At 45.3% G+C, this 144179-nt stretch overlaps 1 protein-coding gene across 2 annotated transcripts; it reads right to left on the bottom strand.

Moving 5' to 3' along the window:
- Nucleotides 1-81083: 81083 nt before the first annotated feature.
- TARS1 (threonyl-tRNA synthetase 1) lies at nucleotides 81084-143876 on the bottom strand. 2 transcript variants are annotated; one of them, XM_075841715.1, is made up of 19 exons: nucleotides 143804-143876; nucleotides 112024-112098; nucleotides 108611-108801; nucleotides 106860-106983; nucleotides 106365-106486; nucleotides 103907-104024; nucleotides 100698-100762; nucleotides 99766-99844; nucleotides 96690-96836; nucleotides 96034-96132; nucleotides 94615-94781; nucleotides 93483-93645; nucleotides 92189-92326; nucleotides 91840-91917; nucleotides 90228-90328; nucleotides 90043-90147; nucleotides 88360-88432; nucleotides 86841-86955; nucleotides 81084-81648 (listed from the first exon to the last, which is right to left on the bottom strand). In XM_075841715.1, exons 1-19 carry the CDS (start codon nucleotides 143804-143806, stop codon nucleotides 81500-81502), a joined length of 2112 nt encoding a protein of 703 aa, XP_075697830.1. In that variant the 5' UTR covers nucleotides 143807-143876; the 3' UTR covers nucleotides 81084-81499. The 2 variants fall into 2 exon arrangements, with proteins under 2 accessions (XP_075697830.1, XP_075697820.1); XM_075841705.1 differs by lacking the exon at nucleotides 143804-143876 and adding an exon at nucleotides 120446-120567.
- Between the last annotated feature and the right edge of the window lie 303 nt (nucleotides 143877-144179).

The following is a 144179-nucleotide window of genomic DNA, read 5'->3' as shown; positions in this document are numbered from 1 at the left end:
TTATAATCAGGGACACTCTATGGTCCTATTATAAACAGGTACACAGTGTATGGTGCTGTTATAATCAGGGACACAGTGTATGGTTCTATTATAATCAGGGACAGTGTATGGAGCTATTATAATTAGAGGTGCAGTTTATGGAACGATTATATTTAGGGGCACAGTGTGTGGCATCATGAGAATTTTATTTTTGCTTATAGGTGCAGAAATGTTTGAAAAGTGAGAAGCTGAAGACAAACTTCAGAAATGGGCCATGGCTCGGAGAAGTCGTCATAGAGATCTGGAGCGGATTGAGAAGAAAAAAGAAAAAGAACAACTAGAATCTGAAAATATGTCACTGGTGAGTCACTTAATGTAAATGTTTATTCTGCCTCTAATCAGCACTGTAGTCACTGTATGATCTGAGATGATGGGTGGTATGATCTTTTTTTTTTTGTAAAACTACAACTCCGAGCATATCCTTACTATTGTTTGGGCGATTCTGCGACACTTTATGCCGTACAAACCTATACAGCAGGGGTTGCACTAAATTGAGCTGTATTTGTGCTGGTGTTGTATTTATGTGCTGAGCTTGGTTCTGGCACTATATATATGTACTGAGCTTGGTTCTGGTGCTATATATATGTATTGCACTTGGTTCTGTTGTTGTAAATATGTATTGAGCTTGGATCTGGTGCTTTATATATGTACTGTATGAGCTTGGTTCTGGTGCTATATATATGTACTGAGCTTGGTTCTGGTGTTGTATATATGTAATGATCTTGGTTCTGGAGTTGTATATATGTGCTGATCTTGGTTCTGGTGTATTTATGTACTGAGCTGAGTTCTGGTGGTGTATATATCTACTGAGGTTGTTTCAGGTGATGCATATATGTGCTGAGCTGGGTTCTGGTGCTGTATATGTACTGAGGTTGGTTCTGGTGATGTATATATGGGCTGAGCTTTGTTCTGGTGCTGTATATATGTATTGAGCTGTGTTCTGGTGTTGTGTATATGTACTGAACTTGGTTCTGGTGTTGCATTTATGTACTGAGCTTGGGTCTGCTGTTGTATATATGTACTGAGGTTTGTTCTACTGTTGTATATATGTACTGAGCTTGGTTCTGGTGTTGAATATATGTACTGAGCTTGGTCTTGGTGTTGTATATATGTACTGAGCTTGTCCTGGTGTTGCATATATGTACTGAGCTCTGTTCTGGTGCTGTATATATGTATTGAGCTCTGTTCCGGTGCTGTATATATGTATTGATCTTTGTTCTGGTGCTGTATAAATGTATTGAGCTTTGTTCAATTGCTGTATATATATATATATATATATATATATACTGAGCTTGTTTCTCATGCTGTATATATGTATGAGCTTGGTTCTGGTGTTATATTTATGTACTGATCTTGGTTCTGGTTTTGTATTTATGTACTGAGCTGTGTTCTGGTGCTATATATATGTACTGAGGTTGGTTCAGGTGATGTATATATGTGCTGAGCTTGGTTCTGGTGCTGTATATATGTACTGAGCTTTGTTCTGGTGCTGTATATATGTACTGATCTTGGTTCTGGTGTTGTATTTATGTACTGATCTTGCTTCTGGTGTTGTATAGATGTACTGAGCTTGTTTCTGGTGTTGTATATAGGTACTGAGGTTGGTTCTGGTGTTGTATATATGTACTGAGCTTGGTTCTGGTGTTGTATAGATGTACTGAGCTTGGTCTTGGTGCTGTATATATGCACTGATCTTGCTTCTGGTGTTGTATTTATGTACTGATCTTGCTTCTGGTGTTGTATTTATGTACTGGGCTGGTTTCTGGTACTGTATATATGTACTGAGCTTGGTTCTGGTGTTGTATATATGTACTGAGCTTGGTCTTGGTGCTGTATATAGGTACTGAGTTTTGTTCTGGTGTTGTATATATGTACTGAGCTTTGTTCTGGTGTTGTATTTATGTACTGATCTTGGTTCTGGTGTTGTATTTATGTACTGGGCTGGTTTCTGGTGCTGTATATATGTATTGAGCTTGGTTCTGGTGTTGTATATATGTACTGAGCATGGTCTTGGTGCTGTATATATGTACTGAGCTTTGTTCTGGTGTTGCATATATGTACTGAGCTTGGTTCTGGTGTTGTATATATGTACTGCGCTTTTTTTCTGGTGTTGTATATATGTACTGAGGTTGGTTCTGGTGTTGTATATATGTACTGAGCTTGGTTCTGGTGTTGTGTATATATATACTGAGCTTGTTTCTGGTGTTGTATATATGTACTGAGGTTGGTTCTGGTGTTGTATATATGTACTGAGCTTGGTTCTGGTGTTGTGTATATATATACTGACCTTGTTTCTGGTGTTGTATATATGTACTGAGCTTGGTTCTATTGTTGTTTTTTTGTACTGATCTTGTTTCTTGTGTTGTATTTATGTACTGAGCTGGTTTCTGGTGCTGTATTTATGTACTGATCTTGCTTCTGGTGTTGTATTTATGTACTGGCCTGGTTTCTTGTGCTGTATATATGTACTGAGCTTGGTTCTGGTGTTGTATATATGTACTGAGCTTTGTCTTGGTGCTGTATATAGGTACTGAGCTTGGTTCTGGTGTTGTATATATGTACTGAGCATGGTCTTGGTGCTGTATATATGTACTGAGCTTTGTTCTGGTGTTGTATATATGTACTGAGCTTGGTTCTGGTGTTGTATATATGTACTGCACTTTTTTCTGGTGTTGTATATATGTACTGAGGTTTGTTCTGGTGTTGTATATATGTACTGTGCTTGGTTCTGGTGTTGTATATATATATATACTGAGGTTTGTTCTGGTGTTGTATATATGTACTGAGCTTGGTTCTGGTGTTGTATATATGTACTGAGCTTGGTTCTGGTGTTGTATATATGTACTGAGCTTGGTTCTGGTGTTGTATATATATGTACTGAGCTTGGTCTTGGTGGTGTATGTATGTATTGAGCTTTGTCTTGGTGCTGTATATATGTACTGAGCTTGGTTCTGGTGTTGTATATATGTACTGAGCATGGTCTTGGTGCTGTATATATGTACTGAGCTTTGTTCTGGTGATGTATATATGTACTGAGCTTGGTTCTGGTGTTGTATATATGTACTGCACTTTTTTCTGGTGTTGTATATATGTACTGAGGTTTGTTCTGGTGTTGTATATATGTACTGTGCTTGGTTCTGGTGTTGTATATATATACTGAGGTTTGTTCTGGTGTTGTATATATGTACTGTGCTTGGTTCTGGTGTTGTATATATATATACTGAGGTTGGTTCTGGTGTTGTATATATGTACTGAGCTTGGTTCTGGTGTTGTATATATGTACTGAGCTTGGTTCTGGTGTTGTATATATGTACTGAGCTTGGTTCTGGTGTTGTATATATATATGTACTGAGCTTGGTCTTGGTGGTGTATATATGTACTGAGCTTGGTTCTATTGTTGTATTTATGTACTGGTCTTGGTTCTGGTGTTGTATTTATGTACTGAGCTGGTTTCTGGTGCTGTATATATGTACTGAGCTTTGTTCTGGTGATGTATATATGTGCTGAGCTTTGTTCTGGTGCTGTATATATGTACTGAGCTTTCTTCTGGCATTGTTTATATGTACTGAGCTTGGTTCTGGTGCTGTATATATGTTATGAGCTTTGTTATGGAACTGTATATATGTATTGAGCTTGTGTCTGGGACTGTATATATGTACTGAGCTTGGTTCTGGTGTTGTATATATGTACTGAGCATGGTCTTGGTGCTGTATATATGTACTGAGCTTTGTTCTGGTGTTGTATATATGTACTGAGCTTGGTTCTGGTGTTGTATATATGTACTGCACTTTTTTCTGGTGTTGTATATATGTACTGAGGTTTGTTCTGGTGTTGTATATATGTACTGTGCTTGGTTCTGGTGTTGTATATATATATACTGAGGTTTGTTCTGGTGTTGTATATATGTACTGAGCTTGGTTCTGGTGTATATATGTACTGAGCTTGGTTCTGGTGTTGTATATATATATGTACTGAGCTTGGTTCTGGTGTTGTATATATATATGTACTGAGCTTGGTCTTGGTGGTGTATGTATGTATTGAGCTTGGTCTTGGTGCTGTATATATGTACTGAGCTTTGTTCTGGTGATGTATATATGTACTGAGCTTGGTTCTGGTGTTGTATATATGTACTGCACTTTTTTCTGGTGTTGTATATATGTACTGAGGTTTGTTCTGGTGTTGTATATATGTACTGAGCTTGGTTCTGGTGTTGTATATATGTACTGAGCTTGGTTCTGGTGTTGTATATATGCACTGATCTTGCTTCTGGTGTTGTATTTATGTACTGATCTTGCTTCTGGTTTTGTATTTATGTACTGGGCTGGTTTCTGGTACTGTATATATGTACTGAGCTTGGTTCTGGTGTTGTATATATGTACTGAGCTTGGTCTTGGTGCTGTATATAGGTACTGAGTTTTGTTCTGGTGTTGTATATATGTACTGAGCTTTGTTCCGGTGTTGTATTTATGTACTGGGCTGGTTTCTGGTGCTGTATATATGTATTGAGCTTGGTTCTGGTGTTGTATATATGTACTGAGCATGGTCTTGGTGCTGTATATATGTACTGAGCTTTGTTCTGGTGTTGCATATATGTACTGAGCTTGGTTCTGGTGTTGTATATATGTACTGCGCTTTTTTCTGGTGTTGTATATATGTACTGAGGTTGTTTCTGGTGTTGTATATATGTACTGAGCTTGGTTCTGGTGTTGTGTATATATATACTGAGCTTGTTTCTGGTGTTGTATATATGTACTGAGGTTGGTTCTGGTGTTGTATATATGTACTGAGCTTGGTTCTGGTGTTGTGTATATATATATACTGACCTTGTTTCTGGTGTTGTATATATGTACTGAGCTTGGTTCTATTGTTGTATTTATGTACTGATCTTGGTTCTGGTGTTGTATTTATGTACTGAGCTGGTTTCTGGTGCTGTATTTATGTACTGATCTTGCTTCTGGTGTTGTATTTATGTACTGGGCTGGTTTCTTGTGCTGTATATATGTACTGAGCTTGGTTCTGGTGTTGTATATATGCACTGAGCTTTGTCTTGGTGCTGTATATAGGTACTGAGCTTGGTTCTGGTGTTGTATATATGTACTGAGCTTTGTTCTGGTGTTGTATATATGTACTGAGCTTGGTTCTGGTGTTGTATATATGTACTGCACTTTTTTCTGGTGTTGTATATATGTACTGAGGTTTGTTCTGGTGTTGTATATATGTACTGTGCTTGGTTCTGGTGTTGTATATATATATATACTGAGGTTTGTTCTGGTGTTGTATATATGTACTGAGCTTGGTTCTGGTGTTGTATATATGTACTGAGCTTGGTTCTGGTGTTGTATATATGTACTGAGCTTGGTTCTGGTGTTGTATATATATATATATGTACTGAGCTTGGTCTTGGTGGTGTATGTATGTATTGAGCTTGGTCTTGGTGCTGTATATATGTACTGAGCTTGGTTCTGGTGTTGTATATATGTACTGAGCATGGTCTTGGTGCTGTATATATGTACTGAGCTTTGTTCTGGTGATGTATATATGTACTGAGCTTGGTTCTGGTGTTGTATATATGTACTGCACTTTTTTCTGGTGTTGTATATATGTACTGAGGTTTGTTCTGGTGTTGTATATATGTACTGTGCTTGGTTCTGGTGTTGTATATATATATACTGAGGTTGGTTCTGGTGTTGTATATATGTACTGAGCTTGGTTCTGGTGTTGTATATATGTACTGAGCTTGGTTCTGGTGTTGTATATATGTACTGAGCTTGGTTCTGGTGTTGTATATATATATGTACTGAGCTTGGTCTTGGTGGTGTATATATGTACTGAGCTTGGTTCTATTGTTGTATTTATGTACTGGTCTTGGTTCTGGTGTTGTATTTATGTACTGAGCTGGTTTCTGGTGCTGTATATATGTACTGAGCTTTGTTCTGGTGATGTATATATGTGCTGAGCTTTGTTCTGGTGCTGTATATATGTACTGAGCTTTCTTCTGGCATTGTTTATATGTACTGAGCTTGGTTCTGGTGCTGTATATATGTTATGAGCTTTGTTATGGAACTGTATATATGTACTGAGCTTGTGTCTGGGACTGTATATATGTACTGAGCTTGGTTCTGGTGTTGTATATATGTACTGAGCATGGTCTTGGTGCTGTATATATGTACTGAGCTTTGTTCTGGTGTTGTATATATGTACTGAGCTTGGTTCTGGTGTTGTATATATGTACTGCACTTTTTTCTGGTGTTGTATATATGTACTGAGGTTTGTTCTGGTGTTGTATATATGTACTGTGCTTGGTTCTGGTGTTGTATATATATATACTGAGGTTTGTTCTGGTGTTGTATATATGTACTGAGCTTGGTTCTGGTGTTGTATATATGTACTGAGCTTGGTTCTGGTGTTGTATATATATATGTACTGAGCTTGGTTCTGGTGTTGTATATATATATGTACTGAGCTTGGTCTTGGTGGTGTATGTATGTATTGAGCTTGGTCTTGGTGCTGTATATATGTACTGAGCTTGGTTCTGGTGTTGTATATATGTACTGAGCATGGTCTTGGTGCTGTATATATGTACTGAGCTTTGTTCTGGTGATGTATATATGTACTGAGCTTGGTTCTAGTGTTGTATATATGTACTGTGCTTGGTTCTGGTGTTGTATATATATACTGAGGTTTGTTCTGGTGTTGTATATATGTACTGTGCTTGGTTCTGGTGTTGTATATATATACTGAGGTTGGTTCTGGTGTTGTATATATGTACTGAGCTTTGTTCTGGTGTTGTATATATGTACTGAGCTTGGTTCTGGTGTTGTATATATGTACTGAGCTTGGTTCTGGTGTTGTATATATATATGTACTGAGCTTGGTCTTGGTGGTGTATATATGTACTGAGCTTGGTTCTATTGTTGCATTTATTGTACTGGTCTTGGTTCTGGTGTTGTATTTATGTACTGAGCTGGTTTCTGGTGCTGTATATATGTACTGAGCTTTGTTCTGGTGATGTATATATGTGCTGAGCTTTGTTCTGGTGCTGTATATATGTACTGAGCTTTCTTCTGGCATTGTTTATATGTACTGAGCTTGGTTCTGGTGCTGTATATATGTTATGAGCTTTGTTATGGAACTGTATATATGTACTGAGCTTGTGTCTGGGACTGTATATATGTACTGAGCTTGGTTCTGGAGCCGTATTTGCCAGAGCTTGATTCTTGTGCTGTAATTATATTGGATATATTTATAACAAAAGTGCAGGGCAGATGGAATTTTTTCAGTTCTTTGTACATTTAATAGGAACCTATCAGGTAGTTTTAACCCCTGGAGCCGCCACCATGCGGTAATACATGATCTGACAATATTTCCAAACACTCCCCTGTATGTTTTTTTCAAATGCAGCAAAATCTATAAAATCGATTTTTAAAACAGTGCACGCTGTATGCTAATTACTCATTAAAGGGTCATGGGGCGGTGCCGCTATCCTGAACAGTCACACTTTCCTGACTCCAAACCCACCTTTCCATGTTTGATTGACATCCCCCTGGCTGTTATACATCACTACCAGTCTCCTCCAACTTTTTCGGATGTGCCATTACCTTGTACTACTTGGGCACACACAATGCAGCCAAGGTGTACTCTGCTCGGCTTCATCGCTGCACCGTGCATGCCACTAAAAGGCAACGGCGCATCCACAAGAGTTGGAGGAGGCTGCTTGTGGTGTAGAACAGCCAGGGGGATGTCAATCAAAATCTGGGGGGTGCCATGTCAATTTTTGCCACAGGCAGCAGAAAAGCTAGAATCGACCCTGGATGTGATTACATAGACTGTTCAACCAGTGCTCTCCACAGGGGGCGACAAAAATCCTTTCACAGTTACTTCTGATGATTAGACAGGCTCCTGTTACACAGTTAAGCCAGATTCACACGTAGCAATAATACTACGTTTTTTTTCTGCAACGCATTTAGTTGCAGAAAATGCGCAGCATAATACAGTAGCAGCAGAGTGGTTGAGATTTGAACAAATTTCATCCACACGGTGCGTAAATGATAAGCTGAAAAAAATCACTCAGAATTTGACCTGCGGTGCGTTTTTTAATCAATTGTCAATTGTATTTGCGTAATTGCTGCTTTTTTGTTACGAGTTTTCCCCATTAAATTAAATGGGGAGGAGAAACCTGTAACAAATAGCAGATGTTGAGATTTTTTATGCGGAAAAGATGCGATTCTGCTGCAAGAATCGCAACAGAAAAAAATAAAATCTTATACTTACCCAGAATTCTGTGCTTCTTCGTCCAGGCCGGCCTCCCGGGATGACGTTTCATCCATATGACGGCTTCAACGAATAACAGACTGCAGTGGTCACATAGGATGAAACGTCATCCCAGGAGGGGAAAGCCTCTAGGTCTGCCTTCAATAGAGGCAGGAATAAATAGGAGAGCACAGAAATAGGCAATACACTGTAATACATAAGTATTGAGGTATTGCATAAGCGGTCCAAAAAAAAAAAAAGAAACAAAATGTTTAATAAAATAATTCACAAAGTTAGAATTGCTGTTTTTTGGTCACCTCGTTTCCTAAAAAAACGAAAAAAGTTATCAAACAGTTGTGTGAACCCCAAAATGACACCAATTAAAACTACAGCTCAACCCGCAAAAAACACAAAACCTTCACACTGCTTCCTCAATGGAAAAATAAAAATGTTATGATTCTTAGGGCAGATTCAGACGAACGTTGCGTTTTTGCGCGCGCAAACAACGCGGCGTTTTGCGCGCGCAAAAACCATTTGACAGCTGCGTGTGTCATCCGTGTATGATGCGCGGCTGCGTGATTTTCGCGCAGCCGCCATCATAGAGATGAGGCTAGTCGACGCCCGTCACTGTCCAAGGTGCTGATAGAGCTAACTCTTTCAGCACCCTCGACAGTGAATGCCGAACACAATATCGAAAAACCAGTTGATAAAAAAGAAAAAGTTCGTACTTACCGAGAACTTCCCGGCCGTTGCCTTGGTGACGCGTCCTTGGTGACGCGTCCTTGGTGACGCGCCTCTCGACATCGGGCCCCACCTCCCTGGATGACGCGCCAGTCCATGTGACCGCTGCAGCCTGTGCTTGGCCTGTGATTGGCTGGAGCTGTCACTTGGCCTGAATTGTCATCCCGGGAGGTCAGACTGGAGGAAGAAGCCGGGAGTTATCGGTAAGTCAGAACTTCGTTTTTTTTTCTACAGGTTCATGTATATTGGGATCGGAAGTCACTGTCCATGGTGCTGAAACAGTTTAACTCTTTCAGCACCATGGACAGTGACTATCTCCTGACGTCGCGTACCGATAATTTTTTTGCCGGGTTCGGCCAAAACGAGTTTGGCCGAACCCGGTGAATTTCGGTTCGCTTGTCCGGCTTCGCTCATCGCAAAGACACTCCGTTTGGATGTTCGGAAACAGAAAAGCACGTGGTGCTTTTCTGTTTACATTCATCCTTTTGACAGCTGGTGCGCTGTTTCAGTCGGTTCGCACGGAAGTGCTTCAGTGCAACCTGCGTGGTTTTCACGCACCCATTGACTTCAATGGGTGCGTGATGCGCGAAATACGCAGAGTTATTGAACCTGTCGCGCTTTTTGCGCAGCAGACAAACGCTGCGCAAAAAGCACGGACTGTCTGTACTGCCCCATAGACTTGTATTGGTCCATGCGTGCCGCGTGAAAACCACGCGGCCCGCACGGACCGAATACACGCTCGTGTAAATCCCCCCCTTAGAAAATGGAAAACAAATGTAACACTGTTTTTATCTTGTAAATGTAGTAAAACAAAAACAAAAAAACTATATAAATTTTCAGTCACCATAATCGTACAGACCAGTATAATGACGTTAACGTGTCATTTTTACCGCACAGTGAATGCAGTAAAAATAAAACCTAAAAAATTATGCCGGAATTGCATTCTTTTTCAATTCTACACCACAAAATCATTTTTAAAAGTTTCTCAGTACGTTATATGGTACATGAAATGGTGCCATTTAAAATACCACTTGTCCCACAAAAAAATTTCCCTCAAACAGCTATGTCAACAGAAAACCAAAAAGTTCTGACGGTCGGAATGCGAAAATCAAAGCATTAGTGTACCAGAAAAATGCAACAATCGGAATACGTAGAGTCCTTCATCAGGCAAGGTGAGCACTGGACATGTAAAGTGTTACTTTTTACAACGAGAGGGCAGCATAAAGGTAGTGACAGATTTCCTTAAATAATACTGGTGACTATCTATGTGGCAAAGGAGCCTAGTCTTCATAGTAATTCACACCGTGTCTTCACTTGGAGAGAAACTAGAAGTGGATACATCCTCCAGTGGGACCATTATGGAGGTGGTGCTATCACGGTATAGGATGTAATGGGACCAGATGCCTATTAACGGTTGACAACACACAACCGGCGGAGGACCAGCTGGAAACATAGGATATCATGGCCAAGCTAAACTCTATTGTACATGAATGGGACACGTCTTGAGGGATTGTCAACCACCTGCTAAGAGCTCAGGATTGAATTAGTGAAAGAGTAGGACTCTTTACAACCCCTAGCTTCTCTAGACCACCTTCTCAGTATACCAGCCCGCTGTACCACGTGTCCTTGTGCGGGGTGATCACTCAAAAGTGGCCAGTGGTGATCACTGCAGTCATTTCCAGCTGCTGAAAAATTGAATTGTGTCTCCACTTTCGCTGCTGTAAATACTCTATGATAGGCAGTCGGGATACATGACTGCAGCGGAGGCTTCTCTCCTGTCTCACCTGCTATTTAATCCATCATTATCTATTGTTATTCTAATGCTGGGACCAAAACAATAATTCGTACAAGATGTTCTGCCGGACATGTGTATCCACAATGGACCCCGGCTACTTCCCAATGCAAATGTATTCAGAAATTCAACGGCTTCCTGCAACATAATGCAAAGTATTATAATGAAAAACATCTGTTCCAGATAGCAGCTAATACCGGCATTGTTAGTCGTTCTGCTGCCTGAGCAGATAACAGATAAATGGATTCTTTGTGATGCCTGTGCTTACTCTCCTTAAAAAAAAAGTTTGGTCTCACGAAAAATAGTATCATCCAAAATAGCAATAGTTTTTCCAAGCATTATTAGTTTATTGTAAGCAAATACGAGCTGAGGCTATGTTGTTCTACAGATGTAGCAGAGCTGATACTGTTTTACCAAGTGTTATATTTGTTTTTATGTAGGACTTCAAAGTAACCCTTCTATATTATCTTAGTTTATTAAATTATCACATTTTTTTCCCCCAAGGGTTTTTTCCCCAGAAATAAACATTGATAAATATCTGATTACGGGGGAACTGACATTCGGGATGTGTAGTACATGTGGCTGTGCCTTGTAGTGCAGCTAGCCCTAAATGAATATTGCAGAGCTGCAATACACAGAGCAGGTATTTGTACAGACGGATGCTATGCTATGTCTGGAAAAAAGCAAGCGATGCAACCCCTTTATTTGAAAAATGGAAACCCACCGATCACTCATATATGGCCCATTATGAGGAGAGCCCATCAATGTGTTTCCCTAGAATAACCCCTTTAAATGGTAACTTGAGCTCTACTACATCTGTAGTTCTAGCAAAATGTAAGTTCATATGTTGAAGTGTAATCAGGGCTGGCCTTAGTGGTGTGTGACCTATGCAGTTGCCTTTGCTGAAGAGGGTGCCACAGATGATCTGGCACCTGAGGCATGTGACCACTATGTATCCTACCTTTAGTTGTATGGCAGTATTATTTAGACATTGTATTGCACTAGCATTAGATCACATTATGTGTGCAGCTGTTATCTGTTCACTGTATGGCGGTAATATTTCAGCACTGTATGGTGGTATTATTTGAGCACTGAATGGTAGTATTATTTGAGCACAGTATGGTAGTATTATTTGGGCACTGTATTGTGGGATTATTTAAGCACTGTATGGTGGTATTATTTGAGCATTGTATGGCAGCATTATTTGGTCACTGTATGGTGGTATGTTTTGAGCACTGTATGATGGAATTATTTGAGCACTGTATGGCAGTATTATGTCAGCACAGTATGGTGGTATTATTTGTGCACTGTATGGTGGTATTATTTGAGCACTGTATGGTGGTATTTCAGCACTGTATAGTGGTATTATTTGAGCACTGTATGGTGGTATTATTTCAGCACTGTATGGCAATATTATTTCAACACTGTACGGTGAGATTCTTTGAGCACTGTATGGTGGTATTATTTGAGCACTGTATGGTGGTATTATTTCAGCACTGTATGGTGGTATTATTTGAGTGCTGTATGGCGATATTATTTCAGCACTGTATTGTGGTATTATTTGAGTACTGTATGGCGATATTATTTTAGTACTGTATGATGGTATTATTTCAGCAATGTATGGTGGTATTATTTCAGCACTGAATGGTGGTATTATTTGAGCACTGTATGGTGATGTTATTTGAGCACTGTATGGTGGTTTTATTTGAGCACTGTATGGCGGTATTATTTGAGCACTATATAGTGGTATTATTTGAGCACTATATAGTGGTATTATTTGAGCACTTTATGGCGGGATAATTTGAGCACTGTATGTTGGTATTTTTGAGCATGGTATGGTGATATTATTTGAGCAATGTATGGTTGTTTTATTTGAGCACTGTATAGTGGTGTTTACAAGGGAGGTGAAATATTCTTGGTTCTCCAACTTTCCTTTGGGTACAAAGGGGTTAAACATTTTATGCTATCTCATATGGAATGACAAAATTAACGAGTTACTTACAGTTTTGTAGGGGCTGTATGATCCAAAGCCTTTCACCTTTTATGCAAGAAGCAAAGTCTTTATTAGAAAATTTTTGGTAATACAACCAGGCATCCACATATTAAAAAACAGCAAGCATACCTAAACATGGAGAACTTGGGGCAAACAGAAAAAGGCCCATTTGATGTAGTCTACGAGGGAAGAGATAGTAAATATACAATTGCATCAGTTTGTTATTGGCAGCAGGGGATACCTGCAAATGTGTCTCCATTGCACAATCCTCATCGATAAAAGAGAGAAAAAGGCTAAAATAGGCTAACGTGTATGTCTATAGACTTTAGGCAAGCCATTAATAAGGACAGAAGAACCGTAGGTTAACGTGTATGCCTATAGACGTTAGGCAAGCCATTAATAAGGACAGAAGAACCGTCAGAAACGCGTAGGCTTTCTACACTGACCCCCTGATGTCGCTGTACAATTTTTTAATCGATAAGAAATAAAGATTGGACGTTTTACTCTGAGGCGCTGGATTCAACTTCTATTTTTACTGTCCATAAAAGAGACCAACATCTTTTACTAATGCAATGCTATACAATACAACAGAGTTATCAGGGGCAAGCAAGAGGTGGCAGGCAGTGTAGTCAGCAATCTGAGCTGTTATTGTCAGAGCTAGAATCACCGGGCTGTCGAGGCTCCAAGAATAAGCCGGACAGTGTCAGTATGAGAGCAGCGGTGGATCAGTGAGGTCTGACTTTTTTTTTTGTGCACACCATTGCCATCTTTGTTAAAAATATTTTTTATTTTCCTGGACAATCCCTTTAAGCGTTAAAATTCTTTATATCTGCAGCCGCCACTAGAGGGAGCGCCTTACATGTTATAAAAGTAGTATTCAGCTGAAAGGAATCTGCATAAATACTAAATAATAGTATAATAATACTGCATAAATAATAATTTTCACTAGACTCCCTCTAGTGGTAGCTGCAAATAGCTAGAATTGTACCTATTAAAGGGGTTGTCTAACAAGGACAACCCCTGCCTATATGCCTTTATTAGCCCGCATGGGGGACCACTATTATGAGCCAGTCCACTCTTGCGCGACCATGGATTATATGGTTGGCGATTCACGGCTTCCCTTGGTGATTACCACTCATCACTGCGGGATCTTTTTAAATTGGGTTTTCGGCATTAGACAACTCCTTTAACTCTATGGCTGTGCAGGGGATTTGGAATTCTACATCAGAAAAATAGCTCTGACAGCTTTAAAAATATATTAACAAATTAATTGACACAGAATTTTTTATCTATTTAGATCAAAATTACCACTAAGAATATTAGGTGTTAAATCCTAAAGCACCCCGGACCTCCAGGGATATCAGGCATTAACCCATAAGCACCTTAAAGAACCCCAGTCAAATAGGATGGTTGTGTCATGCGTCACATGATGCGGGGAAAGACTCCTGATTGGCTACTGGGTATCCTGATTCGCCACAGGTACATCATTTAAAACTTATATCAACAAACACAGAGAAACTTTTTGTTCATCTTTAATGTTACTTACAATGTTGGATCACTGAAGGTGGTCGGGCTGTAAAATTTTACTTCTAAAAAGTGCATTCCTCTTTAACATAAATATTAGATATTAACAGAAATATGCTATTAAATAGAAAGCAAAGCACAAAAACACTTAAGAAAGCCTATAACCGAGTACCCCATGCTTGAGATGTTCATGAGCGGAGGTGATGCATGCAATTGATCATGTCAAGTATGCTACTCAATAATCCAATCCTCCAGAATAATATCAGGTCACTGTACCTTAATGCTTTAGTCATTGCTGGTTATTGGGCTCCATTGATGTTCTGTTTACCCATTGGAGAAATACTTCACAAAAAGCCACTTTCTTGTATCATGTTCATAGGGAAAATAATGTGATTCTTGGAAACATGCGGTGGACTAGCAGAGAAATGCATTATTACTATGCGGATCAGGTTAACCCCTAATGACCGGGCCTGAAAAGGCCTTAATGACCAGCTAAATTTTTCAGTTTTTACCTCTCTGCATTATAGCAGCCATACCTTTTTTATTTTTTCATTGACGTGGCCGTATGAGGTCTTGTTTTATGCCGAGAAATTTTACTATTTTTTCATAGTTTGGAGGTAGAAAAAATTAATTTTTACAGCGTAAATATAAGAAAAAGCGATTCTCTGCATAGTTTTTCTTGTTTATTTTTTATCCCATTCACATAATTTTATTCCCATTCCCATTTCACGCTAAATAACCCATTCGATTAATTTTTCAGGTTATTATGGTCGTTTAGATACCTAATATGTATAGGTTTTTTGTTTTTATTTATTGTAGGGTGTGAAGGATGGTTTATTTGCTTATATTCTCTGTATTAAATTACATTATGAATCATCAAGCAGGATGCCGAATTACTAAGATATGTATTCTCCATTTTGTAATGACCTTTCCTCTATATACACTACCGTTCAAAAGTTTAGGGTCACTTAGAAATTTCCTTATTTGTGCAAGAAAAGCACAGTTTTTTTCAATGAAGATAACATTACATTAATCAGAAATACACTCTATACATTGTTAATGTGCTAAATGACTATTCTAGCTGCAAACGTCTGGTTTTTAATGCAATATCTACATAGGTGTATAGAGGCCCATTTCCAGCAACCATCACTCCAGTGTTCTAATGGTACATTGTGTTTGCTAACTGTGTTAGAAGGCTAATGGATGATTAGAAAACACTTGTGCAATTATGTTAGCACCGCTGTAAACGGTTTTGCTGTTTAGAGGAGCGATAAAACTGACCTTCCTTTGAGCTAGTTGAGAATCTGGAGCATTACATTTGTGGGTTCAATTAAACTCTCAAAATGGCTAGAAAAAGAGAGCTTTCATGTGAAACTCGACAGTCTATTCTTGTTCTTAGAAATGAAGGCTATTCCATGCGAACAATTGCCAAGAAACTGAAGATTTCCTACAATGGTGTGTACTACTCCCTTCAGAGGACAGCACACACAGGCTCTAACCAGAGTAGAAAGAGAAGTGGGAGGCCACGCTGCACAACTGAGCAACAAGACAAGTACATTAGAGTCTCTAGTTTGAGAAATAGACGCCTCACAGGTCCTCAACTGGCAGCTTCATTAAATAGTACCCGCAAAACGCCAGTGTCAACATCTACAGTGAAGAGGCGACTCCGGGATGCTGGCCTTCAGGGCAGAGTGGCAAAGAAAAAGCCATATCTGAGACTGGCTAATAAAAGGAAAAGATTAATATGGGCAAAAGCACACAGACATTGGACAGAGGAAGATTGGAAAAAAGTGTTATGGACAGACGAATCGAAGTTTGAGGTGTTTGGATCACACAGAAGAACATTTGTGAGACGCAGAACAACTGAAAACATGCTGGAAGAGTGCCTGACGCCATCTGTCAAGCATGGTGGAGGTAATGTGATGGTCTGGGGTTGCTTTGGTGCTGGTAAAGTGGGAGATTTGTACAAGGTAAAAGGGATTTTGAATAAGGAAGGCTATCACTCCATTTTGCAACGCCATGCCATACCCTGTGGACAGCGCTTGATTGGAGCCAATTTCATCCTACAAGAGGACAATGACCCAAAGCACACCTCCAAATTATGCAAGAACTATTTAGGGAAGAAGCAGGCAGCTGGTATTCTATCTGTAATGGAGTGGCCAGCACAGTCACCAGATCTCAACCCCATAGAGCTGTTGTGGGAGCAGCTTGACCGTATGGTACGCAAGAAGTGCCCATCAAGCCAATCCAACTTGTGGGAGGGGCTTCTGGAAGCATGGGGTGAAATTTCTCCCGATTACCTCAGCAAATTAACAGTTAGAATGTCAAAGGTCTGCAATGCTGTAATTGCTGCAATTGGAGCATTCTTTGACGAAAGCAAAGTTTGAAGGAGAAAATTATTATTTCAAATAAAAATCATTATTTCTAACCTTGTCAATGTCTTGACTATATTTTCTAGTCATTTTGCATCTCATTTGATAAATATTAGTGTGAGTTTTCATGGAAAACACAAAATTGTCTGGGTGACCCCAAACTTTTGAACGGTAGTGTAATTCTAGAGGCATTTCAAAGAAATGTCTTATCTTTTAGTGTTATTTGGTGTGAAAGTGATTAAAATAATGTTTAAATGATTTAATTTTGTGCAGCGGCCATCTTGTCTGGAGTTCCCATCTTGGTTCTTTTGTAATGAATAAGAAAGCCATTGTTCCTTTAAGACAAGTATATTAATGTTGATTGAGTATGTTATTAAAGTTAGTTATCTTTGACCTTGGTTCCCATACGAGGCTTGGAGAGAAGGGACAGGGAGTGAGATGGGAGTATGGCAAATATGCATGTGAGAATGCCTCCCCTATCTTACAGGAATATTCTTGCCAAGAGAGATAAGGCACCTGCAAACCTGATGTGTGAAGAACTATAATGATGTATCTGGAATGTATTGTACGTCTGTAATTGGTTGAATTTGAAATATTGTCACATTGCCTCTGATTGGTTAACATCAAGTCTACACCCCTTCTGAATGATATTATTGTAATTGAGTTTGGCAATAAACCCCCAGAGCAATATTTTGAGCATATCAGCAGCGTCTGTCTGTTATTTCTCCTCTCTCTATATATATCGGTATGAAATCTCCTGATTAGGATGCTGGATAAAGTTCCTGGCGTGAGTATCTGTTGGAACACTCATCTAAATTTCAGTCTAATATATTTTGAGACATTGACTTCCATGACAGTAATGGTGCCAAAACCCGGGAGATTGCACGTCTGATAGCTGTCGCTAGAGCTGTCTGCCTTTACATCGGTGAATTACAAAAAAATGCGGTAGGTAAGGAGCTTATTCTTACACCATTCACTCATGTATTGCGTAAGCCTCGGAATTTAGCTGTCATTATGTCACATCTTCTGGACGTGGTCCATTATCCAGCAGTGGTATGAAAGATGGATCCAAAAAGGTATGTTGAAACTTTTTGTGTGATGAATGATTGCAGTTGCGTACGTGATCTTGAACTGTTGATATGAAAGACATGAGAGAATTTTTTCTTCCGGTAATTACATTGTTAACCAGAAAAAGTTGTGAGAAGTGATACCCCCCCCCCCCTCCTTTTTGGAATGCGGTGACGTAGTGAATGATGGAGAGAAGTTGTAACTCACATGTAAAGTTTTTTGAAATGCAAGGATTGTAATTTGGACAGTGAGGAAAAAAACTTGTGCTGCTCTGTTGTAGTGTGTCATTTGTTATTTAGTTGTTGTGTAAAATCGTTGAGGATTAATAGTTATTCTGTTACCCGTTTGCTCTGAGATTATAGTTGGGAGGTACTGACTGTTTGTAGGTGACAGAAAAGTTGGATATTTGTGAGTAATATCCTATAGTACCACAAGAGCTTCAATGGTTAAGTCCTGATAATGGAGAATCCAGTGCAACAGGGAAAACTTTGAATGTTGTTTTTAATAATCATTGATACACTTTTAGCACACACTGCCAGCTTGTAATGCTGTGTGTAAGGGTCCAGTTGTATGCATGGTCAGACTGGCATAAGGTGGGAATCAGTACAGACTGATTTCTAGCACGCATTTGATAATCCGGCATGGACTTTTGATGTAGTATAACATCCAAAGTCAGTCAGTCTGTAGTAATATAACATCAGACCGCTGGATTGAATGCCGTTGTAAAATAACATCCTATATTCAATGAATGACCCTGACACTTACCCCAATTGCCAGCTGTGTCGTAGTAATATAACTACCTGCACAAATTACAGTGAAAGACATTGGTATTAGCTCACACACAGGGCCCCTAAAGAAACTATCACCAAAATACATCACAGGCTGTATGAACCAAAAGCTATACCCCGGCAGTGAGGGGTTTGTAGATGTGACCAACTTTTGTTTGATTCAATGGAGGTTCATGAATTTTCGATTGTGTTGTAGAATTTGCTCTTGCAATTGTTGATTGGCAGTATTTTGTCTGTTTTTGATGTTCAATACAGTGAGGGATCAGAGGAAAGGATACTGCTAGAATGTCTGGAGGAACGACTTTTGATATTGTATTAGTAAGACAGTCTAGGAGATAGACTGGTCTGAGATATCTGTCGGAAGATGTGGCTAGTTTGCCTGGAGGTGGGGAATTTACCGGAGATCACCCTACTGCTCTCCGACCATGGAGTCAGGAGAAAGTGATACAAAAATGTGGGACAGCCTTGGGGCATGGGTCCCGGCCATCATTATGGTAGAATGAGCAAAAGGAGCTGGGGCTTTAATTCTAACGAATGTGAAGAGTGATGGGAATTGGATCTTGTGATGCTGGAAGAATGTGAAGACAAAATAACACACTGTAAAAAATTGCTCAAGAGGCTGGCAGCGGTAAGATGGTTGTTTGCATGTGATAAATAAATGGTTTGTAGAAAGTTGAGTAAGGGTGGATGGCCAGGAGTTAAACTCTGTTAACTGGGCATAAATTAAAATTACAAAGTAAGTGATTACAGGTGGTAACAAGTAAGTTGATGTGGGAAAGAACAATTTGAACACAGGTGTAAATTTTGATAGGAAGAGGGAAGAAAAGAGAGCAGCCGGGTACTTTGCAGTGACTAACGTGGGTCAGAACGGGGGGAGTGTAATGTGAATGGGTGTGATGTGACATCTGTGTGATGTGTGATACATGTGTGTAATGTAACATGTGTGAAGTTTGAAACCAGTGGCCACAATATAGCAGATCTATATTGTATGCTTTTATTTTTAACAGCAGTACTGTTTACCAAATATATAATTATTTTTTTTAGTGTCTTGTGTATGGGGTTAAAATAAGTTCCTCTCCTCTGTGTAAAGGAATGTTTCTTATCTTTGTGCATGCACTGTTGTCCGTAACTACACCAAGTGAGAAAAATATTATAGCCGGCTGAATTTGTGTGCAAAAAGATAAAAGTTATGTTGCATATGTATGTGTTATATGATGTGATAAGATTGTATTGATGTAATGTAATGTTTTGATATTAATTCAAATGAATTAAAATACGGATATTGTGGGACACGGGGTCTTGAAAATGTATGTACCCCCACTGTTCCCTATTCTCACATATAGTTTATTGGTTTGCAGTAATTAATATTAGCAGATCTAATTTTCTGTTTTATTGGTTAAATAATTACAATTGTTATTTTTTGTTTTCACACATGCAGGGAAATGCTATAGTGCTGCCTAAATGTTATTTTTGAAAATGTCTGTTTTAAAGGTAAATGGTTGTAAGTAATTTTAAAGATAAAATGTATTTTTGTCAGGAGAAAGTCAGTTTTGTTCCAGGCTATTGTGTATTAAAGGGGGCAAAACTAGTGCCCCCCAGAAAGAGTGCCCACCATTATTATGTTGAGATATGTAATTTTGAACCCTGCTACCTTACTTTCGCAGAGTCCAAATAGGAGGGAGTAGTGAGGGGACTGATCAGGTACAATTTTGTTTTGCTTTGTATTTTGTTTTGTTTTGAATTAATGAATTTGGTTCTAGGAGGTCTACAAAATGTGTATAAGACACCAATCCAGATTAAATTTGTAAGAGAGTAAACCATATTTTGAGTTTTTCTGTATAGATGGTTACAGATCCTTCCAGAATGGTAAATATGGCACTGGGTATGCTGTGCTGTAGTCTCCACCTAATATGAAGTATTTTGTAAGAGACCAGCCCCCTCCAGAAAATCTGCACAGGGGGCCGAGTTGACGTCACTCACAAAGGAGTCTTTACAGATTTAGATGGGGAAGAGGCAAAAAAAAATAATTGGCTGAACATTGTTAATTTTATGCCAGATTTTAGTAAAATAATTTGTTTGTTTTTGTATTAATCAGGTATTTACAGGACCTGGTGGGTGGAATTTATAAGTGTTCTGGATCATCAGATGAATGTGGAAAAATAAAACTCCATCCTTTTGAAATGTTCTATCTATATGTGACATGGGTTTCCCATGTAAATTTGTAATATAGAGTCACTTCATAATATACAGTATGTACAAGACAGGATATGAGGCACCAGCTAAATCATCCAGAAACCACTCTCACCTTCTTGTTAAATTAAAGGAGCGGAGCTGGAGGTGCTCGCTGAGGCTTGTAACCTGGCAAAAGGTAAGACGCCCGACATTTACACTGACTCTAGGTACGCTTTTGGCATCGCCCACAATTATGGGCCCATTGGTAGCAGGAACTTTATTGGATCATCGGGTAAGCCAATAGAGAGAGCAAGAGAAGACAGACCTGGCAAAGAGAGTATGTGCAGCCAGGTATCAGTAAATTGGCTCGTCCCTTGATTCAATAATGCCACCACTAGGTTTGTAGCAGCCTGCATGATATGCGCATGGCATGACATAGGTAAAACAGCAAAGGCACCTATGGGAAGTCCCACAGGCCAGATTAACCGTCCCAGCGACTGCAGAACATACAACTACCCGAGGTTGGTGTGTATGAAAAGGTGCTTGTATGTGTAGACCTGAAGTTGTGTGTAGTGACAGGGGAATAGTTTTTATCCCAAGTATTGAACAGGTGTTTGTACAATAAGATATCAGCAGTTCTCCAGATGATGTCCCAAAGTTTGTTTAATAATTGTATTTAAGAAGTGTTGTGGGAGTATTAAATACTGAGGTTAAGTTTTATGTTAAGTTCTAGACCAGCGTGCCTTAGCATTGGACTATTGGAGGCATGCGACAGATAAATGGTACAGAAGCGGAATATTCCCATTTGAAAACATTATTTTGCTGTGAAAGGAAAATTTTAGAGCAAAAAATTCTGTGCAGTCTGTATAAAAAGAAGAAAAATCAGCTTGCATCAATGTGAACGTTTAATGTAAAGATGTTATTTGTTAATGTTTTTCTTCAATTGAATTATCTGATTAAGATCAATTAATGATTATGCGATGAAAAAGATTGTTCTCCACAGGAAGTCTCCAACTGGGAGCAAAAGGCGTGAAAACCAGATTCTAACAGAATGTGGAGGGATAAAGGAATGTAATCCAGTAGCACCCAAGGCACTCTTGATGGCACGTGCATTGTTGGTGTGTGACCTCACATATGCCCCCAAGACTGCAAGTATCGATTTGGTAAGATCTAATTGGTATTTCCCAGGTTTTACAGCTGTTGCTGCTAAATTCTGTTAGAGCTGTTTAATTTGCCTACAGAACAGTCCGGGCAGACCGGTGCCCACCTTATCATACCCGCCTCCCACGAAGAGAAGGGATCTTGAGAGAGGCTTCCCCATGCAATACAAATTAGAGTAAGAAAATTTGTTTGAGACACTAGTCAGATAAACATATGGAATCTGTGTATATTTCTGTGAGTAGGCGCTGTTACAGGTAATCAGCTCAGAATAAGGTACACATCCTGCTGAAAAGTGTAACACCAAGTGCAAATCCACTGTACCCAGTAACTACACATTTTCTAGGTGCCCTGTCCATTGGGATAGAGAAGTTTTTCTTATATAAAGGTATTTGTTTGATTTACTTTAAGGGCCTGACATTGTTATTGTATGTACATAGAACAACTTTTATATTATGTAGATGATGTTATCACCAGACTAGCATTTATTTTAACAATTGACAAGGGTTGGTGGTCCCCAGTAAGTGCCAGTAAACATGAACTAAAAGACTTTAACATGATGAACTCCATCACTGAGATTCGACAGACGCAGCCTGAGCGAATACAACGCAGTTCTCCTGAACTGACGGCAATGTCACAATTCTAAGCAGCCGTGCAGACAAGCAACTTAACGGAGGAAGAGGACATATGCGGAGGGTTTGTGGTAGTCACAATAAAACTCCACTAATCCGTCTATGTGGGAACTCACCCCAGGCTCACAGTACAGCCCGGTGATGTATACTAAAAGAGATGGTGTCTGACAGATGAGAAGGACCAAGCCAAGTCCTGATGACATCAGCAAAGGTGAAAGTAAAGCAAAGAACAAAAACCTTAGTGAACCCGTTAGCAGCATCCAAGTGTAAGTAAGTGACCAGGAGGGGGTAATAATAAATCCCGGACTGGACACCACCGTACAGTTTGACACCATAATTGTGTGCAAAATGTGGCAAAATGACTCCTTTCTTTGGGCGCTTCCGTGTAGCAGAATATTTGTTCACTCCAGACCCGTTTTTTTGTAAAAAATATATTTTTTATTTTTTATTTTTCACATCACATCAGTGACAGCTTATAAAAATAAAAAGGATAGGAAGGTAGATAGGGGAGAGCAGGCTTGGAGATATCCACCGTGGGTCAGCTTCTGAGGCTGGCACAGTGTACCGGAAAGTCTTCCAGACGAGCAATTAAGTCAAGTTGTGCTGATGATCCTGCACAACGGAACCAGGTGAGTTGAAAACCAATTCACTATACATATAAGCTATTCCAAAATCCAATACAGTATCACCCGAGAGGAGCGCCTTCTTCTTCTTTTTTATACCCTTTTCCAAGCATAATTGTGTGCGTTACCCTAAGGGTGACAGTCAGTGAAGAGTAGAAGATAGAAGAAAATGATGATGATGTACAGGACTTGTCAAAGTACTGGTGGGAACCTATACCCAAACCGGACATTGGTGATGGCATTATATTATTAGTTGGGGAGAAGAGACAGGGAGTGAGATGGGAGTAGGGCAAATATGCATGTGAGAATGTCTCCCCCATCTTACAGGAATATTCTTGCCAAGAGAGATAAGGCACCTGCAAACCTGATGTGTGAAGAATTATAATGATGTATCTGGAGTGTATCGTATGTCTGTAATTGGCTGAATTTGAAATATTGTCACATTGCCTCTGATTGGTTAACCCCAAGTGTACACCCCTTTTAAATGATATTATTGTAATTGAGTTTGGCAGTAAACCCCCAGAGGAATATTTTGAGCATATCAGCAGCGTCTGTGTGTTATTTCTCCTCTCTCGATATATACAGTATAAAATATCCTGATTAGTATGCTGGATAAAGTTCCTGGAGTGAGTGTCTGTTGGAACACTCATCTAAATTTCAGTTTAATATATTTTGAGCCATTGACTTCCACGACAAGGGGCAATAAAATATATTTTATGCAAAATAATGATTTTTTTTTTTAATTGATTTTTTTTGTTACTTTTTTTTGAATGCCATTAAGGGATAACTTTATTTATAACTTTCTTTTCTACTTGTAATGTATAAGCATACTCCTGTATGCTAATACATCATACTGTGTCACTATGACACAGGCTGCTTTTAGGGCAGCACGTAGTGTGCCGTAACAGCATGCAAACTGAACAGACAGCGGTGATCAAGGGTTAAACAGCTGGGGTCCGAATGTTTTCCGACGCCAGCTGTATTCAGGAGGTTTCTCTAAGTTCAGGAGCTGTAAGGTATAGCTCCTGCTTAGAGGATGAGCGCTCACGCGAGCGCTCATCAGCCTCTTCTACAGCGACGCCAAAAGACGTCGTTGTAGACTTAGGACATGCACCGCCTGCCGTCAAAAGACGGTGGGCGGTCATTAAGGAGTTAAAAACAAGAATCAAGTGGCCAAACATACAGAGTAGTTAGAAAGCTAAAATTTTGGTGATCCCTTCCTTTTATTAATTAAGCAACATTCAAGCACCCAATAGTCCAAAGCCGGTCAATGCCAACAGGTAACTGCAACTCTAGTTTTAAACTGGACCATTAATGGAAAATAGGGTGCCTGGGTCTAATGTTTCCTTCAACACCATGTGGTGGAGAAGTTATCATTGGATGCCAGTAACATTGGCACATTAACCCTTCCTTTGCCAACTTTTGGGATTTGTATTGAGGTTAAGCGTTCATTAGGTCTAGTAATAAAAAGTGAGATACCTCTGAAGGTCACCTAACGGGTTGCCGACCCTGCTCTGGCTACCATTTCTCAAGGCTCATATGTTACATTCAGTAGGACAGTGTATTATATCAAGTGTCATGTCCATATCTTAGAACAGTATTGCAAATATGATGAAATGTTTATGTTGCTTATGTTGTGGTAAGACAAGTTCTGCATGATATTGTTGTAGGTAATGCTATTATATGAGCGCTGTATAGCATCCCGGCTGCAGATGTTAAACATCTAAAGTTTAATACATTTAGAGTTCAGAGTAAAATCCAACTTTTTACCAGGATCTTTCCCCAACCGAGCGATAGTCTGCTGATGGGGGCAACAAACCACAGTCTGCAGACAGTGATCACCCAAACAACTGCAAAAAGTCCATCGTAGATGAGATGGTCACAAATTCTAGTGTTTTCATGGGGTATTCAATAAGATGACCAATACTGGGAGCATTATAGTCCTCAATAAGGTTGGTATACAGTCCATTGGCAGCTAAAAGATGAGGGGGACTCTTGACCACACATGTATCCGATGTCCCTGCCAAATCCACATCCATGGGCTGATTTTTGTAAACCATTATAATTGATTTATAATTCTCACTAATAGCAAGACGAATTGCTACAGGAGATCATTCAGATCCCTAGAATGCACCCTCCAACCATTAGGGCAGTGGTCACGAGCACATGAGCAATCCCCGTAGCCGCCTGACCCTTTTACCAAGCACTGTTCCAGGTATACAGGTCATTCCAGGCTCAAGAACTTCTAGGCCCAATGTGTAAGGTATATACTTGATACTCTATAGTAGGAGTCCTGGGGTAGTCGTCCCTTGATGGTGTGTGCAAGGCCATGGTGATAAAGGCTTACGGAAAATGGACCAAGACAATGGTGGCTAGTGGAGGAGGAAGCATACACCTAGAGGATTTCTGTAGGTCAGCCTGAACCAACTGCCCCCTCAGCAGAGGCCTGGGAACCAATGAAAAATTTGTAATAGGGTCCCGCACTTACCATATGCAATTTATAACACTTTTATGCGTTTATATGGTAGAGGGACTGTTGGGCCCCTCAGGATTCAGGACGTGGAAACTCAGCCCCTGACCCACAGTTGGTTTGATATGTAAAAGGTCATTGTGCTTTAGGGTATGGGCACACGCTAGCTTCCTTTTACATCTGAAAAGACAGACTGTTTTCAGGAGAAAAGAGCTCCGTCGTTTCAGACGTAAAAGCTCCTCCTCGCATTATGCGAGGCGTCTTTGATGTCCGTAATATTGAGCTGTTCATCATTGACTTCAATGAAAAACGGCTCAAATTACGTTGCAAAGAAGTGTTCTGCAATTCTTTGATGAGGCAGTCATTTTACGCGTCGTCGTTTGACAGCTGTCAAATGATGACGCGTAAATGACAGGTCGTCGGCACAGCACGTTGGCAAACCCATTCAAATGAATGGGCAGATGTTTGCCGACGTATTAGAGCCGTATTTTCAGACGTAAAATGAGGCATAATACGCCTCGTTTACGTCTGAAAATAGGTCGTGTGAGCCTAGCCTCACTGTCTCACTGTCTTCCCCACCTTTCGTTGTGTTTAGGTTTTTCTTCCCACGTTTTCTTGTTGACCTTCACGACTGCTATCAGGATGCCGTATTTATTTAAAGGAGTTTTCTTACGACAAGATTCCCTGAGAGAAAAGCCATTCTGACTAAAAGTGTCCATAGAAACCAATCAGATCAGTGTTCTCAGAAAAAAACTGAAAATAATTAGAAAAACAGAGAAATATTTTTTTATTTCAGTAAAAGGTCAATGCTCAGAATGAAATGCAGTGAGCGGAGAACAGTGGGGTTTATGATATTAGAGAATAAAGCAGCGATGTTAGTGTGTACTGGGAATACACGACTTTCCAGGAATATAAATGAATTTGTAAAATGATTGAAGGCAAATATTACACTAAGTAAAATAATATGAATAGTCCACATTGTACCGTATCTAAAATATCTATAAAAATCACCAGCAAATATGTCCTTAACTCTTCGCCCAGCTAACGGTCTATGATAGAGATTGAGTTGAGCTGTAATGTTGCAGTGAACAAAGTCCACTCACTTTATTACTGAATTTACTGGAGTGCTGCCATTTTTTTTGCTTTTTTGTATCACAATTTGATATTGGATCAGAGATAGATAGATTAGATAGATAGATAGATAGATAGATAGATAGATAGATAGATAGATAGATAGATAGATAGATAGATAGATTAGATACATTTTAGATAGATGATAGATAGATAGATGTTACGTCCATGGCCGGGGATCGCCGTTCTAACTCACCCCCTGACGATCCCGGCCATGGACACCTCTCTGCTCGGCATCCTCCTCCCTCTGGCAGACGCCGGCACTGTCTTCCGGGTCCTCGCGCCGTTCCCCGCAGGGCGCGCGCGCGCGCCCGCGCGTGTCCTTAAAGGGCCAGTACGCATCCAGCTGCCAGTAATCAGTTATCAGCCCAAATGGCTGCTGGACTATAAAAGGGGCTCTGCCCACTGGTTCCTTGCCTGAACGTTGTTGTATACCCTAGTCTGTCTTGCTAAAGGTCTCCCAGTGTTTTCCAGTTCCCAGTGTTGCCCGTTCCTGCTGCCTGTACCCTGTGTCCCGTACTATCGTCACCTGCTGTGAAAGCCAAGTCGTGTCTTCCGCCGCATCCGCGGCTTCACCTGCTGTGAAACCCAAGTCGTGATCCTGCCACTGTCTACATTGCCTCAGGTACCCGTTTCGAACTATAGACATTGTTTTGTACCTAGTTGGCCAGCTGCTACCCCGCTACGCGGTACGGCCCAGTGGGTCCACACCCCGCGTCGTGACAGTACGCTCAGGCCATGGACCCCGCTGGCCAGGTCAAGAGCCTGTCATCCTCCCAAGCCATGCAGGCAGACCTGCCGGATCTGCAAGCGCGACAGGATCAACTCATTGTGGCAGTAGACTCCATGGCGCAGCATCTTGGTGCACTAGTTTCTTCCGTCATCGCCCCTAGTGAAACTCCTCCGATCGACCCTCCAGCTACACCTCCTGGCAGCTCCAGTTCGGACTCTCGGTTCTCGCTGCCATTGCCACCACGGTTTCATGGAGACGCAAGTTCGTGCAGGGGGTTTCTGAACCAATGCCAAATCCACTTCACTCTTCACGCCCAAGCATTTCCTTCGGACGGAGCCAGGATCGCCTTTATTGTTTCCCTACTCGCCAGCAAGGCCCTGGCGTGGGCGAATCCAATCTGGGAACGACAGGGACCCGTGACCAGAGACTTCCTGGGGTTTGTGCGGTTGTTCCATTCCGTATTTGAGGAGCCTGGACGAGCCTCATCGGCTGCCACTGCTATTTTTAACCTGCGTCAGGAGGACGCCTCCGTGGGCGAATACACCATCCAGTTCCGGACTCTGGCAGGAGAATTGTCTTGGAACAATGAGGCCTTGGTAGCATCCTTCTGGCATGGCCTATCGCCTGAGATCAAAGACGAACTGGCTGCTCGAGATCTCCCAGCTGCCCTGGATGATCTGATTCTACTGGCTACCCGCGTGGACATAAGGCTCAGAGAGAGATCCCAAGAGATTATATAGGGGAGACGGCTTCCTAGACTGGCGCCTAACTTCCAGCAACCCCTCTTGCCCTGTTCTTCTGCTGCGCCCGAGGTCCCGATGCAGGTGGATCGGCTTAAACTGTCTGATCAGGAGAAACAGTGCAGGCGCACCTCTGGACTCTGTCTGTATTGCGGCCTCGCTGGCCATGTCGTGCGTCTGTGTCCCCAGAGGCCTAAGAAACCCCAATGTCTGGGATTGGTTGGAGAGACAACCCTGGGTGCTACTGCACTTGATAGAGTATTCTCGTCCAAGCTGTTCATTCCTGTGACCATTGTCGCTGACGGGAGACCTCATCCAGCCTCTGCCTACCTGGACTCTGGCTCCGCAGCCAATTTCTTTCATCTGTCAAGACCTTGTGGATCTCCTTCAGTTGCCCACTGTTTTGCTGGAGAGACCATTGATCGTTGCCTCGGTAGATGGACTGCCTTGCCCAGTATTGTCTGTGACCAAGCCGTTGAGACTCCAGGTGGGAGCTCTTCATTCCGAGCTGATCTCTTTGTATGTCCTGTCCAAGGCCGTCAACCCCGTGCTGCTGGGCTTGCCTTGGCTCCGTCTTCACGCCCCAGTCCTGAATTGGAACTCTGGAGAGGTTCTTCAGTGGGGCCCCAAGTGTCTGGACCGCTGTCTGGGCCATGTCCGTCCATCCCAGCCTTCTTCGCCTCAGTCATTGTCTGGGCTACCTCCTTGTTACTCTCAGTTCGCTGATGTCTTCGACAAAAAGGAGGCAGAGATATTGCCACCACATCGAGAATACGACTCTCCTATCGACTTGGTTCCTGACTCTTCTCGCGGTAGACTATACCCTCTTTCCTTGCCAGAGACCCAGTCTATGTCGGCCTACATTAAAGAGAATCTAGAGAGGGGCTTCATACGAAAGTCTTCATCCCCGGCCGGAGCCGGGTTTTTCTTTGTCAAATAGAAGGATGGATCCCTTCGACCCTGCATTGACTACCGGGGTCTCAATCAGATCACAGTGAAGAACAGGTACCCCTTGCCGTTGATTTCTGAGCTCTTTGATCGTATACGGGGGCGAAAATTTTTACCAAGCTTGACCTGCGGGGGGCCTACAATCTAATCCGGATCCGTCAGGGAGATGAGTGGAAGACTGCCTTTAACACACGTGATGGACACTACGAATATTTGGTCATGCCCTTCGGCCTGTGTAACGCTCCCGCAGTATTTCAAGAATTTGTGAATGACATTTTTCGTGACCTCCTCTATGTCTGTGTTGTGGTGTGCCTCGATGATATCTTGATTTTTTCCCCAGATCTTGTGACTCATCAGTGCCATGTCCGCCAGGTGTTCGTTAGATTAAGAGAGAATCATCTCTACGCCAAGTTGGAGAAGTGTGTGTTCCAAGAAAAGTCTCTACACTTCCTGGGCTACATTATCTTTGATCAGGGTCTCAAGATGGATCCTGAGAAGGTCAAGGCTGTCCTGGAGTGGCCACGTCCCCAAGGCTTAAGGGCCATACAATGCTTCCTGGGATTCGCCAACTTCTACAGACTATTCATCCCCAACTTCTCTTCTCTGACAGCTCCCATCTCCACCCTCACTAAAAAGGGTATGAATGCCAAAGTATGGACTCCAGAGGCGGAGATCGCATTAGAAACCTTAAAGAAAGCCTTCACATCTGCCTCCATTCTGCACCATCCTGATGTGTCTCTGCAGTTTTTGTTAGAGGTGAATGCCTCCTCTATTGGTGCCGATGCTCTATTGTTCCAGAGGGGTTCGAAAGGCAAGAGGGTGGTATGTGGTTACTACTCCAAGCTGTTTTCTTCTGCAGAGCACAACTATTCGATTGGGGACCGGGAGTTACTGGCCATCAAGCTGGCTCTGCAGGAATGGAGACACCTACTGGAGGGCGCAGCTCATCCTATCCTGGTCTTCACGGACCACAAGAACTTGACCTACCTACAGACGGCTCAACAACTGAACCTTCGTCAAGCCAGATGGTCATTGTTTTTTGCACGGTTCCGGTTCCAACTCCACTACCGACCTGCCGACAAGAAAGTGAGGGCCGATGCCTTGTCCAGGTCTTTTGAAACAGAGGACACTGTGGAGTCCCCACAGAATATTATCGATCCCTCCTGCATTTACTCTGTCAACCCTCTGCAGGTTAGAGGCATTCCCACAGGAAATACTTTCGTACGGCTGGCAGACAGAGGAAGAATCCTTCGCTGGGGTCACTGTTCCAAGATGGCAGGACATGCGGGTGCCTGTAAGACCCGAGACCTGATTGCCCGTCAGTTCTGGTGGCCCACGCTGCCCAAAGACGTCATAGACTTTGTCTCCTCCTGTACGGTGTGTGCAGCCAATAAGGGTGCCCACTCCAGACCAGCCGGTCTGCTCCAACCACTGCCGGTGCCTGAGGCCCCCTGGCGGCATATTGCTATGGATTTTGTTACGGATCTGCCTCCCTCTGCAGGATGCAGTGTGATCTGGGTGGTGGTGGATCGTTTTTCAAAGATGGCTCATTTTGTTCCCCTGACTGGCCTGCCTTCTGCCGCTCAACTGGCTGACCTCTTCATGCAACACATCTTCCGTCTGCATGGATTACCTCTGCATATTGTCTCGGACCGAGAAGTCCAGTTCAGCTCTAAGTTCTGGAGAGCACTCTGCGGCCTACTCGGGGTAAAGTTGGACTTCTCCTCAGCTTATCACCCTCAGTCCAATGGGCAAGTTGAGAGGATTAATCAAATTATGGAGAACTACCTACGGCACTTTGTTTCCAGAAGACATGATGACTGGGTGCAGCTGCTTCCGTGGGCGGAGTTCTCTTATAATAACCATACCAGTGAGTCCACCACTTCCAGTCCGTTCTTTATAGTCTATGGCCAACATCCTCGCATACCCCTGCCCGGCTCTACTATGTCTCAGGTGCCTGCAGCCGATTCTACCTTCAGGAACTTTCTGCAAATATGGCAGCAGACACGGTCTTCTATTCTGCTGGCGGTGGACCGCATGAAGAGAAAGGCAGACACTAGAAGACGAGAACCTCCCCAGTTTCTTCCAGGTACAAAGGTCTGGCTGTCTTCCAGGAATATCCGGCTGAGGGTGCCATCTTGCAAGTTTGCCCCTAGGTTCCTTGGACCCTTAGAGATTCTGCTGCAGATCAATCCTGTGTCGTACAAGCTTCGACTGCCTCCTACCCTCAAGATCCCTAACTCCTTCCACGTCTCCTTGCTAAAACCCGTGATTCTAAACCGCTACTCCAAGACTCCTAGTTCTGCAGTGGCTCCTGGTAGTTCATCTGGAACTTTCGAAGTGAGGGAGATCATGGCCACCAAGAAAGTAGGAGGCAGGACATTTTCCTTGGTGGATTGGAGGGGATTTGGTCCAGAGGAGAGGTCTTGGGAGCCAGAGGAGAATATCGATGCCCCTATCCTCGTGAAGAGATTTCTTTCCCGCTCTGGTCCCAAGAGGAGGGGGCGTAAGAGGGGGGATACTGTTACGTCCATGGCCGGGGATCACCATTCTAACTCACCCCCTGACGATCCCGGTCATGTACACCTCTCTGCTCTGCGTCCTCCTCCCTCTGGCAGACACCGGCACTGTCTTCCGGGTCCTCGCGCCGTTTCCCGCAGGGCGCGCGCGCGCGCCCGCGCGTGTCCTTAAAGGGCCAGTACGCATCCAGCTGCCAGTAATCAGTTATCAGCCCAAATGGCTGCTGGACTATAAAAAGGGGCTCTGCCCACTGGTTCCTTGCCTGAGCGTTGTTGTATACCCTAGTCTGTCTTGCTAAAGGTCTCCCAGTGTTTTCCAGTTCCTAGTGTTGCCCGTTCCTGCTGCCTGTACCCTGTGTCCCGTACTATCGTTACCTGCTGTAAAAGTCAAGTCGTGTCTTCCGCCGCATCCGCGGCGTCATTGCTGTGAAAGCCAAGTCGTATCTTCCGCCGTATCTGCGGCGTCACCTGCTGTGAAAGCCAAGTCGTGATCCTGCCACTGTCTACATTGCCTCAGGTACCCGTTTAGAACTATAGACATTGTTTTGTACCTAGTTGGCCAGCTGCTACCCCGCTACGCGGTACGGCCCAGTGGGTCCACACCCCGCGTCGTGACAATAGATAGATAGATAGATAGATAATGAGATTGCTAGAAAGATAGATAGATAGATAGATAGATAGATAGATAGATAGATAGATAGATAGATAGATAGATAGATAGATAGATAGATAGATAGATAGATAGATAGATAGATAGATAGATACAGTAAGGGTATAGTGACACATTAGTAATGTTGCAGAAGAAAGCCACCTCATTAGGTCTCAAGCACACGGCCGTCCCCATAATCACTGCCCGTGATTGCGGGGGACGGCCGGCCGCTGACAGTTACCCACATTTTCAGCCTGTGCTCCCATATAAAATATGGGAGTACGGTCCGTAAAAAGCAAAAGATTTGAGGCACTAAAACGTATAGGGAAGGTGCCTGGCACTGTATGTGATAGGGGGGAATAAGGAGGGGAGTGCGGGAAGAGATAGAAGCAGGTATTGGTGGGTTAAGAGAAGAGAGGAGGAGGGTTTAAAGAAAGATTAAATAGGCACCTTACTTGCTGCAGCGTCAAGCGTTCCTCCCGCCCTCCGCTTTTTAGTTGGATTCTGGTTGAGTTGGGATTTTAATTGTTGCTTGTGTCTGCTTTTTCTGTCTCTTAATTTCCTTGCTTCTTCTTTTGCCCGTTTTCTTTGATGGTTTGTGCCTTTTCTTTGGCTTTTCTTTCACTGCTGAGGCTCGTTTCTGTGGTTTTCTTTGTTTTTCAGATGTCACAGCGGGGCGCAGATAGGCTCTGAAGTGTTAAATTCAGAGAGAATAACCTACCTGCGCTCAGCTTCAATGTGGGCGGCATCACAGGAAATGTTGAGAAGGTTCTGAAGTTACTTCAGGGCCACGTAAGAAATGTTGTTGTTAAATAAATCTGTGGCCATTCCCACAATTTTTCTAATAAACGGGGAAGTGATGGTTCAAGCGACTTTTAATGTAGGTGTAATATTATTACATGCGGTCAGGACATGTCCTATCTTTTGCGGAGCCTTTCTATGGCCCGGACACCTTTCCATAAACATACGGGAAGGAGTCCGTGGTCAGTAGAAATTAATGGGTCCATAATTGTGGACCGCAATTACGGACCGCAAGTACGGACGAATTCTACGGTCATGTGCATGGGGCCTTACCACAGTGCAAATTTACGTTATTGTTGCAGTCTCAGTTTTGAATCGCTGGGAACTGTGTGTTGATATTTTCCCAGTGGCAATCTCTGCTGCTTGTACCAAATTCGCTCTATACATTCAAGCTCTACAAACCAACCATTTTTCTATATATCTTCAAAAATACTTTAAAAAGGCTATTTGGTTCGGCTTCTTATAGGGCAGTTCAGAATTCCTGACATTGTTGCAAGCCTAAGAAGTATATGGCAAATTGATGATAACAGCTCTTCAGACTGTGTCTATAGATTTTCATCCTTATGACACCATATATGTCGGGAACTCTTGGACAAATACACTATATGGCAAAACGTATGTAGACACAATTACATGTTTCATCCACTCCCATTGCACACAGGTGCATAAAATCTAGCACACAGCTTTAAAATCTCCGTAGAAAAATATTACTAGTAGTATGGGTCTTACTGAAGAGCTCAGTTATATTACAAGCAGCACTGTTATTGGATGCCACCCCTGCCACAAGTCAGTTTGTGAAATTTCTGATCTAATCTGCTGGATCTGTAGCGGTCACCTGTAAGTTTTAATATTATCCACTAGATCTGCCCTGGTCACCTATGTGTTGTTGTTATTATTATCTGCTAGATCTGGCCTGGTCACCTGTAAGTGTTATTATTATTATCTGTTAGATCTGCCCCAGTCACTTGTATGTGCTATTATTATCTGCCAGATCTGACCCTGGTCACCTGTAAGTGTTATTATTATCTGATAGATCTGCCTCGGTCACCTGTAAGTGTAATTATTATATTCTAGATCTGCCCACGGTCACCTGTAAGTGTTATTATCTGCTCGATCTGCCTGGGTCCTCTTTAAGTGTTATTATTATTATCTGCTAGATCTGCCCCAGTCACTTGTATGTGCTATTATTATCTGCTAGATTTGACCCCGGTCACCTGTAAGTGTTATTATTATCTGCTAGATCTGACCCCGGTCACCTGTAAGTGTAATTATTATCTGATAGATCTGCCTCGGTTACCTGTAAGTGTAATTATTATATTCTAGATCTGCCCCGGTCACCTGTAAGTGCTATTATTATTTGCTAGATCTGTAGCAGTCACGGTTAATTGCTATTATTATCTGCTAAATCTACCCAGCTCATCTGTCTAAGCCTAAGATCACCATGCACAATGCGAAATGGCGATTGGAGTGGGGTAAAGCATGCCACTATTTGACTCTGGAGTAATGGATCTAGGCTCATTATTTGGCAGTCTGGTGTAGCAGAACGCTATCTACCGGAATGTATAGTGCTTACTGTAATATTTGGTGAAGGAGGAGTGTTTTTCAGTGATTGGCCCCTTATTTCCAGTGAAGGGTAATGTTATTGCTACAGCATACAAACACATGTTCCATAATTGTAGCTTCCAACTTTGTGGTAACAGTTTTGGTTTGACCCATTCCTTTTCCAGCATGATTGAGCCGTTGTGCACCCAGTAAGCTCCATAAAGACATGGGGTGAGGAGTTTGGTGTAAAGGAACTCAAGTGGAACTCAAGTGGCTGCACAGAGTTCAGACCTCAACCTTAGATCAGGGCCTCACCGTCCATTAGGCGGGAAGAGCTTCTTGCCCCAGCCGGCGGCCTGCTGCCACTCTGAGGTTGCGGCGGCATCACTGAAACCAGCAGCCGCCACCTCCTTCTGCACTATAATTGTATCTGTGTCTATAGGATGCAGATACAATTACATGCATTACAAGCGCTGGCCGGGCACGTTCCGTTCCCTGCAATTCAGCGCCTTTCAATTATGTAAGAGGCGCGATTACATCATCACGTCACTTGCGTTGTTAAATGGCAGAGCAAGGCACCCTGCCATTCAGCACCTTTCAACAACGCAAGCGGTGTGATGACATCATTGCATTGCTGAAATGCACTGAATGGCATGGCAAGAATGTGCCTTGCCCTGCCATTCATTTTAATGACGCAAGCAGCGCAATGTCATCACACCGCTTGCGTCATTCAGCCCCAGCCGACCTGCTCAGAAGCGAGCAGGCCTGCACTGATAGAGAACGGTGCAGAAACAGGATCAGGTGAGTATGTAAATCTTTTTTTTAGTAAAAAATGTGAGTGGCTCTACCTAAAGGGGGGGCTCTATCTACAAGGGACTATATGTGGGGCATTATCTAAAGGGGTATATAAGTGGAGCACTGTCTACATGGGGCTATATATGGGGCACTATCTACAAGGGACTATATGTGGGGCACTATCTACATGGGCTGTATGTGGGGCACTAACCACAGGGGCCACTATCTACAGGGGGATCTATGGGGGCCACAATCTATGGGGGGATCTATGTAGGGCACTATCTCCAGGGGAACACTATCTGCAGGAGGATCTATGTAGTGCTCTATCGACAGGGGGCTCTATCTACAGGGGGCTCTATCTACAGGGGGGCTATCTACAGGGGGCTCAATGGGGGGCAGTATCTACAGGAGGCTCTATAGATGCATCATGTATGTGGGACACCATCTACAGGGGGCACTGTGTGTGTGTGTGTGTGTGTGTGTGTGTGTGTGTGTGTGTGTGTGTGTGTGTGTGTGTGTGTGGTCACAGTGTATGGTGCTATTATAATCAGGGACACATTGTATGGGGCTATTATAATCAGGGACAAAGTGTATGGTGCTATTATAATCAGGGACAGTGTATGGCACTATTATAATTAGAGGTACAGTGTATAGCACTATTATATTTAGGGGAGTAGTGTGTGGCACCATGAGAATTTTATCTTTGATTACAGGTGCGGAAATGTTTGAAAAGTGAGAAGCTGAAGACATCTGAGCGGCAAACTGCAGAAATGGGCCTTGGCCGGGAGAAGTTATCATAGAGGTCTGGACCGGATGGAGAAAAAAAAGAGAAAAACAAACAACTAGAATCTGAGAAGACGTGCCCTGTGAGTCACTCAATGTAAATATTTATTCTGCCTCTAATCAGTACTCTAGTCACTGTATGATCTGCAATGAGATGATGGATGGTACGCCATACAAAGCTAAACGGCAGGGGTTGCGCTAAATTTGCAAATGATCTCTGTACTGAGGTGTATTTGTGCTGGTGCTGTATTTATGTACTGAACTTGGTTCTGGTGTTGTATTTATGTACGGAACTTGGTTCTAGTACCGTATTTTTGTATTGAGCTTGGTTCTAGTACTGTATTTAGGTACTGAGCTTGGTTCTGGTGTTGTATTTATGTACTGAGCTTGGTTCTGGTGTTGTATTTATGTACTAAGCTTGGTTCTAGTACTGAATTTAAATACTGAGTTATGTTCTGGTGCTGTATTTGTGTACTGAGCTTGGTTCTGGTGTTGTATTTATGTACTGAGATTGTTTCCGGTGCTGTATTTATGTACTGAGCTTAGTTCTGGTACTGTTTATATGTACTGTGCTTGGTTCTGGTGTTGTATATTGGAACTTCTATGGCCGCAGACCGTCGTCCTGACTTACGCTCTGACAGCCGCGGCCATGGACGAGTGAGTTCCTGGCGGCATCTCCCTCCTGACAGACGCACTCACTTCCTGGTCCAGACACTGTCTCCCTCAGGGCACGCGCGCCCACATGGCCATAAAGGGCCAGTACACGCACAGTTGCAGAATACTGCAATAAGCCTAGAATGCTTCAGGACTATAAAAGGGGCTCTGCCCTCTCGATCCTTGCCTGAGCGTTGTTGTGTTACCTAAAGTTTGTCATTGCAAATGGTCTCCTAGTGTTTTCCAGTTCCCAGTGTTACCAGTTCCTGCTGCCTGTACCCTGTATACCATGCTACTGTGACTCTGAGCCATCAAGACTCGGTGTCGTGTTGTGCTCTCAGCTGCATCTATAGTGTCGCACCCCGCCGGGTGTCTGTCTACTGTCGGAGCCTCATTTTAGCATGAATCTACCACTACTGTCTACATTGCCTCAGGTACCCTTTCTGAACTATAGACATTGCATTGTACCTGTTTGGCCAGCTGCTACACCACTACGCGGTAGGACCCAGTGGGTCCACACCCCGCGCCGTGACATATATATGTACTGAACTTGGTTCTGGTGTTGTATTTATGCATTGAGCTTGGATCTGGTGTTGTAGATATGTACTGTGCTTTGTTCTAGCACTGAATTTACATACTGAGTTTGGTTCTGGTGCTGTATTTATGTACTGGGCTTGGTTCCGTTGCTGTATTTATGTACTGAGCTTTGTTCCGTAGCTGTATTTATGTACTGAGCTTTGTTCTGGTGCTGTATTTATGTACTGAGCTTAGTTCTGGTGCTGTATATATGTATTGAGCTTGGATCTGGTGTTGTATTTATGTATTGAGCTTGGATCTGGTGTTGTATTTATGTACTGAGCTTTGTTCTAGCACTGAATTTACATACTGAGTTTGTTTCTAGTACTGGAGTACTGTATTTATGTACTGAGCTTGGTTCCGTTGCTGTATATATGCTGAGCTTGGTTCTGATGCTGTTTATATGTACTATGCTTGGTTCTGCTGCTGTATTTATGTACTGAGCTTTGTTCTGGTGCTGTGTTCATGTACTGAGCTTCGTTCTGGTGCTGTATTTCTGTACTGAGCTTGGTTCTAGCACTGAATATACATACTGAGTTTGGTTCTGGTGCTGTATTTATGTACTGAGCTTTGTTCTGGTGCTGTATTTATGTACTGAGCTTGGTTCTGGTGTTGTATATATGTACTGACCTTTGTTCTGGTGTTGTATTTATGTATTGAGCTTGGATCTGGTGTTGTATTTATGTACTAAGCTGGGTTCCCTTGCTGTATTTATGTACTGTGATTGGTTCTGGTGTTGTATTTATGTACTGAGCTTGGTTCTGATGCTGTATGTATGTACTAAGCGTGTTTCTGCTTCTGTATTTATGTACTGAGCTTTGTTCTGGTGCTGTATTTATGTACTGAGCTAGGTTCTGGTGTTGTATATATGCACTGAGCTTGGTTCTGGTGTTTTATTTATGTATTGAGCTTGGATCTGGTGTTTTATTTATGTACTGAGCTTGGCTCTAGCACTGAATTTACATACTGAGTTTGGTTCTGGTGATGTATTTATGTACTGAGCTTGATTCCATTGCTGTATTTATGCACTGAGTTTGGTTCTGGTGTTGTATTTATGTACTTAGCTTGGTTCTGCTGCTGTATTTATGTACTGAGCTTTGTTCTGGTGCTGTATTTATATGCTGAGTTAGGTTCTGGTGTTGTATTCAGGTACTGATCTTGGTTCTAGCACTGAATTTACATATTGCGTTTGGTTCTGTATTTATGTACTGAGCTTTGTTGTGCTGTTGTATTTATGTATTGAGCATGGTTCTGGTGCTGTATATATGTACTGAAATTTGTTCTGGTGTTGCATTTGTGCATTGAGCTTGGTTCTGGTGTTGTATTTGTGTATTGAGCTTTGTTCTGGTGTTGTATTTATGTACTGAGCTTTTTGTTGTGAAGCAGCAACTCCCAGCATATCATTACCAATGTTCGGGCCATGCTGGGAGCTATAGTTTTACACCATACAAACCTAAACCGCAGGGGTTGCACTGAATTTGCAAATGATCTCTGTACTGAGCTGTATTTGTGCTGGTGCTGTATTTATGTACTAAACTTGGTTCTGGTATTGTATTTATGTATTGGGCTTTGTTCTGGTGCTGTATTTATGTACTGAGCTCGGATCTAGTACTGTATTTATGTATTGAGCTTGGTTCTAGTACTGTATTTAGGTACTGAACTTGGTTCTAGTAATGTATTTATGTATTGGGCTTTGTTCTGGTGTTGTATTTTTATGTACTGAGCTTTGTTCTAGTACTGTATTTAGGTACTGAGCTTGGTTCTAGTACTGTATTTAGGTACTCAGCTTGGTTCTAGTACTGTATTTATGTACTGAGCTTGGATCATGTATTGCATTTATGTATTGGGCTTTGTTCTGGTGTTGTATTTTTTATGTACTGAGCTTTGTTCTAGTACTGTATTTATGTATTGGGCTTTGTTTTGGTGCAGTATTTATGTATTGAGCTTTGTTCTGGTGCTATATATATGTACTCAGCTTGGTTCTAGTACTGTATGTATGTTCTGAGCTTTGTTTTGGTGCTGTATTTATGTACTGAGCTTTGTTCTGGTGCTATATATATGTACTCAGCTTGGTTCTACTACTGTATTTATGTACTGAGCTTGGTTCTTGTGTTGTATTTATGTACTGAGCTTTGTTCTGGTGCTGTATTTATGTACTGAGCTTGGTTCTGGTGCTGTATATATGTACTGAGCTTTGTTCTGGTGTTGTATTTATGTACTGAGCTTCGTTCTGGTGCTGTATATATGTACTGAGCTTGGTTCTGGTGTTGTATATATGTACTGATATTGAAGATAATTATAATAACAAAATTGCAGGGCAGATGGATTTGTTTAAAATTCATTTTATATGTAATGGGAACCTGTCAGTTTTAACCCCTTGAACCGCCACCATGCGGTAATACATGACCTGACAATATTTCCAAACATTCCCTTGTATGTTTTTTTTCAGATGTAGCAAAATCTATAAAAAAAAAATTGGGAAAACGTCCTATACTATATGTTAATTACTCATTAAAGGGTCATAGGGTGGTGCCGGTATCCTGAGGAGTCACATAGTCCTGTCTCCAAGCCTATATTTTCATGTTTGATTGATATCCCCCTGGCTGTTCTACATTACTACAAGTATCCTCCAACTCTCAGATGCGCCATTGCGTTGTACTCATTGGGCACGCACAGAGCTCATCTGAGCACTTCTGTCACTTCATTTCAGTGGGGGTTTCAGTGCTCGGACCCCACCGATCAAATCTATGTCACTATGACATGCCAAAAGTTTAGATACACTTTAAGAAGTTAAAGGGGCACTGTCACCACATTATAAGTGCCCTATCTCTTACATAATGTAATCGGCACTGTAATGTAGATCACAGCAGTCTTTTTTATTTAGAAAAATGATACATTTTGACCAAGTTATGACCTATTTTAGATTTATGCTAATTATTTTCTTAATAGACAACTGGGCGTGTTTTTACTTTTTGACCAGGTGGGGGTTGTAAAGAGATGTGAATGACGCTCACCAATCAGTGACCAATCAGCGTCATACACTTCTCTCCATTCATGTACTCAGCACATCGTGATCTTGCGAGATCATGATGTGCTGTCACTTACTCACACATTAACGTTACCGAAGTGTCTTGAGAGTGAATAGACATCGCTTCCAGCCAGGACGCGATGTCTATTCACAATCCCGACACTTCGGTAACATTTGTGTGGGACTTAATGACAGCAAGCGTGATCTTGAGAGATCACGCTGTAAATGACAGCACAACGTGATCTCAATGTGCTGTGCTGTAAGTCCCACACAAACGTTACCGAAGTGTCGGGATTGTGAAAAGACATCACGTCCTGGCTGGAAGCGATGTCTATTCACTCTCAAGACACTTCAATAAAGTTAATGTGGGTGTACGTGAAGGCACAGCATGATCTCGCAAGATCACGATGTCGGAGTACATGAATGGAGAGAAGTGTATGATTGGTCAGCGTCATACACTTCTCTCCACAACGCCCACTTGGTCAAAAAGTAAAAACACACCCAGTTGTCTATTAAAAAAGTCATTAGCATAAATCTATAATAGGTCATAACTCATTTTTCTAAATAAAAACCACTGTTGTTATCTACATTACAGCGCAGATCACATAATGTAGAAGATAGGGCACTTATAATGTGGTGACAGAGCCTCTTTAACTATACAGAAGTTCCAAAAAGTTTAGTGAAATCTTAGCCGCATTGTTTGCTGGTCAACTTTCCCAAAAACAGCCATATCTAAGAACAGTTGAATAGATTTTCGAACAATGTGTTTTTTTTGTTTCTTACTTTGGTGGGTGTTCTGCAAGACTAGGGCCCACTTGCCCACGCCCATGAGGTAAAACGGCAGGATTATTTGGACCGTCTCTTGACTTTAATGTTTGTCTATAAAAAAAAGTTGAAGGTGACCTTTTGACCATTGCAAAAAAAATCTGATTGTTTTTCCATTCTTTTTGCTATTGCTTTTAGGTAGTGTGAACCTGTGCAAGACTTCCCTCTCCAAAGAAACGTCATTGTTATCCAAGGGCTGTGGAATTGTCCCAAGAGTCACAGAAAGGGCACGGAGGAGAAAACACAATGCTCTCCTGTCCTGGAAAAACTAGGCACTGTTTCTGCTATGGGGCCCCGTTCTTCCAGGTACGCCACTGCCCTGTTTAATACTATATGAACACTATGACCCACATTTATAAACGTAGTTTATGTCAGGTTTGTGCTTAAACTGTGCCGCCAAATTGTTGGAAGTGATGACGTGTGACATTTTAGCAGTAAAATGTGCAATATTTAAGGAAAAAAGTGATCGTGATCTCTATTTACACCAAATTTATTACTTATAAATATGAGGAGAGGGCATTGTCAGAGAGGCGTTGGGCTTTTAATGAATTCGGTGCAAATTACTTCAACTATCTCTTTTACTTAGACTGGCAGAAAAAGTACCAGTGTTAATAAATATGGACCAACATGTCTCTGTGTGCACACTGTGGCACTTTGTACACACTATTTGGCTTGTGTCAATGTGGCACAGTATTACACTGTGTGGCCGCTATTTGGCTCTGGGTGGGCAAAGTATGGAACTCTCTAGGCACTGATATGTTTACTGTATATACAAAAATAAGACACACATCTAACCCCGTCAATTCATGCTCATACACACCCAGTTCCCTTTGTGCCCCCACACAGTATCATGCCAGCAACATACTGCCATACAGTATCATGCCCCAGTAGTGTGCCCCTCACAGTATCATGCCCCCATTGTGCCCCCACCCAGTATCATATCTCTAACACAGTATCATGCCGCCATAGTGCACCCACACAATATAATGCCCCTTAATGCCTCCAACGCACTGTATAATGCCCCCTGTAGTGCCTCCCCACAAAGTATAATGCCCTCATAGCACCACCCACACATAGTATAATGCCCCCATAGGGCCCCTAACTCACTGTATAATGCATCATGAGTGCCACTGCCTCCCCACACAGTATAAGGCCCCCATAGCCCCCACCACACAATATAATGCCCCTTAATGCCTCCAACGCACTGTATAATGCCCCCTGTAGTGCCTCCCCACAAAGTATAATGCCCTCATAGCACCACCCACACATAGTATAATGCCCCCATAGGGCCCCTAACTCACTGTATAATGCATCATGAGTGCCACTGCCTCCCCACACAGTATAAGGCCCCCATAGCCCCCACCACACAATATAATGCCCCCACACACAGTATAATGCCCCCACACACACACACACAGAGTAATGCCCACATAGTGCCTCCTAAAAATAATCACATAAATACTCACCTTTCTGTTACCATAACGAATGGAGGAGATCCCTCTCAAGGTCTCCTCTGGTTTATAAAGTGTGTGGCTTCACAGGCAGGCGAAATGGCATCACTGCATCGTGCCCGTCTGCACCATGCCGCTCACGGCAGGTGTATTCAACTGTAACTGAGTCCAAAAGACGCAGATGCAGTTGAAACTCCGGCCTCCCTGGACATCGCCCAGAATCCGGGACTGTCCTGCTGGATCTGGGACCGCATGGAGGTATCAGTTATGTGCTGTGCACTGTGGGAACAGATTTAAGAGCTAGTTCTATATTATCAGATTTTTTTAATGTTTATGGAAGTTTATGGAAGCTGTGGTGCGATGTATCACCATTACCTATTCAGTCAGGAACACGGTGAATCTCAGCAACCCCTTAGATATCTGTAAACTGAGCAACCTGAGATTCTACTCATGAGGTTATTAAGGACTGCGGATGTTAAGTGACTGTTATATAAAATAGCTGAGAGGAAACACGTGAATTACACGTGAAGAGCCTGCGGAGGAGGAGACGCATTAAGTACCTGAATTATCATTTTGTATAAGTGAATGCTTTTAAGGCAACGGTTCCAGTAATGCTCAATTCATTAAAAGAAACATTAACATCAAAACTATCTTTACTATTCTGAAAAATCTGGAGAACATAAGAATAATATCTCACAGTAGTATATTAAGATGTGCCCAGATCACGCGTCTCACTTTAAAGGGAGTTATCGGGTTTATAAAACCCATTGTCATACACAGCCCCTTCATTCTAAGGGTATGTTCACACGGCCTATTTACGGATGTAATTCGGGCGTTTTTGCCCCGAATTACGTCTGAAAATAGCGCCTCAATAGCGCTGACAAACATCTGCCCATTGAAAGCAATGGGCAGACGTTTGTCTGTTCACACGAGGCGTATATTTACGCGCCGCTGTCAAATGACGGCGCGCAAATAGACGCCCGCGTAGAAGAAGTGACCTGTCACTTCTTTGGCCGTAATTGGAGCCGCTATTCATTGACTCCAATGAATAGCAGCGCTAATTACGGCCGTAATTGACGCGGCGTTCAAGCTCCTGCACATGCCGGTACGGCTGAAATTACGGGGATGTTTTCAGGCTGAAACATCCCCGTAATTTCAGCCGTTACGGACCCCCGCCGTGTGAACATACCCTAACAATTGTGGTGGTCCAAGTTGTCGAAATCCCCACCGATCCTAGATATATGCTGCCACCAGTGCTGAACTTGGGTTCCTTGGGCCCACCAGAGTAGAAGATTGTGAGGCCCACCCAGGACATATCATCAATACTATCTAACAGGTTGTTTGTTAATCATCCCATAAGAAATAGACCCTAGTGGTAAGTGATCGCACCGAAGTCATCTCCTCATAGGGTTGTCTTCTGCTTGTCATTTGGGGCCCATTATTGTGTCAGATGCATTGGTCCACCAGAACCACTGGTACTCTGGTGGGCCAATACGACCCTGACTATCACTTGCTTAGGTGGGAATGCCCCTTTAACCGCTTGAAGACACATGGATACAGTATATTCCAGTACAATATAGTTACAAAATTTAAATTCCCCTATAACAAAAAAGTAAAATGAACTAAAAAAAAGCCATGTTTAAAAAGTCTGTAAAATTAAAAAAGCACACAAACATGAACATTATAAATAAACTTTATTAAATACAGGTTCCAAAATATAACATTATATACACATATTTGGTATCGTTACGACCGTAAAAACCTGCACAATAAAATTATAGCATCATTTATGATGATCGGTGTATACTGTAAAAAAAACTGCAGCATAATGGCTTTTTTTCTGCATTTTTGCCATAATAAAAGTTAATAGAAATTAAATACTTATATATATGTAGTAAAAAAATAATAATTCACAAAGCACAATTTGTCCCGCACAAAACAAAACCTCCGACAGCTATGTCATACAAAATATTGAAAACATTATATCTGCCAGAATGCAAAGAGGAAAAATAAAAAAAAATTGCTCTGGCCCTCAAGTGGTTTAATCCACAGGCTGAAAACCTGACCCAATAATTTTCACAGCTGAGCGTTTGTTACAATTGCCTGGACAATCCTCATTGAGCTGAATACTGGACTGATAGGGTATGTTCACACGAGGGCGTCCGTTACGGCTGAAATTACGGGGATGTTTCAGCCTGAAAACATCCCCGTAATTTCAGCCGTACCGGCATGTGCAGGCGCTTGTACGCCGCGTCCATTACGGCCGTAATTAGCGCTGCTATTCATTGGAGTCAATGAATAACGGCTCCAATTACGGCCAAAGAAGTGACAGGTCACTTCTTTGACGCGGGCGTCTATTTACGCGCCGTCATTTGACAGCGGCGCGTAAATATACGCCTCGTGTGAACAGACAAACGTCTGCCCATTGCTTTCAATGGGCAGATGTTTGTCAGCGCTATTGAGGCGCTATTTTCGGACGTAATTCGGGGCAAAAACGCCCAAATTACGTCCGTAAATAGGCCGTGTGAACATACCCATACATTGTAGCAAACTATCTTGACAGGACAGAGATTTAGTGATGTATTTACCTCACAGATGATTGACCAGACTGAATACAATTACTAGGCTTTCCTAGACTGCTGAAAAGCAAATTTGCAACAGAAAGACTGAAGGATCCCTGTCTAGATAGTAAATTTGAGGGTTCAGTGCTCTTTAATGTTGAGTATTTCTTACTCTGTAATACAACCCACCACAGATCTCCTGACCGATAATATCATTCATTCTGTGCATCAGTTTCCCTATCGCTTACCATGTAAGACCCCTCTCATGTCTGTCTGACACCAGATACTGTAGCAGGGGCCTCCAATCTTCAGCTTCCTCCCCTGTTACTTCTAGATATGATTATCATGGATCTGACCCAGAACACAAGTCCCGGGAGGTGACAAGAATTAGTCTCCTTTAGTTGTTACTTATCAGCCTGAGGTGTGCAGACAATCACAGCCGTCACCATCAGGGGCGTAACTAGGAAAGACTGGGCCCCATAGCAAACTCTTGACCGCCCCCCCCCCCCCCCCCGGGTGCCACAAGCAGCCCCCCTTATAAATAGTGCCCCCTGTAGAATGTGCCATACAGCCCCCCTGTAGACAGTGCTATATAACCCCGCCTATAGACAGTGTCACACCCCATTTGTAGATAGCGCCTCCCACCTCCCCCTTGTAGATAGTGCCATACAGCCCCCCTGTAGATATCGCCATAAAGCCCCCACTGTATATAGCGCTATACAGCTCCCACTGTATATAGTGCCACACAGCCCCCCTCCCTTGTATATAGTGCCACACAGCCCCCCTCCCTTGTATATAGTGCCACACAGCCCCCCCCCCCCTTAGTAGAAAGTGCAGCACACAGACCCCTGTAAATTGCGCCACACTCAGCCTCCTGTAGATTGAGCTAGAGCCCTCCCCCTTGTAAATAGTGCCATACAGTTCCCCCATGTGTATAGTGCCACACAGCTCCCCCTTGTGCATAGTGCCACACAGCTCCCCCTTGTGTATAGTGCCACACAGCCCTCCTTTGTGTATAGTGCCACACAGTCTCCCCCCCCCCTTGTGTATAGTGCCACAAGGCAATGGCGCATCCGAGAAAGTTGTATCAGCCAGGGAGATGTCACTCAAACATGGCAAGGTGGCTTTGGAGGCAGGACTATGTGACTTTTCAGGATGGCGGCACCGCCCCATGACCCTCTAATTAGTAATTAGCATATAGTGTGCGCCGTTTTAAAAGTGGATTTTAAGGATTTTGCTGCATCTCAAAAAAACATACAAGGGAATGTTTGGAAATATTGTCACGTCATGTATTATCGCATGGTGGTGGTTCAAGGGGTTAAAACTACCTGACAGATTCCCATTAAATATACAATGAATTGAGAACAATTCCATCTGCCCTGCAATTTTGTTATTATACATATATCCTATATAACTACAGATCCAGAACCAAGCTCTGACATATATACAGTAACACAACCAAGCTCAGTACATAAATACATCACTAGAACAAAGCTAAGTACATATATACAGCACCAGAACAAAGCTCAGTACATAAATACAGCACTAGAACCAAGCTCTGACATATACGGCTCCAGAACCAAGCTCAGTATATATATACAGCACCAGAACAAAGCTCAGTACATATATACAGTACCACAACCAAGCTCAGTACATATATACAGCACTAGAACCAACCTCAGTACATAAATACAGCACTAGAACCAAGCTCGGTACATAAATACAGCACCAGAGCAAAGCTCAGTACATATATACAGCACTAAAACCAACCAGGAATGGGTTGTGGGATATGAAACTGGTTCCCGTTCTATCATACATTACCCAGAGGCGTAGCTAGGTTCTCCAGCACCAGGGGCAAAGATTCAGTTTGGCGCCCACCCCCAAACCTCTTTACAGACATCTCCTTCCCCCTCTCCATATTTGTTTTCTCTACCAATCAATGACGTGTCATTTCCCACATTTTTTTATGTAACTCGAGCATAAAAACATGTGTACATTTTACAAGCAATAGAGTTCTATACACAACACCAGATCGAAGCTCAGTACATAAATACAACACCAGCACAAATTCAGCTCAATTTAGTGCAATCCCTGCCATAAAGGTTTGCACTAAATTGTTTCCAAATCCCAGCATGGCCCGAATAATGGTAAGGATATGCTGGGAGATGCTGTTTCACAAAAAAAACAAAACATATCATAATCATACCACCCATCATCTCGCTGCAGATCATACAGTGACTACAGTGCTGATTAGAGGCAGAATAAACATTTACATTAAGTGACTCACCGATGACGTCTCGGAGTCCAGTTCTTTTTCTCCATCCGGTCCAGACCTCTATGATGACTTCTCCCGGTCACAGCCCATTTCTGCAGTTTGCCACTCAGATGTCTTCAGCTTCTCACTTTTCCAACATTTCTACACCTATAAGCAAAGATAAAGTTCTCATTATACCAAACACTACGCCCCTAAATATAATAGCACCATACACTGCACCTCTAATTATAATAGCACCATACACGGTGTCCCCCACACACACCATGCCCCTGTGGATAGTGCCTGCCATAGAGCCCCCTGTAGATAGTGCCCCATATAGCCCACCCCTGTATATAGTGTCCCACAAATAGCTCCCCCTATTGTGCTCAAGGTAGCACACCCCTGTATATAGCCCACCCCTGTATATAGTGCTCCACAGATAGCCCACCCCTGTATATAGCCCCCCTGTAGATATAGCCCAGCCCTGTATATAGTGCTCCATAGATAGCCCACCCCTGTATATAGCCCCCTTGTAGGTACAGTGAAGGAAATAAGTATTTGATCACTTGCTGATTTTGTAAGTTTGCCCACTGTCAAAGACATGAACAGTCTAGAATTTTTAGGCTAGGTTAATTTTACCCGTGAGAGATAGATTATATAAAAAAAAACAACTGAAAATCACATTGTCAAAATTATATATATTTATTTGCATTGTGCACAGAGAAATAAGTATTTGATCCCTTTGGCAAACAAGACTTAATACTTGGTGGCAAAACCCTTGTTGGCAAGCACAGCAGTCAGACGTTTTTTGTAGTTGATGATGAGGTTTGCACACATGTTAGATGGAATTTTGGCCCACTCCTCTTTGCAGATCATCTGTAAATCATTAAGATTTCGAGGCTGTCGCTTGGCAACTCGGATCTTCAGCTCCCTCCATAAGTTTTCGATGGGATTAAGGTCGGAGACTGGCTAGGCCACTCCATGACCTTAATGTGCTTCTTTTTGAGCCACTCCTTTGTTGCCTTGGCTGTATGTTTCGGGTCATTGTCGTGCTGGAAGACCCAGCCACGAACCATTTTTAATGTCCTGGTGGAGGGAAGGAGGTTGTCACTCAGGATTTGACGGTACATGGCTCCATCCATTCTCCTATTGATGCGGTGAAGTAGTCCTGGGCCCTTAGCAGAGAAACACCCCCAAAACATAATGTTTCCACCTCCATGCTTGACAGTGGGGACGGTGTTCTTTGGGTCATAGGCAGCATTTCTCTTCCTCCAAAGACGGCGAGTTGAGTTAATGCCAAAGAGCTCAATTTTAGTCTCATCTGACCACAGCACCTTCTCCCAATCACTCTCAGAATCATCCAGATGTTCATTTGCAAACTTCAGACGGGCCTGTACATGTGCCTTCTTGAGCAGGGGGACCTTGCGGGCACTGCAGGATTTTAATCCATTACGGCGTAATGTGTTACCAATGGTTTTCTTGGTGACTGTGGTCCCAGCTGCCTTGAGATCATTAACAAGTTCCCCCCGTGTAGTTTTCGGCTGAGCTCTCACCTTCCTCAGGATCAAGGATACCCCACGAGGTGAGATTTTGCATGGAGCCCCAGATCGATGTCGATTGACAGTCATTTTGTATGTCTTCCATTTTCTTACTATTGCACCAACAGTTGTCTTCTTCTCACCCAGCGTCTTACTTATGGTTTTGTAGCCCATTCCAGCCTTGTTCAGGTCTATGATCTTGTCCCTGACATCCTTAGAAAGCTCTTTGGTCTTGCCCATGTTGTAGAGGTTAGAGTCAGACTGATTAATTGAGTCTGTGGACAGGAGTCTTTTATACAGGTCACCATTTAAGACAGCTGTCTTTAATGAAGGCACCAAGTTGATTTGGAGCGTGTAACTGGTCTGGAGGAGGCTGAACTCTTAATGTTTGGTAGGGGATCAAATACTTATTTCTCTGTGCACAATGCAAATAAATATATATAATTTTGACAATGTGATTTTCTTTTCTTTTTTTTTTAATATAATCTATCTTTCACTGGTAAAATTAACCTAGCCTAAAAATTCTAGACTGTTCATGACTTTGACAGTGGGCAAACTTACAAAATCAGCAAGGGATCAAATACTTATTTCCTTCACTGTATATATTATATAAGAAAAAATTTGAACAGTTCCCAAGACCCTTTGTAAGGCCCCCTCTTTTTTCATTGTGACCTATTTGCATATATTGCAGAAAGTAGCCATATTCGAGGTTGTATTGCTCCTTAATTTGGGCAAAAGTGTATACATTTTTGGCCTGCTCATCAATTAAATCCGAGATTTTACAAATACATTTTTGTGCCCACCTTTTTGCCCAGTCTGTATTATCTTGATACCCTCCAAGCTGTAAATATTCACGTATAGTCAGGAGCCCTGATATACTATAAGACAAATTGAAACTTTTTCTCAGCAACCTCCATAACACCTTAGAGTCTCTCAACAAAACAAAAGACCCAGCCCTAGAGAGATCTGCTCCAGAGGACTGATGCAAAGATACTGGTGCCATGAATTGCCTTTCAGACCCTAAATTTACTAATTTATTGTTATCGTTCAGCCTTTCTATGACATATCGTGCACGCAATATTATATGCCCTTGTAGCGTCCATGGCCGCGGACCGTCGGGATTACTCTCCCCCCGACACCCACAGCCATGGATTTGTGAGCGCTGGCCCACATCCCCTCGCCAGCGCTCACGTCCGCTCCGGTCCGCTGTGTCCTGTACGGTGCATGCACACGCTCGTGCCAGGCCTTAAAGGGCCAGCTCGTGCACATGGGAATTATCATCAATTAGCCCACGATCACCCTGAACTATAAGAAGGGCCCTGCCCCTTTGCTCATTGCCTGAGCGTTGTTAGTATTCCCATTTTAGTCTTTGCAAATGGTCCCTTAGTGCTTGCCCTGTTCCCATGCCCTGCTCCCTGTTTCCTGTATCCCGGGCTGTGTTATTGTTCCTGAGCCTGTTAGTGATTGGAGTCGTGTACTGCTGCTCTTGCGGTCATCCACCACGCCTGGCGCATCCTACTGCACCTGCTGTCATCCGCCACACCTGGTGCAACCTGCTGCACCTGTTGTCATCCGTGCTAAAGCCTCGGCTACTGTCTGGACTATTCAGGTACCCTTCTGCTGGACTTTGTATTGCTTGGGTGCACTGTTGTTTTGCCAGCTGCCTCCCCGCTACAGTGGTGCGGCCTAGTGGGACCACATACCCACAGACCGTGACAGCCCTGATGTTGGGAAAAGACATCCCTCCCACTCTAGTGTCTCCTTGTAAATTCTTTATAGACATTTGAGCTTCTTTTGCCTCTGCAGGCAATTCTGAAAAGGCTTTATTAATGTTGATTACATCATTATGCCTCAACAGGAGTGGGATCATTTGCAGGTGGTGTAATAACTTAGGAAAAGTCACGTTTTTATTAGATTTTTTTCTCCCACATAACGATAAGGGCAAATCTTTCCATAGAATTAGTTCCTTCCTAACATCCTCGAATATTGGCGTAAAGTTCAGCTTGTAACTTTCATGTACATCCCTTCCAATATACAGGGTGGGCCATTTATATAGATACACCTAAATAAAATGGGAATGGTTGGTGATATTAACTTCCTGTTTGTGGCACATTAGTATATGAGAGGGGGGAAACTTTTCAAGCTGGGTGTTGACCATGGCGGCCATTTTGAAGTCGGACATTTTGTATCCAACTTTAGTTTTTTCAATGGGAAGAGGGTCATGTGACACATCAAACTTATTGAGAATTTCACAAGAAAAACAATGGTGTGCTTGGTTTTAACGTTACTTTATTCTTTCATGAGTTATTTACAAGTTTTTGACCACTTATAAAATGTGTTCAAAGTGCTGCCCATTGTGTTGGATTGTCAATGCAACCCTCTTCTCCCACTCTTCACACACTGATAGCAACACCGCAGAAGAAATGCTAGCACAGGCTTCCAGTATCCGTAGTTTCAGTTGCTGCACATCTCGTATCTTCACAGCATAGACAATTGCCTTCAGATGACCCCAAAGATAAAAGTCTAAGGGGGTCAGATCGGGAGACCTAGGGGGCCATTCAACTGGCCCACGACGACCAATCCACTTTCCAGGAAACTGTTCATCTAGGAATGCTCGGACCTGACACCCATAATGTGGTGGTGCACCATCTTGCTGGAAAAACTCAGGGAACGTGCCAGCTTCAGTGCATAAAGAGGGAAACACATCATCATGTAGCAATTTCAGATATCCCGTGGCCTTGAGGTTTCCATTGATGAAGAATGGCCCCACTATCTTTGTACCCCATATACCACACCATACCATCAATTTTTGTGTTCCAACAGTCTTGGAGGGATCTATCCAATGTGGGTTAGTGTCAGACCAATAGCGGTGGTTTTGTTTGTTAACTTCACCATTCACATAAAAGTTTGCCTCATCACTGAACAAAATGTTCTGTGTAAACTGAGGGTCCTGTTCCAATTTTTGTTTTGCCCATTCTGCAAATTCAGTGCGCTGATCTGGGTCATCCTCGTTGAGATGCTGCAGCAGCTGGAGTTTGTAAGGGTGCCATTTGTGAGTAGCGAATATCCGCCGAAGGGATGTTTGACTGATGCCACTCTCCAGTGACATGCGGCGAGTGCTACGCTGTGGGCTCTTGCTGAATGAAGCTAGGACAGCCACTGATGTTTCTTCATTAGTGACAGTTTTCATGCGTCCACATTTGGGCAAATCCAACACTAAACCATTTTCACGAAACCTGGCAAGCAGTTTGCAAACTGTAGCATTTGAAATGGGTGGTCTCGTAGGGTGTCTTGCATTGAAATCTGCTGCAATGACCCGGGTAATGCGTTCACGAGACATCAACACAATTTCTATCCGCTCCTCACGTGTTAACCTCTGCGACATGTCAATGGCTGTAAACAAAGAGAAGCTTGTAAATAACTCATGAAAGAATAAAGTAACGTTAAAACCAAGCACACCATTGTTCTTCTTGTGAAATTCTCGATAAGTTTGATGTGTCACATGACCCTCTTCCCATTGAAAAAACTAAAGTTGGATACAAAATGGCCGACTTCAAAATGTCCGGCATGGTCAACACCCACCTTGAAAAGTTTCCCCCCTCCCATATACTAATGTGCCACAAACAGGAAGTTAATATCACCAACCATTCCCATTTTATTTAGGTGTATCTATATAAATGGCCCACCCTGTAGATGCCTATATATTTAAGTTTGTCCTTTTCTATGTTCAGTCTATGTTCCCGATTCCAGCTAAGGTCCATTTGTTTATTTAACAACAGGACCCTCAGTTTTTGGGCTATTCATTTTATATCCCGCTAGGTTTTCAAACTTGTGCATTATTTCTAGTATTCTACAAATTTGCCCCTTAATGTCGTGTTCGAACAAAACCAAGTCGTCCGCAAATAGTGCTGTTTCTATATCTTCTTCCCCAACTTTTATGCCTTTTATATGTGAAGTCTGAGATATATAATAACGGTGACAGGGAACATCCCTCTCTGGTGCCCCGATACAACCTAAATTTTTCTAAAAGCTTTCACTGTGTAACAACTTGTTCATATGAGTGATGATCAATTTCTCCTAAAAAATATCCCGTTAGACCGATCTTTTTCATCACTTTGTTGAGCCAGGGCTAGGCCACACTATCAAATTCTTTCTCCGCATCAAAGGAGACTATTGCCGCATGTTGTACTAAAGAAGTTCTTGCCCTGGCCCAATCTAAAACTCCCAACACCGTTCTAATGTTTCTCACCCCATGTCTTCCATTTGTAAACCCATTTTGTGAATTTTTGGATGATTCTAGGAAGGACTTTTGCCAATCTATCCGCCAATATCCTTGTGTATATCGTGGCATCAACATTAATCAAGGAGATTGGCCTATATGAGGCCTAACTGGTCTCCTTTTTTCTTAGTAATCACTTAGATATGCGCAATATTTTCAGACTCCATTATTCTGGCCTCTTTAAAGAGTTTATTATTCACTTCAGCCAAAATGTCCCCTACCTGTTGTGACGTTAACCTAAACAATTCTGCGGTATACCCATCAGATCCGGGTGCTGTTTCGGAGTATTTTGGATTGTTTCGTTAAAGGGTTATTCCCAACATAAAGATGAATGTTCCGAGCCCTAGAAATGTAAAAAGAAACATATTTCTAAATACCTTCTGTTTTCTGTAGTGCAGCGTTTATAACATATGCCCTCCTCTGTACCACGTCTGATGTATTTAGTTGTGCTGGTCGTTTCAATGGAAACAACCACCGCCGGCGTTTCCTTCCTTATGTCGCGCCTGCTCACTTCTCCTTTTTCTCCTTCCTAATGTGTAGCGTGAGCGCTCATAACACGGACACCCTTTATGTTGAGGGCACCGTATCAGCCGCTATGTCTGATACACTGGTAGTTACGCCGCTGGGTAAAGGGGTGAAGCGCTCGGTGGGGGCGTTCTGAAAGACAGCTATGGTGCGCTATGAATGTTATCATAGCAGTCTCGGGAGCGGGCAGATACAGCAAGCAGCCTTGTCATTTTATTACAGCGCCGCTTGCTGGTCAACAGTGATATAAAGGGAGATATTTAGTAAAAAACAGAAAAACACTTGTGATTGAAAGTGATGAAATAAAAAATATTAATTTACTTTAAAAAAAAAATGTAAGGGAAAATTATTATTTTTAAATAATTTAAAAATTTTAATAAAAATTAAAAATTTGAGTGAACTTGGCAATAACCATTTAACCACTTGCCTTGTTATCAGGGCTCTTAACTGATTAAACTGATCCTGTGTTATCAATGGTATATCCACCTCCGCTAATATTGATTTGACTTTTCCATACTCACTTAGTTTCTTGTAATAAGCGGTGATAATTTGATTTATGCCCTTATTATGTGTAATTTTCTCTCCTTTTTCATTCTTTAGGGCCCCTATATAAGTTGAACCGGCTCTTGTTTTTATCAAGTTGGAAAGTAATTTCCCCAATTTATTTCCCCAGAGAAAGCATTTTCTCTTCTTTTGCTATACGGTTGCTTTCTACCTCTTCTAGGTGGTATTCGAACATGGCCTTATACTCTAGCATCTTATTGTTATTCTCTATAATTGGGCTTTTTTATATTCTATAATAGTTTTTTTGAATACATTTTGCTCTTTGGGTCTACTTGTTTTTATTGTACATGCAATAATTTTACCTCTGAGTACTGCCTTTGCCATTTAAGAGGATTGGTTGATCTTCATGCCCTTTGTTATCCATGATTAAATTTTCCCACTCCCTAATTATCAAATCCTGAATCCTTTATCTTGGTCCAACTGTCTAGGGAATCTCCATATCCCGTGTTGTTTCCCAAAACTTTCTATGCAAATAGATATGGGGGGATGGTCTGATATAACAAGCTCGTCGATCTTACTGCTGGATACCCTTGTCATTAGGGAGGGCGATGCGAGAAGGAGGTCAAATCCAGACCTGGAATCATGTACTTTAGATAGAGAAGTATATTCTCTTTCCACCAGGTTATGTAACCTCCACAGATCTGTCAAATGGGTCGATTCCATGAATCTTCTCATGATCCCGTCCTCGGATCTCCCCCTCTCTCATTTTGAGCCTGATTTGTCCAGCAAAAAACTTATAACTCTGTTAAAATCTCCTCATATCATCTTATGCTGCACAATATCCGTGTTGATCATATTAGCCAGGTTCATCAGGAATGTTTCATTTGCCCAATTCAGACGACCGTAGTATACGTCCGTGTCACAGCGGTTAAAACAACGCCCGTCACACGGACACATGTATTTCAATGGGGCCGTTCACACAACCATTGTTTCAATGGACCGTGTGAAGGGTCCATTGAAAAATAGAACATGTCCTGTTTTCTTCCATTTTCACGTATCCCACCATAGAATCAAGTCTATGGGAATCTGTGAAAATGAGAACCGCACGGGTGCAACTCGGATGTGAAAAACCAGTCGTTTTTCACGTCCAAGTTTGCACTCGTTCGTGTGAATCTGGATTTAGGATTATATATATTGTAAATCCTCATTTCTTTATTCTGGTACCTAATCAGGGTACGTATTGCTCTTCCCTCTTCTCCATATTCGGTGGATACAATCTAGGCATTTAACCCCTTAATGACCAACCTATTTTAAACCTTAACCCCTTCCCTCCGCAGCCATTTTTCGGATTTTCACTTTTGTTTTTTCCACCCCACCTTCCAAAAGCCATAACTCTTTTATTTTTCCATCAATATTGGCGTATGAGGGCTTGTTTTTTGTTTGACGAGTTGTAGATTTTCACAGCACCATTTTTCGTACCATATAATGTAGTGGAAAACGAGGAAAAAAATATATGTGGAGTGGAATAGGAAAAAAAAGAGCGATTCTTCAAAGTTTTCGGTGGTTTTGTTTTTACGGCGTTCAGCGTACGGTAAAAATGGCATGTTAACTTTATTCTGCGGGTCAATACGATTACAGCTGTACCAAACCATTACAAGGAAAAAACGTTGAAAAAAAATTGAGTTTTGTCGCCACATTCTGAGAGCCATAACGATTTTATTTTTCTGTCGATTTAGCCGTGTGAGGGCTTATGTTTTACGGGGTTGAGCTGTAGTTTATATTGGTACCATTTTGGGGTAAGTGATACTTTTTGATCACTTTTTATTAAATTTTTTGTGGGCGATGAAGGGACCAAAAAACAGCAATTCTGATGTTTTTAATTTTTTATTTTTTACGGCGTTCACCGTGCAGACTAAATAATGATATATATTATAATAGTTCAGACTTTTACAGACGCGTCGATACCAGTTATGTTAGCTTTTTATTTTTTTTACACTGCTTGAGGGAAAATAAGAAAAGGGGGGTTTTTGAGCTTTTAATTTGTTAATTTTTTTTACTTGTAACAGCTTGTAATTTTTTACTTGTAACATTACAGGGGGTCGCCCCCTGTTTTTAGTCATTTAAATGTCGCGATCACTATTGAAGGCGGCATTTAACCGGCTAAGCAAGCGGGATCGAGCTCGAACTGGATCCCGATCGTTAACCGGAAGTGTCGGCTGTAACACACAGCCGACACACTTGCTCTATGGAGCGGGCTCAGCCCGTGAGCCCGCTCCATATTCCCCCACCCGGCGTGCAACGTGTATATATACGGCGGATGTTGGGACGGGGTTAAGGACCAAGCTATCTTTTACGTTTTTCCATCGTCGCATTCCAAGAGCTATAACTTTTTTATTTTTGCGTCAACATGGCTGTATGAGGTCTTGTTTTTTGCGGGACAAGTTGTAATTTTTAATAGCATCATTTTGGGGTACATAGAATTTATTGATTAACTTTTATTAACTTTTTGGGGAGTAATAGAAAAAAACCAGCAATTTCACCACTCTTTTTTTGCATCCTTAATTTACACTGTTTACCGTGTGGTATAAATAACACAATAACTTTATTCAGCGGGACGTTCCGATTGCGTTGATACCAAATTTATATAGATTTTGTATGTTTTACTACTTTTACACAGTAAAAACTCTGTTTTTTTTTCAAAATTATTTGTTTTTGTGTCTCCATATTTGAAGAGCCATAACTTTTTTATCTTTCCGCCGATGCAGTTGTATGAGGGCTTTTTTTTTTGTGGGACGACTTGTAGTTTTGATCACTTTTTATCTAATTTTTTTGGAGGCAGGATGCACAGAAAACAGCAATTCTGGCATTGTTTTTTATTTTATTTTTTAAAGTGTTCGCCAAGCGGGTTAAGATAATAGCCTTATAGTTGGGGTCGTTATGGACGCAGCAATACCAAATATTTTTTTTTTCTTTGGGGTTTTTATTTATTTATTTAACTTTTTTATTAGTCCCACTAGGGGACTTTACTATGCGATCGTTTGATCACTTTTATAATACACTGCAATACTTCTGTATTGCAGTGCAGTACTGCCTGTCAGTATAAAACTGACAGACACCTGCTAGGTCATGCCTCAGGTATGGCCTAGCAGGCATTAACTAGAGGCAGACCTGGGGGCCTTTCTAAGGCCCCCGGCTGCCATAGAAAGCACCGACACCCTGCGATTGCATGCAGGGTACCGGTGGGGTGAGAGGGGGAGCCCCCTCCCCTCTCCAAAACCACTTTGATGCGGTGCTCGCTATTGAGCGCCGCATCAAAGGGGTTAAACGGGCAGATTTTGATCCGCCCGCTCGAGCGTCGCTGCTCCAAGCCCTCAGCTACCAGAGGTAGCTGAGAGCATGGAGTTTTTCCATTTCACGGCGCCGCTTATTTATTCTGATGCAGCGCCATGAAAAGGCGAATGTATCAGAATAAAGCCCATTAGCGGTTGCCGTGAAAAGGCATATTGGCGGTCACTAACGGGTTAAGTTCCTGTTAAATATTATAACCAGCCCAGTTTTACGTTGTGTTGTCCCTTTTTCCCCTCACCTGATCGACCCAACCCTTCATTCATTTTTGTATCTCTTTCTACTAAAGGTATGACACCTGAAGAAGAGCTATATCGGTGCTGAGCCTTTTCTATAAGTGTCTCAGTTGTTTTTCTCTTTTTATCGGGGTAACCATCCCTCTTATATTTCACGAGACCACGTTTACCTTAGCTATTACCTCCTTCAGAGAGAGAAATTTACCAAAGTGAATTCTGAAAGGGCCACGCACCCTATACCACCCCTGCCACCACTCCACCTTACTACTATAGCCTCCACTCCCCACCCTTCCTCACATGCCAACTGCCTTCCTTCTCTGACAGCAATTACTAATGTCAGCATTTCCATGACAGTTGCTCTCCAGATGAATAATAATTTTACCATTGGAAGTTACATCCTGATGCTTTTATTTATGGTTATAGGGAACACCGAATGAAATGTTTGCCTATGATTTACTAGTATTTACCAATATAAATTGTCCCTGCAGCGTACGTGTGTAGTACTGTAAAGTGTCATTTTCCGACGGTGCATTCTGTTAACAGTGTTCACTTATTCCTTGTCAAATCCATTTGTGGAATATATCTGCACGACTGCCAAGCGTAATACCACCTGTTCCCACTGAGCAGCGAGAGAAAAAGTCTGGAAAAAAAAAAAAACCTGAACAGATATTATTCTATGTACTCATAAAGGAGTAGGGGAAAAACAAACCAGCACAGCAGCCACATATATAGAGAAATCGACAGCAGCGCGTTCCAGGATTGCAACCAAATACGTGAAAAACCGTAAAGGGGACCAACTACTTGCCTACTGCCCCAGCTAGGGGAGATCTTGATCAGGGGACTGTAGAGTGCGTTCACTCTCATAAGGGTAATGTTACTATGACTACTACCCCTCCCCTTCTTAATAGTCATACCACCTACCATCACCCTTCACCTATAAGGAAAACACGGACAACTTAGGTTGGATACATTTTGGCCACAGCAGCCATTTTATTTACAAACAAACATAATGGAAACAACAATTTACATAAAATAACAATGGAAGGAGAGTCCTTGGAGATACAAAAGTCTGTCAACAAAACAGCCCACCTGCACCGTATTTTACTCCCAGCCGTCACCCTACTGGCTCAGGGACACCGTCATATCTGCAGTTGGCTGACCTACACTGCAACCACTCCCCGGGACACCATCCAACAGGAGCCCAATTGACCAGACCACAAAACCATAATAAATTAGGGAGGGACCATACCCTCGATGAATCCCCCCCCCCAGAAATTTACCACCAACTCCAAGGACCCCTCATCCGCCCCGATACTCCTGCGACATTGCAAAAACAGCTCCTCAGCAGCCTGTAGGAGGAACTACCACGGTTGGTACACAATGAACAAGACACATCTTCTGCTTGGGTAACTTCTTTACTGCGGAGATTAATTAACAGTAACTTCTTCTCTATGGAGCAGACAGGAAGCCTGAGGTTGAGGACTTCGATCCCGCCGGAAGTCCCCCCGAGAGAGATTGTGCCTGACCCCACGTTGCCGGCTTGGCTAAGGATACGCCGCTGTCAGTCACGGCGGGTGCTACCCACTACTGACAGCCTACCCTAGGGTAAGAGTCACACTCTCGGCCCACGGATCGCGACGTGGGAATCAGTGACTAACGTACCTACTAGCACCGTCACGGGTCCTTGCGGAGCTACCCGCTACCTTTCATGACAAACCCTCTCTCTCCTCAGTCGGTGGTCCGAACGGTGGACCCCCTAGGACGCAACTGAACTGGCGGGCTGACGCTACGAGGTACACGGCGTACGGCTAATAGTCCAACAAAGTCCCGTCAACCCGACCGTTCCTTCTGTCTGCTCCTGCCCAACAAGCTTCATATATAACAGTTCTATGCAAGGTTACATGCGGTGCTTCATCAATAACAGTTCCATGCAGGGTTACATGCGGTGTTTTAGCAATAACAGTTCCATGCAGGGTTACATGCGGTGTTTTAGCAATAACAGTTCCATGCAGAGTTACATGCGGTGTTTTAGCAATAACAGTTCCATGCAGGGACCCTGACGCGATTACGGAGGTTGCAAGCAGGGTACTAGGCCTGATTCAGGCTACAACAGCCGCGGTAGTGTAAGGCTAGTCTTTTACGTACTTGGTAACCAGGGTAGGCGCGGACCACACTACGCTTTGAGAGCCAGGTAGTACTGTGGCTAATGGGACTTTGCCTGGGGAGGCCTGAGGGTCCTAGTTAGGCTACGTGTGTGTGTGGCTGGTACCTGTAGTGGATGCTGATGCTCCACTCTTCTCTTGCTCAGGCAGTCCTCCGTTTGGTGCACTCCTGTCGTTCGGTCCCACTGCAGGGAGGCACGTTCCTCCTCTCAATCTCCTCCTGCTGCCACACTGTCAACCCTCTTGTCTTCAGCTGCGAATCCAGCAGCCTCTACCGCCTCTCCTCTTTCTCTCTAAGGCTGGGTTCACACGACCTATTTTCAGGCGTAAATGAGGCATATTATGCCTCGTTTTACGTCTGAAAATAGGGCTACAATACGTCGGCAAACATCTGCCCATTCATTTGAATGGGTTTGCCGACGTATTGTGCAGACGACCTGTCATTTACGCGTCGTCGTTTGACAGCTGTCAAACGACGACGCTTAAATGGACTGCCTCGGCAAAGAAGTGCAGGGCACTTCTTTGCCACGTAATTTGAGCTGTTCTTCATTGAACTCAATGAAGCACAGCTCAAGATTTACGAGCGTCTCAGACGGCTCGCAAAATGCGAGGAGGAGCATTTACGTGTGAAACGAGGCAGCTGTTAACAGTCTGTCTTTTCACACGTAAATGCCTCTCATCGTGTGAACATACCCTAACACTCGGCTCCTCTCTGCTCCTGTCTCCTGTTTCCTTGTTCCTTCCCGTCCTGCTCCTTCTTCACCCACACCGCTCTGCTCCTCCCTCCTCCTCTTTCGCGCCACTCTCCACTCCGCCCCTCTTGTTTGCCGCGCTTCCCCTCCTCCTTCCAGTCTCGCCGCGCGAGAGTTCGGCGCAGGCGTCATGGCTGTCGGCAGTGCGGCCGTTGCCATGACGCCCAAGACGCTCCTTCGTCCGGAGCTGCAGCCGCTTCAGCCGCCCGACAGCCCATGTCCCTGCACTGTCCTCCGGAGAGAGGTAAGTAGGGACGCACCCTTACACTTCCCCACTTGTTAACAAGTGCAGTCCTCTGCACTAAACTTCATAGTCTTGTAAATAGGCCGGTTGTCGATTGCGAGTGCACCTCTGTGGATAACGCAGTACACGATTCGATTCCATTGCAGGTGTCTCCACACACTCCGTTTGGTTCTCCGTCCTGGTTGGTCGTGACGCCCAGGACACACTAGGGTCGTCTGATGGAACCACCGACCACCAATCTCCGTCAATATTTGTCGGTGAAGCACTCTGCGGTTCTTCTTGCCTTGATGACGTGACGGGTTCTGGTGTCAGAAAGGTACATGTCCGCAACAGGTTGCGATGCAGCTTTCTACTCGGTCCCTGGTCATCCTCTGGTCTCACTTCATACACAGGAAGCCCGGGGTCGACGCGGTTTACCACCACATATGGTTTCATCTCCCATCGGGGCTCCAGCTTACGGCCACGTGCTGCCCTGCGATTTCGCACCAGCACCCGATCTCCCGTATGAAATGCTTGCTGTTGTTCTTCTTTGAAGGGTAGGCTCTCTGTGGGCCGAACTCTCTCCATTCAGTCCTTCGCTGCGTTCAACCGCCGTTGATGTTCCTGGATCCATTGTGACGGGGATCGATTTCCCCCCACCTCTGGCGTTTCTAACAGAAGATCCAACGGAACTCGGCTTGGTCGGCCGAACATCAATTGATATGGGGTATACCCGGTAGCTCGATGCACAGTGTTGTTATAGGCCCATACCAGGTCGTCCACATACTCGGGCCATCGTTCTTGTCGTTCGTCCCCGATGGTTTTTAATAGGCCGAGTAAGGTGCGATTGAATCGTTCACAAGCCCCATTCCCTTGGGGGTGATAGGGGGTCGTCCTGGATTTCCGCATTCCGTGTAAGATACACAGCTCTTGGAAGAGGTCCGACTCAAAATTCGGTCCTTGATCCGACAAGATGCGTCTGGGACACCCGTACGGACGGATGACATGCTTCCACAATGCAGCCGCGGTAGTTGTCGCCGTCTGGCCCCCCGTAGGAATTACCACTGCAAATTTCGAAAAATGGTCCAAGCATACTAACGCATATCGGTGCCCCGATGTGACTTCTTGGACTGTTAAGAAGTCTACCGTCAGTAGTTCGAGTGGTTCACCCGTCACGATGGTCTTGGGCCTCTCTGCCTGTTCCGTCGCCTTGTGTAAGACACACTCTGGGCATTCCTGGTAGACACCCCTCATTATTTCTTCCAGGTTGGAAGCATAGAAGTGATTCCTGATGTTCTGTACAGTCTTTTCCACTGCAAAATGACCTCGGTTCTCGTGCATCCACTTGCACACGGGCTTGACGTCGGCGATGGGCAAGACCAACTGCCATATATCGCGAGATTCCCGTGGAGCCCACACTCTTCTGTATAATACTCCATCACGGTGTTCTAGTCGCTCCAGCTGCCGAACCAATGCTTTAGCTGGTGTTGACAACCTGTTTCGCTCCGCTGCCGTGGGTCTTTCCTGTCGCCGCACCAACTTATCGATGGTTTGGATGTCCTGGTCTTGCTGCTGCCGCTTCTTCCACTCAGCCCTATCATACATCTCAGTAAGATCCTCAACCCCTTGTATTGCGGTCACTACCCGCTGTTGTTGCATCGGGGGATGAACCACACACAGTGGGGGTATCTCTATTTCTTCTTCCTCCTCGTCCACATCTCCGACCGGGGTCTCACACGGCTGTCGGGAGAGTGCATCGGCGTTGGTATGGTTCTTACCGGGCTTGTAACGAATGGTATAGTTGAATCGAGCCAGTCGGGCTATCCAGCGTTGTTCCATCGCCCCCAATTTTGCCGTTCCCAGGTACGCCAGGGGATTGTTATCCGTGTAAATTTCCACTCGACTCCCGACCAGGCATTCGGCAAACCGTTCGGTAACAGCCCACACGATGGCCAATAACTCGAGCCTGAACGAGCTATAATTGGTTGGATTGCGTTCTGACAGTCGCAGACTACGACTACCATAGGCGATGACGCGTTCCACGTCCCCTTGCTGCTGGGCCAGTACCGCTCCCAGTCCCTTCAGGCTGGCGTCAGTGTACAGCCGGAATGGCTGGGTGAAGTCTGCGAAAGCGAGTATGGGTGCGGTCACTAGTCGTGCCTTCAATGCTTCAAATGCCGCTTGTTGTGGCTCCTGCCATTGCTCCACTACACTGGGGCTTCGGCTCCCCTTCTTTTGGGTGGGTTGTCCACAGAGGAGCTGATTCAGAAGACTTGCAATTTTGGAGAAGTCTCGGATGTACCTCCGATAGTAACCGACCAACCCGAGGTAGGCTCGCACTTCCGTGGTGTTCTGCGGAGTGGCCCACTCCTGTACGGCTTTAATCTTATCTGGGTAGGGTGCAATTCCTGTTGTGTTCACGACATGGCCCAAGTATTTGATCTGCTGGCGGCCCAGTCGGCATTTGCTTGGTTTTAGTTTGAGTCCATACCTTACCAATCGTTCCAACACGATCTGTAGATGCTGCAGATGTTCTGGGAAGGTCTTTGAAAAAATGACAATATCGTCCAAATAGATCAAGACTGACTCATAATTTAGATCAATGCTCAGACAATGCTCCATTAGCCGTTGGAAAGTACTGGGCGCATTTGTTAGCCCGAACGGCATCCGGTTGAATTCGAACAAGCCTGAGGGAGTGATAAACGCCGTCTTCTCCTTATCCGCTTCTTTCATGGGTACCTGCCAGTACCCACTTGCTAAATCGAGCGTTGTGTAATACCGAGCCTCCTGCATGGCGGTTAATGATTCTTCCACTCGGGGCAGTGGATAGGCATCCCTATGCGTACAGGCGTTCAACTTGCGGTAATCCACACAGAACCGGAGCGACCCATCCTTCTTCCTTACCAGCACAATCGGGGCGGCCCATGGGCTCTGACTCTCACGAATCACCTGTCCGTCTAACATCTTCTGGAGGAGCTCTTTTACCTCTCGGTACAGCGCGGGAGGTATATTGCAATATCGCTCTCTGATGGGCGGTGCCGCCCCCGTGTGAATCCCATGTTCAATGGTAGTGGTGCATCCAAAGTCCTCTTCGTGCTGAGCAAAAACCCAGCCGAAGCGTTGCAGAAGTGTCCTCAGTTGCTCCTCTGACTTGATATCCGGGGCTATTCCGTCCAGCTCGAGTTGGCGCCACAGTCGATCAGTCTGTTCGTTCACGTCGGTCTCACTCCCTTCATCTCTTGATGATGTCTCTTTTAACGTTTCGGCCATGGCCGGGTCCGTCACGTCCTCGGGCCTCACCATCTCAACGCTAGCTAGTATCACGCCGGCCGGTATCTCGATCACCCCTTGGGTCGTATTCAACACCCTGACGGTCGCCATTCCTTTGGTTATCCGACACACCGTTTTTCCTATCACCCAGGGTGGCGTACTCTTGAGGCTTCGCATGGGTTCCACCATGACCATGGCATCCTTTAAGCGGTGATGAGTCCCTACGGAGAGAGGAATGGTGACTTCCTGTAGAAGTGGGACTTGCAACACCGCTTTACCTGGGGCCCTCACCGACCCCACTCGGCCCTGTAGCGTCTTCAAGTCAGCCTGTCGTTGACAGATTTGATGCACCTGAAACAAAGCTTGCCGGGCGGTCCGGTTGGTTGCCAGCTCCTCCCACCGGGCACCGCTCGTCTCGTTAAACATCATACCATGTATTTCCTGCAACACATTCATGCCAATTATAACAGGTATACCTGGCCTTGCACAATTATGGACTACCACAATAACAGCACGGGGAAAATTACGATTAAATACTTCTACTTCTAACCACGTAACACCGGCAATGGGAATTGGCAGGCTATTAGCCGCCGTAAGTTAAATCCAAGGGGCTTCTAGAGTCTGGTCACCTTGGAACTGTTCATGGAACAACTGATAAGTCATGGTGGTTACTTCCGACCCCATGTCAATAAGGCAAGGAACGTTAACCCCCCGATCTTGGCTGTCACTACGGGGCATTTTCCTGTCAAAAGTTCCACCCTTCCTTTTGGGCCCATCGATGGAATGCCCGCAGCTTGGCCCTCAGCGGCGGGGTACCTTAGTTTAAACTTGGCTGCTCTCGCCTTGGATAGCGTCTCATCCTGCAATCTCTGGCGAAATAACCCGGCTGGTCACACTGCCAACAGCGTCGAGGCCCTCCTTGGGTCGATCGGGGTGGACGAGGAAGATGTTCCGGTCGATCGGCCATTACTCTTAGTTGAGCAACATCGGTCTTCAATTCCCGAATAGCCTCCTTGACATCCCGGGCGAATTCTGTGAACACCGCTTCTTGCCGTCCGGTCTCCCTTGAAGATGGCTCGGGTGTACCCACATTTTGCAGAGCCATACTCGCCTCTCCCAGCTCTTCTCGGTGAACTTCGAGTGCTTCTCGTAACACCTCACTCATCGTGGCAGCGGGGTTGACCCGGACGAGGTCCCTCGCGGCGCGCCTCAGGGTCCGGCTGTCTAGCCCGGATACAAACTGGTCTCGCACTATTCGGTCCGGCTCTGTTAAGGCCGCGCACCCCGCGGGATCCTTCCGTACTAGTCGACTCCACATTCCTTGTAATCCTACTGCGAATTGCTGGAGCGATTCCCCGTTCCCCTGTACCCTGGTATAAAATTTCTTCCGGAGGTCGGCGGCTGAAGCGACATCTCCATATAGAGACTCTAATCGGCTGATGATGGCCTCTAGCGTGTCGCGATGTTCTAGCGGTAAAACCAAGACAGCTTGTCTCGCGTCCCCTTCGAGTGAGTTGAAGGCCAGGTCGGCTTGGTGGGTCACTGGTACCTGGAATAATCGGGCCGCGGTGCGAACTCGTTCCGTCCAATCTGCGATCGATACACTCTTCCCGTCAAACTTGGGGATGTTCATTAGGGCGGCCCCCATGGGTATCATGATGGTTGGGGTCGGCGGTACGGTCCCGCTGCTGGACGGTTCCATCGCGGCGAGGTTCCGGATCCTGCCGACTACGCCAATTTATGTAGGAGGAACTACCGCGGTTGGTACACAATGAACAAGACACACCTTCTGCTTGGGTAACTTCTTTTCTGCGGAGAGTAATTAACAGTGACTTCTTCTCTATGGAGCAGACAGGAAGCCTGAGGTTGAGGACTTCGATCCCGCTGGAAGTCCCCCGGAGAGAGATTGTGCCTGACCCCACGTTGCCGGCTTGGCTAAGGATACGCCGCTGTCAGTCACGGCGGGAGCTACCCGCTACTGACAGCCTACCCTAGTGTAAGAGTCACACTCTCAGCCCACAGATCACGTCGTGGGAATCAGCGACTAATGTACCTACTAGCACCATCACGGATCCTTGCGGAGCTACCCGCTACCTTTCATGACAAACCCTCTCTCTCCTCAGTCGGTGGTCCGAACGGTGGACCCCCTAGGACGCAACTGAACTGGCGGGCTGACGCTACGAGGTACACGGCGTACGGCTAATAGTCCAACAAAGTCCTGTCAACCCGACCGTTCCTTCTGTCTGCTCCTGCCCAACAAGATCCATATATAACAGTTCTATGCAAGGTTACATGCGGTGCTTCATCAATAACAGTTCCATGCAGGGTTACATGCAGTGTTTTAGCAATAACAGTTCCATGCAGGGTTACATGCAGTGTTTTAGCAATAACAGTTCCATGCAGGGTTACATGCGGTGTTTTAGCAATAACAGTTCCATGCAGGGACCCTGGCGCGATTACGGAGGTTGCAAGCAGGGTACTAGGCCTGATTCAGGCTACAACAGCCGCGGTAGTGTAAGGCTAGTCTTTTACGTACTTGGTAACCAGGGTAGGCGCGGACCATACTACGCTTGGAGAGCCAGGTAGTACTGCGGCTAATGGGACTTTGCCTGGGGAGGCCTGAGGGTCCTAGTTAGGCTACGTGTGTGTGTGGCTGGTACCTGTAGTGGATGCTGATGCTCCACTCTTCTCTTGCTCAGGCAGTCCTCCGTTTGGTGCACTCCTGACGTTCGGTCCCACTGCAGGGAGGCACGTTCCTCCTCTCAATCTCCTCCTGCTGCCACATTGTCAACCCTCTTGTCTTCAGCTGCGAATCCAGCAGCCTCTACCGCCTCTCCTCTTTCTCTCTAACACTCAGCTCCTCTCTGCTCCTGTCTCCTGTTTCCTTGTTCCTTCCCGTCCTGCTCCTTCTTCACCCACACCGCTCTGCTCCTCCCTCCTCCTCTTTCGCGCCACTCTCCACTCCGCCCCTCTTGTTTGCCGCGCTTCCCCATCTCCTTCCAGTCTCGCCGCGCGAGAGTTCGGCGCAGGTGTCATGGCTGTCGGCAGTGCGGCCGTTGCCATGACGCCCAATACGCTCCTTCGTCCGGAGCTGCAGCCGCTTCAGCCGCCCGACAGCCCGTGTCCCTGCACTGTCCTCCGGAGAGAGGTAAGTAGGGACGCACCCTTACAAGCCTACTGGACCTGCAAAAAAAGCAAAAACAACAAGCAACAAAGCGAAAACACAGACTTGACAAACATACAAAACTAACAACAATTTCTTCAGGGAGGGAGGGCTGGACAAGCTGCACTGTTCTGATCATGCAATGGCGTCTTTCCTCTCTCCCCACCCTTAAATAGGCCATGCCTCGCCCCACTAACCTCCTAACCACCCCTCCTGACACCCTTAACCCATTCACTGCCTACATCCCTGCTCATGGTGGCCTCCCCCTATGGCTTTCAGCCGGGTCTGGCCTGTACTGGACTTTTGGAAGAGCAGGAAAATTTACTGCAAAGGTTGCTGGCAGTCACCAGTAGGGGGAGCTTTCCGCATCTATATTTACACTGCCATCAACATCAATGCAGCATAAAGTTGTATGCAGTGAGCTCCCCCTTGTGGCTGCTGCAGCAGCAGCAATACTAAATGTTATCATTTAAAGAGGTTGTATCACGACAAGGACCCCTGTCCACCACTTAGGCCCACGTGCTGTGCTAGAATGGGGAGCCTCTCTCTCAGTAAGTGGGTCTTCCATTTTGGCAGACCCGGCATGTCCATGCATTACGTGGATGCAGGGGCGTAACTAGGAAACACTGAGCCCCATAGCAAACTTTTGACTGGGCCCCTCTCCCCTGGGTGCCAAACACAGCCCGCCCTTGTAGATAGTGCCCCCCTGTAAATAGTGCCATACAGCCCCTCCTGTAGACAGTGCTATACAGCCCCCCCATAGACAGTGCTATACAGCCCCCCCGTAGACAGTGCTATACAGCCCCCCCCCCCCCCCCCGTAGACAGTGCTATACATCCCCCCATAGACAATGCTATACAGCCCGCCCTGTAGACAGTGCTATACAGCCCGCCCTGTAGACAGTGCTATACAGCCCGCCCTGTAGACAGTGCTATACAGCCCGCCCTGTAGACAGTGCTATACAGCCCGCCCTGTAGACAGTGCTATACAGCCCCCCTTGTAGACAGTGCTATACAGCCCCCCCTGTAGACAGTGCTACACAGCCCCCCCCGTAGACAGTGCTATACAGCCCCCCTGTAGACAGTGCTATACAGCCCCCCTGTAGATAGTGCTATACTTTCAAGTATCACAAAGAGGGACAATTGATGTGGCGCGCAGCGGCAAATTTTATTTATTTTAAGGCACGCCTCTAATCTTACCCAATCCCTCCCATACACACCCGGTTCAGCCCACACAGTATCATGCTCCCATAGTGCCCGCCACACAGTATAATGCCCTCATAGCTGCCACCATACAATATACTGACCCATAGATGCCCCATACAGTATAATGCACACACAGATGGCCCATACAGTATAATGCCCACACAGATGCCCCATACAGTACAATGCCCACACAGATGCCCCATACAGTACAATGCCCACACAGATGCCCCCATGCAGAACAATTCCCTCACAGATTCCCCCATGCAGCATAATACCCCCATATCTGCCTCCACAGTATAATGCCACCAATAGCTGACCACCACAGTATAATGCCTCCCAAAGCTGCCTCCACACAGTATAATGCCCCCATAGCTGCCCCTACACAGTATAATGCCCACATAACTGCCCCCACACAGTACAATGCCTCCCATAGCTGCCCCCACAGTATAATGCCCCCCATATCTGCTCCCACCATATAATGCCGCACACAGCATAATTCCCCCTCATAGCTGCCCCATATAGTATAATGCCCACACAGATACCCCATACAGTACAATGCCCACACAGATGCCCCATGCAGGACAATGCCCCATAGCTGCCCCCATGCAGCAGAGTGCCCCATAGCTGCCCCATGCAGCATAATACCCCAATAGCTGCCCCCACAGTATAATGCCACCATAGCTGACCACCACAGTATAATGCCTCCCAAAGCTGCCCCCACACAGTACAATGCCCCCCATAGCTGCCCCACCGTATAATGCCCCACACAGCATAATGCCCCCTCATAGCTGCCCCATACAGTATAATGCCCCCCATATAGTAAAATGCTCCTATAGCTGCCACCATATCAGCTCCCCTTCCCTACCAGTATAATGCAGCCATAGTGCCTAATAGAAAAATAATAACATAATTACTTACCTATCCCTGTTCCCACGACAGGTGGAGGATCCTTCTCTGGTCTGTGCTGTAAGTGACTCAGAGCAAACAGGCGCGATTACATCACAACATGGCACCTGCCTGCGCCGAGCCACTCACGGCAGAGTGGTTCTGGAGCAAGGGCCTATCAGCTCCTTGCTCCTGCATTCAGGAAGCGGGACCACGCTGGGGGGCTACGGGGGCCCTGTGGGCCCCCCTAGGCTTAGCGGCCCGGTCGCAATTGCGATCCCTAGAACTACACCACTGAAGTAGCCTATGGCAGAGCAGGGAGATACCGCCCTACTCTGTCATAGCGTTCAATAGCACCTGCTTCCGAAGGATGCAGACACTATTGAATGTGGCGTCGCTACCGCTGTAGCAGCCATAGCGGCTGCTAGCAGAGCCTCCAGGCATGGGGGGAGCTGTGCCGGCCGGCCGGCGGCACGGGCCCCTTCATGCCGCAGGCCCCGTAGCAGCCGCTATGGCTGCTACAGCAGTAGTTACGCCACTTTGTGGATGGCCAGTCATTTGAGTGCGGTTTAGGGACTATTGATATTATTTGAGCACTTTATGGCGGTATCTACTTTATAGTATATTATTTTAGTACATTGGATGGTGGTGGCACAGTTTAGCATTCTTATTTAGGAAACTCAATGTTAGTGTTATTTGGCCAATGTATGGCATTTATACTGAGGCACTGTATGGCTATTTTGTACACTATATATATGGGGTGGGGGGGGGTAACCGAAGGTACAGTACTGGGCATCATCCAACGTAAGACCAACCCTGGTTACTGCAGTGGCACTAGACTAGTATAGAGTCTATCCAGACTCCTCTGAGTGTGGTTTGGTGACAGTATGTTATTATTTGAGCGCTCTATGGTTGTATTTTCTTTATATTATATTATTTTAGTACATTGGATGGTGGTGGCACTGTATAGCATTCAAACTTTAGAAAAATTTACGTTAGTGTCATTTAGCCAATGTATGGCACTTCGTATACTGAGGCACCGTATGGTTATTTGTACACTTTATGGGAAGGGGGGCGACCGAAGGTACCGTACTGGGCATCATCCAATATAAAACCAGCCCTGGTTGCTATAGTGGCGTCAGACTGTAATCCGTAGTATATACGGAGTATCTGTAATTATCTATGACAGCGTGATTCCCTGTTCACAGAGAGTTTTTTTGCAGGCAGAAAATTTTGCCTGTAAAAATTAGCTCTGAGTTTTTTAAGTGGTTTTGCACCACAGGCGTTTTTTGCTGCGTTTTTTACCTCTTTCTTCAACAGGCAAAGGGAAAAACGCCAATCGGTTTTTGCCATAAAACGCGTCAAAAAAAGCTGCGGACGTTCACAGCGGTTTTTTTCAGTCTCCCATTGATTTCAATGGGGTTTTTGAGGCTGAAAACGCCTCACGATAGTGCCTGACGCTTCTTTTTCCCGATAGTGGGAAAAAAACACCTCCACCTCCCATTGAAATCAAAGGGAGGCAATTTCAGCATTTTTTTTGCCGCGGCCTCCGCGTAAAAAAAAACTCAGTGTGAACAGGGCCTTACAGATTGTTCCAAGGAAACGGATTGCTTAAAAAAAAAAAAAAAAAAAGGAAAAAGACAATTCACCTAAAATAATCTTTTTTTGCTCTTTCATTGTGATTTTCTGCTTGATAAGATAGATTAATAGCAAAATTGCCAGCGACCGGAGGGCACTTCCAAAAGAAATGAATCATTGTGATGTATTCCATTATCGCAACAGTCAATGAAACAACAATGGTCATTATCCAGAACCTTCCGTTAATAAATAATCACCACAGAACGCATCCTATTAAATATTTTATATCAATCAACCCAGTTAATTGTATTATTGCTTTTATTAAATTCATATTAAAACTCTTGAATACCTAATAAACACCGAAACGGCAGCAAAATCAAATAACTTTCATTGTATTGAGCTATAGTTATAATTGGGATTTTATTAGCGGCACTCTGAAAGTTCCGGCATCTAGATGTCCATAGTCAGAGCCGGCCTTATAATTATTATAAAGATTCATGGTGGCCACAAGCCTCAGGTGGGGACTACCTGTGGTTCCCCGCTTCAGTATGGACATCTGATGCACCCTGTACAACCCCAAAGGTCTCATACCCCTAAGGCTGGCCCTGACCATAGTACATCAAATAATCTTCAACATGAAAAATAGAATTCCAATTGAAATCGTTTAGTGTAAAATATCACACATTTGATCTTAAAGAGTACCTGTTATTTCGGTAACTGTGCTGAATGGGTGGGCTGTTCCTAGTATGATATCACAGCTGTGTTGTGTGCTCTGAGCCAATCAGATGTCTCTTCCTGTTGCTCTCCCTCCCCTCTCACAGCACAGTCACCCACAGCCTGAGGCAGAGAGGCAGCAGTATCATCTCTCCTCCTTCCCCCTCCCTCTCTTCTCCTCTGTGTCTTCAGTTATATCATGGCTTAGTTTACTGACTTTAGGGGTTTCTAAAAAAATTTTTGGAGGGAAAGGAGAACGACAGGCTGCTGGAAGTGAGGACAATGACACTTTACCCTAATACGGTATATTACAAAGTTTTAGGTACTCACAGTTACTCCGGATTTATGACTGCTGGTTCCTGGACATGTGAGCAGTGGTTTTACCATAGTATCCAGATGTGCAATATTAATAGACTGTATTTTTTAAATTAAATTGCATTAAATGTCAGCTCAGGTCATGATGAGATATTTCATTTGCAGCTTGCTCTATGTGGTTTAAAGGTGTTAACGTCCATTGGCTGAGGTGCAATACCAGACATAGCCCAAGTACAAGAGTGGCGCTGTCTATGGGGGAATAAAATGCACACACATTTTTTTCTTAACTCCGAAACCCCATTTAACACAATTGTAATAGAGCATGTGGTTTGCCACATAGGACATGTTTTCTACACATAGTATCATATAGAATGTTTTACTATATATCATTTTAGTAAAAACTTGCCTCTTTAACACCGTACTGACAATGCAGCCTTGACATTGCGTGGCCAGCCCAGCCGGGAAACCCAGTGAAAAAGACAGAAACATTTTCGATAGTTATACAGTAAGTGGTAGTTATTTTACCCTGTTTCTGGGTCTGCCCACTTTAGCATGCTGTATGCGACTACTGCTGACTGGTCTTTTAGCAGACTTAGTGTGTCTGACCGCTGCCTCCCATTCCCTGGTCCCTGCTTACTCTTAGCCACCACTGCAGTCAGGTTGGAGGTCATTAACCTGTTCGTGTATGTTCTAGGTACCGAACCATATTCGACTATAAGCCCAAGAGCGTACCTTGATGCCGTTTCCTTGGCTAGCGTAGTTGGAGCTTGGATGACGTCACGGAGATGGTGAAGCAGAGTAGCACAGTATAGCGAGACGTCTCGAAGACGCTGAAGCACAGTAACAGCGTAGCGGGAACAGACTTCAGTGACACCATGCAGGCTTCTTTGAGAAGAGGTTGCACACAGCGCAGGAGTCGTTTTTCAGCCGGCAGGAACAATGAATGACTAGGACTGATACTGAGTTGGTGCTGGCTTACCCGGGATGCGGAGTCTAAGAAATCTCCCATTCTTCACCCTTAACCTTCACAAGGAAGTATGGGCTTTGCCGGTAAGATTCCCAGGTCGCGATCCCTTGGAGAGTCCCTAATAGACCGTAGGACTGTAGATAGCGGGTGACTAATCCGACTAACCGTTTGTTAGTCGGATCAGATCCTAATCGGTAAGGGTATGTGCACACAACCAATTTTCAGGCGTAATGGAGGCGTTTTACGCCTGAAAAGACTGTTCCAATACGTCGGCAAACATCTGCCCATTGCTTGCAATGGGTCTTACGATGTTCTGTGCAGACGAGCTGTCATTCTACGCGTCTCTGTCAAAAGACGGTAAAATTACGGCCGCGTCAAAGAAGTGCAGGACACTTCTTGGGACGTAATTGGAGCCGTTTTTCATTGACTCCAATGAAAACCAGCTCCAATTACGTCCGAAAAAGACGCCGCGAAAAACGCGTGCACTTGTAAAAACGTCAAATTCTGGAGCTGTTTTCTCCTGAAAACAGCTCCATAATTTCAGACGTATTTGGCGTTGTCATGTGCACATACCCATACAGGCAGGAAACATCAAATCTAGTAGTTAGTATTAAGAGACAAGGTCAGGCCAAGATCAAGAGGAGTCAAGCTACAACCCGGTCAAACCGAGGAACTCAACGGAAATAAAAGGATCATACTCCAAGAAATGCACCACCAGGGCTGCTACCCAAACATTGCAACACTGAAGTGGTTCCCCTTTAAGGTCCAGGAGAAGTGACATCACAGGTCCCGATCCAGCAGCCAGAGCCGTGCAGCACAAGCACGAAGAGCCGTGGCGTCCAGTCGTCATGGTGACGCCACAGTTCCAGACTGGCCAACATGCTGCCCGCCATGCAGGAAAAACACCACGGTGGCCCGAAGCTAATAGGTGGACTAAAGGTGGACTCAGGACGCGTAGAGCACTTGGATCATGATAAGAATTTTTTTCACAGGCAATCAGATATTGCAAGTCTCCACAGTATCTTCTGCAGTCAAGAATTTTTTCCACCTCATATTCCTCAGAGTTATCAAGGGTACCAGGTCTGGGAGCGGACGACTGGCAGAATCAGAACTTGGAATGAATGGTTTTACAGTCACATATGGACCCAGTTGGATAAAACACCTTTATTTTCACTATTACCTGTTTGGACTGAGTGCTGTCAAATAACGTTGCATAATTTGTTTACCTTGCATGGGTGAGTCAGACCAAGCCCATTAAGTGACGTGCAAATTAAGGTTAAAAATATATGCTTTATCTGATGTGGTTTTCGGCCATGCGGTAAAACCGCACCATGTAAATACACCCATAGGGTATGTGCACACACACCAATTACGTCCGTAATTGACGGACGTATTTCGGCCGCAAGTCCCGGACCGAACACAGTGCAGGGAGCCGGGCTCCTAGCATCATACTTATGTACGATGCTAGGAGTCCCTGCCTCGCTGCATGACAACTGTCCCGTACTGTAATCATGATTACAGTACGTGACAGTGGTCCTGCAGCGAGGCAGGGACTCCTAGCATCGTACATAAGTATGATGCTAGGAGCCCGGCTCCCTGCACTGTGTTCGGTCCGGGACTTGCGGCCGAAATACGTCCGTCAATTACGGACGTAATTGGTGTGTGTGCACATACACTTATAGTGTATCTCGGCGCTCGTTATGTCCCATGCAAAAAACAAACCTTAGGGTTTAGCACATGGGGGGAGGGGGCGAAACACATCTGAGTGGGCCCTCCATGCAGTATAATGACCCCTTACTGGCCCCTACGTAGTATAATGCCCCTATGGTTGCCCCCACACAGAATAATGCTCCCATAGCTGCCCCACATAGTATAATGCCCCTATAGTGCCTCTATACACAGAATAATGCCCCCACAGCTGTCCCCACACAGTATAATGCCCCTATAGTGACTCTCCACACAATATAATGCCCTTATAGCTGTCCCCACACAGTATAATGTACCATAGCTGCCCACATACAGCATAATGCCCCCATAGCTGCCCCATACATTATAATGCCCCCTATAGCTGCCCACATTCAGTATAATGCCCCCATAACTGCCCCATACAGTGTAATGTCTCCAAAGCTGTCCAAATAGAGTAAAATTCCATATTGAGGGCCCCCTATACCCAATATAATGCCCCCTTAGTTGCCACCACACAGTATAGTGCCTAATAAAAAAATATTTACCTATCCCTGTTCCCATGACGAGTGGAGTAGATTCCTCTGCTCCTCCGCTCTGTGGAGTATATGGCTCTGCGCAGACAGCGGCAGCGGCATTACAAAGTGAATGCTGGAGCAAGGAGCCGTCGGCTCCGTGGTCCAGCATTGAATTCAACTGTATCTGCATCCTGAGGATGCAGATACAGTTGAAACCGGGACACACCACCGCTGGGGGACCGTTTCTAAGCCCCACCATCTCAGTGAGTCCGGGGCCACTGCGCTACCCTAGGAGTCTTAAAAATGTTGCCTTAATAATGTATGACATCCCGCAAAATACAAGACCTCAAATAGCCACATAGCCTTAAAAATATAAAACTAATCGGTCTGAAAGTGGAGAAAATAATGAAAAAAATCCTTTGTCCTTACAGGGTTAATTCCTATTTAATTCTGTTTTCTTAATTTTTGTTCTAGGGGACAAATGCTCCAAAATATACTTCTTGCTGCCATATACTGCGGAGAGGACGTGCCCCTGGAAACGAATAAGAAGCATTTTATTCCGGCAGCGTGCGGTCTGGTGTGTAAAGAAACGTGATGTATTCATGACAATGTCGCATGCCGGTGTCAAGTGTCATGTGAATCCATACGTTTACCTTTCTCTAATGATCGCTACGGCTAATTAATCCCACGGCCGCTGACACGTGGGTGGTTTACTTATAGCACTTACCACAGGCTATTATAAAACATAGAAAAGCCAAGACGAAAGAGGCTTTCAGTAAAAGGTGCCGCTGACACCGGCGCTTGTTTACATGACCGTGATAACCTGACCGTTCACGAACGCATGACATGTATTATCTGCTTTATGTTCCTCCAGCTTTGCATTCAGTATTTTTTCTCCTTCTGATCTCATTTCTCTGTACTAAGGGGCTGTGGTGACCCCCGAAGTATGAGCACAAGGCGTCCGACAGAGGCCACTAATGATATTGTATGTTCTCAGGTTAAAGGGGTTTCATAGTCACCCCTATTATCTAGGCAAGTACTTCCAGACCTGTGAAACTACAACTCCTAGCAGCCGGTATGCTGGACGTTGTAGTATCGACAACCGGAGAGCCGCAAGTTGTGGAGCAGTGTTTTAGCCATTATCACTGGGGGAACCTAAATTTGGTTTACAAATACTGATCAATTTACAGCTGTGTCACAGTGGCCTAATAGGGGGGGGGGGGGGGGGGGGTCAGTCGACTACCCATAAAGCCTGGACTCTAGTTTCTCAACCTGTGGTGTGTGAACCTGAGGGGGGCAGGCCATGCTTCGGTCACAGACTTAAGGCCTCATGCACACGACCGTAAAAACTCCCGTTATTACGGGTCGTAATCACGACCCGTAATAACGGGCTCATAGACTTCTATTGGCGACGGGTGCCTTCCCGTTTTCTCACGGGAAGGTGCCCGTTCCGTTAAAAAAGATAGAACATGTCCTATTTCTGGCCGTAATAACGGCACGGACAGTCCATAGAAGTCTATGGAGCTCTCGTAATAACGGGTGGCTACATGTGTGCACCCGTCATTACGGCAGCGTTGCTAAGCGACGTCAGTAAATAGTCACTGTCCAGGGAGCTGAAAGAGTTAACTGATCGGCAGTAACTCTTTCAGCACCCTGGACAGTGACTACCGATCAGTATAAACCTGTAAAAAATAAAAATAAAAGACGTTCATACTTACCGACAACTTCCTGCTTCCTCCAGTCCGGTCTCCCGCCCGTTGCCTTGGTGACGCGTCTCTCTCGACATCCGGCCCGACGTCCTGGATGACGTTTCAGGCCATGTGACCGCTGCAGCCAATCACAGGTCAATCACAGGCTGCAGCGGTCACATGGACTGCCGCGTCATCCAGGGATGTCGGGCTGGATGTGAAGACAGGAACGCGTCACCAAGACAACGGCCGGGTAAGTATGAATTTCTTTAACTTTTATTACAGAAAAGGCTGTCCCTTCTCTCTATCCTGCACTGATAGAGAGAAGGGGCTGCCGATTAGTGCAGTGCTATTTTGCCGCCAAAAACGTGCTCGTAAATACGGGTGGAATACGTGTGACACCGGACCCATATTTACGAGCACGGGTTCGTAAATACTGGTGCAAAACGGGTGGAATACGTGTGACACCGGACCCGTATTTACGCCAGTATTTACGGGTGGGAAAAAATACGGTCGTGTGCATGAGGCCTTAGGCCTCATACACTCGACCGTAGTGGTGTGCACGGCCATGATGTGTCACCCACGAGCCACCAGCAAATCGCGGGCTGTGCACACGGCCGCACGCATTAATTTCTATGAGCCTGGACCGCAAAACACGGCCACGATGAGACATTTCCGTTCTTTTTTCGGTCCAGGCTCCTGGGCAACGCACGGACAGTAGCCACCACGGTCGCGCGCATGGGCCCATTAAAATGAATTGCGGCCGCAAAAATACCTTCGTGTGAATGGGGCCTTATTCTGCCTTCTTTGACTGTTGCAGGATGCCTCGGTTATAGGATACGGTTGTAAGATCGTCCTGTTATGGGGACACTCTGGTAGGACGTCTGGAGTATTGCTTGCGGTCATGCTGGCACTATTTTCAGGATGGCTTTGTTATAGAAGCACTGGTGCATGGTCTATTACGGGAGCATTATTGCCAGCTGGCTCCGCTATAGGGGCAATGCTGCAGGCTGGCTCTGTCATAGGGGCATTGCTGCAAGGTCTATTATGAGGACACTGCTGAAGGCTGGATTTGCTAATGGGGCACTGTTAAAGGATAGCTCTTTTAGGCCTAATTCACATGAGCGTGTTCGGTCTGTGATATATGGTCCACATGTCAGCCGCATTTCCCGGACCGAACACACTGCAGGGAGCCGGGCTCCTAGCATCATTGTTATATATGACGCTAGGAGTCCCTGCCTCTCCGTGGAATTACTTTCCCGTACTGAAAACATGATTACAGTTGTCCTGCAGCGAGGCAGGGACTCCTAGCATCGTACATAACTATGATGCTAGGAGCCATGCTCCCTGCACTGTGTTCAGTCCGGGAAATGCAGCCGACATGCGGACCGTATATCACGGACCGAACACACATGTGAATCAGGTCTTCTAGAGGCTTTGTGCAGGGTCTATTATGGAGGAATTGCTGAAAGCTGACAATGCTACAGAATAGGTGTTATAGGGGCACTGGTGCAGGCTGGTTGTTATAAAACACCTGTCCTGTAGCAGTGTCAGCTTGTAACAATGTCCCATGATAAATCCTGCGTCATTGTCCCCATAAGAGAGCCAGCCTGCATCAGTGCCCCCATAACCGAGCCAGCCTGCATCAGTGCCCCCATAACCGAGCCAGCCTGCATCAGTGCCCCCATAACCGAGCCAGCCTGCATCAGTGCCCCCATAACCGAGCCAGCCTGCATCAGTGCCCCCATAACCGAGCCAGCCTGCATCAGTGCCCCCATAACCGAGCCAGCCTGCATCAGTGCCCCCTTAACCGAGCCAGCCTGCATCAGTGCCCCCATAACCGAGCCAGCCTGCATCAGTGCCCCCATAACCGAGCCAGCCTGCATCAGTGCCCCCTTAACCGAGCCAGCCTGCATCAGTGCCCCCATAACCGAGCCAGCCTGCATCAGTGCCCCTATAACCGAGCCAGCCTGCATCAGTGCCAATTTGCAACAATGCACCATACCTGACCCTGCAGAAGCATCTCTTATAACAGCCAGCCTGCACCAGTGCCCCTTATAAAAGGGACACTGCTGCAGGGTCAGGTATGGTGAATTGTTGCAAACTGGCACGGATGCAGGCTGGCTCGGTTATGGGGGCACGGATGCAGGCTGGCTCGGTTATGGGGGCACTGATGCAGTCCAGATGTTATAGGGGCACTGATGCAGGCTGGCTTCGTTATAGGGGTACTGATGCAGGCTGGCTCTGCTGTAGGACGCTCTGGCCAAAATAACAACCATAAGTAATATTGGGGTACTTCGTTATAGTTCCTTTGACTTGGGGGTATTTGGCTTCGATACAATGAAAAAACACTCTAGACAAGATAAGCCCTTTGCTGTAGTAGTGGATGCCTGCTTCACGATTATTTAAACGGAAAAAAACACCACATAACCATGAGTTAAAGGGTTGTACGAGACGGTCCATTAAAAAAAAATATATATATATATAAATATATATATATATATACTACACACACACACACACACGAATATTTTGTACTTACCATTAAAAGTAATCTTGGGTCTCGGTCAGTTCTGTATGCCGCCTAGACCGCAGTGACCTTGTGTCCATAGCGACAAAGTTCTGCACGACTTGCAACACAACTGTAGCTTTTTGCTATGGGACTGCGGCTTGTTTCACAGAAGTGTCGGCCGCAGCGTCTGGTACTGCAGCTCGGCCCCATTCACTTGAATACATTACCAGGAGAGCAGCCATGTTTGCTTTTATTCCCACACAACCCCTTTGGGGACAAAGACATGTTTTCTTTTTTGTCGACTTTAGCAACCATTTTTGTTTATTGCATTTCTCGCTTGCTGTTCTATTTTTTTTACTTTCTATAGGACATGATTGCCCGTGTAGGTTAGGCCGATTTCAACCATAGGTCTTGAGACCCGAACTAACCGCATCATAGTTCCCTGTGGTTAGTTTGGGTCATCAGCAGTCGGGCCTGGATTTGCAGCCATACTACAGGAGCCTATATTACACTCGTGTAGAACTGACCTAAAATACACAGGTCTATGTTCGGGTATAATCACACAGGGCCGTCAAATAGCTCTTCTTGCCGTGATTTTTGCTTTAAAAAAAAAAAGAATCATATCGTTTTTGTTTTTTTTTGTTCAAAGTCAGGAGTAGATTCCATTAAGAACATATAAATGAGACTTCTGTATACACTATTGGCTGTCACTTAATCAACTGCATAAAAAAAAAAGTGTGTGTGAATCCAGCCTTATTCATCGTCATCGATCAAAACGTTAGGACCGTCAGGGGCTTGACATGAGCCCCTTCATCTCTTCCAGCACTGTGATCTATATGGATAGCAATGCTTAAAGGGAAGGTCTCAAGTATGTAATTTAAGGTCATTAATTAAATGTCCGTCTGTAGAATAGAAATTGTTTTTTTTAATGTTAGATATATATTTTCTAAAAACACTTACCTGGGGCGGCCATATTGGAGGTACACCCTATATATGTATTCTCAGTATAGACCGTGCAGCAGCGTGTGCGCGCTTTATGGCAGCTGCATTGAATGGGAGTTAATGGACAGAAAAATGTCAATCGATCATTAGTCTCCAGGAAAGGATAAAGTACAGCCCCTCCCCCAGAGAGCAGGGAGTGACCGGGCAGCCGCATACCGAGCCGTTTCCGTAGGTTTAGTGTTACTATCCTGTCTTGTCTAGGCTTCCCATTTGAAACCTTTATGGCATAGGGATATGCCATAAATGTCTGACAGATGCAGGTCCCATCGTTTTTTACAAAAGTATAAAAAAAAAAACTCTGTACAACCGGAAATCTCGGACTGTTTTTCAACTTTTTTATTTCGCGGACCTTTAATAGAATATTCCAATACGGTCGGTCATTAAAACAGACGCAGGACACAAGTGTATAATGTTTCTCCTGTTTATTGAAGGTTTGAAGCCTCACATCTCCCCGTGAAGATTTGTTCTAACCTATGTAACATTACAAAGAACATTGTTCATTCACCTTATAGTCGTTTCTATTAAAGCGGAATCTACAAGGAGGCGACGGGCGAGACAATTATATGCAAAAAGTATCCAGATAGAGAAGACAAAAGGACAATCTAACAACCTTAAATGTAAAAAACCCCCCCCAGAAACCACGAGATTAAAAATCCCCATTCCCTAAGGGAACATTGCCTAAAAAGAATGAGACAGAACTTCAGGAGATTTTTCTTTTTGTTTTTTGGCTCTTGGAGGATCATTTCATTACAATGCAAACTAAAAGAATTCATAGTAACCTATGCACGGCACTAGTGGAGATGCCCTTTAAGAAAGGCAGACCTTAAAACTCTTCTTCTGAATTCTTAGATCTTGATTCTTTCAGCTGGAGGAGTCTTGCGATTGTCTCTTCCACCGTTCGCTCACCGTGCACCTTGTTATCTCTTGTGCGGATGTTTACGGTCCCGCTGGCTTTTTCCTTTTCTCCGATCACTAAAAAGAGGTTAAACAAGACTTTTATATAGTGTGGTTGTGCCCCCTAGGGGACAGATTGTGCTAGTGCAGCCGTAATTTTTATAGCTATAAACTTCTGCAGTATTTTACATTCTGTGGTTCGCTCCTACTGTTGGAAAACTACAACTCCCAGCATTCCTTGACAGCTGCAGGTTTGTAGTTTGGACAGGTTAGAAACCAGCACTCTATTGTATGTAATGAAGAAAGGAGGGGTGAAATGGTAATGATGCCAGTTAAGACTATGGCATTAGAAAAAAAAAACGGCACAAGCAACGTGTGCTACATTTATGCAAGACAATTTATATTTGTCTGCGACATGCACAAAAGCTTTGTGCGAGGTGTAAAAAAGCGGAGCTGTCAGTTCTCCCTTGTGGTGTAGTATAGAGGATCTCTCAGCTCTGTGTGGTGTAGTATAGAGGAGCTGTCAGCTCTCCTGTGTGGTGAGGTGTAGTATAGAGGATCTGTCAGCTCTCCTGTGTGGTGTAGTATAGAGGAGCTGTCAGTTCTCCCTTGTGGTGTAGTATAGAGGATCTCTCAGCTCTGTGTGGTGTAGTATAGAGGAGCTGTCAGCTCTCCTGTGTGGTGAGGTGTAGTATAGAGGATCTGTCAGCTCTCCTGTGTGGTGTAGTATAGAGGATCTGTCAGTTCTCCTGTGTGGTGTAATATAGAGGATCTGTCAGCTCCCCTGTGTGGTGTAGTATAGAGGATCTCTCAGTTCTCCTGTGTGGTGTAATATAGAGGATCTGTCAGCTCCCCTGTGTTGTGTAGTATAGAGGAGCTGTCAGCTCTCCTGTGTGGTGAGGTGTAGTATAGAGGATCTGTCAGCTCTCCTGTGTGGTGTAATATAGAGGATCTGTCAGCTCTCCTGCGTGGTGTAGTATAGAGGAGCTGTCAGTTCTCCTGTGTGGTGTAGTATAGAGGATCTGTCAGTTCTCCTGTGTGGTGTAGTATAGAGGAGCTGTCAGTTCTCCTGTGTGGTATAGTATAGATTATCTGTCAGCTCTCCTGTGTAATGTAGTATAGAGGAGCTGTCAGCTCTCCTGTGTGGTGTAGTATAGAGGACCTGTCAGCTCTCCTGTGTAATGTAGTATAGAGGAGCTGTCAGCTCTCCTGTGTGGTGTAGTATAGAGGAGCTGTCACGTCTCCTGTGTGGTGTAGTATAGAGGATCTGTCAGCTCTCCCGTGTGGTGTAGTATAGAGGATCTGTCAGCTCTCCCGTGTGGTGTAGTATAGAGGATCTGTCAGCTCTCCTGTGTGGTGTAGTATAGAGGATCTGTCAGCTCTCCTGTGTGGTGCAGTTTAGAGGAGCTGTCAGCTCTCCTGCGTGGTGTAGTATAGAGGAGCTGTCAGCTCTCCTGCGTGGTGTAGTATAGAGGACCTGTCAGCTCTCCTGGGTGGTGTAGTATAGAGCAGCTGTCAGTTCTCCTGTGTGGTGTAGTATAGAGGATCTGTCAGCTCTCCTGTGTGGTGCAGTATAGAGGATCTGTCTGCTGTCCTGTGTGGTGTAGTATAGAGGAGCTGTCAGCTCTCCTGTGTGGTGAGGTGTAGTATAGAGGATCTGTCAGCTCTCCTGTGTGGTGTAGAGGATCTGTCAGCTCTCCTGTGTGGTGTAGAGGATCTGTCAGCTCTCCTGTGGTGTAATATAGAGGATCTCTCAGCTCTCCTGCGTGGTGTAGTATAGAGGATCTGTCAGATCTCCTGCGTGGTGTAGTATAGAGGATCTGTCAGTTCTCCTGTGTGGTGTAGTATAGAGGATCTGTCAGCTCTCCTGCGTGGTGTAGTATAGAGGAGCTGTCAGTTCTCCTGTGTGGTGTAGTATAGAGGATCTGTCAGCTCTCCTGCGTGGTGTAGTATAGAGGATCTGTCAGTTCTCCTGTGTGGTGTAGTATATGGGATCTGTCAGCTCTCCTGCATGGTGTAGTATAGAGGATCTGTCAGCTCTCCTGTGTGGTGTAGTATAGAGGATCTGTCAGCTCTCCTGTGTGGTGTAGTATAGAGGATCCGTCAGTTCTCCTGCGTGGTATAGTATAGAGGATCTGTCAGCTCTCCTGTGTGGTGTAGTATAGAGGAGCTGTCAGCTCTCCTGCGTGGTGTAGTGTAGAGGAGCTGTCAGCTCTCCTGCGTGGTGTAGTGTAGAGGAGCTGTCAGCTCTCCTGCGTGGTGTAGTATAGAGGAGCTGTCAGCTCTCCTGCGTGGTGTAGTATAGAGGAGCTGTCAGCTCTCCTGCGTGGTGTAGTATAGAGGAGCTGTCAGTTCTCCTGTGTGGTGTAGTATAGAGGATCTGTCAGCTCTCCTGCATGGTGTAGTATAGAGGATCTGTCAGCTCTCCTGTGTGGTGTAGTATAGAGGAGATAAATAGACAACTACTTAGCATTCCTCTTTTTAAATTTCCAGAAGGAATAACCGAGGAACAAAAATTAAGTTCTAAAAACAGATGCTCCAAAATTAATACTTCATGGGCAATACGAGTATTTACTAAGACAGACATGTCAGGAGAGGTGAGAGGTCCTTTTGAATGTCTCATTTTCTTTGAAGTCCATATCCACCTTCACACCTATTATTTTCTATTGTTTCAATGAATCCAATGAAAAATGAAGCATCTTTGCAAATAGTAAATTGAGAATCCCATATTGTTTTAGGTCTACAGCTCCTATGTATACCTCGGTGTCCTATTTAACAAACCCTGTGTATTTTAGTAAGAGGACCGGGTAGATGGAATGGAGTGTAACTACGGGATCAGACAGAACACAGGGCTTGTTTGTAGTCTATTATTATAGGTCCACATAGGAGCTGTATACACAAAACGATAGAACATTTTTAATTAAGACATTTTACAAAACAGTTTCATTTCTCATTTTAGATGCATTGGAATGAAAACGATCTACTATTAATAAATGTGCCCCGGTCCGCTTCAATCAGCCGTTTCCTCTTTCATCTGTAGAAATCGCAGCACTGGTAGGTGCTCATGAAATATTAATTAAAAAGGTCAGTGTTTCTCAAATCTAGTCCTCCGATAAACACAAGTACTGAGAATTTTCTTAACATTGCACAAGTGATTAAATTCGTGTTACTATATCAGTAATTAGCACGTGTGTTTCCTTTATGAGAAATCTTCAAGATTGGGTTTCCTTTGAGAAACACCGACCTCACTCACTTACAGGGGAGTTACAATTATTTTTATAAGAAACCAGCAGCAAGAATAATTTACAGGGTTTTCCTAAAAACAAAAAATAAAATCTCCATTATCTGTTGCAGCCACTAGGGGGCAACGTGACTGTTACTATATATTAAAGAGCATTTAGTATGTTCTGTATAACAAATAATTTATGTTGCCTTTGTCATGCCCCACCCCTCGAACCCTGCACTAGACAGAACACAGTATCCACTTTCTCTGGTGTTTTTTTTTTTAAGAGAACAAGTCCAATTATACAGAAATTGTTATATAGGACAAGGACATCTCAGATGTATTAGTCATTGGGGAAGGGGGTCCGGGCAGTGGGATTCCAACTAAAGGGTTCTAAAGACCCCTATAGTTCACATTGGCTTCAGAGGCAAAGAAGAATCTTAGTCCGTGCCAGCGTCGGTACCCGGCAAACCCGGGCAAGTGCTGGGGCCCACTACCCTTGGCAGGGGCCTACTTGGCTGCCGAGTGCAGACGCTGCCGTCATCACTGTCCATATATGAACAGTGTTGTCAGGAGTAGAGCTAGTAGCGCTCTGCCCGGGACTTTGGCTCTGGGGTTGCCCCGGACATCACTAGCCGTATATGGACAGTGATGTCAGGGGCTTTCCCAGAGTCTGTGTACCGGAGCAGAGCCTTTACTAGCGCTCTGCCCGGGAATCACTATCCATATATGGACAGTGATGTCAGGAGCAGAGCAGGAGTCCCAGGCAGAGTGCTAGTAGTGCTCTGCCAGGTTGATGGCTCTGGAGTTGCCCCTGACAACACTGTCCATATATGGACAGTGACGTCAGGGGCTTCTCCTCAAGTGGAATCCCCAGCCAGAGCGGTGGCAATGCTCTGGCTGGGGATTTCACTCTTAGAGGGAATCCCAAAGGAGCTACGCTACAGGGAGGGGGGGGGCTGTGTGTCACTACTAGGGTGGAGGGGGCTGTGTGGCACCATCTACAGAGGGCACTACATTTATGGGGGTACAAACTGGGGGCCCAACTTCTATATGGGGGCACAAAGTGACGTTTTCTGCCACAGTGCATTCCCCTGCAAAGGGGTCTACTAAATCTGTGTCTCCCAAGGGCCCACATAAAACTGGAGCCGGCCCTGATCTTAGTCTTGCATTACAGTCTATGACCCATCTTCACCTCTACATAAAATGCTCTCAAAACCCCAGGCTAACAGCGGAGGAGAGATTGGATCAGCTTCTCATCTCCCCAGCGGCCACAAATCCAGGCAGATAAATGGCCACCCCGTAAAACAAGTCGGCCAACGGGAGCGTTAATAAAAGGGACCCACTCTGAGGTACATATGCCCTAATAGGACATATGGATAGGGGTAGTACAGAAGGGGCAACCCTAAAAGCCAAACTACACTGAAAACCTGGAAATTCAGGTAGGACTGCAGTGAACCCAAATATACTCCTCTCCATGTCAAACTTACATGGGTCCCAGAAGCAGAGATACACGGGATGGGTTCCTTACATTTTAGAGCCGCTTTAGTGTTTTTCTCTAATACAAAGGAGACTGCCGTCTATAAGATGCTACTTTATTTTTTGGTATTGGTGTATTTGACAGGCTATGAGTGAAGCCGGGCTCTAACTAAGTACCCAAAAATGTGAGCTGCCCCTTTAAGAAGTCCCTACTAGAAGGATTACTCATGTGATGTGTGACCCACCAGAGGATCAGCACACATTCAAAATGCTTCCCTCCTTGGTATCGTCTTTATTGACATATTCTACCACAGTCCCACCTTACAGGTCTCCGGTCCAGATTCACCATGTTGCTGATCTCTGGTCAGGATTAGTGCATTCATGCAAACACTTTAATGGGAAGGTGGAACAGATGGAGGGCAATTTGAGATCATGTAATAAAATCCTTCACCGCTGCCACGTTACTAATAGTGTACGTGTATGTCAGGGATATGTGGCAAGTAATGGTGCAGCCTTCAGTGTAAATACGATGGACACCTATGAAGAGAACGAGGTCCGATACGCTTACCGAGAATAAAATTGTACTGGGCGAGCTGTGCGTTCCGGATCTTCTTATTGAGTGTAGACCCCTGATCGAGATCTACATCCGCCATAAAGCCGGCGCGGTGGAACTGCTCCTTCACCTGCAATGTACAGACTTATTTAAATCACCAGCGGGCAACGCATAAATTTCGCCACATACCCTGAAAAGCACAATCAAAAAACACAACACACAATCGGGTATGTATATATGGTGAAAAAAAATATCAGGAGATAACTATGTATATTACAAATATACGGTTTTATTTGAAGTAATAACACCACATTTAAAATAGCAACAACACGCTACAAGAAATCTAAGGGGGTAGCCACCCTGATAAGTGGCAAACAATCCAGAACCCCCACAATACCACCTAATCCTAGATATGAAGTTCTAATATATGCAAAATGTTGCATCAAGCCAACATAATTACGTGATATGTGAAGAGGGGAGAAGGGGACTGAATGCCAATCACACTATTCCCCTCATGATTGGAACGTCAGGCACCAGATCATTACATGAGGGGAATAGTGTGATTGGTAGGTCAGAACTGGATCATTTGTATAGATGGAATAGATTTGATTGGCAGGTCAAGTGCCGATTCATTACATGTTGGAACGAGATTGGATTTGGAGGTTGGGCACCAGATCATTACATATCCATTCCTTCTACATAAGGACCAGATGCCCAACCTGCCAATCACACCCATTCCCGTCATGATCCGGTGCCGATCTTCTAATTCCATCGATTCCCTCCATGTAATATTTTAATTCGGTCTGCTCCCTCCATGTAATGAACCGGGCTGTCAAAAAATGGGACATGCACTGTTCTGGGCCGTCCTCCAGGCCGCACTGCTCCCATAGAAGTCTATGGGGCCCGGTAAAGCACAGCTGCCACTTGGATGTGATCCGAGTGACGGCCGAGCTTTCTGCCGCTCGCTCTCTTCTCCTCGTCACAGTGCGAAGTGCACGTGAGGAGGAGGTTATTTTGTTGTTCCTGTAGGAGCGGAATCCCTAATCCCCGGCCACATCTTCTACCACTGTGGCCGGGGATTCCGCTCCAGGAGGAGACGTCCCTGACTTCACTGTCCATATATGAACAGTGACGTCAGGGACTTCTCCTGGAGCGGTCCCCTACAGGAAGGTAGGAGGGGGTTTCATCTATCTACAGAGGGCAGAGTGTGGCAGAAAATTTACAAATTAAATTAATACGTTTTTAAAAGGGTCAGGGAAAAAACGGGTCAAAATTTGCCGTTCTAAACGAAAACACGGCCCGGAACGGATGCAAAACGGACGAGAAATTGACCAAAGCAGTTTTTATTGGCCGACGCTTGGACCCAGTCATGTGAATAGAGCCTTAGTTAGCCTGGGGACGAATAGCACTTCCCGTGCATCACAGAACGTCACATATAGAAGAAAAAGGCATTCAAACTATCTAGACACCATCAGCCCTGGGAAATGGGAAAAAAAAATGACATTCTGAAATTCCAGTCATTGCTTGCACTGACCTTTTGGGCGTAGTCGTCACATGTTGGTCCCACGGGAACCACCATCACCTGCTGCGGAGAAATCCAGAGAGGCCTGAGGGAAGAAGATACAAGAAATCAGCAGGGCAGGATGGATGTCAGGGGCAGAGTTACCTGAAGTGCTGGTGAGTATGACCTTCCAGTCATATGCTGATAGAATGAATACTCAACAAAATATAGAACTGGATGTGACGCCGCAATATCCAGAAATCAACATCACATCCCCCACTAGATGCACAAACATTCAGGAGGTTCCCCTGAACAACACCACAGGCTGAGAAGGGGAATGCTCTGCCATGTCAACCCAACTTTAGGACAGTCTGGTTAAAATGGATACACTGCCTGACAAGCTGGACTAAACGGTGTGGTCAGGCAGCACGTCCCTAGCAACCAGTCTGCCTCAGATTATATTAGAGCCATATCTCTGTGCTTGGATCAGACCTATCAATATCAGTCATGGGACACCGTTCTGTACATCTTGGACTCCCAAGATATTTGTGTGTTAGGCTCATTTCTTCTGGCCCCTTCGGCCTCCTCTTCAGTGGGTTATATAGAACGGGAGGAAAACTTCAGATGGGGTCTCTGGTTTGGCAGACATCTCTAGTCAGGTTTCAAGAGTTAGACATTGACTTACAGGGTAGCTACCAGTAGGTGGCACTAGAGACACAGCTTTCTTCCTCCTGGAGACGACCTAATATGCATCAGACATCCAGGATTTTCTATTGATGGCCTATCCTTAGCATAGCCAATCAGTGTGTGATCAGCCGCCGGGACCCCATGATCAGCGGTCTTTTCATGGAGTGTGGCTGTGCCCTGTACTGCACATCAGCTCCGCTTACCGTACCAGACAGAGTCCCACCCATACGTACACACGCTGTGCCTGGATTACAATTAAAGGGAAACTCCGGCCAAAACTTAAAGGGTTATTCCCATCTGGCATAGAAGTATACGAAGGGAAGTTTAAATCACACAGTCCCCCCCCAGCAGGCTGATATGGTGCTGCCTCTATCTGCTCATGCGATTCTGTACTGAGGCATCATGGGACTGATCGCACAGCACAGAGGAAGAGAAAGCAGGATGAAATCGAAAGTTCAACATGGTGTCTGATTAGAAGCGGGCGGGACGCCGGACCGAAAGGGAGTACAATATACACAAGAGAAACTCCGAGCAGCATGGACAATCCAGCGGGTAGTGCGGTTATGAAAAGTTGTGTTTCCGCTGGACTTCCTTCTGGTCTGTGGCGTTCCAGCCATCATCGCAGCCCCCTTCTTTCTGCAGTTCATGGTTGGACCCCCAGCGATCATACATTAAAGGCCTACCCCAAGTCTGTTCCCCTTACTAGTCTTTTGTTGAGGTATACGTAGGAAAGATTCCCCCAATAGGCACCCATTGCAAAAAAAAAAAGTAAACCGCGGGGTATACTTTATTGTATTTCTATGTATAACATAACGTAGTCTACTACTTTATTCAATACATTAAAAAAAAAAAAAGGTATGCCGACATATCGACCCACCGTACGGTACGCCAAAATGAAACTATGAATGAGGCCCTATGGATACGTTAAGCGTACGCACCAGGAGCTTAACGTAGTTGACAAATGCGTGAGATCCATCTGTTAAAATATACCATTCTGCTCCCGTGTTTAGCGAACGCAGCAAAAATTACCATTTGCCTCCATAGTTCTCAGTCAAAATAGCGATCATCCGTTCCACGGATCCCAGTATCGCGCGGTGAATAATAACCGGCCTCTTCTTGTCGTCCCCATCCGGGCTGCAGGAATAAAGCGCAGGAGGCCACATGATGAGAATGCCACACACTTCTCGGTGACCCTTCCGCACCAAGCTACTGACCTGACGTAAGTGAGGTTGAACCTAGTGGGCAGCTGGAAGTCCAGCTGTATTGTGGCACACTGGTGGTAACGGCCGATGGCATCTTTAATCTCTATATCAATCTGGAAAACAATAGAAGAGGATATTGGTTAATGGATTACAAATGTGTAGATTTATACGGTCATAATGGCATGCTGGGGGTTGTAGTTTCATGGCAGCTGGTGAGGTACAGGCTCAAGAACTCCGGTCTGCAGGTTGTCGTCCTTGGTCGGATTTGCACCCAGACAACAGTGCTAACCACCGAGCTTCCCTTCGCCATTGGGATTTTACCCCATGGCCCCTTCCATCTAGACATCAGTGGGGGTCCCAGTCATTTTTGCCACCAATTCGACATGGTTAGTATATACTAATCACGTAACATCAATCTTTGTGGTGGATTTTCACTTTGTCAAATCTGGTGACCCGGTCCCTTCCGCTAAGCCCCACCCACTTTGTGCCAAAACTAAATTTGTTAAAGTGCAACTTGTTCAACCCAGGTCTGGTCACCGTTCATTTACATCAGGAGAATCTATATATCTTAATAGGGATCTGCAGGAAAGGTTCATCCAGCAGATCCCTGGAATAGACTGGACGCATATCCAAGGGAGGGCATACTTCGCACATACCCCCTTATACCCGATTTCTATATTACTGCATTACACTGTCAAAATCCCAGCGTCTGTTTTACGTTGTGTTTTTGATGGATCTTTAACGTTTGAGCCGACGCCTAGAACTAGGTAAGATTTGTCAAGTTCACTGGTTTTACAGACATAGTGCGGCCCCTGCTGGTATTTCAAGGAACTGCACCAGTCCATCGTACATGCTGTAAATCTCGACATGAGGATTATCTATTTCAGAAAAAAAATTGCACAGAACATAATACAACAAAAATTGGAGCCCTTGCTGTATCCTGCTCATACTGGAGCCATGGTTTCTTTCAGGCCATCCCCTGCAGCAAGCACGAGGCGAACGAGAAGAATTTGTAGCGAGAGTGAAGTGTCCTCTCGGAAATGCTTGAAAGCCCATATAGAATTCAAATAGTATATATGTGCAATAGGGTTTTTAAAGGGGGGTGGCATCCAAACACATTGATGCCCAAAGTGCTGATGCCAAAGTTACCCTCCCACGCCCCTATTATACGGAATGCCCAGGAATTGGTAGATTCCTAGGAGATAAGGAAGGTGAAGGGACTATGGCAGGAAAGTATACCTATGATTTAATTTTAAATCTAAAGCCCAAAATTCTGTGTAGGTGTCAGAGCTCTATTTTTCTGATACAGGGCTCCAAATTCATCTATAGAGTAAGATGATACAATTCTGTCTGCCTGCCACCTCCACTAGGGGGAGCTCACTGCATAGGGATGTATATAGATCCCAATATATTTAAGTAAGCTCACCCTAGTGGTGACAGACATTCAACTTCACTACTAAAGGGCTCAGAGGGAGGTTTCCAGTTACTAGGACCCCCCTCCTCTTGTGCACCCCTGCAGGTCATTTAGAATGCATCCTTTAGCACCCGTTCAGTTTTCAGTGAGGCTTCCTGTATAGCTACTGAGAACCAAACTAATCTATTTTTTGGATGTAAATACACCAACCTTGGGTCCGTAGAATGCTCCATCGCCTGGATTTAACACCCACTTCTCTCCAAATTCATGGAGACTGTTTTCAAGTTGCTGCAAGAAGATTTATACATGAAGGGTTAAACTTCAGATCAGAAAAATCTGTACAAGACAAAATGGAAATACATTGGAACATACTAACAACCATCAATAGGGGGCGCTGCTACATATAGCTTCCATAGATGTGTATAATTGGCCAGTCGTACCATAAACCTGCATGTATACAGGCAGCCTTACTTCCCAACACACAGGCAGGTCTCACAGAAGCTATGCTAGTCCTGCAGCAGCTTCGCCCTGTATTACGGAGTACACCCCATTTCTTCACCTTCTCAGCCTGATCCCAAACTTCAATGTCACCAAGAAACTTCTCCGGACGCGTGGAAAGGTTGAGTTTGAAGGTAAAACCAAAGACGTCGTAGACGGAACGCAGGAAGTGCAGGCAGCCCTTTATCTCCTCTTCAATCTGCAATGATAAAATCAGCGCTGAATAATAATCTTGGCGGTGATTTCCTCCTCTATGGATGAGAACGTCCTAGTAAATGGTCAGAAATCTTCAGATTTTATCTCAATATTGATAAAACCACCAGACGTCCTACCACCACTGACCACCAGGGCTTCCAAACCCAAAGGTTTTTTCATTATGACGACAGCGAGAATTGGTGATAGTTGTGTGAGGGACCTGTGGCCGGCACCGATACTATGGGGGACCAGTGGCCGGCACCGATACTATGGGGGACCAGTGGCCGGCACCGATACTATGGGGGACCAGTGGCCGGCACCGATACTATGGGGGACCAGTGGCCGGCACCGATACTATGGGGGACCAGTGGCCGGCACCGATACTATGGGGGACCAGTGGCCGGCACCGATACTATGGGGGACCTGTGGCCGGCACCGATACTATGGGGGACCTGTGGCCGGCACCGATACTATGGGGGACCTGTGGCCGGCACCGATACTATGGGGGACCTGTGGCCGGCACCGATACTATGGGGGACCTGTGGCCGGCACCGATACTATGGGGGGACCTGTGGCCGGCACCGATACTATGGGGGGACCTGTGGCCGGCACCGATACTATGGGGGGACCTGTGGCCGGCACCGATACTATGGGGGACCTGTGGCCGGCACCGATACTATGGGGGACCTGTGGCCGGCACCGATACTATGGGGGACCTGTGGCCGGCACCGATACTATGGGGGACCTGTGGCCGGCACCGATACTATGGGGGACCTGTGGCCGGCACCGATACTATGGGGGGACCTGTGGCCGGCACCGATACTATGGGGGGACCTGTGGCCGGCACCGATACTATGGGGGACCTGTGGCCGGCACCGATACTATGGGGGACCTGTGGCCGGTACCGATACTATGGGGGACCTGTGGCCGACACCGATACTATGGGGGACCTGTGGCCGACACCGATACTATGGGGGACCTGTGGCCGGCACCGATACTATGGGTGGCCGGCACCGATACTATGGGGGACCTGTGGCCGGCACCGATACTAATCTCGGACAACCCCTTTAATCCAGCATTTTGAAGTGCAGAAAGGAAACCGGACAACCCAGAGCAATCACCACCCCCCCTCCGTATAAACAATTGGTCAACACACGTACCTGTTCCATGGCACAGAATATGTGGGCATCATCCTGTTGGAAGCGCCTGACTCGTGTCAGCCCTGTGAGTGCGCCAGACAACTCATTACGGTGAAGGACTCCAAAATCCGCCATCCTCAGAGGCAGTTCCCTCCAGGAGCGCGGCCGGTGGTCAAACATCAAACTGAACCAAAGATTTCCAGTTACAACTCTACAATAAGCCACAATGCATATACTGCCTAGAAACAGGACGATAAAGCGATCGAGGAGAGAAAGTGTCTGACACCTATACAATATGGTGGATCTTCCATGTCACACGCCATTAATAGACCTGATTGGAAAACCCCTTTAACCAAGTTATTTAAAAAATTAGCCACGGTAGGAGGGTTGCAAAAACAAAAAAAAAACATTGTTCAACTCACGGATCGCAATCTTTGCGCCGGCCGCTCCATTCCGGCCGTGTTTTGAAATAGCTGCAGCGATGACATGCCCGTCTAGCCACGTGATCGCTGCAGCCAGTCGCTGGTCTCAGAGGGTATACGGCACAGGGGCGCTGAGACCAGTGACTGGCTGCAGCGATCACGTGGGTAGACGGGCATGTCATCGCTGCAGCTATTTCAAAACACGGCCGGAATGGAGCGGCCGGCGCAAAGATTGCGATCCGTGAGTTGAACAATGTTTTTTTTTTGTTTTTGTTTTTTTGCAACCCTCCTACCGTGGCTAATTTTTTACATAACTTGGTTAAAGGGGTTTTCCAATCAGGTCTATTAATGGCGTGTGACATGGAAGATCCACCATATTGTATAGGGCACCATTGGCACATAACGTAATGCAGACATGTCCACACAACGAGGCCAAGTAACCAGTGAATTGGGAGCGTGTATGTTCATGTGCCACCTTTAGAGTATCAATACAAGAGGAGTTGGGGTTGTGCCCACTAAACTGCCCAGTAAAAGCTCACACATGGAAATAGATCCTCTCTGTGGGACCAACTAAGACCAAATGAGCCCTTTCTGGGGTCACATAGAAGTCGCAACAGTTCTGAATATTTCAGATCAGACAGGGCAGGTAGTTTTTTTGAAGCCCACGCAGTCTAACCATCGATCATACGTGTGCTGTACATGTGAATTAATGACCGTGTCGGGTCTCGTACCAGTGTCCTGGGCAGTTCATAGGCTTCAACGCAAAGATCTCCTTCTCCACTTCAAAAGAGAACATGTTCTCACTGTAGTGCTGCCAGTGACCGGACGTCTGCCACAGTTTGCTGTTGTAAACATTGGGGGTCACCACCTCCTGGAACCCCCTCTTCCTGTACTCCTCCTGCAAGAGACCAAAACACAAGACATGGATCAAAGTAGTGGTAAAGTCACCGACAACGATGTGGTCGTGTCACCTGCAATATTATAGGGGTTTCTAAGAATGAGAAAGCTCGGACTACAATTCAGCAGCAGAAAAATACGCCATATATAAACTACACAGCGTATCATTGAAATCAACGGGAAGGCGAAACTCAAGTTTATTGCGGAGCGTAATATGAACGCTTTATGCTCCAGAATATGCCCGGTAGAAGCCGTACGTCACTGGTGATCAGCATGAAGACACATGGGATAGTACAGGGTGCACAAAAGACCTTTTGTTTGGTTGGATTTTACATCTTTGACCACAAGTCCTGAGAACTGCCCTCCAATACAACCAAATCCACAACTTCTACCCCTCTAATGCACCCTGCCCCATGTCAACAATAACCCCCCTCCCTGTGTGTCACATGCGTTTCCCCACCACACACGAACATACGTTCTGGTCTTCTACCCGTCAAACTTGGGTCTGTCTTACAGTCCGAAAAGTATGGAAATTTTGTGGAGAGCAGAAACTTTGCATTTGTGAATGAATTGCAATTTCAGCATCTTTACAGGACTGAGGACACACGATGTATGTGGGCTGAGCCCGCCGATTTCAGCAAAACCGGACCATCAAATGTGTATGACGGCATCCCGACTCCCCCCAGACGGCAGATGTCGGGGGGACAGAAGGGTCGGGCATGTTTTTGTTCGTTATTTTTCGGAAGCATTCTCCCTGAGAACACATGCACTTGTATAGGAGAGTCGGAAGGCAAGGCTGTCGGCCGAATGAGCATTTGAACGACAGCTCTCTAAAATGGCCTGCCTAAGGCCCCATGCACACAGTGGTGCCCATAATCACGGTCCGCAATTACGGATGATTTTTACGGTCGTGTGAACGGGGCCATAGGTCTGTCTTCTCGCTCTTTGCAGCGCATCTGAAGACAATGTATTGTTCCCTGTTATCAGCTACTTCAAGCCAAGGAAAGACTGATTGTAGTGGTTCTTCTATGGGATGATGGACAGGAAGTCCAGAAATTCCCTGCGCCCCCTTGACCATATCAACAGTGCTGAGGATATTTACATACATGTGTGACTGGTATCAGCTCTTTATATAACCCTGCACTTCTCGCAGCTTTGGACGGTAGGTTTTGTGCTTCTTAAAAGTGAGCCGAGCTATTGCATACGCATGAATGACAGTCCACAAAAAGTCACGAAATCCTTCTGGTCCTTACCCTGATGAAGTTGATCAGCTGGTTATAGACGTATGATCCTTTGGGCAGGAAAAAGCAGCTCCCGGGACTCAGTTCATGGAAGAAGAACAGTTCTTGGTCCTATGGTAAAGCAGACACATTAATGGGACAGATACAAAAACTTGTGCCCGTACCATCGTGCAGGAATGACTGGGATCTGAGAGGCCATTTAACCCCTTAGATGCTACGGTCAATAGCGTCAGGGGCAGACAATAGTTGTAAACAAAGAGAGTCTGCCCGCAATGCAATTGATGAGTGCCAATGGGTAACAAAGGCCCCTGGGGCAGCCATCATTAAGTGCTATCTAGGTCCTGCCTTAGGCATGGCCCAATATGTGCCTGTAGGTAAACATTTTTTTCCTTAAAAATTATTTTATGGAATAAAAAGAAAACAGCAAACTGAGACCCCTAATGATTCCAAGAACGGATATTTCCGTATCTCCCATTTACTATAGTAGGGTGTAACCACAGGGTTCCCGTTAGCAGGATTAGTGTGGGTCCCAGCAGTCAGACCACCCATCAATCAAGACATTTATGGTATAGAAAAACCGGTCGGGTAGACACCACCTAACGTTGAGTCTTAGGCGGTTGAAGGTTAAACACCAGGTAATAAATTGTAAGATATGTCTTGGAGCTCACCCTTCCAATCTTCCTGTGATCTCGATTCTTGGCTTCCTCTTGGAATTTCTCCCATTCTTTCAGCATTTTTGGATCAGGAAAAGAAATTCCATATATTCTTTGTAGGGTTTCCATATCAGCTTTCCCTTCCCAGTAAGTGGAGGAGTTCTGCAAAATACAAAGCGGCGAATCAGCAGCTGTGAAGTTTAAGATCATCTATACATATCAGAGCTGCATGACCAATAGAGTGTAGAGGAGCCGTCGGCTCTCCTGTGTGGTGCAGTATAGAGGAGCCGTCGGCTCTCCTGTGTGGTGCAGTATAGAGGAGCCGTCGGCTCTCCTGTGTGGTGCAGTATAGAGGAGCCGTCGGCTCTCCTGTGTGGTGCAGTATAGAGGAGCCGTCGGCTCTCCTGTGTGGTGCAGTATAGAGGAGCCGTCGGCTCTCCTGTGTGGTGCAGTATAGAGGAGCCGTCGGCTCTCCTGTGTGGTGCAGTATAGAGGAGCCGTCGGCTCTCCTGTGTGGTGCAGTATAGAGGAGCCGTCGGCTCTCCTGTGTGGTGCAGTATAGAGGAGCCGTCGGCTCTCCTGTGTGGTGCAGTATAGAGGAGCCGTCGGCTCTCCTGTGTGGTGCAGTATAGAGGAGCCGTCGGCTCTCCTGTGTGGTGCAGTATAGAGGAGCCGTCGGCTCTCCTGTGTGGTGCAGTATAGAGGAGCCGTCGGCTCTCCTGTGTGGTGCAGTATAGAGGAGCCGTCGGCTCTCCTGTGTGGTGCAGTATAGAGGAGCCGTCGGCTCTCCTGTGTGGTGCAGTATAGAGGAGCCGTCGGCTCTCCTGTGTGGTGCAGTATAGAGGAGCCGTCGGCTCTCCTGTGTGGTGCAGTATAGAGGAGCCGTCGGCTCTCCTGTGTGGTGCAGTATAGAGGAGCCGTCGGCTCTCCTGTGTGGTGCAGTATAGAGGAGCCGTCGGCTCTCCTGTGTGGTGCAGTATAGAGGAGCCGTCGGCTCTCCTGTGTGGTGCAGTATAGAGGAGCCGTCGGCTCTCCTGTGTGGTGCAGTATAGAGGAGCCGTCGGCTCTCCTGTGTGGTGCAGTATAGAGGAGCCGTCGGCTCTCCTGTGTGGTGCAGTATAGAGGAGCCGTCGGCTCTCCTGTGTGGTGCAGTATAGAGGAGCCGTCGGCTCTCCTGTGTGGTGCAGTATAGAGGAGCCGTCGGCTCTCCTGTGTGGTGCAGTATAGAGGAGCCGTCGGCTCTCCTGTGTGGTGCAGTATAGAGGAGCCGTCGGCTCTCCTGTGTGGTGCAGTATAGAGGAGCCGTCAGCTCTCCTGTGTGGTGCAGTATAGAGGAGCCGTCAGCTCTCCTGTGTGGTGCAGTATAGAGGAGCCGTCAGCTCTCCTGTGTGGTGCAGTATAGAGGAGCCGTCAGCTCTCCTGTGTGGTGCAGTATAGAGGAGCCGTCAGCTCTCCTGTGTGGTGCAGTATAGAGGAGCCGTCAGCTCTCCTGTGTGGTGCAGTATAGAGGAGCCGTCAGCTCTCCTGTGTGGTGCAGTATAGAGGAGCCGTCAGCTCTCCTGTGTGGTGCAGTATAGAGGAGCCGTCAGCTCTCCTGTGTGGTGCAGTATAGAGGAGCCGTCAGCTCTCCTGTGTGGTGCAGTATAGAGGAGCCGTCAGCTCTCCTGTGTGGTGCAGTATAGAGGAGCCGTCAGCTCTCCTGTGTGGTGCAGTATAGAGGAGCCGTCAGCTCTCCTGTGTGGTGCAGTATAGAGGAGCCGTCAGCTCTCCTGTGTGGTGCAGTATAGAGGAGCCGTCAGCTCTCCTGTGTGGTGCAGTATAGAGGAGCCGTCAGCTCTCCTGTGTGGTGCAGTATAGAGGAGCCGTCAGCTCTCCTGTGTGGTGCAGTATAGAGGAGCCGTCAGCTCTCCTGTGTGGTGCAGTATAGAGGAGCCGTCAGCTCTCCTGTGTGGTGCAGTATAGAGGAGCCGTCAGCTCTCCTGTGTGGTGCAGTATAGAGGAGCCGTCAGCTCTCCTGTGTGGTGCAGTATAGAGGAGCCGTCAGCTCTCCTGTGTGGTGCAGTATAGAGGAGCCGTCAGCTCTCCTGTGTGGTGCAGTATAGAGGAGCCGTCAGCTCTCCTGTGTGGTGCAGTATAGAGGAGCCGTCAGCTCTCCTGTGTGGTGCAGTATAGAGGAGCCGTCAGCTCTCCTGTGTGGTGCAGTATAGAGGAGCCGTCAGCTCTCCTGTGTGGTGCAGTATAGAGGAGCCGTCAGCTCTCCTGTGTGGTGCAGTATAGAGGAGCCGTCAGCTCTCCTGTGTGGTGCAGTATAGAGGAGCCGTCAGCTCTCCTGTGTGGTGCAGTATAGAGGAGCCGTCAGCTCTCCTGTGTGGTGCAGTATAGAGGAGCCGTCAGCTCTCCTGTGTGGTGCAGTATAGAGGAGCCGTCAGCTCTCCTGTGTGGTGCAGTATAGAGGAGCCGTCAGCTCTCCTGTGTGGTGCAGTATAGAGGAGCCGTCAGCTCTCCTGTGTGGTGCAGTATAGAGGAGCCGTCAGCTCTCCTGTGTGGTGCAGTATAGAGGAGCCGTCAGCTCTCCTGTGTGGTGCAGTATAGAGGAGCCGTCAGCTCTCCTGTGTGGTGCAGTATAGAGGAGCCGTCAGCTCTCCTGTGTGGTGCAGTATAGAGGAGCCGTCAGCTCTCCTGTGTGGTGCAGTATAGAGGAGCCGTCAGCTCTCCTGTGTGGTGCAGTATAGAGGAGCCGTCAGCTCTCCTGTGTGGTGCAGTATAGAGGAGCCGTCAGCTCTCCTGTGTGGTGCAGTATAGAGGAGCCGTCAGCTCTCCTGTGTGGTGCAGTATAGAGGAGCCGTCAGCTCTCCTGTGTGGTGCAGTATAGAGGAGCCGTCAGCTCTCCTGTGTGGTGCAGTATAGAGGAGCCGTCAGCTCTCCTGTGCGGTGCAGTATAGAGGAGCCGTCAGCTCTCCTGTGCGGTGCAGTATAGAGGAGCCGTCAGCTCTTCTGACATGTTTAGTTTAATAACTTTTAAACCACTTTTCTTTGAATTCTACTCCCATATGGTGAGTGTACAATATATAAAAACAGACACGGACATTACCTTGTGAATTTTGATAGCTTTAATCTTGCCAGTATGCCTGACATGGGGTCCTCTGCAAAGATCAATTAAGGGGCCACATCTAAAAACAAACACATCACCCAAAGATTATTACTGAAAAACAGGCAATATAAATGCTGCATCCGTCAGTAGAAGATCCCTCCAAACCCACGGGTGGCTGTACAAGCGGTCATTCATTTAGTGTCCAGTCAGGCAGGCAAGCCATAGCGGCATGTTAAATGGGGGAATTTGGCTGAGAACAGTTTTAGTAGCGATCCAAAAGGTGATCTGCAACGTCAATTTATCATGGGTAGAGCTTTTCAAGTTTCTTTAAACCATGATTAAAAAGGGTTGTTCAATTTAGAAGTCCCAATTACAAATACCCTATTAGAAAATTCTGAGTTTTAAAGAGGCAGTTCCCTCCTTCAGACCCTCATCTATTAGCAGGAGCGGAGCTACACAAGAGACGCTTTCTGGGAGACCCGGCACGCCCGTGCATTACACAGACAGCTCAATGATTTCTATGATAACGGTGTAATGCTTCATCTCTCCAGAGGTGGCACTGCAGGGAAATCGAACACTTGCTGCCAGGTTCCCTCCTCGATTACAGCAGATTGCTGAGAGTCCTAGTAGTGGGAAACTCTGATCAGCTTATTGTCAAGTGACCCTTCTAATAAATAGGGATTGTCCAAAGCAGAGACCCCCCTTAAAGGGGTAGTCCCGTGTCCACAAATTACAATGTATTTTTTGCATAACAAAGTTATACAATATTCTGTATGAATTCCTCACGGTTTTCAAGATTTGTGCTTGTTGTTCTTCAGTAGGAACATTCATTGGTAGGTCACCCAAAGCCGAACACACACAAAAAAAAAAAAAAATGTATCAAACATCGAAAGACAAGAAATTGTACGCTCAACCTTCTGTAGTCATTTTACCTGTACACGGTGGTGGTTGGAGTATCCACTTTTTCATTTAATATCCTGCATTTAAACTTGTTGTACTAAAAAGAAAAAGAACATTATGAATAAAAAACTACAAAATATCTAAAACTGGAACATGGAAACAGAATATCTGGGCCAGTAATTTAAAGGGGTTTTCCAGATCTTTGACATTGATGACCTATACAAAAAAATAGGTAAAATCAATATCAGATCGGTGGGAGTCCAACTCCCAATACCCCATCAATCGGCTGATTGAAGGGGATGTGGTGCTCCGGTGAGCGCTGCAGCCTCTATTGCTTTCCAGGCATATCGCTGTACATTCGATAGTGGCTGTGCCTGGTACTACAGCTCTTTGCTCACCATCCTTATTCAAGTGAATGGGATTAGCTTGCAATACCAAACGCAGCATTATCGAATGTATGGGGCGGTTCATGGTAAGCGCAGAAGAGGCTGCAGCGCTCACAAAACCCTTTTAATTCCGCCAATGAGATGGGAGTCGGAACCCACCAATCTGATATAGATGGCCTAGCCAAAGGATAGTTCATCAGTATCAAAATCCTGGAAAATCCCTATAAACTTCCAAGGATGTATGTAAGGCTTCATTCACATCATCTGTGTCTCGGAGCCCTGAGACACAGACGGAAACCATTGGTTTCCATTTCCATTGATTTCAATGGTGACGGATCCGATGCCAATGGCTTCCGTTTGTCCTCGTTGTGCTAGGGTTCCATCGTTTTGACTGAATCAATACCGTAGTTGACTACGCTATTCATTCTGTAAAAACGACGGAGCCCTTGCACAACGAGGACAAACGGAAGCCATTGGCACCGGATCCGTCACCATTGAGAACTAATGGTTTCCGTTTAGGTCCAACAGGGCTCCGTTCCGACGGAAATGAGCACTAGCGCAGATGTGAACGAAGCCTTACATACATCAGGACTTAAACGCTTGCAGAATATAAGAAGAAGAGCTTAGATCTTGGCATCACATTAAAGCTAAATGTGCAATATTCGGGGAGCAGCACTTGTTTTAAGTCGGGGGGGGGGGGGTGTAGAAATAGGCATGATTGGAGTATGAACTCTGCATATCTTGTATTCTTAGTTCTTAGAGGAATTGTGTTTCAGGATCTGCTTGGAGCAGAACTTAAGCCACAAAGCTGAATTTTTATGGAATTATTACACAAAGTTATGATTGGATGCAAAATTGCATGAAGGCGCACAAGAGTATAAAGTGCAAGGCGTTCTAAAAAGATTTTGTTTTCGCTTATAAGAAATCAGGTTGTGTGTGCTGCTAGTGTGAAAATTGTCCCTGCAGTGAAAAGGTTAAAAGTGGCGCTATTTTACATTTGCCCTCCTAATAGGCTTATATTAGGAAATGTATTAAGGGCCTTTTAGACGAGTCGATTTTCATCCAAATCTTTTGATTGATTAAAATAGTGATCAGCCATGTGTAAACACTGCAAGCGATCGAAGGATTAACAATATATCCTTTGTATATCGACGATCACATCGTTTTGAATGAGAAATAGGATTGTTCGTGGTCACTAAATGTGCAAGTTTAAACAGGTATCGATAGTCTCACCAAATGCAGTAATTGGTTGGATGCCAGACAAGCGACCTAAACACTGATCGCAATAACGGCTATTTCAAAGATAATAGATGCAATTAAATAACGATCGTTCGCTACGTAACGGATTGTTACAATTCCTTGGCTCATCTAAAAAGGCCCTTTACTGTGTGCTGCTCGATTGCTCATTAGCACAGGTCACTGCCCCCCACAAGACCTGCACACTATTCTCCTGCTGCTGCCATCTATAACCGTCCATGTTTATGAGGATACATTAATCTCTCGAAGGACACCTTAAATGACCAGGGGGGCGTCTATCGTTACAAGGCTCTGACTAAACACCCTTTTACACCGGCCAAACGAAGCGTTCCCGATAATTGCCCTGTAGAAACAGAGCAGCGATCATGTAAACGCTCGTTCATCGGCTGATTGTATCCTTAATGCAGCCGAAAGTATTATCGTTGTCGGCAGCACATTCACAGAAGTGTATGCGGACGAGTGTTCGTAGTAACGTTCGCTCGTCCCCTTGCATAGCTCCTTGTAAAAGGAGAAATCAAGCGCCGGTAGAAAACAAAAGAGAGGTAAAGTTCCGAATGATGATGATGAGTGTATTACTGCCTGTTCGTTTAAAACGGACAGGCATCTGCTAGGTCATGCCTCCGGCGCCGGTTGAAAACAAAAGAGAGGTAAAGTTCCGAATGATGATGAGTGTATTACTGCCTGTTCGTTTAAAAGGGACAGGCATCTGCTAGGTCATGCCTCCGGCATGATCTAGCAGGCATTCACTCCAGGCAGACCTGGGGGCCTTTATTAGGCCCCCGGCTGCCATCGGAGACAGACACTCTGCGATCTTATCGCCGGGCGCCAGTGGGATGAGAGGGTGCTCCCTCCCTCTCTCCAAAACTACTCAGATGTGGCGCTCGCTATTGAGCACCGCATCTGCGGGGTTAAACGGGCGAGATCGATACTTATATCGATCCCACCTGTTTGAGCAGGGACGCCCCCAGCTACATCTGGTAGCTGAGAGCAGCAAGATTTAACGGCTCCCTGATCTGTTTATTTATTCTGATGCAGCGCCGTAAAAAGGCTTATACATCACAATAAAAGCCCGTTAGTGGCCGCCGTGAAAAGGCGTATTGGCGGTCACTAAAGGGTTAATCCTGCATCACTAACACCTGATAGTGCCTGTCTCAGGGCGGACTACCTGTAGGCTGAACCCCAGGGGGGGGGTTCTCACTGATGGAAAATTTACATATGAATGGGTTGGACTGTGTGTAAATCATGTGCATGTAAAAGGCTAATAAACTAATAAGAGTTGTTGAACTGAGGGGAGGGCTGCAGAGGAGGACACCCAGGAGGAACATGGGGAAGGCTGCAGAGGAGGAGGACACCCAGGAGGAACATGGGGTAGGCTGCAGAGGAGGACACCCAGGAGTGACAAGGGGAAGGCTGCAGAGGAGGAGGACAACACCCAGGAGAAACAAAAGGGAGGTTGCAAAGAGAGCTAGATGTTACTAGGTGTGCACCGCAATGTTCTGCTTTATATTGTAAGAGCGGACAAACATTCTAAAGCCATACATGACTACAGGTGTGGACTACAGGCTACATTATCAACCACCATTTGTGTTCTCAAGTACCTTAAACATTTCAAGCAGAGTCTCTTTAGACACTTCAAGTCTCTCAAATTGTTGTTTCTCCTTCATTATCTTTTTACACAAGTTTTCCAAGCCGGTAAAGTCATTGCTAGACACCCCCCTGGGACATAAAGGAGAAAAAACAAGTATTATATTTCTACAAATTACCAACATAATGTTGCCCCCTAATTTACTGTAAAAAAAAAAGTTTTAGGCAGTTGCAGAAAAATGCTGCAAAGTAAGAAAGCTTTAAAAAAAAGAGAAGTGCTACGTGTTTTTTTTTTTATCAATTAACAAACTGCAAATGAACGAACAGAAGATAAATCAAATCAATATTTGCCTTCAAAACAGCATCAATTCTCCTAGGTACACTTGCACACCGGTTTTGAAGTAACTTGGGAGGGAGGTTGTTCCAAACATCTTGGAGAACCAAGCACAGATCTTCTGTGGATGTACTGTATGCGTCTTCAAATCCTTCTGTCTCTTCATGTAATCCCGGACAGACTCGATGTTGAGATCAGGTCTCTGTGGGGGCCACATCATCACTTCCAGGGCTGCTTTTACTTCTTTACGCTGAAGATAGTTCTTAATGACATTGGCTGGATGTTTGGGGTCGTTGTCGTGCTGCAGAATAATTTTGTAGTCAGATGCCTTCCTGATGGTATTGCATGATGGATAAGTATCTGCCTGTATTTCTCAGCATTGAGGACCTCATTAATCCGGACCAAATCCCCAAATCAATTTGCTGGGAGCAAACTTGCAAGAAACCTCCACCATGCTTCACTGTTGCCTGCAAACACGCATTAACGTACCGCTCTCCAGTCCTTCGGCAAACAATTTTCCTTCTGTTACAGCCAAATATTTAAAAAGCTTGACCATTTTTTCTGCACCCGAGTTCCTATATCTCTGTGCATAGTGGAGTCACTTGGCCATGTTTCCACGTCGAAGGTACGGAGACTACTTCTGGCCAGACTTCTCCGAATGGTACTGTAGGTGGGTGTACATGGGTCCCACTGGTACTGCTGGATATCTTCTGATTTTGAAGGAAAGCAAGCATGAGGGGTCTATGGTCCTCAACGTTGCCCGTTTCTTTGTGCTTCATCAATAGAGCTTGAACAGCACATCTTGAAACCCTAGTCTGCTTTGAAATGTTTGCCTGGTAGGGAACTTGCTGATGCAGTAGAACTGCCTTATTTCCGGATGCTGTGCTCAGTCTGGTCATGGTGGACCTGAGACATGAAACGGTCTTCCACAACCTCACCTTTGCAGAAGAGTTTGGCTGTTCCTCACCCAGTTTTAAAGTGTTCTACACAGCTATTTATGTTATAGTGCATGACAGTTTCAACCTACATATCAAAACGATGATCACCACCACCTGTTTGGTATACTTGGTTAATCATAGACCCGACTATAATCCTACAAAATCCATGACTTTGTTCAAGAATTGATGCTGTTTTGAAGGCAAAGGGGGGGGGGGGGGTCAAACCAATCATAGATTTGATTTAGATTTCTCTTCTCTTCATTCACTTTGTATTTTGTTAAATGATAAAATAAAACTGTTAACATTTATTTCTGAGAGAATTCTTCCTTTGCAGGATTTTCACAACTGCCTAAAATGTTTGCGCACGTGACTGAGGTCAACCATGATATACTACACCCGTGTCACACTTACATAGGTGCAGAATATGGAGTTATATGCGGGTTGTTTGCAGAATCCTTGCACTGAAGAACTGCTTTAGCTGCCGCGGTGTCTGCCGGTAACACGGCCAGAAAATAAAAATTGATGTGGTAAAGATCGTTCACACCATCGGAGCGGCTATTTTGTTCAGGAAGGAAAGTCACAAGTGCCGTAATTTCTTTCGTGTCAGACAGACCTGCAAACAGCTCCCTATATCTCCGTTTCTTGGACCCCATATGAGAGGAATGTGGAGTAGGATATATGAGTGAGTGAGTGAGATTCATATGAAGGAATTCTCTAGATGGGCGACTAAGTGCGTGAAAAACACAGGACATGCAGTGAGTTTCACGCAACAGACACTCGATGTGTGAAAACTCACGTATGCGTGTATAGCCCCATCGAAATCAACGGGGCCATGTGCTGTGCGTGGTTTCAATGCACAGTCCATGGACGAGAATCACGCTCGTCTGAATGAACCATTACATAGCATTTCAAGGGGAAGCCTGGTGAGTCGGGTAGGGCCAGGATCACACATGCAGTTTTTGTTGGGCCAAAGTCAGAAGTGGATCCAAAAAGGAAGGAAAAGTATAAAGAAAGGACTAATAGATAGCCTTTTTGCATCCCCTCGTGTTTGGGGGTTAAAAAAAAACGGGAGCCAAAAGCCGCACGAAAAACTGCGTGTGTGATTCTGGCCTTACAAGGATGTGTGTGCAAGTGCTTAGGTTTTTTTAATGGAACATCATGCACCCATCTTCTGTCCTCAGAATCAGTATTAAGACTCACCCATCTTCAAGGAACATGTCATAATAAAAGCCACTTTCTATGGGAGGACCATAGCACAAGCATCCACCATACACCCGCTCCATGGCTTCACCCATAATGTGCGCGCTGGAGTGCCAGTATACCTGTTAAGGAGAGAAGAAAAGTCACTAATCATTTTACCTGACAATTTACGCACCAGGATAAACCTGCCTCGGCTCTCCATCTGCAGGGGTCCGAAATGTGAATACAACAGACCAGACAAACATCGGGGAAGACTTAATAAGCAAATTGCACCCAAAAAAAAAATTGCATGGTGAGCGCCAAATTTTTACACCTACCAAATGTGTCTAGAAAAAGGGGTGTGGCTAAAAGGAGCAGGAAATTATTGCGCTATACGATAAAGTGCAGTTCAGAAGAGTTCAGTTTATATAGGTCGCCTGCACAGCCCCAGAACTGGAAGCTGCACTGAATCTACTTATAGATGAATATTTGCATATAAGCAATCTGAGAACTTACAGCTTGAGCTTCTTCATCATCAAACTTCAGCAGCGCCACCGAACAGTCTTCCTCCAGAGGGCGATCAAGATCCCAAACCACGTTATTTACCTTTGCAATAACTGTATTATCCGCTAACCCTTGACTGCAAGAGACAGAAAATATTCACCTTGACTATGATCCGGGCAACTTTCAGAAAACAAGCCACATTACTTAGCGGAGGGAAAGACCAGATAGGACAAGATGTCTATTCACAATCCCTGCACTTCCTTAACGTTTCTGTGGTACTTAGAGCAGAGCAAGAGTAATCTCACGAGATGTCGCTGTAAATGATAGAGGGAGTGACAGATCCTTAACAGTGACATACGTCACACAAAGACGGTTATCTGTTGAACGTATAGGTCATGAACTCTTATGACCCTTTTCATTACTTATATGTTAAACTCATAACATTATGGCCTATGGATGACGGATGCCGCCCGTGTGTAGCAGCGCTGAGTGTTTGTGTGTAGTAGAGCGGAGTGTGTGTGTGGAAAGGAATCGACTCAACATTTCTTTATTTACACAATGCGTTTTTAAAAACGCGTGTGTAAAAAAGCGCGTTGTATGTACTAACAGCGCACTTTACTAATGATGTAAATAAAAAGCGTAATCATGCGGTTTTTGGCACGTAAAAAACACGTCAAATACACACCATGTGAACCGGTCAACTGAAAAGTCATTCACTTCACTTTCATCATTCTAAGGGTATGTTCACACGCAGTGTTTTCAGCCATTTTTCGGGCCGTAAAAGTCCAGAAAAACAGCTGAAAAATCGGAAGAAGAACGCCTACAAACATCTGCCCATTGGTTTCAATGGGAAATACGGCGATCTGTACCAACGGTGTGTTTTTTACGCGGCAGTTTTCCAAAAACGGCACGTAAAAAGACACCCCGCCAAAAAGAAGTACTTGTCACTTCTTGGGATGTTTTTTTGGAGCCGTTTTTCATAGACTAGAAAAACAGCTCCAAAAACGGCCGTAAAATACGCCAGTTTGATTAAAAAATGTCTAAAAATCAGGAGCGATTTTCCCTTTGTTTAGTAAGCGTGTGAATATACCCTTAGCCTTTTGGTGTGTCCTATAGCTTCTGCCAGCTGCCATTAGTACAATCACTCCCAAAATGGCAGCCGGACACTGCTTAGCAATTTAAAGACACCTTTTCCTGACTTGTAGGAGGGGGGGGGGTGAGATTCCCTCCCACATTTACAGCAGCTGTGAGTCAGGTTGCTTTGCCTTATTCACTTTGCTGTAATTCTGGGAAGTGCTCCCTCTGGTGGCCAACATAGGAAAACATGTCAAATTATTATTTAATTTTTAATACTTTCCACCATCTGAAAAAAAATAAAAAAATAAAAAATACACCAAAAAAAACCCCCTTTCAAAATATAATAGAAGTAACTTACTTAAAAATAGAGAAAAAAAAAAAAAAAGGTTTAATTTGCGACATTTCCTTTAAGGATCTGTCACTCCCTCTGTTTAACGTATACGTCAGTAACCCCTTCCCAGCATTTATATGTCAAATGTAGGGCAAAAAAAAACGTAAAACACACAATAGAGATTTGTAAAATACCCCAACCACACATGAAAGTTTATTATTCTGCTTGTTAGGGGGAAATAAGGTCATAAAAAAAATGCATACTAATTTTGAAACGCAAAAAATAAATAAAATAAAAAAGCCTATTAAACAAAGCCTCAGTCCACTATGTGTCCCATCCGATGTCTCCTCCTCACCTAATCCCAGCAGCTACTTGGTATGGAGTGGTCTTCCAAGACTCTGCATCCACCTGTTTCCCATCCGGCAGGGTCACCTTGATCGGTTTGCTTTCTTTCGCGGCTTTTGCTGCCAGGAGGGAATCGTGCTCGGCTTTCAGTTTATTGTATATTTCCAGCCTCTGGTTGATGTATTCAGGCCATGGACTGAGCTGCAGATCAGAAACCACTGTAAGTACATGCAATAAAGCACTACTATATAATGTATAATCATAGCGCCACCTACTGATCAGTTAGGTCTTACTCCCTCCATAGTGGTGAATGGCAGAATACCCACAGACCACAGCTATCACCCCCAGAAAACAATCATGGAAAGGCTGGGGCTACACGGAAACCGAATTCTGCAGTAAAATCCAACATGCATGCCAAGTAGCCCTAGCAGACAATAAGCGGCTATAAGGCCCATGTGGTGCCGCTTTTCTCTAAAAGAATAAAAAGGAAGGGACAGGTTAAATTCTGAGCTATTGGATTCTTGTTGGTACCTCGTGTTGCACCCGATCAGAAGGGTTAATGTAAAATGGAGCTGCACACCTGGCAGGGAAGGCTGTTCTAGTGATCCAGACGTCACAGTGGGCAGAGAGATTATCGGGATTATACCCGCCTCCAGCCTGGCAGCTGCTGATCCGTTCGTGCCAATGTTTACCAGAGGAGTACAATATAAATGTGTCCTGCCAGGAGTGAGATAATCCAATACATGACAATCCTGATGGTTGAGTTTACTGGAGTCTCCTTTACCTGTGCACCCCACGATGTTATAGTATGGGCTGTAGTACGTCACCTACACATGGCGGCCGATAGTACTGGGTAATCCTGACCAGGGGTGGACACAGACCACAGAGGGCGCTTATATGGGCCCCTTGCTCTCTAACAATCCTCCAGCACTTGTGAGCCATGAAATATCTACTGGGCACCTACTATTTCTCCAAATATTGCATGCCCCAGGTGACAGCCAAACTGTTCCCTCAGGTATGACAGTGGAGACAAAGGATTGAAAGGTTGGATTTTGATATTATGAGATCCTATTGCTTTCACAAAGATAAATCGGCACCATAGGTATCGGGTAGACCCTTTACCCCATATTTGTGACATCAGCATGGATGGCTCCTTATCAAGCTCCTTATCAGAACAGATGGAAAGTTATCTCCTGTACAGATTCCCAGGTAAACCATGACAACCACTGCTCGGTACCTGAAAGCGCTAGGATCCGACTGCAGAAAGAACTTCAGTGAAGAGGGAAGTTAAACTTTTGAGGTGGGCACCTCAAATCTGGACTTACAGGGTAACTAAACTTTTTAAAAACGTTTGACACGTTAGAAGTTTTGATCGGTGAGGGTCCAAGCACCGAGACTAAAACGAAGCAGCAGAAGCACTCAGGTGAGTGAGGTCCTGCTTAGGTTTCTGATAAGCTTTCCTCGGAAAGCCAAGCACATCTGCTGTGTGGGAATATAGCCTAAAAGGGATTTCCAGGTTAATGTAAAAAAAAAATGGAAAAAAAACCAAAAACTTAAAACACAATAAATAAAAACTTTGAAGAACTCTGCTTGGTGTCAGTGAAGGACAGGCAAGACATGGACTCCAGACAAAAGGTTTTACCTGCACTAATACATTGTAACAAACTATCAGGACAGGAGGGATATTTGTGTTGCGGATATGTGATCTGTGTAATCTCAGGGGATTGTCTACATTGGATAAGATCGCAACTCTCAGCTTTGAGAATTATTAGGTCTGTACGGGTTTACAAATTCCCTGCAGTGCCACCACAGGGGCAAAGTAGTATTACACACTGTCCATTCAGATTAAGGTGTTGCGTGTGTAATGCAGGACAGGACAGATCCTCCAGAGCAAGAGACGCTCTTTATAACTACTCTCCACACGGACCAAAAGATGAGTATCCTGATCAGAGGACCCCCCTCTAATAACTCAGAATTCCCTAATAGGATTTATGACCATGGGTTCTCTAAACCGGTTGCGATTTTCCGCGGATTAATTGTGGAAAACCCGCAGCATTTTACAGTACCAGCAGTGTGGGCGAGAATCCAACAAATCTCGTCCCCACACGGAGGTAAATAGCCGCCGAAAAAAAACCGAAAATTAATTGACCTGTGGTGCGGTTACTTCAACCGCAGATTGTCAATTAACTCTGCAGATACGCAATTCTTCTGTTACGGGTTCACCCATTAAATTCAATGGGGTGCTTAAACCCACAACAAAAAGGTGTGTTTTGCGATATTTGCGGCGGAATCACAGCGATTCAGCCGGAAAAAAAAGTCGCACGTAAGAAAAAAAAAAAAAAAAGTTAGACTTACCCCGAGTTCCCTGCTTCTCCAGTTCGGCCTCCTTGGAAGACGTTGCAGGCCATGTGAACGTCTGCAGCCAATCACAGGCTGCATCATCACATGGCCTGCAGAATCATCCCAGGAGGCCGGACTATGCGGAGAAGTGGGAGTGGGTAAGTATGAACGGGTTTTTTTCTATTTCTCCAGCGCCCCATGAGTAGAAATTCAGCCGGAAAAACATCACAATGTGGTGCCATTTTCCAGATGGCATTCCCTGCTGCGGTGTTCAGGGGGGGATAGGCTGCTCAGCTTAACGCAGTGTATCCACAATGAATACCCTTAAAGCGATTTTCTGATTTTACATGAAATGGGATTGTACCACGAGGACTGCCCACCCTCAAAAAGGAAAGTTACCCTATCAGCTGATCTCCACAAGTTCAGCTTCATTAACCCCCACCGGTCAGCTGGCAAAGCTGCGGATTCATTAGTAATACAGAAGTAATGTTGTAATACGTCGCACCCATTTAAACGAATAATGATGGTACCCGTGATCTTCCAGAGCAAAAGACACTTTCCACTGACTCTCCACCTCCAACAACGTTGTATATCCTAAGTGTATATGGTAATAGGCGGTCATGATGGGAGCCCTTTAAAGAGGACCGGTCACTCGGTCATATACGTTGAACTGGTTTACTGACCTGAATAGCGCGGTCTCCCCGTTTCCAGTGCTGTTTTTCTTTTTTTCCTGGACCCCTCCATTCCAGAGATACGGCCCACTGTTGCCTTGGCTTCATATATATGCTAATTTGATCTAGGTAGCCAACAGGGTGTGAACTACCCTCAAGTTGAACTGCGCCGATAGGTCAGCATCAGGAAAGCTAGCTCCACCCTGTTTGCCCAACTACAGCATATAGTAAGCAGATACAACAGTAGGCCATATCTCTGGAACGGAGGGGTCCAGGGAAAAAAGAAAAACCGAGCTGAGTCAGGGAGACCGCGCTAATTACGTCAGTAAACCAGTTCAACTTATATGGACAGGTCCTCCGTAAAGAAATAAAAAAACAATTACTAAAGATGGAGATTGCCATAACTCCTTACTTCAGGCCGCCCTCCGTTTCCTTCCTTGGTCTTCTTTTTACCTTCCTCTTTATGTTTACCGCCTTCTGAATTTTGCTGATGGAGAAAAATATAAAAACTATTACATAATATACATCGCTACACGAATATATATATATATATATATATATATACATATACACACACACACACACACACAAACTATATATGGAGAAAAGCATTGGGACAATTTTTAATAAATTTAATTCAGGTTTTCTACTCAGTCCCGTTACGTTTGTGATAGAATGGGTCGTTGTGGGGAGATCATTGAATTCCAGCGTGGTCCACAGGATGCCACATTGTCATGACATGGGGGCCGAGCAGCTGCATGCCAGCGTTACATCACCAAGTACAGTGCCAATCGTCAGATGGAGTGGTGTGAAGCCGCCGCCACTGGACTCTGGTGCGGGGGAAACGTGTTCTGTGGAGGGATGAATCACGTTTCGCTATTTGCCAGTATGATGGGCGAGTCTAAGTGTGGCAAATGCCGGGAGACTCACCAGCCAGACTACATTGTGCCAGCTGTAAAGCTTGGTGGTGGAGGAAGGATATTGCCATGGGGGTGTTTTTCAGGGTCGGCCCCTTAGTTCCAGTGAAGGGAAATCTTAATGCTTTAGCAAGACATTTTGGACAAATTGTAGTTTCCAACTTTGTGGGAACAGTTTGGGGTTCGGCTCTTTTCTGTTCTCCATAACTGTACCCCAGTGCACAAGGTCCATAAAAAAAAAGGTTGGGGGGAGTTTGACCTCAACCCCGCCAACACCTTTGAGATTAACTAGATCGGAGATTGTGAGCCAGGCCCCCTCCCCCAACATCAGTGTCTGACCCCACATACGGTCAGATGAATGGCCAAAAATTCCCACAGACTGCAAAATCTTGTAGAAAGCCCCCAGAAGAGTGGAAACTGTTTCACTGCCAGAAGTCGCTCTTCACTCTGGTGAGGATCTTGAACAGAGAAGCCCCCCTCTTATCTGAGAATTCCCTAATAGGGTGTATAACAATGGGTTTTCTAAACTGGACAACCCCTTTAAAAAGGGGATTGTCCCACCATTCTATATCATACTAATTGCATAGTAACAATGCTTTCCATGTACAGGCTGTTTAAAAAAATAAAAATGGACGACCCAGTGAAGAGATATGTGAATAAGGGCTAAATGTCATGACAGTGAAAAACGGCCGTGTGATGGCCATCCTTTTAACGGCCTTCGCATGGCCGTTTTCAGAGCAATGATATTCTATGGGTGCATTCACACGGCCGTTTTTTTAATTGCCCGTGAATAATGGGCGTCAAAAAAATAGGACATGTCCTATTTTTGGGCCGTTTTAACGGCCTCCATAGAAGTCAATGGATCCGTTTTTAACGGCTGTCAATACATGAAACAACTGTTAAAAACGGATCTGTTACATGGGGATTGGCAAGGGAACTACTTTCATACTCACGGTTGCGGCGCTTCTTCAGGTGTGGTCACTCGTCTTCACGGGTTTGAAGGCGCCTCGATGACGTCATCACCCCGTCGCGCTGCCTTGCAAGATCCCGTGCAGACGAGTGACCACTCCTGAAGAAGACACGAGACGGCGCTGCACCCGTGAGTGTGTGGCACCACATACAGGGAGGCTGGTGTGGCACCACATTCAGGGAGGATGGTGTGGCACCACATTCAGGGAGGCTGTAAATATCGTCTAGGTGAACATGTGACCTTCCTTTGGGTGTTTTCAGGGGGCTGGGACAAAAAAAAGCCTGACCAATGAAATTCATCAGGTTTTTTTTAACGGCCATGAAAAACTGATGCAAAATGGATGTCAAACGGCCAATAAAAACGGACAGATGGACTGGAAATGGATGAAAATTTAGAGACACTGATGCAAAATGGGCATGAAAAACTGACAGTTTATCAGTTTTTAATGGACATTTTTTTTCACTGTCGTGTGAATAAGGCCTTACTTAGAAATTACAGCGCCACCTTGTATCCAAAGTGTATAGCAATGTCCACCTAATGAGCTGAGAGCTAATGGACTCGAATGCTCAGTCACTCAGTCCACAGCCAGGTCTCCACATAGTGATCCTCTGATCACTGCAGAGCAGCCAGTAGAAATAGATCTCTGCCCTGCTGGTCAGGGAAGGAGCAGAGCCTCTGCAGTAACATGGCAGTATAGCAGAGGAGACTCCCCCTACAGGGGAAGTAAGAAGTGACTATATTGTCAGCTGCCAGAAGGAGGAGAGGAGACGGATTCTGCTCAGAGACCCTCCCTCAGAAGCACAGATTAGCAGCAGCACAAAGGGGGACACGGGGACGAAAAAAAGATGAGCAATGTATTTTTTATACGCTAGAAACACTGAAAATGACTTAGAAATCAGCTATTAACAATTTGACTATGAAAATGATTCATGCGATAAAGCCGAGGGTCAGAATCTCCTACATCTTATCGTAAACAGATGGAAAAAAGAAAAGCAAATAGCAATAGTGACGATTACTCAGAAAACACATCAAGTGGAACAACATGCGCTATCAGTAGTGCAAACAATGACACAGAATGAACCGACAACCCACACAACAAGTAACAGGAACTTTCCGACCACCGCCTGCGGGGACAATACACGAAAGTCACCAGAAGTCATACAGGGGTCTCAGATGTTCTGGTTTTAAGCTTAATCCTTGTATAATGAAAAGTTCTGCAGCTTTTTAATATACTTATGTTTCAAATCCACATCCATTGTCAGGATCTCTGCTTGCTTTCAGTGCACGGTAACATTCTTGTATACATCCAGACCATGGAAAGCTGTACAGACTTGTATCCAGTCTAGACAACCCTCTGCGAGTTAGGGTGCGTTCACATCAGCGTTGGCTTTCCGTTGATGGGTTCCGTCTGAGCTTTCCGTCGGAAGAACCCGCCAACGAAACGGCAAACAGAAACCATAAATTCAGTTTGCATGATCATTGATCTCAATGCTAATGCTTCTGTTGCTAATGGTTTCTGTTTGTCTCCGTTCCAGAAGGTTTCCGTTTTCTTTTTACTGAATCAAAAACATAGTCGACTGCGCTATTGTTTCCGCAAAAAACGGAAACCTTACAGAAAAGAAACAATTAGCAACGGAAGAATTACCATTGAAATCAATGGTAATGCAAACAAACAGAAGTCATGGTTTCCGTTTGCCTTTCCGTTGATAGGTTCCTCTGACAGAATCCATCGACGGAAAGTGAACGCGAATGTAAACAGCCCCTTAAAACAGCCTGGACTCAAAGATAAGACTTCATTAAAGGGAACCGGCTAGCATTTTAGATGCCTCAAAACTGCTGACGGGGTGTTATGGGGGGGGGGGGGGGGGATTTTATGCATGCATGACCGAGAAACCGATGTTTGATTTCCTCGGCGTGATCGTCGCAAGTGCCAATGAGTGACAGCTCTAGTAGCCAATCAGAAGCCTGGTAGAGCTGTCACTCAGAGAGGAGGAGCATGCAATGCAGGAGCACTTGTACATCAAGTCCCACCTTCGTGACACTTGCAATAGGCCCGCTGGGGGAATTATACATAGTTTTCTCGGTCATGCAACATCCATGACCTAGAAAAGAGATACGTTAACAATACCCTTTATCACTCTGTCAGCAGTTTTGAGGCCCCAAAAACGTACGCGCACGCACAATTTAAGCTTGCTGCCCGAGCGACTCCCGTTCGTAGTGCTCAATGAGCGCTGTGTACGGAATAGAGGCAGCGGCAGCCATTGGTCCCGGTAATCATGTGATTGAGCACTTGATCGCCATGAGAAGGGAGATGGGAGGAGGAGACTTGAGTCTATGGAGGGATGTGTGAAAAAAAAAAAAAATAGGACATGTCCTAGTTTCTCACAGACCCTTCACACGGTCAATTGAAAGAACATCCGTGTGAAGGGCCATATTGAATTATACAGGTCCGTGTGCTGGCCGTCACACGGACGTTTAACACGTTCGCATGAATAAGGCCTTAGAGTAACAATATATTATTACCAGGAAAAAAAAAAAAGGAGACATTTTTTTTTTTTAAAAAAACATTCTTTTTTTCAAACTATAAGCCTAAAAATAGAAAACAAAATGGAAAAACAGAAAAATCACGTCGCTAGCCCAACGCAAAAAAAAAAAAAAAATTATAGCCGTACAACTAAGGCCTTATTCACACGAACGTGTTATACGTCCGGGCTACGCGCGTCGCATGGTCCTACGTGAATGAATGGGACTGTTCAGACTGTCAGTGAATTTCACTTCCGGGTGCCGCGCGTGATTCGCGCAACAGTAGTAAAAGAAACGAATGAAAACAGAAAAGCACCACGCGACACCAGAGTGTCTTAATGATGCCGGCTGCGTGAAAATCACGCAGCCGCGCACCATATTCTGACGACACACGGACCTTTTGCGCGCGCAAAACGGACACATCCATGTGAATAAGGCCTAACTTGTGCTAAAAATGGCTAAATGGTGAGCTACCATTCCCAAGAACCAGGGAATTGAAAACACACGTAAAAAATAAATAAAAATTATACACACACACACACACACACACTCACACACACTCACACACACTCACACACACTCACACACACTCACACACACTCACACACACTCACACACACTCACACACACTCACACACACTCACACACACTCACACACACTCACACACACTCACACACACTCACACTCACACACACTCACACACACACTCCAACAAAATGGAAAAACGTTTATACAGGTGAGAGAACGCCAGTGACTGCAAACCCATACAGCACACAAGAAAATGGCGACAGCACACTGCGAACACCAATGCCACCTAAGCCGCTAAATATATGCGTTACTGATAAATCTACTTATAATAGGGAGGTTCTTAGTGCACGTTTTGATCAAATTGTGTGAGCCCACCTGCCACGACAAGGCGACCTCTATGAGGTGGGAACCTACGCTACACATACACCCAGAACTGGGACTAAGCCTACATATATATCTGGTGATGGTAGGAACTAGCACTAAACTAATTAAAATCACCCAGGGCAGAATGGAAACCTCCCTATTGAAAAAGGAATAAATCGTTATGAATCAAAATCTCATTTACCCCAAATGGGTACCAATAAAAACTACAGCTCACCCCGCAAAAAATATTTATATGATATGGCTCCCAGAATATGGAGACGCAAAACAAAATTTTAACAATTTGTTTTTTCATTGTAAAACCTAAAAAAAACAAAAAGAAAAACCCTATATAAAACGTTTGTATCGATGTAATTGGATTGACCCGCAAAATAAATTTAACATGTTGTTTTTATTGCATGGTGGACACCGTAAAAACTAAATCTCCAAAAATAAAAATGGAGGAATCGCGGGTTTTTTTTCCCATTCCACCCCACAAAGAACTTTTTCCCAGTACACTATATGGTAGAATAAATGGTGCCGCCATCATACGGCTAAATCAACAGAGAAAAAAAAAAAAAGTTATGGCTTTTGGAAGGTGGGGAGGAGAAAGTGAAAGTGAAAATACCAAAAAATATGGCTGCGGAGGGAAGGAGTTTTACCATCAGGGACATTTATGACATCCACAGGATATGCCATAAATGTCAGATAGCTGCAGGTGCCACCTCTGGGACCCGCACCTTTCTCTAGAACGGGGCCACCTAAACCCCGTTCTACCGCTCCGAGTTGCAGCTGAATTCCGACCATGGAATAGGTTACATGGTCAGGAGTTACGGAAACGGCATAGCTTGTATGCTACGCTGCTTCCGTAACGGCTATGGGACTTAGGCCGGATTCACACGAGCGTGTGCGTTTTGCGCGCAAAAGGCACTTAACAGCTCTGTGTGTCATGATCATATGGTGCGCGGCTGTGTGATTTTCGCGCAGCCGCCATCATGATGACACTCCGTTTGTATGTCGCACGTGGTGCTTTTGTTTTCATTCATACTTTTTACTGCTGTTGCGGCGCGAATCATGCGCTTCCCACGGAAGTGCTTCCGTGTGGTGCGCGTGATTTTCACGCACCCATTGACTTCAATGGGTGCGTGATGCACGAAATACGCACAAATATAGGACATGTCGTGAGTTTTACACAGCGGACACACACTGAGTGAAAATCACGGACTGTCTGAACGGCCCCATTGACTTGTATAGGTCCATGTGAGACGCGTGAAAATCACGCGCGTTGCACGGATGTATATCACGTTCGTCTGAGTAAGCCCTTATAGAAACATCTCAGCCAGCTACACGGTTATCTTCTTCATCGTCGGGAATCACACGCTTCAGTCGCAACACAGAGCGGTAGAACTGGGTTTAGGGGGCCCCATTCTAGAGATAGGTGCGGGTTCCAGAGGTGGGACCCGCAATTATCTGACATTCATGAAATATCCTGTGGATTGTGTCGTAAATATCCCTGATGGGAAAACCCCTTGTCATGACAGTCATGAGGTTTTTTTTTTTAAATAAATTTATGTGTTTTTATTTAATAACATATATTATATGGACTATTTAATTTTTCACACACAATGTTTTTTTTTTATTAACTTTCTTACTGTACTGGGGGCTGCCATGTTTTATTTCATGTGTGTATGCGTCTCTTAACGACACATACAGAGATGGAATACGGCAGCTACAGGGCATAGGAGTCAGTGAATGGGAGCCGTTCATTGCTTCTGCTATCTGGCTCTATACTGCGCAGACGCAGGTCAGAGCCACACAGCAGAGAAGCTGTTTGTAGGGAGAGAGCAGGCGCCATCATGAAGACCAGCTGCACTGCAGGTAAGGTGTGTGTCTCTGTCTGTCCCTCTCTCTCACAGACCCCCGCTCTCGTGACCCTCCCGGCATACATATATTTTATACTGATGTATATTACAGTACATTAGCCTGTGTGCGGATAGTACACAGGCAGTTGTTAGGACATACCTAAGTATGCCCTAACAGGAAATATGGTAGGACAGCCCTGCGGTCCTCCAATGGACCCTGAGCTGTCTGCCCATATATGGTATGTCCCTCAATCGAGTCACAAGGATTCCTGTGATGCGATCCAAGGGGCATCCCCCCTCCTCACTTTCCCCTGAATGCTGCAGTCAGCTGTGATCGCAGCATTCAGGAGAATAGCGGCGGAGATGAGAGGTTTCTCTCATCTCCGCTGTTATAGAGCGAGGCTGCGGCTGTGTAATACAGCCATTGCCCCGCTCCTGACAGGAAGTGCGCGCAGTCAGCATGAGGTGATGCGGCCGGCACTGCAGTAATGAGCGGCGGTTCAGGCATTGAGGACAGAACACGGGGGTATTTTGCAGTGCGGCCGCCATGTTTGGTCATCAGTGCCGACGCTCATTAGTGCAGCGCCGGCCGCAACACATCATCCTGACGGCGCGCACATGTCAGGACTCAGGAGCGGGGCTGTGGCTGTATTACTCAGCCGCAGCCCCGCTCTCATTCACTCATGTGTTACAATACGGAGCGGAATACTGAGCTGAACCGTTTGGTGGTGCGCGATGGCGGGAGACTGTCAGCGATGGCGGGAGACTGTCAGCGATGGCGGGAGACTGTCAGCGATGGCGGGAGACTGTCAGCGATGGCGGGAGACTGTCAGCGATGGCGGGAGACTGTCAGCGATGGCGGGAGACAGCCCTTTGACAAGAGGAATCGTAACACCCATTTGTCAATGCTCTCACGGAAATGTGGTGTTCACTATAGACACGGCAGAGCGGCGGTGGGGAAGGGGGGCCCAAGTTTGTGGAACAGCCCAGGGCAAACTTAATCTGCAACTGTGCATGGGCAATAGAATGTCTTATACTAAATGAATTATTATTATTTTTTTTTTACTTAAAACAACTTTATTTTACAGCGGTGTAAACTAAACATTACATGGTGTCCCTATGACAACACTTAGGGTGCCCTAACAGCCGGCTTACAGAACAGACCGCCCTGGTGACCTCTTTAGGCCCCCAGGGCTGACAGCAAAGGGTCCCCCCAGTCTCCAAGCACATCACCGGGGTTTTAATGACGCGTTCAAGATGGGAGTCAACTTTGATCACCACGGCCAACAAAGGGTTAGACAGCCGTGGGACCTACGCTCCAGTTCTGACGCACAGGTGCCCATTGTAGGCACACCAAGTCGTGCTAAAAACGGATTTTCAATGCGCTTCTAACCACACCTTGACCGCAACGTGTGAATGGACACTTAAGGAAAACTAAATGCGGTGCATAAAACTTAAAGGGCCACTCTAGTAACGTATATCCTTATCCTATGACCACCCAATGGTATAAGAAAATGCCCCATTATATTTTCTGATAAAAAAAGAGTGGGTCATGGGGTCTGTACAGTAGTTTTCCATAAGCGCCCCAACTATAGGGTGACCCCCTTACAACGCCGACATTAGACACGTGATGACGTCAGGTCCCTGCTGTGTCTCCATTCCTGCCCCGTTACCTTATTAAGCTTCAGGTTCTCCATTTTCGCCGCCACGTTCTCCGCCATTCCTGTCACTAACCGGAGTCTATTCTACAGCAGCTGATGCAAGCGGCAACTATAGGACAACCTAACCCAAGGAATTGGCCAATCAGAAACAGGCAAAGGCCGAGCTACGCCCACAAGCACAGGGGCTGGTCCGAAGGAACCAATGAGGAACCGGCGCTAGTAAGGTTGGTTGCATTAGCACGGAACTCATGGCTGTGACAGAATTCTCACACATTCTGCTGCCTTGCGCTAACTGGTCGACGTGGGAACATGTGACGTCACCGCCCATGTGATTGTGGGGAGCTAGCGCTGGGAAAGTACCGGTAGTAGTAGTAAGATACAACCTGCAGTAATATAAGTGGGCGGACACTAGGGGGCGTGTGATGTATTGTACAATGAGCATTCCTCCAAAAGTAATAATAGAATATTATAAATAACATAATAAAATAAGTAACTTTATGTCTTTAAAGGGCATGTCCATCTTAAAACATTATTTTACAGATTATATACATATAGATAACATATAAAGTTGAGTACTTTGTAAATACATTTTATTACTTATCTTGTACTCATCCTGTATTATACTCCAGAGCTGCACTCACTATTCTGCTGCTGTAGTCTCTGTGTACATACATTACATTACTTATCCTGTACTGATCCTGAGTTACATCCTGTATTATACTCTAGAGGTGCACTCACTATTCTGCTGGTGGAGTCACTGTGTACATACATTACATTACTTATCCTGTACTGATCCTGAGTTACATCCTGTATTATACTCCAGAGCTGCACTCACTATTCTGCTGCTGTAGTCTCTGTGTACATACATTACATTACTTATCCTGTACTGGTCCTGAGTTACATCCTGTATTATACTCCAGAGCTGCACTCACTATTCTGCTGGTGGAGTCATTGTGTGCATACATTACATTACTTATCCTGTACGGATCCTCTGTTACAGCCTGTATTCTACTACAGAGCAGCACTCACTATTCTGCTGGTGGAGTCACTGTGTACATACATTACATTACTTATCCTGTACTGATTGTGAGTTACATCCTGTATTATACTCCAGAGCTGGAGTCACTATTCTGCTGGTGGAGTAAATGAGTACATAGTTACATTACTTATCCTGTACTGATCCTGAGTTACATTCTGTATTATGCTCCAGAGCTGCACTCACTATTCTCTGGTGGAGTCACGGTGTACATACATTACATTACTTATCCTGTACTGATCCTGAGTTACATCCTGTATTATACTCCAGAGCTGCACTCACTATTCTCTGGTGGAGTCACTGTGTACATACATTACATTACTTATCACGTACTGATCCTGAGTTACATTCTGTATTATACTCCAGAGCTGCACTCACTATTCTCTGGTGGAGTCACGGTGTACATACATTACATTACTTATCCTGTACTGATCCTGAGTTACAACCTGTATCATACTCTAGAGCTGCACTCACTATTCTCTGGTGGAGTCACGGTGTACATACATTCCACTACTTATCCTGTACTGATCCTGAGTTACATTCTGTATTATACTCCAGAGCTGCACTCACTATTCTCTGGTGGAGTCACTGTGTACATACATTACATTACTTAACCTGTACTGATCCTGAGTTACATCCTGTATTATACTCCAGAGCTGCACTCACTATTCTCTGGTGGAGTCACGGTGTACATACATTACATTACTTATCCTGTACTGATCCTGAGTTACATCCTGTATTATTCTCCAGAGCTGTACTCACTATTCTGCTGGTGGTGTCACTGTGTACATACATTACTTATCCTGTACTGATGCTGAGTTACATCCTGTATTATTCTCCAGAGCTGCACTCACTATTCTCTGGTGGAGTCACTGTGTACATACATTACATTACTTATCCTGTACTGATCCTGAGTTACATCCTGTATTATACTCCAGAGCTGCACTCACTATTCTCTGATGGAGTCACTGTGTACATACATTACATTACTTATCCTGTACTGATCCTGAGTTACATCCTGTATTATACTCCAGAGCTGCACTCACTATTCTCTGATGGAGTCACTGTGTACATACATTACATTACTTATCCTGTACTGATCCTGAGTTACATCCTGTATTATACTCCAGAGCTGCACTCACTATTCTCTGGTGGAGTCACTGTGTACATACATTACATTACTTATCCTGTACTGATGCTGAGTTACATCCTGTATTATTCTCCAGAGCTGCACTCACTATTCTCTGGTGGAGTCACTGTGTACATACATTACATTACTTATCCTGTACTGATCCTGAGTTACATCCTGTATTATACTCCAGAGCTGCACTCACTATTCTCTGATGGAGTCACTGTGTACATACATTACATTACTTATCCTGTACTGATCCTGAGTTACATCCTGTATTATACTCCAGAGCTGCACTCACTATTCTCTGATGGAGTCACTGTGTACATACATTACATTACTTATCCTGTACTGATCCTGAGTTACATCCTGTATTATACTCCAGAGCTGCACTCACTATTCTCTGGTGGAGTCACTGTGTACATACATTACATTACTTATCCTGTACTGATCCTGAGTTACATCCTGTATTATACTCCAGAGCTGCACTCACTATTCTCTGGTGGAGTCACTGTGTACATACATTACATTACTTATCCTGTACAGATCCTGAGTTACATTCTGTATTATACTCCAGAGCTGAGTTCACTATTCTGCTGGTGTAGTCACTGTGTACATACATTACATTACTTATCCTGTACTGATCCTGAGTTACATTCTGTATTATTCTCCAATGAGGTAAATAATTGCCACTTGTCCAAGGGGCTGGAACAAAAAGGGAATTTGATGCAACTGCCAAGCATTTCTGAGTGAAACTGTTAGGGATCTGCCAGGTACTTCATCTAGCTATACTCCTGGGATTAATCAATCCACACCTGAGGCCAGACCTGTTCGACTGACACCATCTCCTACCAACCAGGGTGGCAGGCTCAGGAGTGGGAGAGCCTATCGCGGCCTGGTCTCTCGGAGTTAGCTCCGCCCCCTGCCCTTTATTACCTGCCCTGTGCTCTCCCTCAGTGCTTGTAATTCTTTTGGATTCCTGGCCCCACTGCTGCTTGCTCCAGCCTGCTTCTGCCGTGCTTCTGCCTTGCTGCAGTTCTGCTTGACCTGCTTGCTTGCCCTGGCTTGCTCCTGTCTCCGTGCCTGCTCGGGTGTACTCACTTCGTCCTGGTCCTGACTGTTTGTTCGCCGCCCCGTTTCCTCGTGGCGTTCCGTGGCTACTGCCCCTTCCCTTGCGTGTTCCCTGTTTGTCTTCCTGTGCACTTAGCCAGCGTAGGGACCGCCGCCCAGTTGTACCTCGTCGCCTAGGGCGGGTCGTTGCAAGTAGGCAGGGACAGGGCGGTGGGTAGATTAGGGCTCACTTTCCCTTCACCTCCTTCCTGCCATTACAGAAACACACAAGGAATGAAAAGGGCAATTTGTCAAGGGTTAAGGGGAATCCAGTGTGTCAGTCTATACCGAACCCCTCGTGATTATACTCATCAGTATGAAGTAAAAACGAAGGCAAGGATCATGACTGTCTCCATAGAGAAGTAGGGTTACAGTTGTGATCTCTCCCTTCATTCTCAGAGGTAGATAACGGAAGACTTCTAATCTTGTGGTTACATTGCTGGGAGATGTGGCTGTCCATAGATTTGAGGTTTCTCTCCACAGATCCTGACAATTTAGACGGAGTCTACCAAGAAACAAATGTCTATAGGGATTGTTCCAGGGCCGATTCTAGCTTTTCTGCTGCCTGATGTAAAAATTGAAATGGCACTCTCCAGATTTTGATTGACATTGGCTGTTCTACATCACTAGCAGCCTCCACCAACTCTTGCGGATGCGCCGTTGCCTTGTACTACCTTGGCATGCGCGGTGCAACCGGGCAGAGTACAACTCGCTGCACGGAGCGTGCCCAAGACGTACAAGGCAATGCCCATCCGAGAAAGTTGGAGGAGACTGGTTGTGATGGAGGAGTGATGTATAACAACCAGGGGGATGTCAATCAAACATGGAAATGTGGGTTTAAAGTCAGGACTGTATGACACTTCAGGATGGCAGCACCACCCCATGACCCTTTAATGAGTAATTAGTATATAGCGTGCGCCGTTTTAAAAATTGATTTTATAGATTTTGCTGCATCTGAAAAAAAACACACAGGAGAATGTTTGGAAATATTGTCAGGTCATGTATTACCGCATGGTGGCGCAGGGGTTAAAACTACCAGACAGGTTCCCGTTAAATATGCAATGAATTGAAAACAATTCCATCTGCCCTGCAACTTTGTTATTATAAATATATTCTATATAATTACATCCCCAGAACCAAGCTCTGACATATATACAGTACCAGAACAAAGGTCATACATATATACAGCACCAGAACAAAGCTCAGTATATATACAGTGAAGGAAATAAGTATTTGATCCCTTGCTGATTTTGTAAGTTTGCCCACTGTCAAAGACATGAACAGTCTAGAATTTTTAGGCTAGGTTAATTTTACCAGTGAGAGATAGATTATATTTTTTTTAAAAAAAAGAAAATCACATTGTCAAAATTATATATATTTATTTGCAGTGTGCACAGAGAAATAAGTATTTGATCCCTTTGGCAAACAAGACTTAATACTTGGTGGCAAAATCCTTGTTGGCAAGCACAGCAGTCAGACGTTTTTTGGAGTTGATGATGAGGTTTGCACACATGTTAGATGGAATTTTGGCCCACTCCTCTTTGCAGATCATCTGTAAATCATTAAGATTTCGAGGTTGTCGCTTGGCAACTCGAATCTTCAGCTCCCTCCATAAGTTTTCGATGGGATTAAGGTCTGGAGACTGGCTAGGCCACTCCATGACCTTAATGTGCTTCTTTTTGAGCCACTCCTTTGTTGCCTTGGCTGTATGTTTTGGGTCATTGTCGTGCTGGAAGACCCAGCCACGAGCCATTTTTAATGTCCTGGTGGAGGGAAGGAGGTTGTCACTCAGGATTTGACGGTACATGGCTCCATCCATTCTCCCATTGATGCGGTGACGTAGTCCTGTGCCCTTAGCAGAGAAACACCCCCAAAACATAATGTTTCCACCTCCATGCTTGACAGTGGGGACGGTGTTCTTTGGGTCATAGGCAGCATTTCTCTTCCTCCAAACACGGCGAGTTGAGTTAATGCCAAAGAGCTCAATTTTAGTCTCATCTGACCACAGCACCTTCTCCCAATCACTCTCAGAATCATCCAGATGTTCATTTGCAAACTTCAGACGGGCCTGTACATGTGCCTTCTTGAACAGGGGGACCTTGCGGGCACTGCAGGATTTTAATCCATTACGGCGTAATGTGTTACCAATGGTTTTCTTGGTGACTGTGGTCCCAGCTGCCTTGAGATCATTAACAAGTTCCCCCCGTGTAGTTTTCGGCTGAGCTCTCACCTTCCTCAGGATCAAGGATACCCCACGAGGTGAGATTTTGCATGGAGCCCCAGATCGATGTCGATTGACAGTCATTTTGTATGTCTTCCATTTTCTTACTATTGCACCAACAGTTGTCTCCTTCTCACCCAGCGTCTTACTTATGGTTTTGTAGCCCATTCCAGCCTTGTGCAGGTCTATGATCTTGTCCCTGACATCCTTAGAAAGCTCTTTGGTCTTGCCCATGTTGTAGAGGTTAGAGTCAGACTGATTAATTGAGTCTGTGAACAGGAGTCTTTTATACAGGTGACCATGTAAGACAGCTGTCTTTAATGCAGGCACCAAGTTGATTTGGAGCGTGCAACTGGTCTGGAGGAGCCTGAACTCTTAATGGTTGGTAGGGGATCAAATACTTATTTCTCTGTGCACAATGCAAATAAATATATATAATTTTGACTATGTGATTTTCTTTATTTTTTTTTATATAATCTATCTCTCACTGGTAAAATTAACCTAGCCTAAAAATTCTAGACTGTTCATGACTTTGACAGTGGGCAAACTTACAAAATCAGCAAGGGATCAAATACTTATTTCCTCCACTGTATATATATATATATATATATATATATATATATATATCTATATATATATATACATACACACAGCACCATATATACAGCCCCAGAACCTAGCTTAGTACATATATACAGTTCCAGAACCAAGCTCATACATATATACAGAACCATAACCAAGCTCATAGCATAGACACAATAACAGAACCAAGCTCAGTACATAAATATAACATCAGAACCAAGCTCAATACATGAATATAGCCCTAAAGAGAAGCTCAGTACATAAAGACAGCACCAGAACAAGGCGCAGTACATAAATACTTTACCAGGACCAAGTTCAGTACATATGTAGAGAGCCAGAACCAAGCTCATGCATATATACATAACCAGAACCAAGCTCATAACATAAATACAACACCAGAACCAAGCTCAGCACATAAATACAGCACCAGAACCAAGCTCATACATATATACTGCACCAGAACAAAGCTCATAACATAAATACAACACCAGAACCAAGCTCAGTTGAAAAGGATCTGACAGACACAGCTTCTGTGTCGACGCCCGTGGTTAGTCAGTCTGCTCCTCCTCCTAAGTCTGATCGAGTGACCCCTCCTTCTACCAATCAGGCTGAGAGGCTGAGGAGTGGGAGAGCCTATCACAGCCTGGCCAGACGGAGCTAGCTCCCGCCCTCTGTCTATTTATACCTTCACTTCCTGCTCCTCCTTTGCCTGTGATTCTGTCTGTTTCTTGGCTCTGCTGCTGCCTGTACTTTTGTCCTCTGCTCCATATAGACCCTGGCTTACTGACTACTCTCCTGCTCTGCGTTTGGTACCTCATACACTCCTGGTTTGACTCGGCTCGTTCACTACTATTGTTGCTCACGGTGTTGCCGTGGGCAACTGCCCCGTTCCCCTAGCTTCTGTGTACCCTTGTCTGTTTGTCTGTCGTGCACATAGTGAGCGTAGGGACCGTCGCCCAGTTGTACGCCGTCGCCTAGGACGGGCCGTTGCAAGTAGGCCGGGACTGAGTGGCAGGTAGATTAGGGCTCACCTGTCTGTCTCCCTACCCCGGCATTACATAATCACAGGCCCATATACCTTTTCTACCCTGGTCCCTGACACAACTATGGACCCCCTTGAGACCCTGGCTCAGCAAATGCAGGGCCTCTCCCTACAGGTCCAAGCCCTGACTCAGAGGGGCGACCAGCATTATGCTACCCTGGTAGTGCCCCCCACCTCACCTCTTGAACCCCACCTCAAGTTGCCTGACCGGTTCTCAGGGGACCGGAAGACCTTTTTCTCCTTTCGGGAGAGTTGTAAGCTCTATTTTCGTCTAAAGCCCCACTCCTCAGGTTCTGAGAGCCAGTGAGTGGGTATAATTATGTCCCGGCTCCAGGATGGGCCCCAAGAATGGACCTTATCCATGGCTCCCGACGCCCCTGAACTTTCCTCTGTTGACCTTTTTTTTCTGCTCTCGGGCTCATATATGACGAGACTGACAGGACTGCCTTTGCCGAGAGTCAGCTGGTGACCTTACGTCAGGGTAAGAGACCCGTTGAGGAGTACTGTTCGGACTTTAGGAAGTGGTGTGTAGCTTCTCGGTGGAATGACCCTGCCTTGAGGTGCCAGTTTAGATTGGGTCTGTCGAACGCCCTGAAAGACCTGCTAGTTAGCTATCCCTCTTCTGACTCTCTAGATCAGGTTATGGCTTTAGCGGTACGTCTTGACCGATGTCTCAGGGAACGACGACTTGAACGTTTTGGTGCCTCCTCCTCTGGCTCCCCCATGATGGCTCCCGAGGTTCCGTTGCTTCGTTCTTCCACGGAAAACTCGGATGAACCTATGCAACTCGGGGCCTCCGTGTCTCCCCAACAACGTAGAGAGTTCCGCAGGAAGAATGGTCTCTGCTTCTACTGTGGGGATGACAAGCATCAAGTGAACAACTGTCCTAGGCGTAAGAATAAGCAGCCGGAAAACTTCCGCGCCTAAGTGACCATCGGGGAGGTCACTTGGGCGCACAGGTATTTCCCGTGAATATGAAACCTAATAAGATCTTGCTTCCCTTTCAGGTCTCTTTTGGTGGTAGGTCTGCTACCGGCAGTGCCTTCGTGGATTCAGGGTCTTCTGCTAATATTATGTCTGTGGAATTTGCTATGTCTCTAGCTATGCCATTGATTGATTTGCCTAAACCTGTCCCGATAGTGGGTATCGACTCCACTCCTCTTGCTAATGGTTATTTTACGCAGCATACCCCTGTTTTTGAACTCCTTGTTGGCTCCATGCATTTGGAGCAGTGCTCTGTACTGGTGATGCAGGGATTATCGTCCGATTTGGTTTTAGGCCTTCCCTGGTTGCAGATGCATAATCCCACGTTTAACTGGAATACTGGGGATCTTACCAAATGGGGTAATGAATGCATGACGTCATGTTTTTCTGTTAATTTTATTTCTCTCCCTGAGGAGGTGAACACCCTACCTGAGTTTATTCAGGACTTCGCTGATGTTTTTTCTAAAAAAACCTCCGAAGTGTTACCTCCTCATAGAGAATACGATTGCGCAATCGATTTGGTACCAGGAGCTAAGCTCCCTAAGGGTAGGATATTTAATCTCTCTTGTCCCGAACGTGAAGCCATGAGAGAGTATATCCAGGAATGCCTGGCCAAGGGTTACATTCGCCCCTCTTCTTCTCCGGTAGGTGCTGGCTTCTTCTTCGTAGGGAAGAACGATGGTGGTCTTAGGCCGTGCATCGATTACCGAAACTTGAATAAGGTCACTGTAAGGAACCAGTATCCCCTTCCTTTGATTCCTGATCTCTTCAATCAGGTTCAGGGGGCCCAATGGTTCTCTAAGTTTGATCTACGGGGTTAGTCAGTCTGCTCCTAAGTCTGATCGAGTGACCCCTCCTTCTACCAATCAGGCTGGGAGGCTGAGGAGTGGGAGAGCCTATCACAGCCTGGCCAGACGGAGCTAGCTCCCGCCCTCTGTCTATTTATACCTTCACTTCCTGCTCCTCCTTTGCCTGTGATTCTGTCTGTTTCCTGGCTCTGCTGCTGCTGCTTGTACTTTTGTCCTCTGCTCCATATAGACCCTGGCTTACTGACTACTCTCCTGCTCTGCGTTTGGTACCTCGTACACTCCTGGTTTGACTCGGCTCGTTCACTACTATTGTTGCTCACGGTGTTGCCCTAGCTTCTGTGTACCCTTGTCTGTTTGTCTGTCGTGCACATAGTGAGCATAGGGACCGTCGCCCAGTTGTACACCGTCGCCTAGGACGGGCCGTTGCAAGTAGGCAGGGACTGAGTGGCAGGTAGATTAGGGCTCACCTGTCTGTCTCCCTACCCTGGCATTACATCAGTACATAAATACAGCATCCGAACCAAGCTCAGTACATAAATACAGCACCAGAACAAAGCTCATAACATAAATACAGCACCAGAATCAAGCTCATAACATAAATACAACACCAGAACCAAGCTCAGTACATAAATACAGCACCAGAACAAAGCTCAGTACATAAATACAGCACCAGAACCAAGCTCAGTACATACATACACCAGAACCAAGCTCAGTACACACATACAGCCCCACAACCAAGCTCAGTACATATATACAGCCCCACAACCAAGCTCAGTACATATATACAACAAAAGAACCAAGCTCAGTACATATACAGTACTAAAACCAAGCTCTCCACATATATACAGCACTAGAACCAAGCTCAGTACATATATACAGCTCTAGAACCAAGCTCAGTACTTATATACAACACCAGAACAAAACTCAGTACATAAATACAGAACTAGAACCAAGTTCAGTACATAAATATAGCACCAGAAACAAGCTCATGCATATATACAGTACAATAACTAAGCTCAGTATATATATATATACAACACTAGAACCATGCTCAGTACATATATATAGTACTAGAACTAAGTTCTCTACATATATACAGTACTAGAACCAAGCTCAGTACATATATACAGCACCAGCACAAATACAGCTTAAGTTTGATAGGGCGTAAAACTACAGCTCCCAGCTTGGCCCTAACAATGGTAATGATATGCTGGGAGTTGCTGTTTCACAAAAAAATCTTACCACCCATCATCTCGCTGCAGATCATACAGTGACTACCGTGCTGATTAGAGTCAAAACATTTAGATTAAGTTACTCACAGGTGGGGTCTTCTCAAATTCTAGTTGTTCTTTTTCTCTTTTCTTCTCCATCCGTTCCAGACCTCTATGATGACTTCTCTTGACCATGGCCCATTTCTGCAGTTTGCTGCTCAGATGTCTTCAGCTTTTAGAACCATGCTCAGTACATATATGTAGTACTAGAACCAAGCTCTCTACATATTAACAGTACTAGAACCAAGCTCAGTACATACATACAACACCAGAACTAAGCTCAGTTCATAAATACAGTACTAGATCCTAGCTCAGTACATATATACAACACCAGCACAAATATAGCTCAATTTAGTGCAACCCCTGCCGTATAGGTTTGTACGGCGTAAAACTACTGCTCCCAGCATGGCCAGAACAATGGTAAGGATTTGTTGGGAGTTGCTGTTTCACACCAAAAAAAATCAATCATACCACCCGCGACGCCACATTCAATAGTGTCTGCATCCTTAGGACGCAGATACTATTGTGCATCTCCCTGATCTGTTTATGGGGGCACTGTGGCATTTTTTATAAGTTAGGACCCTGTTCTAACTATTGTTTATGGAGTACACTGCTGGCAATAAGGGGTACATTTCTGGCACTATACTGCATTCTACTCGTATAGCTTGTAGGGGCACTCTGCTGGCATTATTTATAGGGCACTCTGCTGGTACTGCTAATAAAGACACTGTACACTTGTTATGGGGTGTGGCCTCACCTGTGGGTGGGGCTTTATAGAAAGAAAACATTTGATGTTTGTCTCGAGGCTCCCTCTTAAATTTATTTTAACTTTATCTTTAACTTTATTCTTAAAAGTAGGCAAATCTGGTCAACATCTATTTCACTTTTGGGACTTTTACCTACATTTTCCTGGGTCCGGTTGCTCTCCGATTATCCAAATAATGTAGTCCAGCTGAAAGGTTTTTTTACGCATTAGAAATCTGCTTGGATGAGAGCTGTAATGTTTCTGATAAAATAATGAAAAGCATTTAATGACGTTTCTTGAAGAAAGTCCAAGAATCTCTGCTTAAAGAACAGACCGAGGCACCAAACAAGAACTGCATGAAAGCTGCTGAAACCAGATTGTGCGCTGACCCGAGGAGAACATTCCTTCATCATCCTCCTAATGTTCCTCCGCTGCAGTTTATATCAAACCCATCAAGATCTTTCCTAACGGATCTTAAATGGAATAAGGCAAATAATTTGCTAAGATTTCAAGATGACATCAATTCCAAACATTGAATTCTTTCTTTTTTTATTAATTATAATGAATGCACCTGTATTTTTAGGTTCCAGCAGGGTATGCTTAAAGGGATATTCCCATCTGATAATGTTATGGTATAGGGAAATGACCTATGGAACCCCCACTGATCACGAGAATGAAGAGATAGGGGGTCCCTTAGCACAGTAGCACCCCCAGCCACACACTGTGCAGGGAACGGCAACACAGCCCCAATCAATCTAACTAAATACCATCGCTTAGTAATGTGTAAGTTGTTAAAATTTAGGTTAAAAGGGTCTTCGTATGGACATTGATGTCACAGCACAAGCATATACCGCCTATTGGTGGGTGTCCTAGCAGTATAACGCCAATGTCTATCCTGAGACAACCACTTTAAGTCATTTCTTAAGCTGGCCATACACTTTAGATTGTTCAGTCGACAGCTATCGTTCCCGACCCCCCCATACACATGCATGTTCGGCCAAGTGTGCATGTGTTTTCAATAGGTAGAAGGGAGAAAGCCATTGCCAGACTCCTCTGGAAGCCGCTTATCTCTTTAAGAACAAAAGGATCTGGCATGTTGAAATTCAACAATACTTCTCTCCCCCGACATCTGCCGTCGGGAAAGATTTGGGACGCCGTCATAGACATTAGATGCTCGGCCGAATGTATATGGCCAGTTTTAGTCTAGGGAGATTTTTCATTGAGAGTACTAGGGAAGCTGTGTGAAGACTCCTGCCATATTTCCACCTTGGTCTTAAAGCATATGTTCACCAATGTACAAAAATCTTTTAGATATTGGAGCTATTTATAAAAGATTTTTTTTAGATTAGCATCTAAAAAAAATAATAGTGATAGTCTTTATAAAAAATCTACTACCGTTTTGTGTCTACAGCTCCTATGCAGGCCTATGTTTACTTACCAACATTTGAATCCCAAATTGTGGTAAATGTGTAAGCAACGCCCCCTGTTTAATTCGGGAACTCCCCCAAAACTGTCAAACTGATACTACATTTTTGCATAAACACTGGGAACAATTGAGGATATTTTAAAGGAACACTGTAGGACAAAACTGATACATTGTGTTATGTCTAGTGCATTCCTGAGGGGGCGGAGCATGACACAGGAATTTAAAGAACACCAGAGAGAGAATCCCTGTGTCATGCCCCACCCCTCTGGCCCTGTACTAGATATATCTCAGTGTTCCTTCAATGCAAATTTTGGTGCCTAAATTTAATAAAACTAAAAGATCTGGTCCCAAAGCCGAGGTCTCAGTGACAGGGCTGTATGGGTGGAGCATGTTTTGTTATACACACACTCGCTCCTACTTAGGCTGGTTTTACGCGGGTGGTATGCACCATTTTGTATGCAGTGATTTTTCTTTATTGACCCAAGTCAATGGAGAAAATCTCTGTCTGACTGACCCTCCAAAAATAATTGCACCTTTTCCAATCCTATTAGTGTATTATAAGAAGCTTAGTTCTAATATCAACATAGACAGAAACTATTCCAGCGTTGGAACGAACGCCGATTTGCATATTTTTGGTATAATACAATAAATATATGATAAGCTTGTCTAGACCACAGTCAAATAAAAAGGACCACCTATGAAGGCCCCGTTTCCTTGCAAGTGCACATTTACTCTGGCAACGGGGAGCACATACTTATTTTTTTTTGCAAAATGTTGAATTGTAGAAAAGCAGTGTCTTTCTAGCCGAACACCACTTAGACCCTACAAAACCTCTAACCTTGTACTACATACCTGCATTGCTATTTTCATCGTATATAGCTATTTCATTGTGCGTTTTTTTTTTTTAGGATGATGTGGTTCTTTTTCCTATCAATGACAGGAGTAAAGGGCATTTTACACCGAGACATTGTTGATCGGCGCTCGTTTGCTCCTGTCACACAGAGCTATGGATGGTAACGAGCGGTCGTTACTCCGATCGCTCGTCCCCCATCCATTATCATCATGTCGTCAGCACGTCTTCCTGTTTACACAGGGAGATGTGCTGCCGACAACGATAATCTTTTAGTTTTTTAAAACGATACGACCAGCAGATGATTGAGCGTTTGCTCGTTCATCTGCTGATCACTGCCCGGTTTACACAGAGCAATTATCGGCAACGAGCGTTATGTGAACGCTTGTCTGCCCGATAATCGCCCAGTATAAAAGGGCCTTTAGAGGATAGCCCATAAACAGGGCATAAAAGGGAATAGTGATGTCCCTCCTCCCTCCACAGGCAGGACATCTAAGTAACCCTTCACTCGTGGCGCTTGACACATGCAGAACCGGTAAGGCTTAGTTCACATCTGCGTCAGGGCTCTGTTCTGGCGTTCCGTCGGAGCTTTGCGTCAGAACGGAACCCTGACTGAAACAAACGGAAATCAAAGGTTTCCATTTGCATCACCATTGATTTCAATGGTAACGGATCCGGTGCAAATGGTTTCCGTTTGTCTCAGTTGTGTAAGGGCTCCGTCGTTTTGTCAGAATCTGTATCGTAGTCGACTGCGCTATTCATTCCATCAAAACGACAAAACCCACACAACGGGTACAAACAAAAACCATTTGCACCGGATTAGTCACCACTGAAATCATAAGTTTCAGTTTGGATTCCGTTCATGGGTTCCCCTGACAGAAAGCTCCGACTGAACACATGAACGGACTCCCGACGCAGATGTGAACGAAGCCTAACAGCCCCGTTACTGGTTGTTCCTCTCTATTTTTTATCATAGCCTTCACCTCCCTATCATCGGTGCCCAGTGAGGTAGCTATAAGGGAAACGGCGGTAACATACGTAAATGGCCCCATCTCTCTGGCCCATTGTATTGTATTGTGCTGTCTGTGTTTGCGGTGGAGAGAGGAGAGCACAATACAATACATTACATTACAAACTGTGGGTCGCGATTCCCTGGGGGGTCGTGTGAAGACCTCCGGGGGGTCGCGAGCCACTCACCGAGGCTCTTGTTCCAACTGTATCTGCGTCGTCAGGACGCAGATACAGTTGAGTTCAATACTGGAGCAAGGCGCTGACGGCTCCTTGCTCCAGCATTCACTGTGCCGTTTGCGGCTCGGCGCTGAGTCACTCATAGCACAGTGCAGAGGAGGAGAACGATTTCCTCCACCTATCAGGGGAACAGGCATAGGTAAGTGTTTTTCTATTCGGCACATATGGGGGCATTATACTGGGTATGGGAGGGGGGCTATCTGATATGGTGGCAGCTATGGGGTGCATTATACTGTGGGGAAAGCTATGGGGGTGGATTATACTGAGAGGGCAGCTATGGGGGTGCATTATACTGTGGGGGTAGCTATGTGAGTGCATTATACAGTTGGGTAGCCATGGGAGTGCATTATAGAGTGGGTGCAGCTATGGGAGTGTTTTATACTGTCGGGGTGCATTATACTGTGGGGGCAGCCATGGGGGGCATTATACTGTGGAGGCAGCCATGGGGGCATTATACCTTATGGGGCAGCTATGGGGGAGGCATTATACAGTGTGGGGGCAGCTAATGGGGGCATTATACTGTATGGGTGGCATTATACTGTATGGGGCAGCTATGGGGAGCATTATACTGTGTGGGGGCAGCTAATGGAGGCATTATACTCTATGTGTGGCATTATACTGTATGGGGCAGCTATGGGGAGCATTATATTGTGTGGAAAGCAGCTATGGGGGCATTATACTGTATGAGGGAAGCTATAGGGCCATTATACTGTGTGGGGGCCACCTATGGGGGAATTATACTGTATGGGGCAGCTATGGGGGCATTATACTGTGTGTGGGCATCTATGGGGGCATTATAGTGTGTGGGGGCAGCTATGGGGCACATTATACTGTGTGGGCATCCATAGGGGCTGTTGGGCAAGGCGGCTGGGTATAGGCACGTGCAGGGGTCTTGTGATGTTGGGGAGGGGTAGGGGGGCCCAAGCTGAATTCTTGCACCAGGGCTCATGAGCCGTTAGCTGCGCCCCTACTTCTTATATTCACATGTATTACTGATTTATACAAAATAAATAAATAAAAATGGATAGATGCAGGCCATATAAGGGTATGTTCAGACATGTATTACATTATGCCTCCCAACCGTCCCGGATTCAGTGGGACAGTCCCGGATTCCAGGAGGTGTCCTGCTGTCCCGGGCGGCTGCGGGTATGTCCCGCTGTCAACTGTATCTGTAGGATGCAGATAAAGTTGAAGCTAAAGGTTCCCTGCTTCAGAATTAGTTCAGAGCAGAGCAGAGGGAGCTGCTTTAAGCGCTGTGCTCGGGGAAGCCCCTGACGTTACTGTCTATATATGGACAGTGACGTCAGGGGCTACTACTTGAGCGGAATCCCCATTGCCGACTTTGGCAGAGGATTCTGCTCCAGGTGGAGCCATTGACAGTGACCTCAGTGGTTTCCTCTAGTAGCGTAATCCCCGGCCAGATTATGGGCAACGGGGATTCCGCTTAAGGAGTAGCCACTGACGTTACTGTCCATATATGGACAGTAACATCAAGGGCTTCCCGGGCACATCGCTTAAAGTAGCGCTGTGTCCCGAGAGTCCTCGGCGAGCAGAGGAGCTCCCTCTGCCCACATACCCACAGATCGTGACAGTACTCTCAGGCCATGGACCCCGCAGGTCAATCCAAGACCGTGACGACATCACAAGCCATGCAGGCGGATATGCTAGTCTGCCAATTACAACAGGACCAACTCCTCCAGGTGGTGAACCCCATTACACATCGGTTGGATGCACAAGCTGCAGTCATCTCAGCATCCGTTCCTGTTGCTCCGGCTGTTCCTCCTGCTACACCTCCTGTCAGTACCAGTGCCGACTCACGATTCTCGCTGCCACTACCTCCTCGCTACGATGGAGACGCGAAGACCTTCAGGGTATTTCTGAACCAGTGCCAGATCCACTTCAGTCTACATGCCAGAGCATTTTCTACTGATGGTGCAAGGATCGCATTTATAGTCTCACTCCTTACTGGCAAGGCCCTAGCATGGGCAAACCCTATCTGGGAACGTCAGGGACCAGAGACCCGTGACTTCCAGTCTTTCCTACAGACTTTTCGCACAGTATTTTAGGAACCTGGACGTGTCTCCTCAGCAGCTGCATCTATTCTGACCCTTCGCCAGGGGGACACCTCCGTCAGCGAGTACACCATTCAGTTCCGCACCCTAGCAGCAGAGCTGTCCTGGAACAACGACGCCTTGGTGGCTACATTCTGGCAGGGACTGTCTCCTAAAATTAAAGATGAGCTTGCCGCTCCTGATCTGCCACCTACCCTGGATTACCTCATACTTCCAGCCACCCGGATTGACATGAGGATCCGGGAGCGATCCCAAGAGGTTCGTCGAGAGAGAAGAATCCCTAAGCTGGCTCCTATCTTCCAACAATCCCTGTTGTCCTCACCAGTTGTCCCACCAGAAGAGCCTATGCAGGTGTGTAGGAGGGATCACACTGTCGGTAACGCAATTCACGAGACACACTCCTTGGTACAACTTATTTACTGTTATAAACACGTACAAAGATTTCTCTCTTTTCTTCAACTCGTACAAGAACTTCTCTTCAGTGATAACACGTACAAACACTTCTCTTTAGTAGAGCACACAGGAACCCTGAGGTTGGGGACTTCGATCCCGCTGGAAGTCCCCCGGAGAGAGGTTGTGCCTGAACCCACGTTGCCAGGCTTGGCTACGGACACGCCGCTGTCAGTCACGGCGGGAGCTACCCGCTACTGGCAGCCTACCCTAGGGTAAGAGTCACACTCTCGGCCCACGGGTCGCGTCGTAGGAATAAGCGAACTACCGTACCTACTAGCACCGTCACGGGTCCTTGCGGAGCTATCCGCTACCTTTCATGACAAACACTCTCTCTCCTCAGTCGGTGGTCCGAACGGTGGACCCCCTAGGACGCAACTGAACTGGCGGGTTGACGCTAAGGTTTACACAAGTCCAGCTAATAGTCCAATAAAGTCCCGTCAACCCGACCGTTCCTTCTGTCTGCTCCTGATCCAACAAGATTCATCAACAACAGTTCATGCAAGTATTACAGTTGTTTACACTCTGGAGGACACGTAGGGACACTGGCGCGGTTAATGAGATAGCAAGTCTGCCCTGCCCTTGGGCCTAGCTCAGGATGAGTTGCTTATCCCTTTTAGGACTAGTCTTCTGGGCGCACGGTGGCGGTATTTAACGAGGGACGTCACTCCTGGTAACAGTCACTGGCTATGAAAAAGGGGCACTTTCTCTAGGACGGGACTTTGGCTCCTGGTCAAGGGTATTACGGTCTAGGACCGGTACCTGTGGCTGTTGGCACACTCCGTTGTGCTCCGGCCGGTCCTCTGTCCTTCTGAATGGCTGCGGGGGGAAGCACACGTGCTGTTCTCTCTTTTCCTTCTACAATGGCTGCAGTGGGGAGCACACGTGCTGGCAGGCTCTTGCTTTCTCTCTGCCAAACGACCTTCCCTGCAGCTCTCAATTCCCCTGTCCGGACACCTGGAGTCTGCAGTCTCGCTCTTCTTGTCCGGGCACCTGCTCTGCTATCTCTCCCCTCTCGCTTCTACACTCGCCGACACCCTGCTCTGTCCTGCCATCCCTTCTTCTCTGCACAATCCCGCCTCTTCCCGCGCACACACACTCCTCCTAGATCCTCTCTCGCCTGTCACGGCCCCTCCTCTTCCTTCTTTCCTTGCTCGCAGAGCGAGACTTCTCCTCCGTCCGCCGGAGCGTCTGCTCGCGGCTGTCGGCAAAGCGGCCGTTTCCATGTCGACCAGGACGCTCCTCCGCCCGGTCGTCGGACTCCAGTTCAACGACCGGCTGCGTTCCTGCGTGATCCCCCTGAGGACAGGTAAGTGTACCCCTTACAGGTGGACCGGCTCAAACTGTCTGCCCAGGAGAAACACCGCAGATGCACTTCAGAACTTTGTTTGTATTGCGGCCTCGGAGGCCATGTTGTGCGTTTGTGCCCTCAGAAGCAAATGAAACTCCAATGCCTAGGATTGGTTGGATAGACAACCCTAGGTGGAATGGCACTAGATAGAAAGTTCTCTTCTAAACTGTCCATTCCTGTGACCATAGTGTCTGGTGAAAAGATGCACTGGATCTCTGCATATCTGGACACAGTCCTTCTGGAGACGTCTTTGGCTGTTGCCTCGGTGAATGGACTGCCTCTGCCCGACTCGATCATATCTGAAACCAAGCCGCTGAAGCTACAAGATGGAGACCTTCATTCAGAACTAATTTTGTTTCTTGTTTTGCCTAAAGCCATCAATCCTATCCTACTGGGCCTGCCATTGGCTCCAACTATATGCCCCATTCCTGGAGTGGAATTCCGGAGAAGTTCTCCAATGGGGCTCCAAATCTTGCAGCCACTGTCTTTTACAGATCCATCCTGTCCAGCCTCCTCTGCCTCAGTCATTAGCAGGATTACCCCTCTCATTTCTCTCAGTTTGCGATGTCTTCAGCAAGAAGGAGGCACCACCTCCACACCATTCTACATTGTCTACGGACAACATCCACAAATTCCTCTTCCTGTTTTCCGGCTACATCCCTGGTACCTGCAGTTGACTCTGCATTTGGCGATTTTCTACAGGTCTGACAGCAAACCCAGTCCTCTATTCTGCAGGCAGTCGATCGCATGGAGAGAAAAGCAGATGCTAAGAGAAGAGAGCCACCTCAGTATTTTCCAGGTACCATAGTCTGGCTATCCTCAAGGAATATCCGGCCAAGGGTGCCGTCATACAAGTTTGCTCCCAGGTTCCTCGGACCCTTTGAGATCCTACAGCAAATCAACCCTGTCCAATACAAGCTTCGGCTGCCTCCAACCCTCAGGGTCCCCAACTACTTTCATGTGTCCCTCCTGAAGCCTGTGGTCCTGAACCGCTACAAAAAAAAACAGCCTTGCAGATGCTTCCAGCAGTTCTTCCGATGTATTCGAGGTTAAGGAGATCCTGGACTTCAAAAAAGTAAGAGGAAGAACGTTTTATTTAGTGGATTGGAAAGGATTTGGTCCAGAGAAGAGGTCCTGGGAGCCAGAAGAGAACCTCAATGCTCCTGCCCTCATTAAAAAGTTCCTCTCTCGCTCTGGTCCCAAGAAGAGGGGGCGTAAGAGGGGGGGATACTGTAGCATCCACGGCCGCGGACCATCGGGATTACTCACCCCCCCCCCCCCCCGACGGATCTGTGAGCGCTGGACCGCATCTCCTCCCCAGGAGACACCAGCGCTCACTTCCGCTCCGTTCTGCTGTGTCCCGTAGGGTGCGCTCGCACGCTCATGCCCGGCCTTAAAGGGCCAGCGCGCGCACATGAAAATAATCAACAATTTACCCTTGATCACCCTGGACTATAAAAAGGGCTCTGCCCTTTCGCTCATTGCCTAAGCATTTTGTTTACCCGTGTTAGTCTTGCAAATGGATACCTTACTGTTATCCTGTACCCAGTGTTCCCATACCTGCTACCTATATCCTGTATCCCGTGCCACTGTTGTATCTGTGCCTTAGAAAGTTGGAGTCGTGTTGTGCCATTGGTCATACCTGCTGTGTTACACCATGCCTGGCGTCTGCTGCCAAGGTCCCATCTGAGCCTAGCCGTTACTACTGTCTGAACTGCTACAGGTACCCTTGTGCTTGGACTATATAGAGATTGACTTAGTACACTGCCAGCTGCTATCCCGCTATGGCGGTATGGACCAGTTGGTCCACATACCCACAGATCGTGACACTGACATCATAGACATTTATGATGCTAGGAGTAACTGCCTCCCCACGGAACTTCTGTTCCGTACTGAACAAAATGATACAGTACGGAACAGCAATTCCATGGGGAGGCAGAGACTCCTAACATTAGTAATGTCTATGTTGCCAGGAGTCCCGTTCACCTGTTCCGTGGTCAGGTCAGGAAATCCGGCCGACCCACGCACCGTTTTTCACGGCCCGATCTCAGTCGTGTGCAAGAGGTGTTAATTTAGGACATCTACATTTACCATGTACCTACATTTATGATGATCACTTGACTAGCTCAATGATCTTCATTTTTTATCACTGTTCAGAGGACAAGATAAGTGCATTATAAATAGGGCCATCTACATAATGCCTTTAAATAGTAAGACTAGGGGGCACTAATAGTCAGCATAGGCAAATGTTACTTGTGCCTGTACCACTTACATGGAGACACTGGGAAGCAGTATTATCTGTTCCTACACCACTTACAAGGAGAGAGAGGGAAGACGTTCTATTAGTTACTAGATGTATTCTATTTTTATTTATTTATTTGCCATGCCTGCCTCTTGCTTGACTTCTGGTTGGATCCGGCAGGTTTTTGGCAGTGGGTGGGATCTTTGTTGCATAAATGATGGCGGTGAAAAGGAGCCATTGACTTTGTTGCCCGATATCCACTGCATAGGCTGCTGGCTTTTTTAAAGAGGCTCTGTCACCAGATTATAAGTGCCCTGTCTCCTACATAATCTGATTGGCGCTGTAAGGGTATGTTCACACGGCCTATTTACGGACGTAAATCGGGCGTTTTTGCCCCGAATTACGCCCGAAAATAGCGCCTCAATAGCGCTGACAAACATCTGCCCATTGAAAGCAATGGGCAGACGTTTGTCTGTTCACACGAGGCGTATATTTACGCGCCGCTGTCAAATGACGGCGCGTAAATAGACGCCCGCGTAGAAGAAGTGACCTGTCACTTCTTTGGCCGTAATTGGAGCCGCTATTCATTGACTCCAATGAATAGCAGCGCTAATTACGGCCGTAATTGACGCGGCGTTCAAGCGCCTGCACATGCCGGTACGGCTGAAATTACGGGGATGTTTTCAGGCTGAAACATCCCCGTAATTTCAGCCGTTACGGACCCCCGCCGTGTGAACATACCCTAATGTAGATAACAGCAGTGGTTTGTATTTTGAAAAACGATCATTTTTGAGCAAGTTATGAGCAATTTTAGATTTATGCTAATTAGTTTCTTAATGACCAACTGGGCGTGTTTTTACTTAAGACCAAGTGGGCGTTGTACAGAGGAGTGTATGACGCTGACCAATCAGTGACCAATCAGTGTCATACACTTCTCATTGTTCCAGCCCAGCTTCTTTCACTGCACAATCACGCTGTAATAATGGGCTGGAACAATGAGAAGTGTACAACGCTGATTGGTCACTGATTGATCAGCGTCATACACTCCTCTGTACAGCGCCCACTTGGTCAAAAATAAAAACACGCCCAGTTGGTCATTAAGAAACTAATTAGCATAAATCTAAAATTGTTTATAACTTGCTCAAAAATTATTATTTTTCAAAATAAAAACCACTGCTGTTATCTACATTACAGCGCCAATCAGATTATGTAGGAGATAGAGCATTTATAATATGGCGACATAGCCTCTTTAAGGCCCTATTACACCGGCTGATTTTGGCCAGTGCAGCGAGCACCGATCAACGAGACAGCTCGTTGATCGGCACTAGTTTGCTCCTGTCACAAGGAGCTATGTATGGGAACAACCGGTTGTTACCCCGATCGCTCGTCCTCATACATTATTATCATGTCGGCAGCGCGTCTTCCTATATACACAGGGAGATGTGCTGCCGACAACAATAATATATATATTTTTTAAAACGATACAACCAGCAGATGATTGAGCATTTTCTCATTCACCTGCTGATCGCTGCCCTGTTTACAGAGCAATTATCGGCAACGAGCGTTCTATGAACACATGTCTGCCCAATAATTGCCCAGTGTAAAACCCCCTTTAGTCTTGGATTCTTGGCCACGCACTGTGCAGGGAATTGCAACACAGCCCCATTCAAGTGAATATGGATGCTCTGCAGTTCCCTGTACACTGGGTGGCTGGGAGCGTCGCTGTGCAGGGAAACACTGAGATGGAGAAGCAACTACTGGTGCTGCATCTTCTTCATTCGACTGATCAGTGGGGATTGCGGCAAGCAAACCCCCACAATCAATAACTGATGTCAGATCCTAGTGATATGTCATCACTTACTATGATAGGAAAACCCCTTTAAAAACATTACAAATTCTATAGATGATTGGGTTAATCTTGATTCCAGTGGGATTCATAGAACGGTAATGGTTTGCGTATAGGTTAACATTTTCTTCACTGTGGATTTTCATTACATAGAAGTTGGACATTTCCACCCAGTCTTCTAACAGTTTGTTGTGTCCTTAATAACCCGTAAACTTTTTAGGAATTCCTGCCAGAAGGGAGGGTGATCGCAGAAAACACCTACTCCCTTTCCAGACATCTTTCACTAACCACAGCAGGTTTCGCTGTTCCAGAGGAATGCTCCTCCGAAGAAATCTCTCCTTCGCGCTGCACAATTTCCTAGAGAAGGCAACGATGGACTCCTTCAACACCCCAGTGCCAACCTGTCAGGCAAGACAAATGCTCCCACAGGACGCTCATAAATACTTTCCCCAGCTTCCTCCTGTCCTGTAACAGTTTTCAATTATTCTAACCTTTCGGATCTCTTCCACATGGATAAGATATGCCAAGATGAAAAAACTCCAGAATTTCTAATCTTCACATTCACTTTTATGCCTCAAGAAACTATACGATAAGTCTCCTTTACTTCTAGCCTACATTTGTAGAAGCAGATCTGGATTGAGGTTTGTTGGGGCTCTGATCCCACCTCTGGGGTCCAGACCTACCTGACCTCTATTGTAGCCACATATAGGAAAGGTGGCCATGAATGCGTGTGGCCCTCTTCACTGAAGTCTGTGGGAGTTGTGGAGACAACCGAGCCAGCGACTCCCTTAGAGTATGTTCACACAAGGCGGATACGCTGCATAAAAGCCCACAGGGTATCCACCCTGTGCGCCGCAGGGGATTCTGGATGAAAAAACGCACCAAATTGTGGTGCAGTTTTTCAGCCGGAATGTCCTCTGCAGAAAACTGCACAGAAAAAATAAATGGGTACTTACCATGGCGACGCATTCCTCCGACGTCCTGATGTCCTTACGTCCTGCAGCCCTGGGATGACGTTTTATCCCTTGTGACCGCTGCAACCTGTGATTGGCTGCAGCGGTCACATGGGATGAAATGGACCTGGATGAAGAAGCACAGAATTCTGGGTAAGTATAAGATTAATTTTTTTTCTGAGTTGTGTTTATTTGCGGCAGAATCTCTGCTTTTCTGCCGCAAAAAAAATCAGTTGCGGAAAATTAGAAGTATTTACGCTACGTCTGAACTTACCCTTAGGCTTCATAGGAGAGAGCCATATGCATGCGTGACCACCTCTCCACCTCTTCTGTGCTGAAGGGGGTTAATGGACGCCCCAGGGCACATGCCCCATGTGCC

The sequence above is a fragment of the Rhinoderma darwinii genome, chromosome 1, assembly GCF_050947455.1.
Source record: "Rhinoderma darwinii isolate aRhiDar2 chromosome 1, aRhiDar2.hap1, whole genome shotgun sequence".
NCBI lineage: Eukaryota > Metazoa > Chordata > Amphibia > Anura > Rhinodermatidae > Rhinoderma > Rhinoderma darwinii.
This window is presented reverse-complemented; position numbering and strand designations above follow the sequence as displayed.

What these genes read in the sequence shown, in the direction of transcription:
- TARS1 (XM_075841705.1), bottom strand. Translation starts at nt 120,493, where the DNA reads ATGGCGGAGAACGTGGCGGCGAAAATGGAGAACCTGAAGCTTAATAAG. An exon ending in AGCTGATCAACTTCATCAGG is followed by an intron (nt 94,782 to 96,033) that starts GTAAGGACCAGA and finishes GGTCTCTTGCAG; the next exon opens with GAGGAGTACAGGAAGAGGGG. An exon ending in ATGAACTGCCCAGGACACTG is followed by an intron (nt 93,646 to 94,614) that starts GTACGAGACCCG and finishes TCTTTGGTTCAG; the next exon opens with TTTGATGTTTGACCACCGGC.